The sequence below is a fragment of the Terrapene carolina genome, unplaced genomic scaffold (genome assembly GCF_002925995.2).
Source record: "Terrapene carolina triunguis isolate 2854851 unplaced genomic scaffold, T_m_triunguis-2.0 Scaffold130, whole genome shotgun sequence".
Taxonomy (NCBI): domain Eukaryota; kingdom Metazoa; phylum Chordata; order Testudines; family Emydidae; genus Terrapene; species Terrapene triunguis.
The window spans coordinates 32,004,130-32,106,587 of NW_020664481.1; the positions used below are offsets into that span (position 1 = coordinate 32,004,130).

A 102,458-nucleotide genomic window follows, 5' to 3' on the forward strand; every position below is an offset into this window, starting at 1 on the left:
GGGGGGGAGGGGCGCGTGCGTGGCCAAAATTGTTTCTGCTTGGGGCGGCAAAAATCCTAGAGCCGGCCCTGTCTACACAAGTATGTCCCTTCAGCCATCCCCATGGAATCCTGACCTGGCCAATAGGAGGTCTTTTCCAGAGGATAAATGAATCTGTGTTCCCCTTTCTTGTGCCAAGTAGGCCATGATTTAGCTATACACAATAAAAAAATCCTTTGAGGTTTTCCACAGAGCCCACTACATGCTGAGACTGGACTCTGGGTCTTAGCAAGTGCTAGGATCAGGGCCCCATTGTACAACATTTTGATTTAAGAAACTCCAGATCTTTCGGGAAATAACTGCACTCACTCTCCTCCCTCAGTCATCGCCACTCTTGTTCCACGTTTCCAGTTACTATTTTCTTTCACTAGAAACAAATCCCTAAAAACAAACGTGAAGAAAAGAGAAAGTGGAATAAGGCCCATGCTGCTTGTTTTTCATCAGCATTGGATTGGCCTCTCAAGGCCTACTGATGGAATGTTGGTATACGACAAGCTTTGGCCCCCATCCCGCAAAGTTCCATTAAAGTGAGGGGTCCAAGCTCCCAGATCAGATTGTTGGACTGGGCCCTTGAAACACCTCATTCAGCATGTTCTTTGCTGACGTAAAAATATGCAATGTCAAAATGCCTGTGACCTGACCTCTTGTTAATTACTGACTTCGATGGTGTACTTTGAACTACTGCTTTTCTGTACAGAGGTAAAATCTCAGTGGTAACAGAAATGTTTATACTAACTGTTTTACAAATTTGCTGCAATAACCACAGTGCAAACTAACTTGTTTAGCCACATTGCTAAGAAGATGTTAATAAACTATCTTGCGTTCAACTTGAAAATGACAAACTAACAAGATATATTTAAATCCGTACAAGAGATTCCTATGGCCGAGTAAGATGTTCTTGCTCACAAGGATACATCTCTTCTCCAGCCCCCACCTCAAACACTTCAGCTGGGCTGTGGGCAGGGCTGGATTTAGGCTTATGGGGACGCTGGGTTCGGGGTGCTGTAGAAAAAAAGAAGGTATTCAAAAGTTTAATAAATGGAAGGGGTGTTGCACAAAAGACACTCCTTGCCTGGGGCACCATTTGGTCTAGGGCTGGCCCTGGCTGTGGGGTTTTGTCTGGGACAAGGAGGGGAGGTTTTCAAACCTGCTAGTTAGCCCACTAAGCATCTTCTTCCGGAAAGAAGCACTGCTAGATGCTGTTTGCCTATTTAAATGTACTGTTCAATGTGGTATTCAAAAAACATGAATGCCAAAGTGCAAATTACACATAAACATGAGAAACGTTGAACTTTCTGGTATTAGACATAATAAGCATGTAAACTTATGCTTAACATTTAGAGGGGAAGGATTGGGTTCATATAAATGTTTAAGCTTCCCTAATTATGTTTGTTTGAAACATGAACACAAACTAAACCTAATGGTTAAACATTTGCTAGTGCATATTCATTTAAAGGGTTTCTGAGCCATCAGATAAAAATTTTGCACCATTACTGCATTAAAGGAAGCACATCTAACTATAGTTATGCCTATCCCTCTCCCCTCCATCCATTTTTTCCCTCTTCCTGACAGATGGTTAGTTCCTAAGATCAGCTAGGCAGAGCTCCTCACTCAATTTTTGGGCTCTATCAATTCTTTCAAGGAGAAATAAATTCCAATTATTGATATAAAAGACACTGCTCTGCTGATCTGTCTTGAACAGCTCTTCAGGGCTGGGGCTGTCTCTTACTACATGTTTGTACAGGGGTTAGCACTGTGATGGGGATCCCTGGGGTGCAGCTTGGGACTGTTGGGACCATTGTGCCCCCTGAACTCTCTCCAGCCTGGGCTGTCTCTCACAATGCCTTGCTAGTGACCAACAGCAAACCCCTCCAGGTACTGTTATCACCCAGCCCAACTGCATGGGGAAACCCCACACCCAGCCAGATTGCATGAATGCTCCCAGAGCCACTAATGAATCACACAGGGAAAGGCACCAGAGCCAAATCCCCCCAGCTCCCAGCACTGTACCTCTGGAATATACCACCTTGCCCTGCTCAAGACAAGCAGTACAAATTTATTAATTGGTTCACCACTTCATCAATGGAAAGTGGATATACACCAGCCTTTGTAAGCTGAGCAGATTACCAAACACTTCAGGCAAACTCACTGGTAAAGATAAACAGTTAAACAAATTTATTGACTACAAAAGATAGATTTTAAGTGATAGGCAGAAAGTCAGAATTAGTTACCAAAAAGGAAAGAAAATATAACTGCGCAGTCTAAACTCTCAACCCTATTAGACTGGGCAACATCTAGATTAAGCAGTTTTTCCTCACCTCACTGGATGAATCCTTAATATACAGGTTTGTTCCTTAAACCTGGGCCAGCCTCCTCTGTTGGAGTCTTTAATTTTCTTCTGAGTGTCTTGGTTGCTTGCAGCATAGGTGGGGGCAGGAGAAAGGCCAATCATGAGGCCCCAGTGTTCTGTTTTATACCCTCAGTCCCATGTGCTTGGAGAACACAACTCCAGGCATGTCTGGGGGGCATTGTTAAGTCTCCAGGCAAGGTTGAGCAATTGCCTTGGTGCGGCCTCATGCAGGTGAATCATTGAATTGTAGCTCCCTTACTGGACAATAGCTGTTGATGGGTTGTTTGACACTCCTCGTGGGGGTTGGTTACTTTCCTTGCTGTTGCCTCTGGGGAGCTAATATCTGGCTGATTCCCCAATTTACAGCATGTGACAACCATACAACACAATTCTCATAACTTCATATGCATTAATGATATACCTATATGGATAGGTAAATGACTTTCGGCAGATCATAACTTTTCCCCTGATACCTTAAAAGGCATGCTTTATATGTAATATCACAATTATATACAGATGAGGAATATGGGGGTTACAAGACGCTCACCCAAGGTATAGTATGTCACAAGCACAATGGGGCCTGAGTCATGATTGGGATCTGTCATAGGGTGGCTGGCCCTTTACCAGGGAGTTCAACTCAGCCTTGCCTGTGATGTAGCAGTTATCCTCCAGCTGATCTTGATCTGGTAACTTAATTATAACTAGCTCTTAGCTGTGAAAGGATCAAAGAGAGCTACATAGGGAAAAGAGGAGAAAGTAGCCTGAAAAGGGACTACAAGGAGCATCATGGGTGGCTGGTGACCTGGCTGTTGGGGGTAGCTAGCCCCCAGCCCCTCCCCTTGTGCCCAAGGCCCTGCTGCTCTCCATCTGCCCCCTCCTTCCCCTGCAGGACCCTAGAGAACCCCCACCACAGCCCCCAGCAACAGGTGGCGAGGCTCCAGCCCCAGTGCTCTGGGCGGCGCAGCCAGCCCGGTGCTCCAGATGACAGGGTGGTGCTGCCAGCCCCGGCGCGCTGGGCGGCAGGGCTCCCGGTGCTCCGGGCAGCATGGCCCCAGCACCAACCGCCCTGCCCAAGGCAGAGCGCTGGGAACTGCAAGAGGAGGCCTGGCCTGAGGGCAGAGCGTGGGTGGGGCCACGCTGGGCTGTTTAGGAAGGCTCAGCCTACCCCTGCTTACGATACCCGCCACCCATGAGGAGCATGTTGAGCTTCTGTGAGAAGTTCTGAAGGAGGACCTATAAGCAGTGGAGACATCCCTACAAGAAGCTGCTGGAGGTCCTGGAGAGGGAAGATAGAGGAAACCTGCTGGAAAAGAGGGCCTCCAAGGAAAGCCCTGAAATGCAGTCCTTGGCTTAAGGAAAATAGAACTCTGCCAGGCCTGGAACTAGGGGTGAAGAGTAGGCAACTTTAATGTAGCCCAAGAGGGGCAGAAGACCCATTTGTTTGGATGTTTATATGGAATTTGCTAGGCTTTTGTTACCCTGGTAGAGGGGCTGAACTAGAAAGCAACATGACCAGAGGGCTAGGCCACTGAAGGTATAGATATACCATGAAGGGCTAAAGAAGATGTCAATAGGGGGTGGTAGCAATAAACCCCCCTGCAATGTCGTGCTATAGCAGTGCGTGGAACCACATACAGGACCATAATACAAACAATAAATAATAAGAGATGTCCACTTAAGTGCGCTCAAATAATCTTTGAGTTTCTGCCTCCCTAAACTTCTTTAGTGGCTGGCAGTACATCACTCAGTAAGTGAAGAACCAACCCCTCACAATAAGATGTCAAAGGGATTTCTCAATTAGCTCCATAGAACTTAGGTCCCAAAGGAACCATTATAATGATCTGACTGCCAGTATAACACAGGCTATAACAGCAATATCTGCATCAAGCCTGTAACTTCTGTTTGAGCTATAGCATATATTTTAAAAAAATATTCAGTCTTGATTTAAAGACTCCAAGTGATGGAGACGCTACCATATCCCTAGATAAGGATATCTGTTAAAATGTGCGTGTTATTTCTAGTCTGAATTTGACTAGCTTCAGCTTGCAGCAATTAGATCTAAAATCTCTTCCCCATGGAAGTACTAGTGGAGTGTGACCAAGTCACCACTTAACTCTCTCTTGGATAAACGAAATAGCTTGAGCTTTTTAAGTCTCTCGTTGATTTGGGGTCTAGAAAATAGACCTTACATTCTTATACCCCTTTGCTGAATCCCTTCCAACTGTTTGACATCTTCTTTGAAATATAGACATCAGATCTGGACCTGGTACTCCAGTAATAGTCTCAATTATGTCATATACAGAGGTAATACCACCTCCTTACTCTTACTTGATATTCCCTTGTATCTCCAAGGACTGTGTTCACTCTTAGTTACAGCATTGCACAGGCAGCCCATGTTCAGCTGGTTATCTACCGTTATCATAGGCTCCATGGAGTCATCTGACTCTATTCCCTAAAGCTGGATTGCCAGGACAATTGGGCCTGGCAATCAGAGCCTTTGCTTTTCAGGTAACATGCACTCTAGGGAAATTTAGCAAAATATACATCTGCACCAGTGGGAGTTCTAATGTTGACAATGTTATGACACCTTCTGATGTTGTTACTATCAAGCAGGACTAAGGCTGAGCCAATATGTCATGGTACAGTGTATTGGTACCCCTCTCACCCTGCCATGATGTGCTCCAAAGATTCAGCTCCTAATTTTTCTTAAAAAGTCTCTAAGTGTTACAGTAGCTAAGAAACATTGAGATCACATTTTTTAGATTAACTGATGCAATGGGTCTGAAAGAATAGCTCTGAGAGGTGTGAACTGCCCCTTTATCTCAGTGAGGTATTAACTCAGATGCTCAGTGATGATATTGTCAACACTGTTAGCTACTTGCTCATGAAAGCATGTAAGCAAGGAGAGGAAAGTTCACATCCTTACAATATCCTCAAAGTGATAGTGCAAAAATTAAGTATGTGTGGGTGTGTCTGAGAGATACCGCCACTTATTCTTTCCCCCCCCCCCCCAAGTTAAAGGAGCCAAGCAGAGACCTGAGTCCCACCAAGGAAGAGCCAAGCCCAAGGAGCATATCTGGGGATCTAAGTACCACAAAGGTGAAGCCACGCTTGAGGAGCCCAGCACAGTCTATTGACACATTCAAAGCATGCTGAAGGGGACCAAGTTTGAGGAGCCCAGAGAATAGAACAATCCATATTTTGAATCTCTGCACAATCTACCATGAGTAGTACCTCATTTTGGTTGACTCAAATGGGTGAGGCTTATTCTGTGGGCAGAGCTTGGAAGAATATCACCACCTTTCCCCTCCAATTTGCCACCATGTCACTTAAACCTCTGGAGGAGCTGGCAACTCTACCAATGCAGTGGCTCCCGGAAGAAGCTTGCACTGGCTGGCCCCATGTAAACTAAAATTGCTCTGGCCTGATTTAGGAACCAGTTCAGCAAGGTACTAAAACCACATACTTAATCTTAAGCATGTGAGTAGTCATACTTCATGTGCTTAAGTACGCTGCTGGATAAGGCACAAAATGCGGTTGAGCTGGTTAGCAAGGCCATACCTTTTCTCAGTCAAGTTCCCCCTCCCCTTGACACCCACTTCCACTGTGAAGCCTACAAGAAACTAGCCAGCTTAGAGATCTATTTATTTTATTCCTTTTTAAAAAAGACTTCTTTACTCCACTATGCTATCCACTTTGAAGTAAAGTGCATGCTCAGCACCTCTGAAAACCAGGGCTTGAGTGTCTCATGTTGGCCACTCAAAATTGATATAATAAATACTTCTGAAAATTTGGACCTAAGACTTGCTCAAGTCACACAGAGGGTCAGAGCCATAAAGCGAACCCAGAAATCTTAATTCTTAGTTCTCTGCTCTGATTCCTACCTCCAACTATTTTCCTTACATAGTACCCCTAATACTACATATAGCATTCTTGATCATACCAGATTCATAAATCAGCCTAGACTTGAATGTAAATACTTGCATGGGTAAGGTGAATAGGATGTACATTTTCTGTGGCTCTGTAGAAATCTTCACAAGCTTTAAATTGACTTTTGTAAGAGACATTTAATTATATAAATGCTTTATCTAGAATTGCACAGGACTCTCTAATCTAACCTTTAGACTAATTACACTGAGAAATTGCTGCAATACTACCATACATAAAAACATTTGCCACAAGAACTTTGTCCTTTGCACAGAAGCTCCTTCAACAGGACAAGCCAAACACTTCTAACTCACATGGTAGTGTAAGTTTCACTTTTTTTTAAATGTGTGCACGATAAATATAAACTTTGAATGAATGAGAGATTATTCTGCAATAAACTGCATATTATATATGATAATATAATGGTATCAAACTATTTTTCCAGATTTATGTTCCATTGAGTTTTAATATGCAGACATAGAGCTAAAAGAAAAATGACTTACCTTTTATATTAACTGTATGACTTAACTTTGTTAGTTATGAAAATACTCTGTTTCATGAAAAATCTATATTATAACAATGTCAATGAAAACAGATCATACACTGTGCAACGCTTCCACCTTATTTCTTTTGAAGTGCAACCTCTATTTTGTACCCATTGCTACTCTGAGTAATTAATTCCTCTCAATTAGTGAGAGGATGACAAGACAAATTTTTTATATGCAGTAATGTATACTATCAGATAATGACACTATTACTGGACTGTGGCAGATTTAACTGAGTATGTCTTTTTAAATGATAATTACAGCTGATAAGGGAACATTTTACTTTAGGATGCAAGACTTGATATTATTGAAATATCTTTTGAGAAAAGTACACACAATGAAACAGTTTCATGCTGGATGAAGTTAGCTGTTCCCTGGGCTCACTGTAGACTGTCATGATACTGTTTTTTATTAAAGTTCCTGCAATATAAACTCCCTATCCAGCCCCAGAACCTTTCTGCAGCTGCTATCTTTATTCTACAGGTGCATTTCTTCTTTAGTGGGTGCAGAGCCATTCCACAAGAGCCACCAAAGCTCCAGCCTGTACAGACTAGTCTCAGGCCTGGTCTACACTAACCCCCCAAGTCGAACTAAGGTATGCAACTTCAGCTACGTGAATAACGTAGCTGAAGTCGACATACCTTAGTTCGAACTTACCGCGGTTCAGACGCGGTCCACACGCGGCAGGCAGGCTCCCCGTCGACTCCGCAGTACTCCTCTCGCCGAGCTGGAGTACCGCAGTCGACGGCGAGCACTTCCTGGTTCGACTTATCACGTCCAGACCAGACGCGATAAGTCGAACCCAGAACTTCGATCCCCAGCCGCCGAACTAGCGGCTGGGTGTAGACCAGCCCTCAGCAACCTATTATATCACAGCTTTATAAACTCCACCGTATTATAAAGACACTTTATTCCAAAGCAAAACTGTCTCCCTTCCCCTACGAACGAGAGTTTCCCAACCCTCACCCTACACAATCATACATCCTGATCGTCTTAATACCTATCTCATGTAACTCTCAATTCTCCTCTCCTGCAGTAGATGCTAAGGTGCTTTCCCCCTCTTCTATTTACCACAATCAGGCTCCTCTTGATGGACGTGATCCTCATCTTGCTTTCATTAGGTGTCCCCTTACTAACACCCACAAACTCCCAGTTCTTTGCTATACCCTGTGTAGCCAATCTGTCACTGAATTTTTTTTTTTTTTTTTTTTTTTTTAAAACTAAGTGTTACTACTCTGAATCCTACTGACCTTTGCATACATTTCTGAAGCCTGGACTACACTATGAAGTTAGGCCGATGCAAGGCAGCTTATGGCAGCCTAGTTGTGCATGCGTCTTTACTTAAATTTAGCTCCTGCCAACATAAGCGTCCCATTATGCCAATTTTAGTAACACCAACTCCCTAAACAGCATAGAGCCAAGGTTGATGTACCTACGTCGATGCAGTGTGAGTGTAGATGCTGCATTACTTATGTCGATCATTGCTGTCCTCCAGCACCTGTCCCACAATACCCCACACTGACTGCTCTGGTTACCATTGTGAACTCTACTGCCCAGGGGTCACGGAGAGCAGAAGCCACCCTCCCCACTTTAAACCCTGTGAATTTTTGAAATTCCTTTTCCCAATTGCCTGGCTTGGCAAGCACACCTAGCAACTCTCCATTGTCAATGCAACTGCCCAGCTGACCATGCCAGCTACCTGCTCCAGACGTTCTTTGCTTCGGAGTAGACAAGAGATATTGGATCTCTAGGGCCTGTGGCGAGAACAGGCTGTGCAAGCACAGCACCAAACCAGCTGCAGAAAGGTGGACATCTACAAGAAGATTGCCCAGGGGATGCAAGAGAAGGGGCATGACAGGAACTGCCAGTAATGCTGTGTCAAAGCCAAGGAGCTGGGGCAGGTATATCAGAAGGCCAGGGAGGCTAACAATCAATCTGGTGATGAGCTGCATGCCATACTCGGTGAAGATCCCATCACCACCCCCAGCAGCACCAGTGGATACCTCCGAGGAGCATAAGTCACAGGCCCCTGCCGTCAACAGTGAGGAGGAGTATGAGGGACAGGCGATACGGGGATCCAGGTGCACAGCAAGCCAGGACCTGTTTTTGACTCCACTGCAATCCAGCCAGTCCCACCAGTTGAGCACGGGCAAGCCCAATCCAAGGGAAAGAACCTCGGATAAGTTTGTAGTTTAATTTTAAATAACAAGGATGGTCCCCTCCTCAAAGTAGGATGTTTTTTGATGTATTGATTTACTCATGCTACAAGAGGTAGTGGTACAACCAAGAGAGGTAGAGTTCTTTCCCCTCCAGAGTTAGGCTTCACATACCATGGCCAGACAGAGTACACTACAACACATGCTACTCTGGCTCACTATGAAAATGGTCTTTCAAAGCCTCCTTGAGCTGCATAGCTCTGTGTTGAGCTCTTCTAATAGCCCTTATATCTGGCAGTTCAAATTCAGCAGAGAGCTGCTCCACCTCAGCAGAAGCTTTCCCCGTTTTGCTGCACAGATATTATGCAGGACACAACAGGCAGCTATAACCATTTGGATATTTTTCTCACTGAGATCCAATGCCAGTGACCCTTCAAACAACCAAAGACACATTCAACTGTCATTCTGCACCTGCTGAGCCTGTAGATGAATCTTTTCTTAGTGCAGTCGAGGTAGCCAGTGTACAGCTTCACGAGCAAGGGGTAGGTTGGATCGCCCAGGATCACTATTGGCATTTCAACTTTGCCAATCGTAATCTGCAGATTGGGAAAGAAAGTCCCTGCTTGCAGCTTTCTGAACAGTAACTCCTCACTTAAAGTCATCCCGGTTAACATTGTTTCATTATTAGGTCACTGATCTATTAGAGAACATACTCGTTTAAAGTCGTGCAATGTTCCGCTCTGCCCACCCGTTCAGTGCTCCTGCCGGGGAGCAGGGTCAGGGCACGGGGGGGAGGGGGGGGGCTTGCCCTGCTCCGCCCACCCAGCTTTCCACGCAGCGAGTGGGCAAGCCCCCAACCCTACGCCCCAGCTGGAACACTGGGCGGAGCAAGGCAAGCCCCACGCCCCGACCCTCCTATGCCCCTGCATCAACCAAGCTTCACAATCATTACTGGGGGAGTACAGTATTAAATTGTTTGTTTAAAATTTATATACATATACAGTATAAGTTTTAATGTCTTGTCTGGCTAAAAAAATTTACTGGAACCTAACCCCCACTATTTACATTAATTCTTATGGGGAAATTGGATTCGCTTAACATCATTTCACTTAAAGTAGCATTTTTCAGGAACATAACTACAATGTTCAGCGAGGAGTTACTGTATTCTAAAAGTGCATGCATCATGCACCTTTCCTGAGCCCACACTGAGGTGAGTGAAGCATCCCTGGAGATCCACCAACACTCGCATAACCATAGAAATGTAGCGCTTTCTGTTAATTTACTCTGTGGCAAAGTGGTCTGCTGCCAAAATAGGGATATGCGTGCCATCTCTCTCTCCACCACAGTTTGGGAACCCCATTGCTGCAAATCCATCCACTATGTTCTGCACATTGCTGAGAGGTCACAGTCCGACATAGTGGGAAGCGATTAATAGTCCTGCATGCTTGCATGACAGTGGTCCCAATGGTGGATTTCCTGACTCCAAAATGATTCCTGACTGATCGGTAGCAATCTGGTGTTGCAATTTTTCACAGTGCAATAGCCACTTGCTTCTCCGCTGTCGGTATGGCTTTCATTTTGGTCTCTCTGCACTGGAAGGCTTAGGTGAGCTTGGCACACAGATTCAGGAATATGACCTTGTATATCTGAAAGTTCTGCAGCCATTGCTCATTATCCCAAACTTGCATTATGATGCGATGCCCCCAGTCAGTATTGGTTTCTCAGACCCAGAACCAGAGTTCCATCGTCTGCAGCTGCTCCATGAACACCACCAACAACTTGGAATTGTTTCTTGCTATGACCCATAGCAACCTGTTCTCCAAGGAATCATCATGTTCCCGTGTCTTTACTTGTGGCTCTTTAAATACTGTAGGATTGTGTGTCCTGTGCTTGCAATGCTCATGACAAGAGCGCAGAGCATTGCAGGCTCCATGCTTCTGTCAGAGATGGTGGACAGCGAGGAGGACCACATGAGTTTATGGAATACAGACGACGTTATGGGATGGAAACAGTTGCAAACTAGGAAGTTGACCCCATACTCCGAGTCACTCCTGCACGACTCATTTCAGTTGTGTCATGCATGGCCAAATTTCTCAAAAGACAGTATGCTGGATGGTGGTTAGTTGCACAGTGGGATACCTACCCATGTTACACCACACTCTGCATCAATACAAGTGCTCCTGGTGAGTACGCACATTGCCAACACAAGGAGCAAAGTATGCATGCACACAAGCAATATACTAACTGCGGCAGCTGTATGCCAACGTAACTTGAGTTAACATAAATTTGTAGTGTAGACATGGCCTGACTCTGAAGGTCTCCTTTGGGAATTACATTCCTCTCCCCTCTCTAAACTGTTGGATTAATCCTGTGGAATTAAGATAAGTGAGCTAAGGCCACTTGATTTCTGGATGAGAGCAACCACACAGGGATGTAATGAACTTTAATTTCATACCTTTAGTTAATTTGTCTTAACTTTCCAGCATCTCTAGTAAAAGAAGCAGTTAGAGGCAAAAAGCCATCCTTAAAAAGTGAAAGTTGAATCCTATTGAGGAAAGTAGAAAGGAGCATAAACTCCTGCAAGTAAAGTGTAAAAATATAATTAGGAAGGCCAAAAAAGAATTTGAAGAACCGTTAGGCAAAGACTCAAAAAGTAACAGCAAAAAATTTGAAGTACATCAGAAGCAGGAAGCCTGCTAAACAACCAAGGTGACCACTGGATGATTGAAATGCTAAAGGAACACTCAAGGAAGAGAAGGTCTCAGCAGAGAAACTAAACAAATATTCTGCATCAGTCTTCATGGCTTTTGTAAAGGGAAATCATGCCTCACCAATCTAGTAGAATTCTTTGTGGGGGTCAACAAGCATGTGAACAAGGGTGATCCAGTGGATATAGTGTACTTAGATTTTCAGAAAGCCTTTGACAAGGTCCCTCACCAAAGGCTCTTAAGCAAACTAAGAGGGAAGGTCCTTTCATGGACCAGTAGCTGGTTAAAAGACAGGAAATAAAGGGTAGGAATAAATGGTCAGTTTTCAGAAATTAAGACAGGTAAATAGTGGTGTCCCTCAGGAGTCTGTACTGGGACCAGTACTGTTCCACATATTCATAAATCATCTGGAAAAAGAGATAAATAGTGAGATGGCAAAATTTGCAGATGATACAAAACTACACAATATAGTTAAGTCCCAGGCAGACTGTGAAGCGTTACAAAGGGAACTCATAAAACTGGGTGACTGGGCAACAAAGTGGCAGATGAAATTCAATGTTGATAAATGCAAAAGTAATGCACATTGGAAAACATAACCCCAACAATACATATAAAATGATGGGGTCTAAATTAGCTGTTACCACTCAAGCAAGTGATTTTGGCATCATTGTGGATAGTTCTCTGAAAAGATCCACTCAATGTGCAGCAGCAGTCAAAAAAGGTAACAGAATGTTGGGAATCATTAGGAAAGGGATAGATAATAAGACAGAAAATATATTGCCTTTATATAAATCCATGGTATGCCCACATCTTGAATACTGCATGAAGATCTGGTTGCCCCCATTTCAAAAAAGATAATTTGAATTGGAAAAGGTACAGAGAGGGCATAAAAAATTATTAGCTTTCATATGAGAAGAGATTAATAAGACTGGGACTTTTCAGCTTGGAAAAGACAAAGGGGGGATATGATAGAGGTCTATAAAATCAAGACTGATGTGGAGAAAGTAAATAAGGAAGTATTATTTACTCCTTCTTAGAACACAAGACTGAGGGGTCACCAAATGAAATTAATAGGCAGCAGGTTTAAAACAAAAGGAAATATTTCTTCACACAATGCACAGTCAACCTGGGGAACTCTTTGCCAGAGGATGTTGTCAAGGCCAAGAATATAACAGGGTTCAAAAAAGAACTAGGTAAGTTAATGGAGGATAGGTCCATCAATGGGTATTAGCCAGGAAGGGAAGGGATGCAAAACCATGCTCTGAAGTGTCCCTAGCCTCTGTTTGCCAGAAGCTGGGAATGGGCAACAGGCGATGGATGACTTGATGATTATCTGTTCTGTTAATTCCCTCTGAAGCACCTGGCATTGGCCACTGTTGGAAGACAGGATACTGGGCTAAGTAGACCATTGGTCTGACCCAATGTAGCCGTTCTGATGTTCTCTGCTTATCCAGGATATCAGCTAAGAGGCCTCCTTCCTAAGTTCAGGCTGAGTACTGATACCTAGGCCCTTAAACATATACTCAACCATACAGATGTGAGCTTTAATCACCGCTTTAATCAGCTGATGATCTGGCCCTTGGAGAATACCTAAAGGAAGGTGAGGTAGGATGTGGTAGAAAGCATTTATTGTCATGAATTTGGAACAACCTCATTATGCATAAGTGTTGAAGCCATGTAAAGTTATGCTAGATGACTGATCACATGGGATGCACTGTCTACTCTCTATGTAAAGGAACAAAGCTGAATAGTCTGATCAGATTATGTGTCTCAATATAGAGAGACTTCACCTTTTCCAAATGTGGCAAAAGTTTCACATATTTCTCAGCATCGTGACATATATCATCAAGGCCCCACAAATCAAAAGAATATCATCAAACAGGAGATTTTGAATGTCAAGTTATTCAATGCATGCATCATAAAATAACTGCACTGAATTATAAAATTTATCTGTCTGTATGTCTCACACTAGACGGTTGCACTGGAAATGTAAAAAGCTATTTTTCACATGTAGTCTCTGTATTAAATACCCGCAATCATTCCTCTGCCCTCACTCAAAGGATCTCTGGGTTTTTTTCCCTATATCCAGCTTGACTGAAATACTGCCAGTTGGTTGTGTAAGCTCAGTACGTGGAACACATGCCAAGAATTGCTGGCAGTCCATTCCTGACAAAAAGAATGAGTTTAAGACCTTACAGAGATTTTCAGTTGTGTGTGTGGGATTCTTTCACAGTAATTGCATTGTGCAATATTCTAGGAATATTTGCTAGTGAATCTCAGATTTCAATCTCTCCATTCAAATATGAAAGAGGGGCCATGGTGAAAAGGCAAGAGTAAGAATTGGCAGCCCAACAAGAGAAAGTTCAGTCTGACCAGATATAAAACTAGGGCCCATGGGAATGCACAAGGGGTGGGGGGACAAGCAGGGGCACAGACACCTCCAATAATTGGAGGGGGCACAGAGCTCCTCCGGCCCTGGGGCATGCATAGAACATGCCCCTCCAAAAGCCATCACATTTTTATTCCTGCGCACGCCCCAGCTGGGGCCCGGAAGTGGACGGAGGAAGAAGTTCAGAACTAGCAGCCCAAGAGGAGGAACATCAAGGGTGTATTGCCCACCCAATCTTGAATTTGATTTTTATGTGAAAATTTTAACACTAGAAATACATCACAAAAATCTGATGCAAACTAACTTCTTTGGAGGACACAGGTAATTCCCATGGACAAATCAGTATAGCTCCATTCCTTAATGCCCAACTGAGGACCTGGCCCTAAAAGTTGCTGTTCTGCATCCTACCAGATCAGCTTTTGTTTAGTGAACTGCTGATGGGAGATAAGTGTTTCTTAAACATAGTTTACCTGAATGAAAAAGTTGTGGTAATGGAAAAGGCTTCAGGCTCACTTACCTTTGCTGTGTTTTTGTAATGTTTGTTTTCTTTTCTTCTCCATTTTAGAAAAGAAAGTTGTGGTATTAACAGAAAATGCCAAGTAAGAAAAGTAAATGTTTTTCTGGCCCCAAAAATAATTCAACCAAAGAGCAGAATGTAGAAAGTAATGGAGTTACTGGCCTCACTTACGTAAGTAACAATTTATTGTATTAAACTACATTACAGCCATGTATAGTGGCCCAAATTCTATTCACTCACCCAGTCTGAAGGCACTACAAAAGGAACTTTAAGTGCCACTTTACACTGGCAGGAGCATTTCTCGTCTACGTAGATCATATGAAGATTTTCTTATCTGCAAAGTAAATATGGTATATTAATGGTCTAAAATACTTCCAGTTTATGATTTTTAAGAAAGGTCACAGCTGGGGGAGGAAGACAATCTTAGCGCCTAATCTTGCATCCCACACTCAGGCAAAGCTCCCATTGTCTTGGTAAGGAATACAGGATGGGCCCATTTAAAAAGTGCTTAATATTGTACCATGAAACAGCATTTGCACAGCTGATCCTACAGTTTACAACTAAAGACCGCTTCTTTTCTTTATGACTGGCTACTAAAAAGACACCAAAGGGGCAGGATTTGTTCCCTGTCCCCACCCCAGACAAGGACTGAATCCCCATGCTGTCAAAACTCACAGGGGCTAAAAAAGAAATATATCTTTCTGCTTTTTCTGTGTGTCGGCTCTGAAAGAGGATTCAATATATGTGTGGCTAGCTCCAGCACTACGTTCCCCAAGAGGATCCTGCACGGGAGGGGAGCCTTGTTGCTGAGCTACAAAGAGGGTCTGTAGTGGAGTTAATTTGCTCTTTATGCATAAAAAAGTTAAGCATTCTCGATGGACGCCTTCTAGCCTTTGCTTCAGGCAGAATGTTTGGGGTGATGTTTCCTTAACAGAATGGGGGAAGGAATGTTGGTGCCAGAAGGTTCCCTGCAGGTTGCAAGCGGCAGTTGGACTGAGCAGTTGGAGAGCGAGAGGTCTGTGTAATAGTAATGACAGGCAGGACTTCCCTCAATGTGGAGAGAAACAGATGATGATGAAAAGGAGTTGAAAGAGAAAGAGTACCAGAAAAAATATAAAGAAGAGATTCAAGACACAAAATTAGAAGGGAAGGAACAAGAAAAAGGCCAAGGAAACAGATAAGTGCCTTGTGTTGCACCTGCTAGGGATGTCCAACTTGGCCCTAATTTTCTGAGCACTTACATTTTCCACTGACATCAGCTGGAGTTGTGGGTGCTCAGCGCTTGAGGCCTCTGGTGACTAAAGGGATCAAGAACTCATCAATAACTGTAGTGCTAGCCTGTAAAGGAAAGTGTTGCAAGGCTAGGGGGTAGCTAGCTGGAGGGAATGGGTAGCTTGTTGCATAGGACATACGCATCTTTTGTTAGTTTTACTTTAAAATATTCCCATTTAACAACTCCCATTTAAAAAATGTTTCCCCTTACAGAGGAGGCTTCTGCTCTTGCTAGTTTACATGTCACCTGAGAGCAGGCTAGGAAAAAGACTGGGGCTACAGAATAAAGAGGGAATAAAAAGCAGCCACTAGTGTTTCACCTACTCTGATTCATAGATTCCAACAGTAAAGAGCCTAAAGTCAAGGCAGGAAGCGGAGCCTGGCTAGGGATGAGCAGTCTTGACACCAGGTTCCCAAAGGACATCCTTTGTGCCCCTAGTATAAGGCTCCCTGTAAAAGATATTATGAAATAGGAGGTAGAGCAAAGAGGAGACAACCTGTGTAACAGTAATAATAATCATCATCATTTTATTATACTCCATTAAATTATCATGATTGCTTATGACCCCAAGGAGCTATTCCAACAGCCAGGAATTGCTGTGGTCATGCACCTTTTCTCCTGGTTACACCTCTCCTCTGGCCACAGGGAGGTGGGAGCTACTACAATGACTAAGTGACACCCTAGGATACCCCCTATGCAGGAGGAGTCTTCCAGTAGCTGGCTCAGGGCAGTGTCACATCAGTGGCACAGCATACAGTAGCATCAGTGTAGGATTGGATCTGGCTTTATATATTCCCTTAGTGAATCCGCATTTAACTAATGCTTTTTAACCCAAACCTAATCAGGTTTTCAAAATCCTTCAGTATAGTTGTTGCTTTTCTTTGGATACTCTCCATTTTATTAATATCCTTGTGGTAATTCAGATGCAGCTTCATTAGTGCTGTATCTGCCTTGTCTCTCATGAAATACCTCCTCTGATACAGCCTGTGCTTTCTCTGCAACTGTATTTCACTGTAGAGTAACATTCAATTTACTGGCTATTATTTTGCCCAAATCTGTGTCTGAAGTATTGCTGTCTAAGTAACATTCTTCCATATTAATTATTGCACAGACATTTTATTCTTAGGTATAAAAAAAGTGGCCAAATCCCAAGAGGTGTTGCTCCCTTGCTAAACACCTGCAATTCCCACTGTGGTCCACAGTACTTGCAGATAGTTAGCATGTGCTCAGCACTTATCAGGATGTTCACCTTAGCATTTATCTTTACTGAACCAAATCTATTAAAGTTACTGAAGTAGACAAAGTTTTAGCTCAAGTTATATATTTGCTTTGTCTTACATTGTTTGCCTCTCCTCCTCATGTTGTATCATCCCATGATTAGGGGTTTGGAACGAGTCCCATATGAGGAGAGATTAAAGAGGCTAGGACTTTTCAGCTTGGAAAAGAGGAGACTAAGGGGGGGATATGATAGAGGTATATAAAATCATGAGTGGTGTGGAGAAAGTAATAAGGAAAAAGTTATTTACTTGTTCCCATAATATAAGAACTAGGGGCCACCAAATGAAATTAATGGGCAGCAGGTTTAAAACAAATAAAAGGAAGTTCTTCACACAGCACACAGTCAACCTGTGGAACTCCTTGCCTGAGAAGGTTGTGAAGGCAAGGACTATAACAGGGTTTAAAAGAGAACTAAATAAATTCATGGCGGTTAAGTCCATTAATGGCTATTAGCCAGGAAGAGTAAGGAATGGTGTCCCTAGTCTCTGTTTGTCAGAGGGTGGAGATGGATGGCAGGAGAGAGATCACTTGATCATTACCTGTTAGGTTCATTCCCTCTGGGGCACCTGGCATTGGCCACTGTCGGTAGACAGTATATTGGGCTGGATGGACCTTTGGTCTGATCCAGCATGGCCATTCTTATGTTCATAGGAATTCTGTTAGAATATTAAAGTATTGTACATAAAAAAAAACAATGGCAGATATAGACACTTATTTTTGCACATTGCATCTCTTAAAAAAACTCTGCAGCTGCTGTCTTTTTATTAACAGGTCAAATTGCCTTGTGATGGGCTGTGTACTTCTGAATGCAGACATAGTTCTTCAGTATCTTATGGCTGTTTAGAAAAGTTCCTAGGAGCGTTATTTAAAAATTGCAATTAATCAGACTGAACAAAAACAAAAAGCCCCAAAGACCACCTGGTATATCAGATATTATTAAGTGTGCAGTACATACCTGGGAAATTTGTTGTAATTTACATATAACTGACCCAATTATGCACATTATAATGCATGAATTCTCAACTCAATGTGCTGTACAGGTTGAAATTCATGGTTGTGATGTCATAGTTTAAGGCCAGAAGGGACCACCAGATAACTGAGGATGACCTCCTATATATCACAGAGAAGGGAAGGGGCACATTTCACCAAAATTGGAGATCTGAGTGAAATAACTAGCCCACGAAAGCTTATGCTCTAATAAATTTGTTAGTCTCTAAGGTGCCACAAGTACTCCTGTTCTTTTTGCGGATACAGACTAACACGGCTGGTACTCTGAAACCTGTCATTGTGTTAAATTAGTTTCTCCTCAAATGACATCCAATATGGCAAGTTATTTCATTAATATATACAGGGTAACCACATATTTCAGGCCTCGTGCAGGAAGACAAATGGAGAATATCATGTGCAAGCAGTACTGAAGTGAACTATAAAATAATGACAGGAAAGGCAGATTTAACTTGCTATATGCTTTAGCCCAGAACTGGAAGTTTTAGCCCACCTCCTGCCCTATTCAAACAACCTTTTAATCCCAGCCCCACAGCTACCAGAGATTGAAGACTGTTTATTTGCACTATAATTAGAAATGTAGGGCCAACTATGCTTTCAATTACACTGGTGCATGCCCATAAATTTCAGTGGGGTTGCACTAATGTAACAGAGCAGAATTTGACCCTTATTCCATTTAATTAAATCCAGGATGCATTAAATTGTTATGCACATCTTTTGGGATAGTCTATGTTTCATTCATCATTATTAATTAAAGGTGATCTTGAAAACAAAATAAAATTTGCTTTTACCATATACACCTTTTTATTAGGCTCTGATTTAGTAAAGCGCTTAACACTCACTCACTCTATCCCTGTTCTGGACAGCACTTAAGCTTGTGCTTAAATCTCACTGAAGTCAAAGTTAAGCATGTATTAAGGGTTGTCCTGAATAAGGATAGCTTCCTGAATTGAAGTTTATATACACAGATGGCCTTTCAAACTTTCAAAAAGTTTTGCTTTGGTTATACGTGAGTATAACATGAGCGGACTCACCCCTGCAGCGCCTCCTGCTGGTCTCAGGGAATTAGCTCGACCCAGCCTCCGGAGCACCCTCTGCAGGCTAGTGATCTGCCTTGCTCTCTACTTCTGGGCCCCGTGTCCCTGCCAGGACCCCAGTGCCCCTTGCTCAGGGTGCTGCGCCCTGGCAGTACCCACACACTAGGTCTCCCCTCCCAGGGGAACCCCCACCCACTAACCCTACCACGCCTCAGTATCCGGCTACTGTCAGTCACCATCTAGCCCTACGCCCAGGGGCAGACTGCAGTATCAGCCACTCATCACAGGCAAGGTTGGGTTTGGGCCTGCTGCCTTGGCCTATCTCTGGGCTGCCCTGTGCAACCCCTAGTACCTCCTGGCCTAACACTAGGCCGCAGCCTGGGGCTTTCCAGGCTGGAGCTCCTCAGCCTTCCCCCAGCCCTGCTCCACCCAGGTACTCTGCTCTAGTTCCCTGCAGCCAGGCCCTTCTCTCTCTGCACTCAGAGAGACTGCTGAGCTCTTGGCTCCCAGCCTTCTTATACAGGCCAGCTGAGGCCTGATTGGGGCATGGCCCAGCTGTGGCTACTTCCCCAATCAGCCCCGTAGCTTTTCCCTTTGCCCCAGCCCTCTGCCAGGGCTCAGGCAGGAGCGGGGTAATCACCCCGCTACAGTGAGAAATTTTAGTGATAACAAAAGAAATGTCAGGAATATCATAGACTCTAAGAAGCAGTACCTCCGTTCCTAAAATTGACAGAAGGGAGAGGTGCCGTTTACCTTACAGCCTTATGTGACGCCCAAATAAATTTGTTAGTCTCCTTGTTGTTTTTGCTGATACAGACTAACATGGCTACCACTCTGAAATCAATATTAAGGTCTTCCAAAAATGGCAAGATCCTCCAGCAAAGAGAGAGGAGGCTGTGCCTGCTACTTCTAACATTAAAACCAAGAATTCCCTGTCCCCATATCACCAGTCCTGGGATGAATATTTACACAATGCATATATGTGTGACTTATACAAATATTCATTGTATATGTATTTATATAAACACACACAAAATAACTTTTCCCTGAATCATTTTCCGATGGCTAACAAAGATTAAAATTTATTTTTCAGTAGGCCTTGGCTACCTCCGCCTTCCCAAATAATAATCTAGCATTTACTTCACATGTATTTGAGTAGAGATTACTTTTTCTGCTGCTGCAAAAGGATAGCTTCCCCTCCCCCCCCAATTTATCACAAATATAATGTTACAAAATTAACATTTCCTATTTTAATGGCAACATGTGCACTACATTAGTGAAAACTCATATTTTACATAATCAAGTATACTACAATTTCACTGTCGGACTAAACTCTCCAACATCATTATGAGCAAATATTTGTTTATCACATGACTATATTATGATCTATATTGCTGATAGAGTCCTGTAGTTGTCCATTAGCAGTTTATATTACAACTGTTCTTCAAAAATATATCTTTACATCTTTTTAGAAGACTCACTATATATTGTACTTTTTATATCTACATAAAAGAAAAAATAGGGAAAGAACTTGTAAAATGAAACCTTTAGAGATTTGACCAAAGGAAATTGACATGAGACATGATTTTTGCAGTTGAATTGTAAAGAGCACCATTTTAAAAATTCATGCAAAGTATGGCAACTTGATTTCTCAGCAGACTCAATTTTATTGTTAAATCAGTTGAGTATTTTAAATCAGCATAGTTGTATTGGCAGATTATTATCTTCAGTTGACATGATTGCAGTAAGTTTATTTTAAAAATTGCAAATAATGGGAGTTATTTTGTCCAGTATCCCTCTGAGCATTTACGGGAGCAAAAATGTAACAAGAAATAAAAGGTTATATAGGACTTGAATCTCTGAACAGTGATACAGACGGTAATCAGTCTTTTTCATTTTTTCACAAAGATATGCCTTTTTCAGCATTTTAGAAGAAGGTTGCTAGAAAATGTCCTATTTGCAAATCTCAGTCCTCATTCAGCAAAGAGTTCATTTTTCTTGGTTGTGTGTTCAGTGTTCAGTGCTCAGCATATTGTGTCAAACACTTTGTTCATATATTCCTACACGGTCTAATCTGCTTTCTGGGAAATATAATGGTTATGGGGTTTCAGATGCACTTTATTGCCATAAACTAGAAAGAAAAGGGAGACAGGAAGTGTTTACAAAAGAGATTCTGTCTATAATGGCCAGAAAAACTGTGCTAGCATTTACCATCTTTCTGGTGAACTGTGCTTAAACATTTTTTTGCGTGAAAATACTCTAATCAAAGTGTCCGTGCCCGTTGTATGCAGGACCATAGGGACCATGCAAACAAATTATATGGCACAAACAGATTAAAAAAAATAATGGAAGAAACAATGGAAACGAGCAAGATGCCTGTTTCCATCTCCCAGCATTTATACATGAGAGATGGCTGATGTCAGCGTCACAGATATAAATCAAGACCAACTCCAGTGAAGACAAAGCAGTAAGACTAGGGTAAAAATGGAGTGAAGGAAATCAGAATCTGGCTCCTGCTAGGATAAATCTCTCTGCTCAGCGTATTTATAGTCTCCATCAATGTACTATCAAACGGTTTATTTTCATTACATGGAGGCAAGATATCAAATGGGTGTATGGTCCCAATAGCATCAATATTGGGTCTATGTTTGTCTAATATTTTATAAACAATTTGGAATAAATGAATTGTAAATGGATCAAATATGCAGATATCACAAAATTTCTGGAGGAGGATCTGCAAACATGCCCTTAAAAAGAATTACAGAATGATCCAGAGAGAACTAGAGAACTGGACAGAAATAAGTGGGAATGAGTTTACTTTGAAAAATGCATTATGTGAGCATGCGGTGGAGGAAAGAAAATAATAGCATTCAGAAGTACACAATGGAGATTGATGGTTAAGACATCTTAAATACAGAGACAGGTATAGGCACAAAAATCCAACATGAATTTACACTGAGGAGAAAAAAGCAAAGCTATTCTGGGGTATATACACACTTCATCTCTTAATATAGCTTTAGTACATTCAGACTCAGACTGTTTACAGTTTGAAACTCTTCACTAGAAAAAGACTGAAGAGAAACTCCATAGAAAGGCTACAAAAATGATAAAAGGATTAGGCATTATAACATACAAAGACAGACTAAGGGCTCAATCCTAGCATCCTCAATGTAGAAAAAAACCTCCTTTTGACTTCAGTGGGGTTTGGATAAGACCCTAAATTGCCAAGGGAGGTCACTGAGGCAACAGCGTTAGAGATGTTAACCATAAACTTGATTAAACTTGTACGCCGACATTTTCAAGTATAGGTACCTAAAATTGAGGACCTACTGGTATATCCAGTAAGGTGGTAAGGTGATAGGAAACAGCCAGCATGGATTTGTAAAGAACAAATCATGTCAAACCAATCTGATAACTTTCTTCGATAGGATAACGAGTCTTGTGGATAAGGGAGAAGCTGTGGATGTGGTATACCTAGACTTTAGTAAGGCATTTGATACGGTCTCGCATGATATTCTTATCGACAAACTAGGCAAATACAATTTAGATGGGGCCACTTTAAGGTGGGTGCATAACTGGCTGGATAACCGTACTCAGAGAGTTGTTATTAATGGTTCCCAATCCTGCTGGAAAGGCATAACGAGTGGGGTTCCGCAGGGGTCTGTTTTGGGACCGGCTCTGTTCAATATTTTCATTAGTGACTTAGATATTGGCATAGAAAGTACGCTTATTAAGTTTGCGGATGATACCAAACTGGGAGGGATTGCAACTGCTTTGGAGGACAGGGTCATAATTCAAAATGATCTGGACAAATTGGAGAAATGGTCTGAGTTAAACAGGATGAAGTTTAACAAAGACAAATGCAAAGTGCTCCACTTAGGAAGAAAAAATCAGTTTCACACATACAGAATGGGAAGAGACTGTCTAGGAAGGAGTACGGCAGAAAGGGATCTAGGGGTTATAGTGGACCACAAGCTAAATATGAGTCAACAGTGTGATGCTGTTGCAAAAAAAGCAAACGTGATTCTGGGATGTATTAACAGGTGTGTTGTGAGCAAGACACGAGAAGTCATTCTTCCGCTCTACTCTGCTCTGGTTAGGCCTCAGCTGGAGTATTGTGTCCAGTTCTGGGCACCGCATTTCAAGAAAGATGTGGAGAAATTGGAAAGGGTCCAGAGAAGAGCAACAAGAATGGTTAAAGGTCTTGAGAACATGACCTATGAAGGAAGGCTGAAAGAACTGGGTTTGTTTAGTTTGGAAAAGAGAAGACTGAGAGGGGACATGATAGCAGTTTTCAGGTATCTAAAAGGGTGTCATAAGGAGGAGGGAGAAAACTTGTTCACCTTAGCCTCTGAGGATAGAACAAGAAGCAATGGGCTTAAACTGCAGCAAGGGAGGTCTAGGTTGGACATTAGGAAAAAGTTCCTAACTGTCAGGGTGGTTAAACACTGGAATAAATTGCCTAGGGAGGTTGTGGAATCTCCATCTCTGGAGATATTTAAGAGTAGGTTAGATAAATGTCTATCAGGGATGGTCTAGACAGTTTTTGGTCCTGCCATGCGGGCAGGGGACTGGACTCGATGACCTCTCGAGGTCCCTTCCAGTCCTAGAATCTATGAATCTATGAATCTATGAATCCATATTAGGTACCAAAAATAAATGACCTGATTTTGAGAGATGCTGAGCTGCATGTGTTCAGTGTATTGTGATTTAATGGGGTTTCTCTGTACGTCAGAAGGCAAAGGCAAAAGGCTTTGGACAGCTTGTAGGTTTTTATAGTTTTGGTTACTGAGTTACCGTGGTGATGGGAGCATTATAAATGGGGAGAAAGTATATGTGTACTGTATTTCTACATTGTGCAGGGGAATGAAATAGATAACTATGGAGATCCTTTCCAGCCTTTCGCCAATGATAAGATATTGTTGTGGTTTGAAAATGGTTATGGGCTTTACCACATATTTTAAAATGTTACTTAAATAAAAGTAATTAATGTTAATATGCTCTATTTTTTAAATTTTACTTCAAAGAGAAATCTGACTGAGCACAAGGAACCTTGGTACCTGCAAACCAGCGCAATGGTTACTTCAGCACCGTATCTGCTACCTCATCTAGATATACGAGATGATGAAATGACCTTTCACCACAAATATGAACCTAGTTTAAAAACAATGATTCCTGTCCGCCTCAAAGCAAAGCAAGTCACATTTATTTATAATTGAAATATAATATATAGAAAGAAAATCATTTTTTGATGGCTAATGAAGATTAAAATTTATTTTTCAGGAAGTCTTGATTACCCCCACCTCCCCAACTATTAAGCTAGCATTTACTTCAAATGTATTTTAGTGGCTAAAATTGCATTATCTGTTTTAATGAACCTACTAACGGTGTCTCACTTATATTTAATTGGTTAATTGAGTTAATACAATGCCAAGAAAATTTTTAGGCATAATCTGAGCTGAGCTAAACTGACAGAATCTGACATTTCAGCATTGTTGAAAGCTAGCATGAGTGACTACTCTGATGCTCTGTGTATGTCCTGTAGCATTATCTGAGGAGGATACTGATTAAATGCAGCAAATGCCAGTTGATTTCAAATAATGAAGCTGGTTTTTAGTTCAGAAGCTGAGCACACAGCGTGCTTTGGAAGCTACAGACTAGATTCTCACCCCATCAGTGTGACCTTATCTTATCATTAATTAATAAGTGGTGTATTCATACTATCTATCACTCCACTAAGGGATGCATGATGGTCTCTGCCTAACAGTATCGAAAGGTCTTTATATGGCTCAGAAAACATAATTTTCTACAGTTAACATTTGTAAGGTCAGTGAGACAACCGTGAAATTAACTTGAATACTGTATTAGTAGCTTCTATTTTCCCCCTAGATCTGCTGTTAACCCAATGGATAATGCAGGACTGTTCTCATTTGCTACATATTCTTGGCTTTCATCTTTAATGATCAAAGGATACAGACACAATATTAACGCGGACACCTTACCTCCATTATCATATCATGATAGTTCAGAGCCAAATGCAAAAAGGTAGGACTATTTCAATTTTTCAATATAATTATTGTAAGATTCCTCCTTATGTGGTTTTCTTTATTGAGAGCCATGATTTGAGACTGCTGGGGGGGGCACTAGATATAACATATAATAGCAGTTTTTAGCTGCAAAATGTTTTGCATGTTTCCTACTGTTTGACTCAGTACAGGACCCTTAAGAAAAAAACAAACAATAAAAAAGAGGAGGAAGAGAAAGGAAAAGAAGAAAAGTTGTTGGGATTGTTTTTTGAAAAAAGATACAAAAGAAGGGAGAAAGAAACAAAACTTCTTGAGTCTTCTCTTTCCTTTATTGCTTTTCCATTTATTCTTTCTTCCCATATCTTATACAAGGATTCCACATTGCAAGAAGCTGAGGTAGGGGGCAACTCCTCACAAGGAAGACCCAGGTGTGTTGAAATCAAGAACTCCCTCCAAAATTTTAGCCTTCTGTATGGCAGACAAGGCTTCTTCAGCTATGGCACTACAGGTCCTGGTCCAAAGCCCACTGAAGTCCATGGGAGTCTTTCCATTAATGGGATTTGAAACAGACCTGAAGGGCTCAATCCTGACAGGTACTGAACATTCTGGCCCAAATCTAGCAATGCACATAAGTACATTAACTTCAAACACATGTTTAAGTGTGTTACTGGATCAAGACCAGAATGTCAGCATCATACAGTATTGAGCCTAAATGTATTGCAAAGCTCTTTGAAAGGACTAGTAAATTTTGCACATAATGGATTGGGAAAAGAATATTAAGGACCCTATGTAACTTTGATTTAGTGGTTGTAGTATTCATTAGTTCAGCCCCAGGTACCATCAGCAACCAATTAATTCCTGAGATTTTGAAAACTATTTCAACCCAGTCCATTTTGGAATACATACACTTAGCTGAACAGTTAAGAATATCTGTCCTCAGATTACAAATTTTAATGTTTTCAATGTGATAATTTCCTTAGAGGAATCACATTGAATAATGAATTCCCTTCATGAATTGTTGATCTATAAAAATGTTCTTTGTATAATTTTTAGATTTCTATAACTATTGATTGACAGGATGAGGAACTGAATTTTAATTTTATCATTGTAGCAGTTTCATATATGTTTCTTATTAACTGTTGTGATTAGAAAAAATGCTTTACCATTCTATTTATCTATTTATCTATTCTATTTAACCTTCTACTCTTTAATATGTGGGGATATTTTTTTCCTCCAGATTTCGACTCCTTTGGGAAGCAGAGCTTGCAAGAGTTGGGCCTGAAAAAGCTTCGTTGGTCAGAGTAGTTCTTAAGTTTCAGAGAACAAGAATTTTGGTGGATGTGATAGCAAACTTCATTTGTATTATCTTGGCTGCTTTAGGACCAGTAAGTAGTTCCATACTGATGAACAATTTTAGTGTACTGCAATTAATCTCTCTCTGATAAACTAAGTATGGGAAATGGAGACCATTTTTTGTTGCTCAGTTATTGATAGAATTTTAAAGAACTAACGGGCATTAAAAGACATTAATCTCACCAATCACCTGTAATGAGAGGATTCCATGGATATGTCATGGCCAAATGACTCTACTTTAATCTTTGTTTTTTATAAAGCTGTCTCATCTAAAGTATGGTGTCATGGAAGGTCTGGGTCAAATCAGATATTTTATTGCAAATCTAAAAAAGATTTCTGGTGACATATAACATGAGCTTCAACTTATAAGAGTTCAAGGCCTGCTAGCTGTTCATACATGTAGAATCCCCATGTTCTATATATGACAAATCAATAGAAATCTAAAGTAATTTTTATTATTAAAGTATTGAATTCTTCACAGAGACCCTAACAGCAATCTTCCATTAGTCAGAAACATGTTCTGAGTCCTTCTACCCATCACTGTAGTCTGAGGACCTAGTCATGGTATCACCGTATGTTTACTACATGCAGTATGTATTACATTTGCAGATTTTAAGAGTATCCTGCATTATTATTCTGTTTACTAGTGCCATTTCTGTTGTGAAGTCAGAAGTTAAACATTTGTACAGTACCAATTACATTTAAAGTACTTGCCTCTATAAGTAGGCAAGCCCACGAGCTTGCTTGGCAAATATGCTTTATCTAGAAGATGTACATGAGTACTAAAAAAAACCAACAACAAAAACTTGCACTGTAAAAATGCCCCATAATAATATCACATTAACTTGTGACCATCTCAAAAATCTTAGTTGTATCATCTACCTAAAGATCACAAAGCAAAAGATTGTTTGTTGAGAATCTCCGTAATAAGGGGATACAAAGGAATGGGGGTTTTAATAACTGTTAAAAAGGAAGAGACATGCAAAATGGTTCCTGCTACAGAAAATCAAGGCAGCAAATGCCTCTAAAGACAATGGCATCAAGTAGAGGAGCCATAGCTTGCTGCAGGGATGGGGCAGAGTCTATACAAGAAAGGGGTAGACAACAGGGCCATCTTCAAACTTTAATAGATCCGCAATGCTTGTCATTCACCTATCCCTATTTATTGCTTACATTTTACAGCTTCTTAAAGTAGAAATGGCAGATTTTGGGGGGGAAACTTTGCTTCACCATTCTTTGATGATTTTCAAAGATATTTCTGTGGGCTTGAGAGAGATAGTATCTGTCTGAGAAGAACTTGAGAAGAAGGTAAGGAGGAAACCCAGATAAGTCAGAAGGATTTCAGAAACAAGTTGACAAATAAGATTATTCTACCTCATTAGTGATTTCCAGTGATTTTTTTAAACTGTTTGTGGGAAGAGAGGAACTGAGAGCCTTAGGGTATGTCTGCACTGCAATCAAACATCTGTGGCTGGCCCATTGCGCTCAGGCTGTGGTGCTATAAGATTGCACTGTTGACATTCGGGTTCAGGCTGGGGACCCTCCCTGTAAGAACTAGGTTACCTGGATTGAGGCAAGACAGAAGCTGGGTCCAAGGCAGAAGCAGGCCTAGAAACAAGCTAACAAGAAACTCAGGAGCTATTGCTTCTATGGGCAAATGCTTTGAGCAGCCCCTGAACTGCTGTTGCGGCTGGGCTTAAGAGCCAGTCTGATGGCTCTTCCAGTCAAATAGGCTGTGTAGCCAATCAAGCAGCCACAGGCCAGCTGTGCTCATTAGGTTGTCCGGAGAATGTCTGCTGCAGGCCCTGCTGCTAGACTGGCTCTGCTAAAGGCCCTGATTCTTGTCAGAGGTTTCTTTTTATTACATGTACTACTGTAGCGTTCATTTTTTATTCCTGTCCCATGTAACTGTGGATATTCTCATTAGCCATAGAAATGTCTAATCCTTTTATTGAATCCTAATAAGCTCCTGATCTCAATGATATCTCATGGGAATGAGTTCCAATGGTTCATTAAATTTTGTGTTAGTCTTTTCTTTTAGCAATTTGTCTTTTAAATTTGTTGCCCTTCAGTTCTGTCAATCATCCTCTTATATTTAAAAAATCCCACTTTCTAAATTTTAGTCTCAGCATACTAGCTTTTGGTGTGATTCCTCCTCCAAGAATGTTGAACTTAATTATATTGCAGTCAATATTACTTTGTGGCTCTATTATTGTCCTTGAACCAACCTATTCTGTGTGGTAATAAGAAACAAGTCCAGAATAATCTCTCCCTTTGGAACTATTTGTTCCAAAAAGCAATTGTTAAACCTTGTTCTGATGTGACAATTGACCAGTTTAAGCACGCTTAGTTGAAATCCCCATTATTGCAGTTTTATCAATTAATGTATTTGTTCACACCTCCCTCACAGAGTAGCAGCAACTTTTGGTAACTAGCTACCTGAGCTGATTTCAGTGGTTTATATCAGGATATCAAGAGTGGATAAATATTTTCATTGGGCCAATAATACAAGTAACTAATTTCAGAATCTTCCCGTAGTGAAACCACGTGGTTCTCAAATGTGACAGACAGATAGGTAACTGGTAACCATCTATTAAAATCTAGCCAGGCATCATCCTGCACTCATCACCATAGTATCTGAGTGCCTATCCTTTAGTACCTCATGAATATAAAATGTACTTTCCTTCCCAAAACCTCTATTATTTATATGTATAAATCCCATATGGTACCATGCTGGGTATGCCTACACTGCGCAGCACTTGCAGAGGTGTGTAGGGTACATGTAGCTACACCCTGCAGTGAAAAGCTGTCTGAGTCCACACTGCAATGTGTACACATGTCAGTGAAAGGCTCTGAGGGGAGGGAGGGTAGACAGTGGGAAAGGGCTCTGAGGGGAGGGAGGGTAGACAGTGGGGAAAGGCTCTTGAGGGTGGGAGGACCTGCCAGAGCCTTTCCCCTCAGGCTCCCTGCTGCTGGAGCCTTTCCCTGCAGTGGTGAAAGACTCCAGCAATGAGGAGGTAGCATAACATTACACTACTAAAATAGCTGCATAGATGGAGAGGTACTGCAGAGTAATGTAGGGCACATACCTGCATGGTTCAGCCGTTTTGTCACTCTACTCACCTAAGCAGTGCCTCACCATCTACACTGCTATGTATACCACTGCTAGGGGGGCATGTAGGTTATGAACTCTACATGCTACTGAAAGGAGTGTGCATTGTAGAGGTATCTGTGGAAGCAGCACAGTTCCTGACTTTGCTGTGTTGAACTTCCCAAAGGTTAACAGATGTGAACATTTTCATGATGCAATTTAAAAAAATAATTCTGAAATTTCTTTGCAGACTGTGATCATTCATAAAATTCTACAGCACAGTGAAAGCGTCTCCAAAGACAGCATTCAGGGAATTGGACTCTGCATAGCACTTTTTCTTGCTGAACTTTCCAAAGTAACATTTTGGGCATTGGCGTGGGCCATCAACTACCGTACAGCTATACGATTAAAAGTTGCTGTATCTACAGTAGCTTTTGAATATCTATTAGCATTTAAGTCTTTGACACACATCTCTGTTGGTGAGGTAAGTTTTCATAATCATATTCTACTTCTTAACCTCTAGGTGGCCTTTAATGTCTGAGCTGTTTTTGTGAAATACTAAAATAAGTCAATTTAAATGGTATAGTCACATAAGTCTTGATGCACTAATAAACAGTATATGGATAATGGATCCTGAAAGTCTTACTCCTGGGATTATAAAAACATGATTGGTTTAAAAACTCTTGGTCACAAAAATATTGATAAAAGGGAGAACTATTCATCGCTCTCTTTTTATGTGTTTGCAGGTCATTAATGTATTATCTAATGATGGCTATCGAATGTTTGAAGCTGCCTTATTTTGTCCTCTGCCAATTACTGTGCCTGCACTAATGATCGTTTGTACCATATATTCTTGTCTTATTCTTGGTCCCACTGCACTCACAGGAACATTTGTTTATATTATATTTATACCTCTACAGGTAAAGTGACTAATTTTCCTAATCATTTTATATGTACATCGATCAATATTAAATGTAAGGCTGAGATTTTCAATGGACCCTAAGAGTATAAGGCACTAAAATTTAATGTGGAGTTGGGTACTTAACTCCTTAGGCTCCTTTGAAAATCCTTACCTTAAATCATATTTTATTAAAGAACTCAATAAAGGACCATGTTCTTCTCTCAGTAAATGCAAAGTAACTCTATTCTCACAGTTGCTCTGGAATAACTAAAAGGAGAATTTGTCCCAATATCTGAATTTCTATTACCTATGCCTCTGATCTCATTCTGATACACAGCACTGCAATACCTACTTGCAAGTATCTTTTCACTTTGGTGTTGCCATTTAAGCCGTTTTAGAAAAACTAAAATGAATGTGATTTAAAGACAAAACAAGGGCCAAATTTTCAAAAACAATCAGGTACGATAGTTACAGATGATAATTCTAACATATGTAACTGCAATTTTGTACCTGTTGTACAATCAATAACTCGTGCAAGCGTAGAGACTATTATGAAAATATGGCCTTAAGATAGTTCGAGTGTGTTAATTAATGTATTAATTGAGTATTCACTGGTGCTTAAATTTTTCATATAAAGAATAAACTACATTCAGAATAGTTAAAGGAGCTTTCCTTTCAAGCAGTAAGAGTGGAATAATCCGTTGTTACTTTTAAATTAAGCTATATGTCTTTTATTTCTATTTAAAAGGGATTCATAGAGCTGTTTAGTTAATGAAATGTGTTTTCAATTGATTAAACTTTTTCAGGCACATCTTAACAGTTTCTAAAGTACATTTGATAATCTCCTACTGTACAATGCTGTCGCACCTATAGGAGCTAAACACACAGAACCACAAACCATTGCCTCAAAGTGTTTTCAATACAGTGGCAGCAGGTTGTTTTTTTTTGAGTGTGTGGTTGTGTGGATGGTCAATGGCTACAACTGGCAATATTGCAGGAGCCAGTTGCCACATCCTTTAAAGTACAGCATTATACTTCTACCTCACAAGCTAGTCTTTATACGTTAGAATGTTTTTCCTCCATATACTTCCAAACTTTTTTGAATATTCATGTTTCCAGCATCTACTGCTGTTCATTACAGTATTCCACTGAACACAATAAAGGACTCATTCAGGCCTCCTTTTTTGCATCCAGTAATATATATTGTATAGCTTTCTTGTTCTTTTTCTAACTTGATATTAGCATCTGTAAGGGTAAAAATATATACATATTAAGGTGAATAGGAAATCACAGCTGTTTCCTGTTGTTCCCTCGTCATGTCTAAATAGTAAGGTGTATAGGAACATACAGATCTGTTCCTGTTTTTTACATGATATGTTAATGGCCTCTGACATGGAACATGGAAGCAAGCTCTAGTCTAGGTGACACACATCTTAGAAGAAGAGTCAAATTAGAAAAGGAACAAGAAATCTATACAATATATATTGGATGCAAAAATGGAGTCCTGAATGAGGCCTTTAATGTGTTCATTGGAATACTATGATGAGTATCAACAGAAACTGGAAACATGAATATTCAAAAAAGAGTTTGGAAGCATATGGAGGAAAAACATTCAAATGTATAAAGACTAGCTAGTGAGGTAGCAATATAATGCTGTCATTTTAAAAGGATGTGGCAATTGGCTCCTGCAATATTGCCGTTGTAGGCATTTACCATCCACACAGACACACACTCAAACATGTTTGCTTAAATTCACATTTTTTGTTAGACGTCTCCATTTTAAGGATATGTTTTAATAGCATTTTTACATCTTGATTGCAGATGCTCATGGCTAAGCTCACATCCGTATTCCGACGAGCTGCTATTTCAGTGACTGATAAGCGTGTGCAAACAATGAATGAGATTTTAACATGCATTAAATTGATTAAAATGTATGCTTGGGAAAAATCTTTTGGAAAGGCAATCAAAGGTATAGAAAGCGGCTATTTTAAAGTAGTATATAAAATGGTAACTGTGCCTTTCTGTCCAATATCAGTGACTTATAGAAACTTAATGTGCTCTGTGTTTTAAAACCACTTATTGTCTCTAAGAAGGATGTTCATGAACCCCTGATCTGTTTTCTCCACTGAAAATCAGCAGAACATAGGCTCCTAAGTCAGTGAGGAACTTTTGAAAATGTTACCCCTGAAGTATCATGCCATTTACTCCATGACCCTGCCAGTGCAGCTCCCTACAGTATATTACCTAGTCTACTTCCTGATCCAGTCTAATTTCAACAATTCCAAGCAATGGGGTTAACAAGATTCCCAACCCTGATTTTGAGCCTACATTTTTCTTTTATCCCATTACTCCTACTTATACCCGCTGTAGCACCCTCAATAATTCCACTCATTCTCTCCTTGGTGTTTATACTCTTCAAATACTTGTAAAATCTTATATCACCTTTATTGCTTAGTCAAGCCATGCATATTTGGCTCTCTTTTCTCATAAATTATTCCCTCTAGCTTCCTAATAAAATTTTTGCTCTTCTCTGAACTCACTCCAATTTGTCTACAACAAGCAGCAAATCTTGCCAAACAAATCTGATTACTGCTTTTGGCTGTTACAAAGTAAGGGCTCAATCCCAAAAGGTTGCTGTGTGCCCTCAACTCCCATCATAAGTGGGAGCTGAAGAGCAGTTAGTACCTCTCAGGATTGGGCCCCTAATAAAGGAAGGTAGCAAATGCAATATAGGATTTAATAGGATGACTCATGAAATGTTGATCACGAGATTAATTTGTACTGGCCTGGATGCGAACACTTACCTAGATTGGAAACTGAAGTGCCATAAACAAAGTGGAATGATAAAACAGCATTAAATTGGGGGTGGGGGGAGATTTTAAGATTTGTCTTATTTAATCTCTTCATTCATGATGTGGAAGTGGAGGTAAATAACACATTGATCAAACTGGCTGACACTAAATCAGGAGGTGGTCAGAACACAGTAATAATACAGAGGTAGCAATATGGCAGAAAATAAGAAGAAGAAATTCAGCTAATATATTTAGGTAAAAATGACCCAAAACTATTCAATGGGAGACCAAAAGCTGGAAAGCAGGAATATCGGGAGAGCTATAGGGATAAAGGACAGCAAATAAGAAACATTGTGTTTTGGCAATAGAAAGGGTAACAATTAAAGAGTGCATATGGGGTGGCATCTCTCGACAGGAGATAGTTCGTCTTTGCCTGCTATGGTGGTAATGCACCTGGAATGTTGCATCCTGTATTGCAATATTTCCCTTTCTCCAGGCAGCCCCACCTCACAAATCCCTTACCTTAGAGCCTAAAGCCTGAATTTCCATGATCCTGGCCAGGGAATCGGACAGGGAAATCAGAGCACTGGAGGCCAGAAGAGCTGTGCATATGGTCAAAGGAGGATGGGGGAAAGATATGTGATGAGTCTCCACATATGGGTGAGACCAAATGGAAGCCTATGGGGGGAAATGGTCAGAAGCAGCCAGGATAGACTGAACAGGGGGAAATCCTAGACCAGATGGGACAGCTGCAGGGTATACCACTAAGGAGTTACACTCCTATGGGTGGTCAAGAGAGGAACATTAAGTGAGTCAGTCCTCCAGAAATAATCTTAGAAGGGCAGCAGTAAACTGAGGTGCTGCTCTTATAAGAGGGCTCCTAACCTTTGAATGGGTGATACATAGAGATAAAATGGGACACAAAAATAGAACTTTGGGACCAAGTGAGCTATGGAGAAGGGGACAAAGGAAACAGTCTTCCCACTGTCCATGAAGATCCTTACTCTGGTGGGGAGAAAAGCAGCCCCCTAAAGGCTTCACATAAGAGGGAGTAGGTGAGGTGGCTCTCCCTCAAGGCTGCAAAAGGTAAGTGACGGGATACCTTTGGAAGGGAGTGGACGGATTCCGGGCCACTGAAGAGAGGGCCAGGCTTACTGGGGTGAAAGGGTTACTGAAGTGGAGGTGCTTTGATCAATTTTAGTGCAACTCACCGAGAGACATTTTTTGTGTTTTCCCTTCCCTTTTCCGCTTTGAGTTTGCATTTTCACACAAACCCAAAACTCAAAGCAAAACTGGGGTTCTGAACCTGTACAAAGCAAGCCCATCGTCTTGTTCATCACAACCCATGCTATCTTAAATGTAGCCCTTGTAAAGACTTCCTCCAGATTTTGGAGTAAATATGGAAATAAAATATTTATACAAAAATACAGATTTAGGAAGGTAAACATGGTAATGAAAAGAGAGCGCTCTAAAATCAATGTTTAACTGAACCTAAGTGCAAACATTTGAGTCTGTTTACTGATTATCCATCATTTAATGCTTTTAAAGGGCAAAAATATATAGTCTTTTATCGGGAAATGTTACTTTTACCATATACCCACAAACCAACAAAAAATATTTCCATCAATAGTAACTGAAATTTAATTAAATTTAAATTTAAAGCTTTAACTTTTTGAAGCTCAACATCTGTCATTAATTATTGTTTGACATCCCTTCCAGTTTTCTGCACCAGTGAAAATTTAAACTTGATTACAAATAAAAGAATGCTTAAAGACATAATTTTACACAACTGTGAAAATTTAAATCAATAGATTTTAAAAAAAAAACAACTGGTATTATCTATTGAAGTTATTAAAAAAAATCAAAATCAATTTCTTCCAAATCTAAAAGTATATATGTAAGGTAGTCATTTAGGCTTTTGCTTAATCATAAGATTTTTGTTTGTTTGTTTAAAGGGAACAATGTTTAAATAGCTTTTGTGTTACCACCTTAATGCTATCAAATGTAGGGCCATAAATTTACCTTTGGTGCATGCAATTCAATTGATATCAATGTCTCCCAAATCCAGGCTTAGTATAAGGAAGGCCTTTGCTGTTTAGAATGGTCTTCTCTTGAAAATGTTAGCTCTGCTTTACTTTTTTTTTATATTACAATATTTTAAATTTCTTATATTTCACAGGTATAAGAAATGTGGAAAGGAAAATACTGGAAAAAGCAGGATATGTACAAAGTGTAAACTCTGCTCTGACACCTATTGTATCGACACTGGCTACTGTCATGACATTTGTTTTACACACCCTTTTAAAGCAAGAACTAACTGCATCAGTTGTAGGACCTTTTTTTATATATTTTTCCCCCCAAAGTCCTTGTTCCCTTATAGTACTGTATATCTTTGTAGAGTAGATCTGGATCCTCTTAAATTTACTTACTTTCCCCTAGGATTTTTAATGAATGGCAGCTCCAAAATTAACATAGCTTTCCTGTACAGATATATATGGCCAGGTTTGTGTAATTTTTGGTGGTGCCCAGAATGGGTCCAAATTCTGCCCCCTCCCCACCCCCTACCCCCCGCACACACACCTGCCTAAGGCTCAGGGAGGAAGTTTGGGGGTGGGCGGGGTGCGGGCTCTGGGCTGGGGCAGGGGGGGTTGGGGTGTGGGAGAGGGTGAGGAGTTGGGGTTTACCTTGGGTGGCTCCTGAAAGTGACCCGCACACCCCTCTGGCAGCGGCTCCTAGGCAGGGGAGCCAGGGTGTCTCCGCACACCACTGCCCGCAAGCACCACCCTCGCAGCTCCTGTTGGCTGCAGTTCCTGGCCAATGGGAGCTGCGGAGTCCGCGCTCGGGGTGGGGGCAGCGTGGGGCCGCAGGAACGTGCTGGCCGCTTCTGGGAGTGGCAGGGAGCGAGGCCAGGCAGGAAGCTGCCTTAGCCCCACTGCGCTGACAGTGGTGGTGGCAGCAGCTGGGAGCCTGCAGGCCCTTTTAAATCGCCTGGGGGTAGCAGGCGGGGCCAGGAGACGCTCCAGGGCAGGTGCGTGGGGACGGCAAGCAGGGCCGGGGAGAGACCTGGTCCCAAACATTGGTGGAGCCGGGCCCCCAGGCCCTGAATATTCCTGGAGCACGGGCACCATGGACCAATACAACTCGCTGTCCCTGTATTTGGCTAGTAAACAAGGGTAGCTTCTATTAAACACTGCATGGTAAAGATAAAGTTAATAAATTAAATTGGTTATTAATTAGGGAAGCTTCTAAAAGAAGATATATGGTCTTTTAAATGCTTTAAAGTATTTTCTTAAATAGTAAGAAACTAACTAGACATTTGGGATCATTCACTACCCACTCCTTCCACACAGAACTCAATGCAGATTAATGCAAAATTCAGTCTGGTGAACAGCAAGATGCATTCCCCTTTAGAAAGCAGTAGCCAGGGAAAAGACGGAGGGCAGGAAGAGTAAACATACAAGCAAAGGAGGAAATTTTGTTTAAAAAAATAAACAATCTGACATGTAGGGGGTTTATTAGCAAAAACACTTGACTACAAAATGAGTGAGGATGTACAAAAGGAAAGTCAAAGAAACAACAAAAAGCAGGGGGAAAGATTCCATGTAATGCTGATAAAAGAGAATATAGCTTCTGATATACTATCAGAGTTTTGCCATTCACTTCAGTGGAGCCAGGATTTCATCCAATGAATCTATATGCTTATATGTCCCCCAGCATACCAGTATCCGAACACCTCCTCTATTGGAAAATAGAAATAATAGTGTGGTCTCTTTCTCCCCAGCCTGTAGGAGATATAACTTGAATAGTTGATAGGGTTTATGTGTTTACTGAGCAAACGCGGGTAAAGCTAAGCAGAAGGGATGAACACTGGATTTCATTGTAAACATGGTGAGATTAGTTGTCATTCTGACTTCTGGTAGCGAGTTCCATTGTCTTGGTCTAGCTCCTGTAAAGTTTGGCCTCCCATGTTGTTTGATCGTTTCATTGCTCCAGTGAGACACAGTTGTCATGGGAAGTCATGGCCATGGAAGTGATCTCTCAAGTAGACAGGGCCAGTTCCATGGAAAGCTTTGAATTTCAGGTTAGAAACCTTAAACTGTGGAGCTGGTGCAGAGTATTGCATAAAGGGGATGTATTTCACAACCCATTTTGCTAAACAAATCTGCTGATGCATTTTGTAACAGTTGTTTATTCCAGTTATGTTTCTTGTATATTTGTGTATAGTACTTTCATATTTTATGCTTTATGTGTGGGAGTCCAAAGATTCCCTATGAGAAAACAACGATGAAGAGTTTGGATAGGAGGTTGTGAGCTATTATATCAGAGTCCTTGCCCTTGTGGATGTTGAAATCTCCTGAGATGAGTCTTGTGAACCATATCACCATGTGAGAGAGCATCTGTATCAGCTTCTCTGGGAAGCCTGGGGGTGCTATAAAGCTTGTGGAGGGGCTGCAACTGTGACTAGTTTCTTGCACTGCCCACTAGAATTGGTTGAAAATTTTCCAACAGAACAATATTCTATTAGAAAATGCTGATTCAAGAGAACTGAAACATTATGTAGGAACATGTTGATTCTGTCAAAGTCTGCCTGCCTAGTTTCCTGCCAGTACAGACTCTCCCAGTTCTCTGACTCCCCAGGCAATTGCTTCCTGGGCTTGCCCAGCTCCCTAGGCAACTCTTGGAATTAAGCAAGGAACAAGCAAAAACATTAGCATCTTTTTATTTTGCACGTAACTGCATAAACAGAAAATGCACAAAGACAGTGGACATAATACCAATTTTTAAAATGCATAGTAAGCTAGAGGCCCCTTAATTACAAATCAGTAATCTCATTTATGTCTTATGAAAATACTGGGTTCATGTATTAGGGATGAAATGAAATGTTTCAGTTATAAGTGTATAACAGGAGTTAGGCACTTGCCAACATGTGTTCACTAAGAATAAGCCTGACTGATTTCTTTAAAGAAGTGACAAAGCATATGTAGGAAGGCAGGGCAGTGTATGTGAGTTACTTGGATTTCAGTGAAGTCTTTGATAAGGTATCACACAGGAAGCTTCTAGACAAGATACAAAAATGTGAGCTTCATTGCTAACATAGCAAGATGGATTGAAAGTTGGTTTGCAGGAAGGGTTCAGAGATTTATTGTTAATAGACCAAATTCCTCCCTCACCTAATTTCACTGAAATCAGTGGTAGAAGACCAAGGAAGAATTCTCCAAGTGATGTTCTAGAAAGCTATAAACTGGGACCAATGACATTTTGCATATTCATAATGACTTGAAAAATGGAAGGAGTTGCATTGTGTTTTAGCCACTCACGTTGCAATTATGAAAATGAAAACCACACAAATTAAAAGCATATAGATATATTTTTCCTACCCTTTAAAATATAATACAAAAATATATTTAGAATTTTAATGCAAAATAATCGTCGGCACTAAAACAGTAAAAGCCCTTTCCTTTTTTCTTTTGCAGGCATTTAGTGTGATTGCCATGTTTAACGTAATGAAGTTTTCAATTGCTATCTTGCCGTTCTCAGTGAAAGCAGCAGCAGAAGCTAAAGTTTCCCTAACAAGATTGAAGGTAAAGCATAGTTTTAAAATATTTGGGGAATTTTCTAGATAAGTGCAAACAAGGGCTTACCTATATAGGAAGTTATTCTGGAATAATTATTCCTGATTAACTCCCTATATGTACATACCTTATTCTAAATTAGCTTAATCCACTTCCAAAGTGGTTAAAATTGACCAGAATAAGAATCTTCTTAAATAAGACCATCCACACAAGAAGTTAATCAGAAATAGCTTTTCTGTTTTAATTCACATCCTCCCTTAACGGAATTAATTTCTCAGTGCAGACAATCCCTTAATGTAGATTATAATTTTACTTCTTGTTCAGAGCAATGGAAAGACTCCCATTGACTTCAATGACTTCAGGCATTATAACAGGCTTTAGTTAGTAAATAAAAGAAAACTATACTAAGCTACATACCTAATTCTAAAGAGAAAACTAAAAATGTGTATCTCAAAAGTAGAATTAAAAACAGAATAATTATCCATCAAATAACAAGCCACCACTGCCTTCTTCCTCTATTATTATTATTAGCATTGCGGCTGCACCTAAGAGACCTCAATCAGGACCAGGGCACTATTTTGCTAGGTGCTGTACAAACAAAAATATAATGAAGCAAGAGAAAAGAAGAAAGATTAAAAGAATCTGTTTCCAGTTAGAGTGCACTGGAAATAGTGAGTTCTTAAATTATTTTAAAAAATAGGAGCTAACCTAAAAGTTATTGTTGAACCAACTGTTAAGTGAACCAATATGTTTATATATATATATATAAAGAATGGGCTGTCGAGCGATTAAAAAATTAATCGCAATTAATCGCACTGTTAAACAAGAATAGAATACCATTTATTTAAATATTTTGGATGTTTTCTACATTTTCAAATATATTGATTTCAATTACAACACAGAATACAAAGTGTACAGTGCTCAGATTGTTTATTTTTGATTACAAGTATTTGCAATGTAAAAAAACCAAAAGAAATAGTATTTTTCTATTCACATAATACAAGTACAGTAGTGCAATCTCTTTATCATGAAAGTTGAACTTAAAAATATAGAATTATGGGGAAAAAAACTGCATTCAAAAATAAAACAATGTAAAATTTTAGATCTGCAAGTCTACTCAGTCCTACTTTTTGTTCAGCCAATCACTCAAACACGTGTGTTTACATTTGCAGGAGATAATGCTGCCCGCTTTTTGTTTACGTCACCTGAAAGTGAGACTAGGCATTCTCATGGCACTGTTGTAGCCGGCGTCACAAGATATTTAAGTGCCAGATGCACTAAGGATTCATATGTCCCGTCATGCTTCAACCAGCATTCCATGGGACATGTGTCCATGCTGATGACGGGTTCTGCTTAATAACGATCAAAAGCAGTTTGGACCAATGCACGTTCATTTTCATTATATGAGACAAATGCCACCAGCAGAAGGTTCTGACTTTCTGGTGACATTGTGAATAAGAAGAGGGCAGCATTATCTCCTGTAAATGTAAACTAACTTGTTTTTCTTAGCGATTGGCTGAACAAGAAGTAGGACTGAGTGGACTTATTGGCTCTGAAGTTTTACATTGTTTTGTTTTTGAGTGCAGTTATGAAAAAAAATCTACATTTCTAAGTTTCACTTTCATGACAAAGAGATTGCACTACAGTACTTGTATGAGGTGAATTGCAAAATACTATTTATTTTGTTTATCATTTTTACAGTGGAAATATTTGTAATAAAAATATACACTTTGATTTCAGTGACACCACAGAATACAATATATATGAAAATGTAGAAAAACATCCAAAATATTTAACAAATTTCAATTGGTATTCTATTGCTCAACAGTGTGATTTAAACCAGCCCTTATTTGTTACATATAATATATATATTTAAAAAATATTACCTTATACAAGCTCTGAAATTTTCTGATTCCCAGTGCCTTCTTATGGGACAACTGATTGGATTAGTTCTACTTTGTTTCACGTAATGTGGCTATCATAGAAATGCCTGCCCTCAGTGAAAGAGAAATTAACCCCATTCACTGAATGGAGATACCGAAATAACATAAAAAAATATTATATGTATATATATAACAAATCTCAAGTAATGTTATGTAGCAAATAGGTCTCTAAGGTCCTGATTCTGAAAACAATTGGGCCTCCCACATGCCAAAGGATTTACATGATGCTTCTCTTTGTATTAGAACTAGTCAGTGGACTTTTACTGTAACTAAACAAATTATTTGTTCATGGTGAACCGCAAATGGTTCAGAGGATCAGCGCACAAAAGCTCAAATGTTTATCCAAATTCTTGAATCCCTAAAAGTGAAAATCTCTTAAGAATATTTTTTGCAGTATTTCTAAAGCAATATTTGCATTGAATCTGCTTCCCACTGCTTTTTTGCATTGATTCTGCTTCTATACTAAATAGTTTGTCCAGTATTTCACCACATTTCATCAACATGTTATTAGCAGTCAGCTCTATGCTGGATTAATAAAAAAATAATAATATTTTTTCACTTTTCATACTTCGATAAATAAATGGCATTCTTAATTTTATCTCTCTTATTTTAGAAAATTCTCCTAACTGAAATTCCTCCTGTTTATGTAAAGCAACTGAAAAATTCAGAAAATGCCGTGGTAATGGAAAATGCTACACTGTCTTGGGAACGTCTGAATGAACACAGCAGAAAGAACAATAATGAAAACAGTATGAATGGGAAGAGTGCTTATAAATACCAGCCAAAACCAGAGCCTGTCCTTCCTCACTCTGAGACATCAATCAGAGAAACAGGAAAAGAGGGTAGTGCAGCAATTGCTTTATACAACTTAAGCTTTACTGTGAAGAAGGTAAGTTTGTCTTAAATATTCTTTCTAAAAAGAATATTTAACAAGCTGCCTGCAAGGATTTGGGTGCCCTGGTTCCCTTGCTATCTCTGCCTTGCACTGCCCTACTGAGCTAAGGAACAAAGATTTCAATTCTCCTTCTTTCCCCAGACACACACCTTTCCTTGCCCAGCACAGGCTTTCTAAAGCACCCATTAGCCCACGAATAAATTATTATTTGTACTGCAGTAGTGCCTAGGAGTCACAGTCATGGATCAGTATTCTATTGTTCTAGATACAAACACAGAATATGGTTTATAAAGTGCATATCTCAATACCAAACAATGACTGATTTTTATAAATAAATTGCATATTCAAGCCTTCATTTATCTACCAGTCACCAGAATAGAGAAGTTTTTTGTAAATTCCTTACATTAATGAAAAGGCTACAGCACTGTACACAGTAAAAACAAATTTACATCACTGCATTATTTAAAATGCCACTTATATAGGCTTCTATCAATCCAAATACAACACCTTTAACTTTGTCTTCTTGGGGGTAAAATATGCATTATGGCACTGATACAGGAAAGCACTTTATCTACATGCTTAACATTAAATGCTTAGGAGGTCTTCCTGAATAAGGATGCTTTCCTGAATTGGCAGGTGTGACAGGACATGAAATATCTGTGGCATGATCGTAGAACAGTAGGCAACGTGACATGAGAAATTTCTTACTTTACAAATATAGATCAACTATCTGCAAAATATGTCTCTTTGTAGGGAAAGATCTTGGGAATTTGTGGAAATGTTGGAAGCGGAAAGAGCTCAGTCATATCAGCTATTCTAGGACAGGTACGCTAATCACTGTAGAATAACTTCCATAATTATTTTTTATTTTCCTTTTGCATGAGAAATACATATTTAATTGAATGTTTTGGTACTGTTTGTTCTAGTACTGGGGCTGTCAATTACTCACAGTTAGCTCATGTGATTAACTCAAAAAAATTATTCACGATTAATCGCAGTTTTAATTGCACTGTTAAACAATAGAATACCAATTGAAATGTATATAATATTTTGGATGTTTTTCTACATTTTCATATATATTGTTTTCTGTGTTGTAACTGAAATCAAAGTGTATATTATTTTTTATTACAAATATTTCCAGTGTAAAAATGATAAATGAAAGAAATAGTATTTTGTAATTCACCTCAGACAAGTACTGTAGTGCAACCTCTGTCATGAAAGTACAACTTACAAATGTAGATTTTTTTGTTACATAACTGCACTCAAAAACAAAACAATGTAAAATTTCAGAGCTTACAAATCCACTCAGTCCTACTTCTTGTTCAGCCAATCGCTAAGAAAAACAAGTTAGTTTACATTTACAGGAGATAATGCTGCCCTCTTCTTATTTACAATGTCACCAGAAAGTCAGAACAGGCATTTTCATGGCACTTTTGTAGCTGGCATTGCAAGGTATTTACATGCCAGATATGTTAAACATTCATATACCCCTTCATACTTTTGCCACCATTCCAGAGGACATGCACCCATGCTGATGAGGTGCGTTAAAAAAAAATCTGTTAATTAAATTTGTGACTGAACTCCTTGGGGAGAATTGTATGTCCCCTGCTCGGTTTTACCCGCATTCTGCCATAGATTTCATGTTATAGCAGTCTCAAATGATGACCCAGCACATGAAGAACACTTGCACTGCAGATTTGACAAAACGCAAAGGAGGTACCAATGTGAGATTTCTAAAGATAATTACAGCACTTGATCCAAGGTTTAAGAATCTAAAGTGCCTTCCAAAATCTGAGAGGGACGAGGTGTGGAGCATGCTTTCAGAAGTCTTAAAAGAGCAACACTCCGATGCAGAAACTACAGAACCTGACCCACCATGCATGTCCCATGGAATGCTGGTTGAAGCATGAAGGGACATATGAATCTTTAGCGTATCTGGCACGTAAATATCTTGCGACACTGGCTACAACAGTGCCATGCGAACTCCTGTTCTCACTTTCAGGTGACATTGTAAACAAGAAACAGGCAGCATTATCTCTCGCAAATGTAAACAAACCTGTTTGTCTGAGTGATTGGCTGAACAAGAAGTAGGACTGAGTGGACTTGCAGGCTCTAAAATATTACATTGTTTTATTTTTGAATGCAGGTTTTTTTACATAAAAATTCTACATTTGTAAGTTCAACTTTAATGCTAAAGAGATTGCACTACAGTGCTTGTATTAGGTGAATTGAAAAATACTATTTTAGTAATACATCCAAAAATATTTAAATAAATGGTATTCTATTATTGTTTAACTGTGCGATTAATCGCGCAATTGATTTTTTTGATCATGTGATTGATTGCGATTGATTTTTTAAATTGCTTGACAGCCCTATCTAGTACATTGGTTTTGTTAGCTATTTTGAAAAAGGCTGGCGCTGACTCTTAGGTTCTGAAACTATGTTGGCTGAGTTTCTCTTAAGCTGCTTTTGGATGAAGTATTCAGTTATGTATCTGAACGTAACTACTGCTTGTCCTTTAGGTATGTGACATTAAGGAATGTGTGTTGGGATCAGAGTTTTCTTTTGATCTTTAGGGCCAAGAAAGAGAAACTGAGCAAATTAATAACCACCCTCAAAAGATGAAAGACTGATGTGGGGGTCTCAACATGAGAATAAGAAATTCATGTTATGGCTAAGATTTGCAAATATAGGAACCTAAAGTTAGGCACCCAAATAAATGGGCTGATTTTTAAAAGTGACAAGCACTCACTAACTCTCACCAATACAGCTGGCCAGAATGGATTTTCAGTTCCATACAGAATTACAAGGTTTTGGAAAAATTTTCATCCCGGATTGGGATGAAAATCCAAAAACTTCAAATTTTTCACAGATCTGGAAATCTGCAATATTTAGTTTCAGATGCCCCAAAACATGCCTGAAACAAAATAAGTTCCCTGGGCTCCCAGGCTCCACAGTTGCTCACTTGGCAGTCGGCCAAGGAAGCCCTGGCAGGCTGCTGAGGAATCAGGGTTAACTGAGGAGCCTAGATTCCCCAGCAGCCCACCAGCTGGGATCCTGAGGACCCTGGGAATTGGGCAGGGAGATAGGAAATCAGGTAAGTTTCCATTGGAAATCTGCCTGGTTTCCATCAAAATTTCATTGGAATCATGTTACTGTGGAATATTCTGGTTTTGACAAATTAGCATTTTCCACAGGAAAAGGGTTCTGTTGGAAAATTTCTGACCAGATCTACTCATTTATTCTAACCCTGCCCTACACAGGAGAGAAACTCCTCAAAGTTCAAGAACAATTCACACAATGGTAACTATGGCCACTCGCAGTTATTTTGTCACTCACTTAGCCCTCCACTTCTCAGCTATTCCTGAAAAGGACCAGGGAGGTAAAAAGGGCACCATAGAGGAATGGTTACAAGAGCTTTTGGGTGAATGGCCAAAAGAACTGCGGGTCCTTCTTAAGTCATGTTCTAGATACCTGTTATTTATACAGTGAAGAATTACACTCATAACACATTAGCAAAATGACCATCCTTGCTGATTGTCCAGTATTTTGAGTCAGGTTATAATGATGATTAGAAGACCTCTATACATTTTTTTTTTAATTGTACAATCTGTTTGTTTCAGATGTACTTGTATGATGGGACAGTAGGTATTGATGGAACATTAGCTTATGTGTCACAACAAGCATGGATATTTCATGGAAATGTTAGGCAGAATATATTATTTGGAGAAGAATACAATGAAGAAAGGTAATTATTGAACTATTGAAATCTTACCAATACTTATTTACTCTAAGGATAAACTTCCATATTTGACAGATGAGCTTACATACTTGTACACACACACACACACACACACACACACACACACACACACGTCTTCTATTGTATGTTCCCTTTTGTGACTAGGGCCCAAAGACTCTGAACATGCGGTTTCCCTCACTCTACTTGATCCCATGACTAACGAGGAGGAGAGGGTATTATTTGACTTTCACCATTGCCTTTATTCTGGTTCATTTCCGTTAGAACACCTATAATTAATCATGGCCCCACACATAAGTACACCACGGGAGATCGCACCTCTGAGTTCCAATGCTCCTATCCACACCCAATGAAACTCTGTACTTTGCTGCAACCATCAATGCCAAATATTATCTTCCAAGACATTAACTCCACAACCAACATTCTCAGTCACAAGATATATAGTATCACCTCTTTGATGCTCCCAGCCTCAGTTAGCTTTAGAACTAAAACTTCCAGGTCTCTCTCATATATGGACTTCAGATATTGCCAATTGAAGGATCAGGCTAGTCAGTTATTTTAATTATTTTTTATATCTCAAAAGGCAAATGGACTATTTAAAAAGTTATTTTAAATTAATGTTAGGCTATAAATGGCCATTACTTTCTTTGTGCTGACCTAGACTGCTGGATATTTTCATTTTTCAGGACTGGTATTCACAGATTATAATGATGATTAAATCATCACTTTACTCCTGTTGTCATGTACCATGTGTTCAAATTTCAGCTTCAATAGCATGTGACTAAAACTCAGAAGAAAATACGTGTGTTAAATTTGCCATAAGCTAAATAACAGAAATATCCCCAGAAATCAAAAGCAGCAGTTCATAAGTTCTCATATTATTAACTGATGCAGTGCAGTCAGTGTATATTGCATTTAGTTTTGTGAGACTATGTAAAAGGTTTTTTTTTAATTAGTTATAAACAACTAGGAAATGTATGGAATTCACTTTCTCCATTGGTGTTGAGTCTTTGCTCTCTACGCAACATTAAGACTAAGAGGAAACCACAAGGGCAGAGTGGGGGTCCATATAATTATATTTACTACCTATAATCAAACATGCAAGGCCTAGTACATATATATGCTGCTGATGTGTTAGGTGTCTCCTGCAGTAGAAGACAGGCAGGTCCACTAGGCTCCCCCCTCCCCCAACTATTTAAGGGGATACCAACCAATTGGTCTGTCAGTATTATTCTGTTTATCTTCAGGACATGGTGTAAAGCTCATCTAGTTACTTAGGCCCAGATTTTAAAAGATATTTTGGCACTGCTGCACTCTACCTTGCAAGGCCCTAAATGATTCCATTCACAAAGTCAATTGGACTTAGGCTCCAAAGTGCCTAATGGCCAGTTTTTTTAAGGTATTTAGGTACCTAAAGATGCAGATAGATGCCAAGTAGGATTTTCAAAAGCACCTAACTGCCTAACTTCCATTGAAATCATGCCTGGCCTAGACACTTTTGAAAATGGAACTTAGACCCCACAATGGTGAGCAGAGCAATACCTAAATACCTTTAAAAATCTGGGCCTCAGGACTCATTTGTGCCTTAAAGGCACAGCTCTTCCCGGCATGAGTGGGAGGTGCACCATTCCAGGGGAAGCACTAGGAAACATTCTGCCTTAGTGAAGTAGAATGCCTTCTAGCACTTCTGATGTGCAAGGGGAATACACCCTTCTGTGAGTGCAGCATATTCCCCAGTACCCACTGGGTCCTACACTATGAGCTCGTGATATGGGCAAGGTCAAGTTTTCACCTCTTTTTTCAGGGCCGACCCACAACATTTTGGCACCTGAGGAAGGGAGCTCAAATGACGGCCCCATGCCCCCTCGCTTGGGCCAAAACTTTGAAAAGTCTCAATTCTGCCTTCTTCCTGTTCTACTCCTCTCATGGTACTGCTCTGCTACCTACCCCAACAGAGGAGAACTAACAACTTAAAATGCCTTGTTCAAAAATTTTAAGTAACACTTAACTTTCAAATGCCTGAACAGCAAATGGAACTTTTCTTGTCTGCATTGTAAAGACTGGCATTTTTATCTGTTTGAATAATCAAAGTGGTGCTTTCCGTGCCTTCTTGGTTGCAAAGATTTGAACTGCTTCCTGAAGGTCCACAGTCTGGGCCAGCTCATGCTCTACTGAGATGGTTGCAAGGCCGACCAGCCTCTCCTGTGTCATTGTGGAGCGTAGATGTGTTTTTATTAACATTAGCTTGGAGAAGCTGCGTTCTCCACTGGCAACTATTACAGGAAGTGTTAGAAGTATGCGCAGAGCAACAAAAGCATTTGGAAAGAGGGTGGTCATCTTATTTGTGCACATACATTTCAGCAGGATCAACTCCAAAGGCTGTTCTGGAATGTATCTTGAAAGGCCTTTTAGTTCATCACCTAAATCACTCGCATCAATATCGCGCATGTCATCATGTGTCAACACTGCCTCTAGTGCCCTGCATTGCTGGTGTAGCTCTTCTTCAGGTATAGTGAGGAGTTTTGGAATATCATACAACATCCCAAATATACTGCTGTGTTCCTTGAGCTGCATGAAACATTCTTCAACTGACTGTATTGCACAATCTAGCACCTGGTTAAAGAATTCAACTTTGAATTGTTGTTTGGGGTCTTATATGGGATTATCCCGTGCCTCGTAATCAAAATGTCTTCTTCTTCGGTGACTCTTGTATTCTTGAATGGGTGGGAAAAAGGCTTCAGTGTGAAGTTCCTCTGCCAACTTCTGTGCACTCTTCAGAATGTTTTAAATCCCTCATCTGACCGGTAAGACTGTAGGTATGACTTTGCTTTGTCCAGTTGTTCCATTGCTCCAGATATATCAAGGTCAACACCTTGGACTCTCTTGCTTACAACATTTATTTCAAACAGTATGTCATGCCACAACACTAAGCCACAAAGAAATTTGAAGTTATTTATGTTTCTGGTGATTCCATTTCCCTCTGCCACTGTTCTCCCATGAACAGTTCCTGTCATAGATGTTGCCCTAGTTGCCATTCTGGAGGATAATGCTATCTTCCCAATTTGGTGTTTGATAGGCTTTATCGCCTCCACTCAACTTTCCCATCATGTGGCACTCAGTGGTTTCAGTGTCAGAGAGGATGTTCCCAGATGTTGCTTCAAAATTTGCCATCGATGAGTTGATGCAGAGAAAAATACATAAATGCTTTGAATTACATTAAAAAATTCAGCAGCCTCACTAGAAGCTGATGCTGCATCACTCACCACCAAGTTCAATGAATGAGAACTGCATGGGACAAAAGAAGTTTGAGGGTTTAACTCTCAGATCCATGTCTCCACTCCTCTGTTCTTTCCTCTCATGTTGGCACCATTATCGTAGCCCTGACCTCTCATGTCAGCTATCGCAATTCCCATATCTTCCAGCTTTTTAAGAAGCACATTTGTCATACCAGCCCTGAAGTATCATCAATGTCAATAAATTCTAGAAAATGCTCTCTGACAGTCACCATTGCAGGGACATTTTCACTAGGTTCTGTTGTTGTTACAAAACGCACCATTAAAGTCATTTGTTCCGTATAGCTGATGTCAGGTGTGCAGTCCAGAATAACAGAGTAATATCTTGCTGACTTCAGATCTGCCACAATCTTCTGTTTGACTTTTGTTGCCAGTAACTGTATGATCTCATTTTGAATTGTTTTTCCAAGGTAGTGGTGTGTGTACATTTCTTGGGTGGTGACTCTTCTTAGATGCTCCTGGAGTACAGCATCAAACTCGGCCATCAGCTCCACAATTTTAAGGAAAAGTTTGGCCAATGTACATAGCAGAGGGGCATTGCTGGCACATGATGGCATATATAACATTGGTGGACGTGCAGGTGAATGAACCGGTGATGTTGTAGCTGATCTGGTTAGGTCCTGTGATGGTGTTGCTGGTGTAGATATGTGGGCAGAGTTGGCATCGAGGTTTGTTGCATGGATTGGTTCCTGAGTTAGAGTTGTTATGGTGCGGTGTGTGGTTGCTGGTGAGAATATGCTTAAGGTTGGCAGGTTGTCTGTGGGCGAGGACTGGCCTGCCTCCCAAGGTCTGTGAAAGTGAGGGATCATTGTCCAGGATGGGTTGTAGATCACTGATGATGCGTTGGAGAGGTTTAAGCTGAGGACTGTAGGTGATGGCCAGTGGAGTTCTGTTGGTTTCTTTCTTGGGCTTGTCTTGTAGCAGGAGGCTTCTGGGTACACATTTGGCTCTGTTGATTTGTTTCCTTATTTCCTTGTGTGGGTATCGTAGTTTTGAGAATGCTTGGTGAAGATCTTCTAGGTGTTGGTCTCTGTCTGAGGGGTTGGGGCAGATACGGTTGTACCTCAGTGCTTGGCTGTAGACGATGGATCGTGTGGTGTGTCCAGGGTGGAAGCTGGAGGCATGAAGGTAGGCATAGCGGTCGGTGGGTTTTCGGTATAGCGGTGGGTGTCGGTATAGCGTCACTTATTTGTACTGTGGGGTCTAGGAAGTGGACCTCCTGTGTAGATTGGTCCAGGCTGAGGTTGATGGTGGGGTGGAAGCTGTTGAAATCGTGGTGGAATTCTTCCAGAGTCTCCTTCCCATGGGTCCAAATGATGAAGATGTCATCAATGTAGCGTAGGTAGAGGAGGGGCGTGAGTGGACGAGAGCTGAGGAAGCGTTGTTCCATAAAAGGTCAGCCATAAAAATGTTGGCATATTGTGGGGCCATGCGGGTGCCCATGGCGGTGCCACTGGTCTGGAGGTATATATTGTCACCAAATTTGAAATAATTGTGCGTGAGGATAAAGTCACAGAGCAACAAGTTGTGCTGTGTCATCATCAGGGATGCTGCTCCTGACAGCTTGTATTCCATCTGTGTGTGGGATGTTTGTGTAGAAAGCCTCCACATCCGGGGTGGAAGCTGGAGGCATGAAGGTAGGCATAGTGGTCAGTGGGTTTTCGGTATAGGGTGGTGTTAACGTGACCATCACTTATTTGTACTGTGGGGTCTAGGAAGTGGAACTTTTAAGGAAGTTTCCGTTGTTTGGCACATACAGCTGATCTGAAGTGCCACGCAGTGCTAGGGTTTTGGGTAGCAAGCAATGAGCCTTTTCAGAACATTTTGCCAGTTAAGAGAGACTGATGCAATCTTCTCTTGATGCTGATCATCTATGGTGGCCTTTAACCTTAGTCTCATCTCAAGCTTTTTCCACCTATGGAATGCTCTCTGGTGATTTGCTGCCTTCTCATGGCATGCCAGATTTCTAGCCAGATTTTACAGTCCTTTGTTCCTGTAGAACCCAATGTGGCTGGAACAGTTTGCAACAAAAACAGTATGCAGCATTCTGGGTTTTTGAGTACATAAGCCATGGCCTCTCCACTTTGTCACCATTGGGGATTTCACACCAGTAATGTGTTGGATGGAAACTTCTATTTTCATTGTCCTTGGGGAACATGAAGTTTTTCACTTGCTGTGGCCCATGCAGTAGAAGGAAGTCCCTCAGGCTACTGCTCAAGTGGGTCCACAGTCCTGGATCATCTAGACTTAAGGAACTAAACTCAGCAGCAGCTGTTTCTTGCGCCTCCACCACACTCTTCTTTGATCTACACTTTTCTTCAGGAATATGCATGGTTACATCCATTTGAGATGGAGATATGGATGGTGCAGTAGCTGCCAGGTCACCTGCACTCTGACTAACTGGAAGATCAGGCATCTCCTCACCACTCACATCCTCACTGGGGCCGAAAGGCTCACCGTGAACATTTGTGTCTATGTATCTCAGGAGAGCTCCTTCCTGCTTAGATAGAAAAGCTTCCTTTGCTTTCTTTCTTTTTCTGAATGCTGCCCCAGAGGGGCGTTTTCTTCTTTCACTCATGACTGCTGTTCTGTGCCAGCTATAGTGGCTCTCAACACTGAATTGAAGGAGACAAATAAGCAGGCTGGTAGCAGGGCCTGAGTGAGGGAAGATATCAGCGTCTTAAGGGCCTAACTGGCTCCTATTACTTCAGTTGACTGCCTGTTCTCCTCAAATGGGTTCAGGGAAGCAGCAGGAAACAGGAAGCTCCCTGAGAAGCTGGTGTTATTCAGTCCAGGCTCCTGGGGGTGCTAGAGAGGTACATAAGAGGCTTCTCCCCTCTCTCTCCCTGCAGTCCTGCTGCTTTCTGTTATTCCCTCTCACCTTTTCTCCTCCCTGCCTGTTATGTCTCTTGTGCCCTCCTTCCTCCAGCACAGCACTCCACCATCTCTGTGCATCTAGAGCAGAGAGAATACATATGCACCAGCAGCAGACACAATTTTCTACACTCAGGGTCCTAGTGACACCACCCCACAGTCTGGCACCTGAGGCGGCTGCCTCAGTTCGCCTCATGGTAAGGCCAGCCCTGTCTTTTTCTACTCCCTAGGGAGGAAGCAGTCCCTATGTTCTTCTGGCTTTGGACTGAGACTGCAGGGAAATGGGTTTTATTTTAGTTCATGTAGTGTGACACTGCCATATATATGTTGTGCTTTGTACATAGACTTAGAACACATTGAATATGCCTACCAAGGTGCACACCCCCCTCTCTTTTTACAGCCACATGGGCTGCACATGTCCTTCCCTTTCTGGTCATGCAGGCTGCAGAAACCCTTCTGTGTCCTTGCAGTTTCGCTCACCAGCCTGGGGAATCATCAGCCATGCCCAAATCAGCTTTTAGCCCTTCCCTCCTGGTTCCATTTTTTTGTCCAAACAAGTCACAAAAGGAAAACAAAACTTCCAGCTGGGGCTTTCTACCCAACCACAATTAGCAGAGCTTCCCCCCGGGAATATCCCTTCTTCTGGGACTACTGTAGTAGGCTGTCCCTTCCTGCAGATTCTCTCAGCTGTCCCACTGTTTTGCAGCTCTTTAATAGGGAACATCTATTTCCTTCACAGCTGCATTTGAATAGTGAACATGGCTGGCTGCCCCAGGCCTCTGGCCCTTAAAGTGGCAGGACAACCTGTTACACACCTGATGCACATGCCTCTCTCCTTTATATTCACATGGGCCACACATATCACACAGCAGGTCACTTTAATATGCGAGAGGAGGCTTTTAAAATCCAAAATGGGAACAAATTAACTAAATTAGGAGACTTCAAACCAAAGAAATATGGAAAAATGTAGAAAATAAAGAGCTCCTGTAAATATTCATAAACTTTCCTCTGCATTCCTGCTACTTATCAATGCAGCATTGCATAAAACCAGCAAGTTCCCGTCCCTAAGTACTAACAAAAGCTACCTTTGTATTGCTAATAACTCTAGTTCCAACCTTGTTCAGCCATACTTTTATGGACAATAGATAAAAAATAAGCACAGGGATTCTCTTTTTAAAAAAAGGACTTGTTCCAGTGTCTAACCTGCCAAATCTGGCTAGATGCTGGTGAGCAGCCATGCTTGTCAGATGTTCATTTTGCTCAATACCTGCTATTGTCTTCAACCTGCCAATTCGTGAAGTTGAGCCATGTGGGAAATGGAATGAATTTGCCTGTCTATAAATTTCAGATAAATGTTTCCGTTAGACATCCCAGACATATGGTTTGTATTTAAAAATTCAAGAAGTGAATTTCCTTAAATAGTTTAGTAGCTATTTTATCAAAACATATAGACATAGGAATATCAGAAAAAGACATTTAATAGCCATTTCTTATGGTATTCATATATTACAGCAATTTTTGAAGCAGCATATCAAATTCTATGGTTCTTCTTAAACTCCATTTACCAGTTCCTGAAAATGGCTCCAAAGAATACTGGTTTTAGATTATGAAGAGTTACATGTAGTTAAAAGGCAATAAGTATTCTAAGAATATACACAAATTAAACAAAAAAACCTTCTTTTACCATTAGTTTAGGTCAGTCATCAATAAACTAAACAATAAAATCATTAACAAGTACAGGGTTAAAGACTAAATAGGATTAAAAGATTATGAAAGTTTGGAAATGCCAGATCGATTGTTGCCCATGCAACCTTTAATTCGGCCCCCTGTACTATTTAAGTAAAGCACTTGCATATTAGCTTTCTTCAATATATATCTGGTTGCCATTCTTATCTTTGTGAAGTTCCATATTTCAACACTCAATGCCATGTTGACCAATATACTGAAAGGAATTAAATTAAACTGTAGTCAGAACATGTTTTTTGGTAATTAAACTTCAGTTTTACTACAACTTCTAAATGACTTTTTTAAATTGTCTGACAGTGAAAACTGAGTAGGGATTCAGACCTATAATTTCCCATGTTTTTAAAAAAGCTGGAGGTATTCATAAAGTCTCAACCTCCAATTTGAAAGAAGCATGTAAACAATATGCATGAAAAGTAATTTTGTATCTGAGAAAAGTAACAATTACCCTTTGAAAATAAACAGTGTAACTTGCCACAGGACAAGTCCAAAAGAGCACAGTCAGCCTTCATTCCAGTTCCTCCTGGGCTCCTTCACTGTAATAATGTCATGGTTGTCTGAGGTAAATCAGTTATCACAGGCAGCAATTGCCATGACAACCAAGGCACTAGTGACTCTCCTCAAGTATGCAACTGAACTGGAGGGAGTGAGTGATGGATGTCTGATTACCGCTGATGTCACAATGTTACCGCTCAGGCACCATCAGGGTGCAGCAAATGTGCACTACGTAGGGAAGAAAAACAGGGTTTCTGGTGTTTGTTTCCCCAAATTTCCTAAGAAACCAGCATACAAACACAAAATACAAATTGGAGATCGTTTCACAAACATATGAATTAGTAGCTGAAATTTGGTTCAAATTCCCCATGGCATGTTTACAATAAAGGGTTCTGAAAAAAGGTGAGACGGTGAGGTATCGGCCCTGTAAAACAACATTGGGATGCAACAACTGCAAGACCTTAATACAGTAGGTATTTTCTTCCAGGAGAACTAGAAGATTCTGAACATATAGCCACTACATAAATTTGGTAGGAACTAAATAATGTTTTATAAGGCATTTGGTGCAACTGATATGGACTACTGCTCACGGAAACAGGGCTGATAAATGAAATGTTAGTCATTCTTTGCAAAATATGGAATAAAAGAAGAGCATAAGATTAATATTTGCAATATAATCTTACAGTAGTAAAAGAACAATTTCTTTTAATATCTGAGACCAGTTCTGGTAGGTAGACACCTAGCCCATCCGCTCCAGAAAGAAGAAGAAATTTTGCATGTGTAGATTGTATATAAGATTGCACTTTATCCTTCTTGTTTTACAGTACAAAGTTTTAAACATTCAGAACCTGTCTTTCATTTACACTAAGGCCCCTTTACACTGCAGTGTAAAGGTGCCCTAATGTGGCCATCAATGCAAACTTATGCCCTTTTAGACTGTAAACTCTTCAGGGCAGGGACCATGTCCTTATTATGTTTGTACACAGCTGAGCACAATGGGGTAGAGCCTCTGGGTGCCACACAGTTCAAATACATTATAATACTACTAATAAAGTAAGGCCTCTTTACACTGACGAAGTGGTGTAAAAACTCTTTAATGTAAATGAGAATCAGGTTCAGTATTTGGTTGGTCAAAAGGCTCAACCTATAGCAAGCAACTGTGATTCAGGGTTGAGAAATCCAAAATAATCTCAAATCTAATCTCAAATTCCTACATTTTTGGATTTGTATGTGAGGCTGGGATTGCAGAGTTGATGCTCTTGGTCTCAATTGGAGGTTGTAGAGTACAATACTGTATATCTGCTCATATGATGATATTGTATAAGAATTTCAAAGGCAACTGTGTCACAGTATGATATAACTGTAACTTGTACACACAGAAAACAGGGGGGAAAGGGCTGGATCTGAATGAATGAATGATAGCCATGGTCACTGAATTATGGTTCAAATCAATGTATTTGCAACAAAGATGCTAGGGTAATTCAAAATGCATGAGATTTTGTGCTGAAGAAAATAATAGATTTTTAGAAATTAAACAATTCTGAACATTCATTCTTTAGGTACAATTATGCAATCCATGTGTGCAGTCTGAAGTCAGATATGGAAACTCTTCCTTATGGAGATTTAACTGAAGTAAGTATCATTATGCAATCTAGTAAAATATTGGCATATATTATGGAGAGCTGTTAAACTCTCCATAGAAAAAAAGTTGACAATAGAGTCCCATTATGTCCAATTTTCAACCCACTTTCACTCTGATTTACACACACGCCAAAAAAATTTCACATTCCACACCAAATCCCAGGCTAGATTTTTTCCCCTGGACATTTGTTTTAAAGTTTTAGAGAAAGGGGATTTCAAAATATTTTTAAAAAACTTATTTCTAGTTCTATGGTTGCACAAAAGAAATTTTACAAATATGAACTGAATGTAAATCATGCAGCATGGACTTTCTAAGATTGCAGACAAGCTGAATACATCTTGGTAGTGTGATTATCCCACAACCCAAAGCTTACGGCCCCACTTTCCTAGGAGTAAAAAAATATTCTAATTGAGCCCCATCAAACTGCCAAGCTCCTATCCAGCTTCCTCCAACAGCTTCTACAAAGTAGTTCTGTGTTGTCAATTCAAAAATCTGCAACATACTGAAAACTGAAAATGTGGGGGCTGCATAAACTATTTTTATTTATTAAACTTTTTCATTTTTTTTATAACAAACCAAACAAGTTCTAGGTGCCAACATATAAAACACGTACAAAAGTATTATGCATCACAAAAGAGAAAATACCCCACAGTACTCATATTCCCACATATTAACTGCACTATTCCTAGCACACAAATTTTATGGCCCATATGAAAGCAGAAAAGAGACAAAGAGCAAAGGGGACAGGGAAGGATTATGGATTTATCTCCCGCCTCTTTTCATCCAGACCAGCATAAAATAAATGAATTTAATATAAAAATAAATACAGGGGCCACTGTATTCTTTGTATTATTCATATTTGCTTAAATAAAACCCTGTATTTTTAATGTTTAAATGAAGCTGCCACAGAAGTTCCAGTCTGTGACACCAGAGTGCTTCTGCATAATCCAGAGATCCAGTTTGCCACAGAGTATACAGGGTGATTGGCAGCAGTAATAGCCTATCTATCTGCTACCATTATATGCATACATATTCCTACTACCTGGGTGAGGAGCACTCTCAACTATCAACCATGCTATCTAGGTGTTGCTCTTGCGGCCTAAACTAAAGCCTGCTGAAGTCAATTGAAAAACTCACCTTGACCTCATCAGGATTTGAATCTGGCCCTAATCTTCAAGAAAGCCTTAATGGACATAAAATAATGTTATGCTTCTGCTTAAAGAAAAGAAAAGAAATAAAAACCCAAGTGACATCTATTTTTTATTAAATGAAAAAAATCAAAGTTGTGTTATAGGAGAAATATCTGTTTTATGTAAACATTCTTAACAGCTGACATAACCCTGAAAAGCATCCTCCAGCAGAAAAAAGAATGACTGATAATTCATTGTATGTATTTATTTTACAGATTTCTACTGTGGTAGTTCTATAATTCAATGCAATAACACCCACCTCTTCAAATACTTTCAATAGTTTGTCTGTGTGGTTTCTAGACTTCCTGTACTGGATCTGTTACCAAGGCTAAAAGATATCTTCTTTGTAGAACATTCTCAGAGCACAATGGCCCCAAAAATATTACAATTCACCTATTACTGTTTGTCAACTATCCTGTCAAGCATTATTTGTTAGTGGGCCTTAGAGTCCTTTTTATGTTGTCTTCATCAATTGCAGGTCACATTTGTGACAGATTATTCCCAAAATGGGTGAGAATTTACTACTCAGAGCCTTTCGTAACATATCTCTTGTACACTATCCTCTGGAGATGAAGTTGTATATAAATATCTGTGCACCTAGCTCTCAAGTCCTGTAAGGAAAATGGGTTCATGTCCTCACAGACAAGGAAACAAAGACATACTAGCTGAACGAACATAGAAGGGTTCACTCCAGGTCTTTAAATATACAAAGAAGCCATTATCTTCTGGAAACAGATTTGGGAGAATGGTAGTATTCCCTGAGCTATTTCACTGCAGAGACAATGTTCCTGTGCATCTCTGTAATTACTGTTTGCCAGTCATTTATAACTGATTCCCGACTCAACTGTGTAAACTGAAGTCAATGGAGCTATATCAAGTTACAGCAACTGAGACTCTGACCCTGAATGTTTAGATCAATATTTCTCAACTGGTGAGTTGCAACACCCAGGAGGGTCATGGAAAGCAATTAGGAGGGTCACAAGGCATTGAAATTTTTATTACAATCTAAAACAAAGAAAACCTCTCATCCCTACTCGCTATACACCTTTACACTTCAAGGTCAAGTATTCGCTGTCAACCTCCTGAAATACACACACAAATAAATTATATAAGCTTATAGTTGATATTTAAAAATAAAACTTACTTTTATCAAAAATGTAAGGGGCTCGTGAAAATCTTGACTTCAAATAAGGGGTTGCCAACCTGAAAAAGTTAAGAAATAAGGTTTAGATAACACAGATTTCCTTTCTGCAATGAAAGCTTCCCTCCTTATCTCTCTTTCGTCAGTCACTTTTCTAAAATGTTCTTGTTTTGGTCCATAAAACTAATACTGATAGTATTGACGATCAAAAAATTGTAATAGTTTAACTGATGGATTTTGCATTTTCTTCTGTTTGCTTGCTATCTGGGAACAGATCATGAAATTTTCAAATGTATTCATTATTTGAAATTAGTCACAATTGTCTTGGTCTGCAAATTACAGTTTGCAGTCTTATCTGCAGATTCAAAATACAAACTGCAAATATTACAAAAACTGCACAAATTGTGAATTGTGTGTTCAACAGATATAGCTAACTCAACTTACCAATTAGCCAAACAGCATGGATTTCAAGTTGTATAATTGATTAATATTCACAGTTTACACTGTTCTGATTAGTCACTGACGTGATCCAATCAGGGAACAGAAACAGTACCACCTAACCTCATTCACCTTCTCCTCCTTCTTTGGCTCTGAACTGCTTGACACCTTAAAAATTTCTTTTATAAGCTGCTGTAGAAAGTTTCTTTATATGTATGTCTTAGTGGGACTCACATGATTGCACCTTGCACTTGTATTTCAGGGTCAAGAAAGGCATAGGTTCAAGTTCCACATCAAGATTTGGGTTCACGCTAACATTAATGCTCTCATGCAGTGTTGAGGCTAGAGTATTGTTAAAGGTGGGGACCTTGAGATTGTGTTAAATCGTATTCCTTTTTCCATATCTGGTGGCTGTTCCTGTGGCACCTTTTAAAAAGTAAAAGGTAACTCTACTGATCCAGCTAACTGTCAGTGAAACAGATTCAAACTGTGTATGAGGTATTATTAAGTGTACAATGGTTGTCATATTTGCCTAACCACTGCACTATCAGTATCTGATCCATTACTGTAAAGTGCTTTGATATACCTTGTATTTGAAAGGTACTAATTAAAATTAAGATACTATGTTGCAATTTCTTATCAGAACCTCCTGTTATTCTTTTCCATATAAAGTGGTCCTGTGGTATCTTTGGACTACTACACAGAGAGGTTCATCAGTTTAATGCTCCTTCCTGTCAGAATTCATTCCACTAGAGGAATGCCTGACCCTTCTAGGAATTTTCATTTAATCGATTCCTGGACCTAACAGGGTGAAGGATCAGAGAACTAAAGTTATTAGAAAGTAGAAATGGGTACACTCCACGAAGTTTAGATCTGGCTTCAGTGGGGAAATTCACAAGATTCAGGGTCACTTGAGTCCAGGTAACACCCATCTTTACTAGAGAATTATCTTTACTGTAATCATAATTTTACTGACACTGTGTGGTCTTCCCTTTTTAGGGCTACTAGTCCTCTTCTTCCCCTTTCTATGTCTCTCATCTTTCACTCAACCCTTTTATCTGAACAAGCTGGCGAGAATTAAGTGGATGCAATGCTAAACTCATTTAAAGCTGCCCTTTTTATTATCTGTTTTGCATTCTATCATACTACATGCCTCTCTGAGTTGACATTAAATATTTCAACCTAATTTTAAGGGTGCTGCAATCATTTGATTCAACAATGCTTTCCTCATGGTCTGGCCAGCTTGTTAGTTTAATTTTTTTTATTAAAAACTTAACTAGGAACATAAAGCATATTCCAATTTAAGGCTCAGTTGTGTTTTTAAATCAATGACCCACTTTCTGGTTGGCTTAAAGCTGTTTGGCACAGCAGGAAGTTCCGGAGGCACTGGGCTTTAGGGGGAATGCACCTACAATTACAACCCTTTAAAGCCTATTTGTTCTTTTTATAGCATATTGATATTTTGTTGCAATGAGGTTAGATTTTTAATTAGCTCTTCTGTAATAATAACTATCACAGTAATTTTAATAATTTTAACCAAAAACTTGTTGGAAGAGTCTGGTCCTTTTTTCAGAACTAAAGAACAAGTCAGCTTCTATTTATGGACCTGATCTTACATGCCATCTGTGTACAGAACTACTTTTGAGGTCTATAGAATTTCTGCATGCAAAGATTTTAGAAGAGCGGGTGTCAATTGATTTTGGGTCCTCAACTTGAAAAACGTAGGGTCTGATTTTTTAGAATGCTTCGCATTTTATGGTACTTTATATGTTCAGAGCAGAGCTCCCATTGACGTTAGTTGTAGTGGTGAGCATTGAGCATTTCTGCAAATCAGATCACAGAAGTCTCACATTGGGTACTGAGAATATGAGGAACACAGTGATCACCTGTTAAAATTTTCGTTTACATGACCTGCCTTTCATCACATAGGAAATCTGTGGCAGAGGCAGGGATAGAATAAAATTTTCCAGGATGGTATTTAGCTGCTTTAACCACAAGACAATCCTTTCTCATTAATTACACACCTTCCAAGAACTGCAACAAATGAAGCAGAAATCCTACAGACAGCAGTGGCAGGGGAAATCAATAAGTTAGGCAGAGGTCCTGTGGAAGAAATAGGATGTGATCATGTAGTTAAAGACGATCATGAAGCACGTGCACAAGGAGGATGAACGAAGGTTGCACAGGCAACCTGAATTCTGGCATTCCCTACCATTTGAGAGGATGACTTTGCAATCTTCACATTCTTTTAATTATGTTTTTAGATGTAGTTTCCTAAATTTCTTTAAAAACTTAAAAACTGAAACAGTAAATATTTATTCATATGGAACCTTATTGAGCCTGTGCCCATCCCTGTGGTTCAGTATTGTTGGGATCTTTAGATCTGCAGCACAGTCCTCTATGACTTGCGTTAATAGAGTACAGTAACTCCTCACTTAAAGTCATCCCGGTTAACATTGTTTCGTTGTTACATTGCTGATCGTTAGAGAACGTGCTCATTTAAAGTTGCGCAATGCTCCCTTATAACGTTGTTCGGCAGCTGCCTGCTTTGTCCACTGCTTGCAGAAAGAGCAGCCCATTGGACTAGCCGGTGGGGGCTTGGAACCAGGGTGGACCGGCAGCCCCCCCCTATCAGCTCCCCGCTCCCCTAAGTTCCCTGTGCGGCAGCCGCCCAGCAGGCTATCAATTGCAGGCAGTTCAGTTGTCCCTCCACCCACTGCCCTGTGCTGCTCCTGTCCTCTGCCTTGGAGCTGCTCCGGGGAGCCTCCGGCTTGCTGTGCGGGGGGGGGGAAGAGGGAGGCTAATGTCAGGGTATCCCCCTCCCCCGTACTCCTGCCCCCCGCTTACCCCTTCTCCATATAGGGCAGAGTGGGGACATGACAGGGCTCAGGGGGAAAGAGCTTGCTGGCCGCAGCTGTCGTCTCAACTTCCTGATCTTTTTAAAGGCAATGTACTTAGAGTGGGGTCTTGTTCAACCAAGCTTCACAATCATCATTGCTGTGCACAGTATTAAATTGTTTAAAACGTATACTATGTGTATATATATAGTCTTTTGTCTGGTAAAAAAAAATTCCCTGGAACCTAACCCCACCATTTACATTAATTCTTATGAGGAAATTGGATTCGCTTAACATCGTTTAGCTTAAAGTCTCATTTTTCAGGAACATAACTACAACGTTAAGTGAGGAGTTACTGTAATTGGTAGCAGCAGAAAGCGGTTATCTTCTATGTGGACCTGCCACTCGAAGAGATAGACACCCTTTGCCAGTAGATTTTACAGCTATTTACTAGACAGTAAGGGAATTTTGAGACTCAGGAATAATGGGTTCAATTCCAGTTTCTGTAGGAGAGTGAGCTCTAATGGTTACAGATCCTTCTGAGCTGTCCCTGCCAGTCTCTCCCTGTTCCCTTCTGGTTCTATAGCCCTTCCTCCCCAGATCCTGCCTTCTTTCCTGCTCTTAGCTTGCCTGACTTGGCAAAGTTATAAGCAACTGAAAACAGGGTCTTATAATGCAAAGTTTTGTGCAACCTTTACTATAAGGAGAGGACCTATTATTATATGTATATATAAAAAAATCAAACAATTATTACCAATAAACTCATGCAGTCATCTTTTCCCATTTAAAGATAGGTGAAAGAGGTCTCAACCTCTCTGGAGGCCAGAAGCAAAGAATCAGCTTAGCTCGTGCTGTTTATGCCAATAGAGACATTTACTTGTTGGACGACCCCCTATCAGCAGTTGATGCACATGTTGGAAAATACATTTTTGAGAAATGCATAAAAGAGGCCCTTAAAGGAAAAACAGTAGTTCTTGTAACTCATCAACTACAGGTAATTAAAACAATTAATATTATTAATGCAATAATTATAAATGTGAAGTATATTTGAAGCATATATATGTATAAGTATACATGTAAAATAATATTAATATCACAAACAAAACAATGTAAGCGAAACTGTACCTAATAGAGGAGACAATTTCTTTCGATTTTTAGTATGTTGGAGATTGTATGGTAAGTGTTCTGTTGGGGAAATAGAACATAAAAGGAGAATGTGGGACAGCCTAATAATTAATGTTTAGGTCCGGGTGCTAAGTTCAGGCTCTAACACAGACTTCTTGAATGACGTTAGGCAGGTCTGCTATAAAGGTCATCAGTGAAATAGTTAAGTCATTTTAAATGTGATCCTTAGGTTGAGTGGTTAATATCTTACTGAGATGAATACGGCTTAGAGTTATTATTTTAGGTTGTCTGGACTCATGCAGACAACTCTGTACGGGTTTACATTCATTACATAATTTCAAGGTTTTCTTTGCAATCAAAAGGATTGGAAATATCTTTTTTTAAAATTAAAGCTTAGATTCTGAAGAAGGGAGTGCATTCCATGGCAAATTCTGCGGCCGTGGAATGGTGGAATACACAGGACACTGACTGTAGGAACCAATTAACTGGTGTTTAAATGTCTCTAAAATCTGGGGATACAGATGCTTTCATAGGTAATTAAGTAGTCTCTCACAGTTAGTTTCTTTTTTTGAAGGTTAAATAATTCAACTATTGCTATCAATAAGACAAAATTGCTGTTTATTTATAGTTTTGGCCTTCTCTCTTCAGGTTAAAATTATTATTTTAATTTTTAAATACGTGCAAGGCACTCAAGTACTATGATGATGGGAGTAGATATATAGATAGATGTTTCTTTTTTAGACTCCACCTCAGTTTCCATTTCTGGAGAACATTCTAGGAGCGAGGACAATTTAATCAACTGCCTCCAGTTCTTCATTTCACACTTGTTAGCACTGGAGATAGGGAGCCCTCTTTAATCACTTTATACAGAGATATACCTATCTCATAGAACTGGAAGGGACCCCAAAAGGACATCGAGTCCAGCCCTCCACCTTCACTAGCAGGACCAAGTACTGATTTTGCCCCAGATCTCTAAGTGGCCCCCTCAAGGATTAAACTCACAATGCTGGGTTTAACAGGCCAATGCTCAAATCACTGAGCTATCCCTCCCACCTAGTTTGAGCTACCTTATGGGAAAAATCATAATAGTAAAATATAGGATATTGGTAGTTAGTTTATTAGGAGCTCTAGTTTCCCACTGGAGATTAGCATGAGTAACTTAGAATAATGGAAAAAGCATTAAATAGCCTCTGCCTTTCATTTGACTGTTTGTTGCATTAAGTTAATAGCCATTGAAAACTAACCCCAATATCCTATATTTGGAACTTACACTTTCGTGGTATACATGAATATATTGTATCATACTATAGAATTAGAATTTATCATTCCTATTTCATGATGAGATATCATTGAGCTATAAAGTATGTATCTTTAGATAGGTTTCTTCCTCAAAAAGCATTTTATCAAAAAAATCCGATTTAAATTAAAAAAATCCAATTTTTTTTATTTTTTTGAAAATATCATTGATTTTTATCCACCCTGCTCCTGGGGGCCAATTCATTTGAAATTACACAATGTAGTGTCTACACTATCCCTATGTCAACACGTGGATGTCGAATCAAGGGAGGGGAGGGATAGCTCAGTGGTTTGAGCATTGGCCTGCTAAACCCAGGGTTGTGAGTTCAATCCTTGAGGGGGCCACTTGGGGATCTGGGGCAAAATCAGTACTTGGTCCTGCTAATGAAGGCAGGGGGCTGGACTCGATGACCTTTCAAGGTCCCTTCCAGTTCTAGGAGATGGGATATCTCCATTAAAAAAAAAAAAAAAAAAAAAGGAAAACAACAAAAAGGGAAGGAAAATAAGAAAAAAAAAAAAAACATAAAAAAAAAAAAGAAGGGAAAAAAACAAAAAAAAAAAAAAAAAAAAAAAGTGCTATGCCTCTCGTGGAGGTGGAGTACAGAAGTTGACTTTACAGACCACTTAGATCAGTGGAAGGGACTCAGTAGCACAGACACACACATTATTAGATCGACATAATGAGGCTTATGTTGACCTAAGTTTGTAGTGTAGACCAGGCCAAAGTCTCCGCTCCCGGGAGGAGAGGGCTGACTGCAAAGCTAATTCCTTTCGCAGCTTCAGTCACTCTGGCTCTGGGATAGAACTCTACCACCCAGGCTGCTTCCCTGGAGTCCTTTCAGACCCTACTTCAAAGCCTTCCACAGGAACCCAACTTGCTCCCTGTGATTACCCCCCCAACTGAGCTTTCTTAGTCCTGAGGCCCAGCTGTTTCATGCTATCACTTGACCCCAATTAATCTAGCTCCCTCAGGCTGGGAAGCAGCTAATTAATTACACCGCAAATGAGCTGACTGAACAGGGCTAAGGTGACCATACATCCCATTTTGGCAGGGGCAGTCCCTTTTTTAAGCCCTGTCCTGGCTGTTCCAACTTTTTTTGCAAAACTGTACATTTATTGCATTTGCTCTTGCCAACTGAGGAATGCGTGGGGAGGGGGGGGATGAGTGGGCAGCCCTGCACGAGAGGGAGGACTCAGGAGAGAGGCTTTGCGTGGGCAGGCGTCAGGGGGCCTTGGGCTAGCCCCACATGCTGTGGGTAGAGGGGGGCCTCAGGCCAAGTAGGGTAGAGGGGGGCACTGGCAGCAGGGGGGCTCGGGCAGAGGGCACGGGAGTTCAAGCCAGCTCTGCGTGTAGGCAGACGGTAGTGGGGCTTGGGCCAGCCCCACACATGGGAGAGAAAGGGAGGCCTCAGGCCGGCCCCATCAGCAGCAGGCAGGTAGGGGTGGGGCGGAGGGGGGGGGTCTCAGGTTGACCTAGTGTCCTGTTTTCCCTTTGGTCATCCTAAACAGGGCTGACTACCCGCAGGCCTTTTGGCCCTTAAGGGGCAGGCCACCCTGCTAGAGCCATGCACCCAAGCATACCCAATAACCTAGTGGTGGGCAACACAGGTGCAAGTCCCTGCTCTGTCTGATTCAGGCCAGAGACTTGAACCTGGATCTCCCATGTCCCCACTGAGAGCCCTTGCTAGTGGGTGTTCTGGGAACAGGCACAAAACTTCAAAAGCTCTTGGGTTTGTCCCAACGCAGAAAAGAATAAGCATTTGAAATCTTAAATTGTTTTTTGCAGGACAGGAAAAACTTTCCCCTCCAAGCTCTACCTCCAGGCTTACCAGACATACAGTACAAAGCCTTGTGTTTGAGCAGACATCTCTCTGCAGTCTAAAGTACTGTGCTTCAAGCCCCTCCTCCTTCCATTAACAAAGTAGGGAAATGTCTCCCTTTTGAAAGTCATAATTTTCAATAAATCTTAATTAAAGCACAGATGTCCTTGTTCAGCATTAGAGCCTTTATACTGGAATGCATTTCTCATAGCTTCCTAATGGCAAATATGTCTCAGGAGTTGTTTTTTTGTTTGATCTAATACACCCATTTCATTTTTCACTTTTTTTGTTGTTTTTGTTGCTAGTAATATAAAAGCAATGTACCAGCAGGTGGCACAGCAGCAACATTTTACACTGCCTTGAAGCAAAAGCTGGAGGAGAATGTCCTACACTAATGGAAGACATTAGCGTCGCATGTAGTAAATGCCAATATCTAAATTAATGCAACATTAAGGTTGGTCTGATAAAAGAAAAGAAAAAGTCAGGAAACGCAAAATGTGAGGTTCCTACAGCAATGTTAACTTGGCCACTCTGCCCAACCTGTATATTTGTGTTTAACATTTAACAACATAAATAGAAATGTAGAAAAACAAGAAGAGAAAAACCTACATATGTATACCTTAGCTGATTTGACATTGCTGTAGAAGCCTTTGCTTTGCTTGATTTTTTAAAAACTTTTTATTTTAGCAGGCATCCTTCATAATACATTAATATAGTTGGCCTCATTTATAGAATCATAGAAGATTAGGGTTAGAAGAGACCTCAGGAGGTCATCCAGTCCAACCCCCTGCTCAAAGCAGGACCAACACCAACTAAATCATCCCAGCCAGGGCTTTGTGAAGCTGGGCCTTAAAAACCTCTAAGGATGGAGATTCTACCATCTCCCTAGGTAACCCATTCCAGTGCTTCACCACCCTCCTACTGAAATAGTTTTTCCTAATATCCAACCTAGATCTCCCCCACCGCAACTTGAGACCATTGCTCCATGTTCTGTCATCTGCCACCACTGAGAACAGTCGAGCTCCATCCTCTTTGGAACCCTCCTTCAGGTAGCTGAAGGCTGCTATCAACTCCCCCACCCCTCACTCTTCTCTTCTGCAGACTAAACAAGCCCAGTTCCCTCAGCCTCTCCTCGTAAGTTATGTGCCCCAACCCCCAGATCATTTTCGTTGCCCTCCACTGGACTCTCTCCAATTTGTCCACATCCTTTCTGTAGTGGGGGGCCCAAAACTGGATGCAGTACTCCAGATGTGGCCTCACCAGTGCCGAATAGAGGGGAATAATCACTTCCCTTGATCTTCTGGCAGTGCTCCTACTAATGCAGCCCAATATGCCGTTAGCCTTCTTGGCAACAAGGGCACACTGCTGACTCACATCCAGCTTCTCATCCACTCTAATCCTCAGGTCCTTTTCTGCAGAACTGCTGCTTAACCAGTCGGTCCCCAGCCTGTAGTGGTGCATGGGATTCTTCCATCCTAAGTGCAGGACTCTGCACTTGTCCTTGTTGAACCTCATCAGATTTCCTTTGGCCCAATCCTCCAATTTGTCTCAGTCACACTGGACCCTATCCCTACCCTCCAGCGTATCTACCTCTCCCCCCAGCTTAGTGTCATCTGCAGACTTGCTGAGGGTGCAGTCCATCCCATCATCCTGATAATGAATAAAGATGTTGAACAAAACCGGCCCTAGGACCGACCCCTAGGGCACTCCGCATGATACCGGCTGCCAACTAGACATCGAGCCATTGATCACTACCCGTTGAGACCGACAATCCAGCCATCTTTCTATCCACCTTATAGTCCATTCATCCAATTCATACTTTGCCTTTTTCCAATCGTCCGGGACCTCCCCCGCTTGCCACAAGTTTTCAAAGATAATGGCCAATGGCTCTGCAATCACATCAGCCAATTCCCTCAGCACCCTTGGATGCATTAGATCTGGACACATGGATTTGTGCCTGTCCAGCTTTTTTAAATAGTCCTTAACCTGTTCTTTCACCACTGAGGGCTGCTCACCTCCTCCCCATACCGTGTTGCCCAGGACAACAGTGTGGGAGCTGACCTTGTCTGTGAAGACCGAGGCAAAAAAAGCATTGAGTGCTTCAGCTTTTTCCACATCATCTGTAACTAGGTTGCCTCCCCCATTCATTAAGGGTCCCACACTTTCCCTGACCTTTTTCTTGTTGCTAACATACCTGTAGAAACCCTTCTTGTTACCCTTCAAATCCCTTGCTAGCTGCAACTCCAGTTGTGTTTTGGCCTTCCTGATTACACCCCTGCATGCTCGAGCAATATTTTTATACTCCTTCCTAGTCATCTGTCCAAGTTTCCACTTCTTGTAAGCTTCCTTTTTGTGTTTAAGCTCAACAAAGATTTCACTGTTAAGCCAAGCTGGTCGCCTGCCATATTTGCTATTCTTTCTGGACATTGGGATGGTTTGTTCCTGTGTCCTCAATAAGGCTTCTTTAAAATACAGTCAGCTTTCCTGGACTTCTTTCCCACTCATATTAGCCTCCCAGGGGATCCTGTCCATCAGTTCCCTAAGAGAGTCAAAGTCTGCTTTTCTGAAGTCCAGGGTCTGTATTTTGCTACTCTCCTTTCTTCCTTTTGTGAGGATCCTGAACTCAACCTCTCATGGTGACTGCTGCCCAGGTTGCCACCCACTTCTACTTCCCCTACCAATTCTTCCCTGTTTGTAAGCAGCAGGTCAAGAGGAGAACGGCCCCTGGTTGGTTTCTCCAGTAGTTGCACCAGGAAGTTGTCCCCAACATGCTCCAAAAACTTCCTGGATTGTCTGTGCACTGGTGTATTACTCTCCCAGCAGATGTCAGGGTGATTGAAGTCCCCATTAGAACCAGGGCCTGTGTTCTTATCTTCCTAAATTATTTCCTAAAGAAAAAAACTCTGTGGGGATGGTGAAATGCACCAGTGCATACTTGCAGGAGACAGTGATATGAGTGCGCTTCAAGAACTGAACTCATACGTTGCACTTATTTGGAGCTGAGAAAAACTGCACTATTGCCTCCTTGAAATCAACTGGGGGTGGCTGGGGTAAGGACTTGCTTATACAATCTGGAATGCTCTCAAAGAGGGAAGTGGGGGAAGATTGTGCGCCAAAAAATTCTACATGGCTGTTCGGGTGCCACAGTGGCCTCTGTTGGGTGAAAGGCAGAACTGCAGCACTTCTTAGGCAGAATGTATTTTCTGCAGGAAAAAAAATTCTGCGCCGAACATCAATTCTGCGCGTACATAGTGGTGCAGAATTCTCCCAGGAGTAATAGTCACCTACTTCAAATTTCTCAGGTTCTTTAGGTCCCAGTACATTCTGGGGCACAAAACCCCAGAGCCCAGATCTGAACTGAATGTATAATGTGATGATCACATATTGACATGTCTTTTGGGGAGAGAGTAAGGGGCCTGCCAACTTGTCAAGAAGTACAGTTTGACAGAAAAGGCTGAGGAAAGGTGATTGTTGAAGTTAATTTTCTAAGAGACTCATGGGGCAAAACTAATCCCCAGCACCCAAGGAAGGGAAGAAGAATACTCTCATCAAGGCAATGAAATTACAGTGGAGCCAGAGCCACTCCATGAAGCCAGTAGGGTGAAGAGAACTTGCAGAGGCATGGTGCATCCCTCTGCAGTTTGAACATCCCCCCATGCCTCTAGTGCAGCAGCCACACTAGTTTTGCTGCTGTACCTGTACCAGTGAAGGCAGGATTTGCCCTTTATGTGCAGAACTGTGACACTAATAACTTGGGGAGATTTGGTTCAGATTTGTCAAAGACAGAATAAATAGAAATCCAATTAGTAAATTAAGTGCATCAGATCTGCCCTGGCCCCTGCTCTGCACTGCCATTCAGTTGGCCTAAAGAGGTTGGAAAGAAAACATAAGCAGTCAGCTTGGAAACCCTCTGCCAAGGAGAAATTCTTGGGTGAAGTACAGCCACCATAGCCAGTTGTTATGCTATCTCTCTTCAGGAACTTACAGAGGGGACATGTTGAGGTCATGCCAAGAAGGGTGTGTGACCAGAGTGCCACTGTGCTCTGACAATCTCCAATTGATATATCAGATCCTTGGAATCATAGCTAGCCCTTAGGCTCCACTAAACTACACAGGGTCCAGCACAGAACCAGCCCCAGGGTTATAGAAAGTGCCCTTTTCACAGTTCTTCCTCTCAGTGGCCCTCACCATTTATAAGCACAGCTAAGGAATGAATCCATTATGTTGGCTAAATTAAAGGGAAGAGCATCAAGTTCAGTGGAGCCCAAACAAGCTATTTTTGTAATTTAGGCTGAATTTTTGAAACAAAATTGATCGTATTGGAAAGCAGTTTTAAAATAATTCCTTTACACAATTAATTGTGGAGTACAGACAGAGGCATAGACACCTGCATGAATGTAGTAAATGAACATAGAATTGCTGATGTTTTCCCAACTGTGAAATGAAACCTGTTAATTACCATCATTCACTTTGAAGACACTACGCGCATGCATTTATTTCCAATGCAGTTACAATATTTATGGAATTAATGGTCCATTCTTAAAAATCTGTAGTATTTAGAATTCTGTGATGAAGTCATTTTATTAGAAGATGGAGAAATATATGAAAGGGGAACTCACAAAGATTTAATGAAAGAAAAAGGACGCTATGCTCAGCTAATTCAAAACCTCTATATGGAGCAAGCAAAGGTAACAGTTAGCCCTTACTCTTAAACATATTCTGCTTTTACATGCCTTAGAATATTGAAAATAGGGTTTCAGATCTCACAAGTAAATTTTTCTTATTTTACAGGACCCAGAAATTATTTTGACTGGATCAATAAAAGAACCAACGAGCAAAACTCAGGATAAGAGTGATTCCTCAGGAAGTTCTTATGGAGGAGTTGAAAATCCTGGTAATGTATTTTAGGACAATAATCAGAATTGCCTATACTCTGTTGTTTAAAAAAGACTAACTGTTCTTTCATACACATAGCTTTTGTTATGTCTGATGAAGAAATCATCATAAAGGAACCTGAAAGAGACCCACAAAGGGGAAATAACACAGGTATGCTACAAAGATTCACTTGTGCATCTTTCCAAATTGTTGCTTTAAAAAAATAAATTTAATTGTATATTAATATAGATTTCTGATTTGAAAGAGATTGCTGCATTCAAAATGTGCTGTATCCATCAACTAGTTTCTGTTCCTCAGATCCTCTTGCCTGCGCTGATTAGTTGCTCTTTTAGGGATGACATTGTCTTTTTGCTCTGTTTGTACAGCACAATGGGATGTTGGTGCATTACTGCAAAACAAATAATTATTCTAAAATAATAATAAAATTGCCTTTCCTGACCTGATGGGCAGAGAGGCAGATCAATCATCATTGCCGCCTCACTTTTTGGAACAGTTTTAGATTAATTTAATATTTGTGAAAAATGCCACACTGAGAATACTGTAAGCTGATGTCTTCCCTTTAGAACAAACAGGGCCGGCTCCAGACACCAGCGCAGCAAGCAGGTGCATGGGGCGGCCAACGGAACGGGGTGGCACGTCCGGCTCCTCGGCGGCAATTCGGCGGCGGGTCCCTCTGTCCCTCTCGGAGGGAAGGACCTCCTGCCGAATTGCCGCCGAAGGATGAAGTGGCGGCGGTAGAGCTCCCGCCGAAGTGCTGCCAATCGTGGCTTTTTTTTTTCCCGCCACTTGGGGCGGCAAAAACGCTGGAGCCGGCCCTGGGAACAAGCATAACACAGACACTTGCAGTGCAAGCACCCCCACATTTGCTCTGCCACTGTGCTTCCACTCTATTGTAGACCAACTGAGGCATTGCTGGAGAGGTAGTAAGTCTGAGTGGGGGGTTTTCTAATGAGACTCCCAGTAAGAGAGTCCTACCTCCACCTTCCATGTTGGTGGGGTGAAGCAACCTGAGAGACATTTTTTCAACGTGGTTGGAGGAATAGGAGCAACTTTGAAATTTATTAAATGTAACTTGTGGAAGAGTGGGGTTGTGGCTAAAAAAGTGCAGGGAGGAGAGAGAGAAGATAAGACACAGCCCATTTTGTTATCTGACCTGAAAGATGAAAATTTTTAAGCACTGACACTGTTCCTTCATTGGCATAGCTGACACTGTCACTTATAAGAACATCTCTCACAAATATGAAGAAGTTAAAATTACCTTGGCTAAACTGCCAGCCAGAGCCTTCAGTAGAACCAAAGGTCACAGTATTAATGCTGAACAGAAGTTTCTCATTTGTATCGCCCAAAGTGGCTGGAACTGTTATTTCAACTGCTCTTAAAATCCTTTCAAGGAAACATAATGGGGTTAGGACAAACAAAAGACACTTTCAAAGCTAAATCAAAATTACAGGGATGTTATAAAGGAGTGCTTCTCAAAGTCGGGCCTCTGCTTGTTCAGGGAAAGCCCCTTGTGGTCCGGGCCGGTTTGTTTATCTGCCGCGTCCGCAGGTTCGGCCGATCGCGGCTCCCACTGGCCGTGGTTTGCTGCTCCAGGCCAATGGGGGCTGCGGGAAGTGGCGCAGGCCGAGGGATGTGCTGGCCGCCCTTCCTGCAGCCCACATTGGCCTGGAGCGGCAAACCACGGCCAGTGGGAACCGCGATCGGCCGAACCTGCGGACGCAGCAGGTAAACAAACTGGCCCAGACCGCCAGGGGATTTCCCTCCACAAGCGGCGGACCGGCTTTGAGAAGCACTGTTGTAAAGGACTAATATAGACAGCAAATTACTTTTTAGCTAAAAAACCTCTCCCTTCACATCAAATTCTATACATTAGCAGTGTAGTGATATACACCGTTTTATAACTGTCTTAGGTGGAGCAGAAAAATTTGGTTTCTTATTCTGCTTTAGCATGCATATTGCTCTGTCAAGGATGAGGAAGAAGAACAGGAATGTCAATAGAGTTTTGCATTCAAACCTATGTGCTATCGATCATTTTTAGCAAATCCATATCATTTACATTTTAATTCTCATCATGATTTTCTAGTCATTCAAAAACCATTATAAAACTGGAGGGAGCATTTACCATATGGCAGCATCCAGAGGCTGTGGGGATTCTTTAAAAGAAGGAATACATTTCACTGAGTTTCTTATGAAGCTACAAATATGTATTTTTGAACATAGAGTCTTTTATTTTGGTTTAACACGCCCGGGATTCCTTGATATTGGGTCAAAATTTTGTTACACGAATGTATGCTTTTTGTTTGTGTGGTAGCTCCTGTAAACCAACTTGTTAGAAAAGAGGAAAAACAAGAAGGCTCAGTGACATGGAAAACCTATCACGCTTATATTAAGGCATCTGGAGGTACATTCTGCAAAAATGTCTTTATACTGAATTTGCTTTTTTTCCCTTTGATATTTCCATTTTTAAAGCTAGGATTCCTTTCCAATGTTTTTCCCTAAATCTAAACTCTAATATTTCAGTTTCAGATTGCCTCATTCTTGATCTCTGTTAAAGTTTCCTGCTTTAATTTTATTGAAATTAGACAAACACACAAAACAATGGTTGCATTTCTCAAGAAACAAAGCATTGTAATCTCCTGATATATTTATAACCTAGAATTGCAGATCACTGGGTTTTATAGAGAAATTGAGTAATAATTTAAGATATTCTGACATTTATTAGAAAGAAAATGTGAAACGTTCTAGTCAGAGTGGAGCCTGAAAAGCAAAATTTGGCTCTAGATTGGGATTTCAAGATTGAAGTTTGGAATAGTTCACATCTGGGTTTTGGTCCAGCTCATTAGATAGAGAAGTCAGCAGTGAAATTCAGGTCTGGATCGGGTTCAGATTTACACACCCCACAGATTTCCAGGGTGTTTGTGAGATTTTGCTTTAAGACAACTTCTAATCCTACAATTATATAGGAAAATTGTGTTTATGTAAATACGTATGCATATTTTTACCCTTAAGATTTTACCTCGCTGATATAAAACATACTGTCTGGGCCTATGGTTAGCCATGGGCACAATTACTGTGCCTGTAAAAGTGCACACACAACTATTTGACCACAAATCCCATATATGCATATGCAAACAAGCATTTATGTTCACAGATCACATAGTAACATACATAAATGAGAATGAGACCCACTTACCAGATTTTAAATATGAATTATTAATCCTTATAACCCCTTTTGGGTTCATAGCCAGGGAGCATTGCCCACTATTTCAATGCTGGTTCATTTAGTAAGAATCATGTGGTGTGTGTGTGCAGTGAGTACGCATAGGTTTTAATATGTACATCAAGTGTTTTCCCAAGCATTAATTTACTAACAGATTCTGAAAACCACACTCACAATCATTAACATTTTGTACAGTCAGACTGCTCACTTGAATAAGAGCTACTTAATATGAGCAAGGATTGCAGAATCTGGCCCTTAGCCACCATTCTGGAAAATACCAAAAACAATTAATATCAGTTCCCCTTCTCTGGGCTAATGGGTTAAATTCAGAAGCCCCTATTCAGTTTTTACCTTGATCTTTACTTCAGGATTTAACTCCTTGTCCCGACATTCTTGTAAATGGCAGTTCTGCGCCTATAGGAAGAGAAGAATAAATACAGATTAAACAATAAAGTCTTTGCTGAGAAGATACACAACAGAGTACATGAGTATAGTATGTTTAACCATTCTTACACCATCAGTTATTAGTCTAGTCTTTTGTTCCATTTGCAGGTTTCATACTGTCTTCCTTTGTTGTACTTCTCTTTATTTTGATGATTGGCTGCTCAACCTTCAGCAATTGGTGGTTAAGTTTCTGGCTAGAACAGGGCTCAGGGGTAAGTGTAACAATTTAATTGTAAATTTCTGCTCCTTAAAACAGAGTTGCACATATATTTGAAGTATTTAATATGAATAATAAAGCTCAACTCCAGCATCTGTAGCATTAAGACAGTTGCTGTACGGCTTCCTTCAAATCCTGCTTCAGATGAAATTCTTATTTCTCTTAATTTCTTTCCATCTCAATTGCAGTTCCTTTTAAAATGGTTTTCATAAATCCTTTCTCTCTAAACTTCAGAGGGCCACTCTCTCTTCCTCTGAACTTTGTTGAACTTGCTCTTGAAAGTGTCCAGTGTGTCATCATTTACACAGTGCTCGTTCAGATTCATATTGCTGAAACTATTTCTCTTTCTCTCTCTCTGAGCAAATAATGGTGTGATTGCCACTTTAGCTAGCATGGGTAACAACAGTAGTGAAGATGGGGCAGCACAAGCTTCAACATGGGCTAGCAACCCAAGTGTGTACACAGGGTTCCTGGTGGGCTTCTACTGGGATGGCTAGCCTGCACTGAACCCTGTGCCACCACATCTTCGCTATTGTTACCCAGGCTAGTTCGATTAGAGCTAGTACCAGTATGCCTATTGGCACTACAATCACCCCTTCATTTGCTGTGTGCACGCTCTCTAAGTAAATGGACCATATCACCCCTGCCACTTTCAGCAGCCTCCTGCACATTCCTATGCAACACTGCCCTCCTGGTTTGCAACACTGTCCCTGGACTCAATCCACAATGTCCCTTTAGACTCACATTTATCTAATCCCCTCCTATCCCACTCATTCCACCTCTACAATTTTGGGCTCCTCCAGAAGTTAATCTTTCTCTGATGCTGTTGTATGTCCTGTATCTAGGATTCTCTGACATCTCTCTCCAACCCACTGACTCACATACTCACCCTAAATTTCCCTTCAAAAACTTTTCCTTCCTCTTTGGCATAGAATGAACTCTCTGTAAAGAACTCTGAGATAATGCATATTAAGTATGCCATATAAAAATCAAATTGATTGTATTATATTATATACTCATTGAGGACATACTAGCTGGGAATTCAAAGCTGTGTATATGACTGATTTATTGCTTCACATTTTTTCACAATGAATATAAATAAGTGGACATGAATCATGTACTGATTTGTATTAGTTTGAGTGCTCTATTGTTGTACATGTTTTACTGGAACAAAATCAGACCTAAATTTCCCATTATCATTAGATAAAAATAATTTAGAGCTAAATTGTGCCTTCTCGCCAGCTGAAGGGCACCAGAGGCCCTGGATCGTAGAGGTACAATGCCTCCCTGGCAATCCAGTTGCATAGGATTGGGGAGAAGTAATTTGCAACATCCCTTTCTGGGGTCCAGCATCTTGCCCCCTTTGCCAGGCAGCTGACTACCAGAGCTGGCCAGTGCATCAGCCCAGTTTCAAAAGACTGTTGGGGAGAAATTTCTTCTTTCTACTTGTCTTTGCAGCTACGTAAGGCTTAGGCAAGTGTAAAAACTTGCCCCTATGTAGCATAAAAGGGGATTAACTAGCTGACAGTGACTCAACTTTAGGTGTTTGGGTTTTTTAATGACAGAAAAACCTAACAATAATGTAAATGAAAACAGCTTTTGTATAAGGTTCCAGTATGCTGTGTTTATAACCCCAAAACTATAACACAATAATAAATAATAATAATAATAACAATACCTAGCTTTTATAGAGCATGTTTCATCAGTAGATCTCAAAATGCTCTACAAAGGAAGTAAGCATCATTAGTAACTTTGTATTCATGCATCAGAACCATGAAGCATAATTTCCAGTAAAAAGGATCAATTTGTTTTCATTCTTCAAGCTAAAGGAAATGCAAAATATGAATATAATGAATGGAGAAAAGTAAAATTGGCTCTTAATAATTTAAGGTGTTATCATTAACAGGTTAAAAATTTGCTTTTTTTAAATAGGGATATCTCTGACAGTGTCCCTGAAAATATAAATAGATATTAATTTTTCCCCTCTTAAATTTACAATATTTAAGATACTTCAAAGGCAAGGAGCTAAAAGACTCCTGATATCTGCAGTTATTTTTTATAAACAAGGGTTAGGCTGACAAAATAAGGTAAAGGTAATTTTTTAAAGGTACAGTGGTGTTTTAAACTCTTGACTTTACTTTTCCTTATCTGATATACATTTCCACGGAAAAATAAGAATAATTGTCTTTCTGGTAACAGCTTTGTCAATACTACTTCTATTTCCATAGATGTACGTACTGGACGGGAAAAAATAAAGTCAGGGTTATAAACTATTGGCTCTTAACAACATGCCATTACCTTATTTTGAAGAGTTTAAGTAAGAACTCTGACTTCTAGATTTCAGTGGCTGGCTGCCTGCTGAAATATACAAGTATAGGTTTTAAAACCCAACTACAGCTTTCAGGAGGCAAAATTATTACATTTTATACAGCACCATAAATACACATGGTACTTAACAAATCATATTACTAGAGTAACAAGGCTGTGGGACCTAGAAACATCACAGGTGTCACTAAGCTCCACACAATAGTAATTTAAAATTTAATGATAACAACATAGAATGCAGATACTTCTCCAAAAGCACAAGACCCTACCACATGCACAGAGGAGACTCTCCTTTAACAGTTAGTTATAGGGTCCTATGAAATACAGTTGAGCAGTTCTGATTCCATTTAGTGGAGGTAAGTGACACACACATACATGATAACTAGAAAAGTCCAAAAGAATTTAATAGGGATAAAAATAAATTTCTATTCAAATTAGAATGGGAGGATAAGTTGTTAAAAGAAATGAGAGATGAGATGTAGGCAAAAGTGGAACTGTCTAATGAAAATGAATTGTATAAAACTTAAAAAAATACAATAAAAAAAGAGGAAGCTAGTGAAGGGGTATGTGTAACATAGCCAGAGAACTGTTGTTACAAAAATCTGTAGGATTTCAAACTGGAAAATCTTTTTCTTTGCAAAAAGTAATAATGTTGGGTGAGATTGAGTCATTATGGCTGCATGACATCAGTGGATATGCAGCATTGTGAGGATTTCACTGTGTAAGGGGGGGGGGGGAAGATTCAAGTGTGGTGTGAAGGTGACATAATAGCACTATGCCACCCCATCTCTGACTCAGGCATAGGGAAAGTGGTGTAGATGAGGGTATCCCTACACTTTAACTGTCCGATCTTCCTTTATCCCTATCCATTTATCATTTTATCAGTAAAAGCTTTCAAATTTAAATCACTGTATTTTACACATTTGCTTTAAAGACAAACTGCAGCCTCCTGAGTAATGAAACAGAATATCCCATTTGTGATATGGGAAGCATCTCGGATAACCCCAGACTGCACTTTTACCAGTTAGTCTATGGAATGAGCATGGTGACCATGATTGTCCTAAGTATCATCAAAGGGTTTGTTTTCACAAAGACAACGTTAAAGGCTTCTTCAATGTTACATGATGATGTATTTTATAAGGTATGGAAAATACATGGCTTTAACCATTATTATGGGATATTTACCATAATAAGCTTATAAAAGGATGGAGTATGGTTTAGTAGTTACTATTGATGCCTGGGGTCATTGGTTCTGTTGCCAGTTCAGCTGCTGCCTCATTGTGTGACCTTGAGCAGTGCACATGAACATTTTGTGCCTGTTTCTCTATTAAATTATAATGTCTGCCTTCTGAACACAGTTGCTGTAAACTTTAAATTAATGTTCACAAAGTGCTTAGAGCTTCTCAGATGAAAGACTCTATGTAAATGCAAACTATTACTTCTTGCAACTTGGACCTAAAATGATTGCTGTTGAGGGAAACTGCGACATCACCATGTGACAGCACTGTGCAATTGGACAGAAACACCATACAGATTTTCACCTTCCTCTGAAGCATCAGATATTGGTCTCTGCTGAAGGCATTTTACTAGACAAAAAAGGCAATGGGTAAAATGTTCAAAAGTGCCTAAAAGACAGAAATTCAAATCCAACTGAAAATCACTCCAGACACTGGAGTCTAAGGGCCAAAGGGTAACATTTTCAAAAGCACCTAAATCCAATTTTTAGAAGTGACGCCAGCTTTACAAAGGTATTTAGGTGTCTAAAGATGCAGATAGTTGCTTGGTGGGCTTTACAAAGGTGCCTAAGCATCTAGGCCATAGGCGCCGACTCCGTGGTTGCTCCAGGGCTGGAGCACACATGGAAAAAAAAATAGTGAGGCTCAGCACCCACTGGCAGGCCCTGTCAATCAGCTCCTCTCCCTCCCCTCCAGCGCCTCCTGCCTGCTGCTGATCAACTGTTCAACAGCAGGCAGGAGGCACTGGGGGGGGGAGGAGCGGAGGCAGGAAGAAGCATAGTGAGGGCAGGACACGCTCAGGGGAGGAACGGGGTGGGAAGAGCTGGGAGAGGAGCAGTGGCAGGAAGAGGAAGTGTGGGGATGGGCACTTGGCAGAAGGGGTGGAGTGGGGGCGGGGCCTGGGGCGGAGCGGAGGTCTAGCACTCCCGAGGAAATCAGAAAGTCGGCGCCTGCGATCTAGGCACCTAACCTGCTTTGGTGCTTTTGTAAAGTTTATTGACTCCTAAATCACCTAGGTGCTTTTGAAAATTTTACCTCATTCATCTAATCTGGTGTGACCTGTCCTTTGTTCCTATATTTTGTGAGGACTTGATTCAGCAAAGTACTTAAGTAAGTGCCCAACTCTAAGCATATGAATAGTTCTATCAAATTCAATGGAACTACTCACCCGCTATGAGAGGCAAGGTGAGTGATGTAATATTTTTATGGGACCATCTTCTGTTGGTGAAAGAGACAAGCTTTCGAGCTTACACAGAGCACTTCTGACCTGAAAAAGAGCTCTGTGTGGCTTGAAAGCTTGTCTCTCTCACCGACAGAAGTTAGTCCAATAAAAAATATTACCTCACCCACCTTCTCTATCTAATATACTGGGACCAACATGGCTACCACAACATTGCAAACACCTGCTTTGAGTCAGACACCTGTTTAAGCACCTTGATGAATCAGGGTCTATACAGTATATCTTATTGTAATGATTCCTTTTTAAGTGTACTGTAGATCCTCACCATTCAGATTCTCATGTGCATTTATTCTGTTATGATCATGACAACAGGAGATAAGCCCTTACTCTATTTTCAAAGGCTGCTTCACAAATATTATGTGATGTTGTGAAAGCTATAATACAGTTGTTTGCTGTTTCTCTTATTTACATTTTAGTCAAGATTATACTAGTATCTATTTTATCACACAAACTCTGAATACTGTAAAAAACAAAGACTGTCATTTGATTCTGCTGTTTCCCTTTATCCACAGATCTTACTGAGTCCAATGAGTTTCTTTGATACAACTCCCACTGGTAGGCTAATGAACCGTTTTTCTAAGGATATGGATGAATTGGATGTGAGACTTCCATTTCATGCAGAGAATTTTTTGCAGCAGTTTTTTATGGTGATCTCTATTCTAATCATAATAGCCATTGTGTTTCCGTTCCTCCTAATTGCAGTTGTTGTCCTAGCTACTATTTTTGTTATTCTCTTTCGGTAAGTTGATGTGCTAGTTCTTTAAGAACTATTTTAAGAATTTTTATTACCTTTGCGGTCTAGCCAATAGCAATTGTAGTTCTTATGTACATCTGTTGTTGAACTCCAGTTGCGAAATACTATAAATTCTTTTGTAAAGGTTTACTGGAGGGTGAGAACTACAGGAACCAGTATCTCATAGAGCAGGCACAGCCAGTGGAAACTGGGAAGCTATCAAATATTTACTGCCTTCTATACTAAGGGCTAAATTCAGTCTTTTGCTTGCACTGTTTTCTGCCAATATAGTCCAGAGCCCTTAGTCTGCCCAAAATGATGTTACAGAGACAGAAGTCATCCATAACCTTCCCTCAACCTATAGGTCTACAATCAGGACCAAGGCCACAGAAATAAGCCAGGCTAGCAGGGGAAGGCATAGCCAAGGTAACCTGGAATGCGTTGATTTAGCCCGTGCTATATAATCTCCAGCAGTGGAGACACTATGGAGACTGCAGCTTAAAGCCACAGCCTCACAGTGGAAGCACCAAGCCACAGTTCTGTTGTTCATATGGAGGATGGATGTTCAGTGGGATGCTGCTGCTTAGGCTCCTCTCCCCATACATGTTTTCTGGCCACATGTTGCGTGTATTTTTCTCACGTGCCTCTCGTCCCTTCTGTACTTGGAAGTAGAGGGGATGATATTACTCTTGCAGTTTTCAAAATCTACTGTCATACTTCAGTACTCATAATACATTATGATATACATGAAGGGCTAGATTATGCCTGGTCTCTCACTGGGGGGCAGAGAGGATACACGTAGCCAAGATTTTAAAAAGTGATTAGTGACTTTGAGTGCCCAATTTGAGACACATAGAAATGACCTGATTTTCATAAAGTACTAAGCATCCAGTCCCTTTAAGGTATCTCAAATTGGGCACCCAGTCCCTTCTGATTATCCAGTCCTTTTAAAGTATTTCAAACTGGGCCCTTAAAAATGGAGGCAGGAGGCACTCACAATTTCTACTCACTTTAAGTTTAGACAAGGAGCTTTCCTCCATTTGTACTTCAGTGCTAGGGTCAGACCCAGCAGCTATCCCTGGGCTTAGGGACTGCTCCCTCTTAGCCTTCAGGGGACACAAGGTACTCCAGGGGGGTGAGAGGAAGACGGTAAAGCCATGGCACTGACCAGCTAAACTAAGCTGACTGGGCACAGAGTGGAGCATAGTATGGTATGTGCACTCCTTCTGCATACTTAGGAGCTCCAGGTAAGGCTGTGAAATGCAATTCCTCTCTCTTTTCCCCCAGTGCAGGCCATTTGAGATTCCAGTTCAGACTACTGGCTTTAGCCATGAGATAGTGATGTATACCATTGGCTTACTGACATATAAACACCTGCAATATCATTTTGTTTTCATTTTGTTGCAGAATTTTTCAGAGAGCCATCAGAGAACTAAAAAGAATGGAAAACATTAGCAGATCTCCATGGTTTTCACACATTACTTCTTCTGTGCAAGGCCTCAGTGTAATTCATGCTTATAATAAAAAAGAAGACTATATCAACCAGTAAGCTGCATACATTACAATTATATCCTGTTTGTTTTGTTTGTCATTTTGATATGGACAGAGAGCACTGCATTGTTATTCTTTACTTGATTGTGGATACTGTGTCTTTGTACACGCAGTGACACTAGGAGGACCACATGCCCCAATTTTATAGGGACAGTCCCTATATTTGGGGCTTTTTCTTATATATGCATCTATTACCCCTGACCTCCTGTCCCGATTTTTCACACTTCCTATCTGGTCACTCTAAGTGACACTGATGAAACCATTCTGTTATTATAATGCAGAACAGCAATGATCCTGCAGCTTTTCATTTTTGTAAAATGATGCTCCTAGTTTGTACCATGGACTCTTAGAAGTCTCACAAACAGCACTATATGTCCTATCTCTCTGTGTCCACTTTTGAGCATTGTGCAATATTTTTACTTTCTGAGTTTTAAGCAATTTCTAGGATCTGAATTAAAAGCCAAGGGGCAATGAGTTCTCACTGGTGGGTTCTCAAAATTATCTAAACCCACACATACAGACCTTTAGGGTTTGATTTGTGATGTCTCGTGAATTGTACCATGTCAGATCTATTCTCCAGAACTGACTATGAACCCTGCTTAGTTTGCTTAATGGTTCAGATCCCATAGCTAGGTCCCTACCAAATTCACGGTCCATTTTGGTCAATTTCATGGTCAAAGGATTTTTAAAATTGTAAATTTCATGATCTCAGCTATTTATATTTGAAATTTCACAGTGTTGTAATTGTAGGGGCCCTGACCCAAAAAGGAGTTGTGGGGAGGTAACAAGGTTATTGTAGGGAGGGTTGCAGTACTGCTACCCTTACTTCTGTGCTGCTGCTGGCAGTGGCGCTGCCTTCAGAGCTGGGCAGCTGGAGAATGGCAGCTGCTGGCCGGGAGCCCAGCTCTGAAGGCCGCCAGCAGCAGCGCAGAAGTAAGGATGGCATGGTATCCTGCAGAGCTGGGCCTTTAGTCAGCAGCTGCCGCTCTCTGAGCTCTGAAGGCAGCAGTGCAGAAGTAAGGGTGGCATGGTATGGTATTGCCACTCTTACGTCTGCACTGCTGCTGGCGGGGCACTGCCTTCAGAGCTGGGCGCCCAGCCAACACCTGTCACTCCTTGGCTGCCCAGCTCTGAAGGCAGTGCTGAAGTAAGGGTGGCAATATCACAACCCCCCCTAAAATAACCCTGTGACCCCCCTGAAACTCCCCTTTGGGTCAGGACCCCCAATTTGAGAAACGCTAGTCTCCCCCTTGAAGTCTGTATAGTATAGGGTAAAAACACACAAAAGACCAGATTTCCCGGTCCATGATGCGTTTTCCATGGCCGTGAATTTAGTAGGCCCCTATCCATAGCTCCTGAAATTCCAAAGGGAAGCTCCCACTTTCCCTATGTGTCTAAATGCACAGGTTGTTAGAACACAGGTTAACTAATGCAACGTTTAACACAATGTAGCACTGATCATAGACAAGGACTGTTGTGTTTTACCTCATGTCATGTGGACTTTGAAGTTAACCATGACACTTCTCGTCTGCATTAAAGGTCTGATTCTCATTTATACTGATGGCTCTTTACACTGCATAAATTACACTTACACACACTTTAAGGCCCCTTTAGACTCCCAGAGCTCCTAAATCTGTACATAGTCTGGCCCTACCAGTATTTGTGGGTCTTGTCCAGATACAGTAGATCATTTCTGTTCCTGAGGATGGCATTTATGGAAGCCTCCCTTTAGAAAAATGTTGCAATATAAATCAATTCCTGAAAAATTCATACTAAGCTGTGGTATCTCCTGTTTTACTCAACTGTGTTTGCATAATATTTTAAGTAAGTAGAATAAAACATGCATGAAGGCTGTCATAAAAATACCTATGTCACCGACTCACTAGGAGGAATGGAACTTGTGTTTACGTGTTAAAACCTCTTTTAGATGATCAGAAATGTTCATCTATTTTCATTTCAGGTTTAAAATGCTAAATGATGAAAACTGCAGCCATTTTCTGCTGTTTAATTATGCACTACGCTGGTTTGCGATTAGAACGGATATCCTCATGACCTTGGTAACCTTCATTGTGGCATTATTTGTTGCTTTGAGCCCTTCTTTTATTAGTACTGCAGCAAAAGGCTTGGCTTTGTCCTATATTATTCAGGTAAAAATAAATGTTTGGTGTCTTGGATTAACCTCTGTTAATTATGTTAGTGCATATACATTTCCTATTCTACCCTCTCTTTATCCTAAAATACATGAAAGTATTATATTCACTTGAAGCCAGATTCTACCACCCTTACTCAGGCTGGGCAATACTTTACTCTGCAAATAGCGCATTGGATACTGAAATCAATGACTCAAGATATTACCCAGCGTGAAAAAGAATGGCAGAATCGAGAACACAGGGAGACAAAAAATAGTTCACATTTTAGAAAGAGCTGAGATTCAAGTTGTACACATAGCTAATTTATGTAAATACGTTATCTCATCCTCATTTCACTGCATCTTACCTTCTATTATTTAATAACTCATTTGTAATATCTTGTTTTAAGTTAGATTGCTAACATTTCAAGGTAGGGACTGTGTCTTTCTATGTGTCAGTACAGCACCTACCAGAGTGTGTATCTGATCCTGACTAGGGCCTTCATGTACTACTGCACAATATATAAGTAAATAATTCCAAACCATTTGTGTTTAGTATATGAATGTTAAATATCCCTTCATTTTATATAGAATTTACCATAGAAAATGATACCTAACTTATTGCAAAGCACAAAAAGGAATGGGAGTTGTTTATTTTTTTAAATGGCAAATGAAAATAAATTCTATTTTTTTCTTTAAAAATTACAATAAACCATCCCATTCTTACACACTTAGGGTAATGTTGTTTTTACTTTCATAACCTTTCTACTTTCAATAAAGTAATAGAAATATTTCCAGTCATAATGAACCTCTCAGAAGCAACAAGTAGTTTCTGCATTTTTACCTTAACTGTTGTCACCTTAGCCCACTACTTTTGTTCGTAACATTTAAAGCTCATACATCTATTAAAAGTTAGTGTGCAAAGATTGAATACATATGCCCAATGGCTTTTACTGCTGGATTAATGATGTGTTGCCAAAATATATTTTAAATGTTAAAAATAAATATGAAAAAATGTAGATTTAAAAAATATATATATTATTTATTCCTAAATGTGAGGTAGTTAAGATGTCATGGAAAATACAAATATATTTATAACACATTTAATTGACTACCGAATATCTCCTAACAGTGAGCATAAAGGCCAGAAAAATGCAGGACTCTCATGTCAAACTGTGAAAGATATTTTTCCAGTTGCTTCAGCTTGGCAAGCTCCATAGGCAGTTGTAATAGCTTTGAAATCACCTCGGGATCTATTATTGAGCTGTGCTGGTGATTAGCTTGTGTGCAGTTTCATTCTCCAAAACACTCTTTTACATTAATTATGCACTCTTCATTCATCACTAGAGCTACTGTAGACAGAAGTGAATAGAAGGTGACTTCCCACAATGCACTGGGCTAAATTCGAAAGGCTGTATGCTGTTACGTGATTCATATACACTTTTTCAAATGCCTGTTACATACAAGGCTAATTAGAGAGGGAGAAACTCCTGGCATACAGTTGTGTGTGTGAAGATTTTACACTTCTCAAAAGGAATGGAGAATTGGCACAGCTGTGGGCTAGATTATACCTAATAGCCTTGCATTGGCGTGGGCATGGAAGGACTATACCACAGCAAGACCCCCGCATGGAGTATTGGCTGAATAAACAAACATATTAGATACACGTTTGCGCACCTATCTTTTGAAGGTCAGACTGTAAGGGATTGATTTTCAAAGACACGAAGGGCAATTAGGCACTCAAATCAAACTGAAAATCAATGGGAATTGGGTGGCTAACTTTCCTTTGTGCTTTTGAAAGTCACACCCTAAATGATCACTATCATATGCATCACTTATTAGACAGAAAGAGATTTCCTGTGAAGCTCTGGACAATGGTCAGAAGAGTTCAGTAAGCTGATATAAATATTAATGAGTTTGTTATTGTTTTAGGCCCTTTTCTTGCAAAGATTTATGATACATGCTCAACTTTATGCATATGAATAGTTCCATTAAAGTTTTTATTTATTTTTTTAATAGTTGAGTGGACTTCTCCAAGTATGTGTAAGAACAGGGACTGAGACAGAAGCTAAATTCACTTCTGTTGAACAGATACAAGAATATATCTCGGTAAGAAATACATCTAAATGGGCCACTAAGACCACCGTGTGTATAAATATTGCTGAAATCTTTAACTGTTGACTTTGTGGCTCAATTAAATGTTTTCCTTTTTTTCCCTTTCTTGTAGACGTGTGTTCCTGAGGCCTCCCAGTGTGCAGATATAGTGAACTCTCCCAAAGGCTGGCCAGATCGAGGGGACATCACATTTAAAGATTACCAGATGAAATATAGAAACAACAGTCCTGTGGTTCTCAATGGCTTAAATATGAGCATTCATGGTGGAGAAACAATTGGTATTGTTGGAAGAACAGGCTCTGGTGCGATATACCATTTTGTCTTTTTGCCCCCTGATTTCTCTCTGGCCCCTCATACTAATTAATTACATATTTTTGATAGTTCACTGTTTTCTAGTCAGTTTATCTGTAAATTGTGACATTACATTAAAAGGGCTCAGTTCTGCCATTAAGGGAATGTCTACACCGCAATCTTAAGTCGACCTATGTTAAGTCGTGGTGGCTGATGTCCACACTATCCTCCTTTTGTCGGTGGTGCACATCCTTACCAGGAGCACTTCCACCGACTAAAGGGGGGCACTGTAGGGGGCTGAGGGCCAGGGTGCTCAGTTCCCCACGACTCCCCACTGGGAGCCCAGCTGCCCGCCGGGGCTTCTCGCCTCCAGCAGGAAGTTCCTGCCTGGAGTCCAGTCGGCTGCTGTGCTCCCTGCGGGGAGCCAGGACTCTGGGGGGAAGCCGAAGCCGGGAGTCTGGGTAGCAGCCAGCTTGGAGCGGAGACCTGGCAGAAGCCCAGCTGGGGAGTTGGGAGCTGGCTTTCTTGTCAATTTCAGGGCTCCCTCTGATGGATCCATATGATTCTGACATGGCCTCTGCAGTTCCATCTCTGAAGCCCAAGTTGGTTCCACTTTCTACTTCAAAGACCAGAGGTGTGGAGCTGAGTATTTTGCTGTATCTGGTACTCTGTAGATCTGTGGGGACAGCTATTTCCTCGCTGCTGTTCTGGGGTCATCCTCTAATCCAAAAAGATCTCTTACTGTGGTGGCTAAAGTGAATAATCCTGCATGTGAGCATTCCTCGGATCTAAGTGAGAGGTAGATGACTTGACAGTGCTCTGCTTCCTCTTCATCTGAAAAAGGAGACGAGCAGAGGAGATTGTTAGTCTTTCTCTGGATCCATTTGTGCCTTTTCCTCCTAGGACTCCAACAGGTTCCCAAGGCAGAACTTTCTCACCACTCCAATATTGTTCTGCCTCCTCTGGGCATCTTCCCACATCCCAGCTACTGGAGGGACTGGCAATCCTGGTTCCACCACAGGACTTTTTGAGTCATCCTCCTTATGGATGGAGAGGTGATGTTTCAGCAGATATGGATCCAAGTGCTGAGCAACCCTGGGATCAGGTTCCACCAGATCTATCTTCAGCTCAGATGGTTGTGCCTGACACGTTTTCTAAAGAGGAAGATAGAGATAGCTCCTCTTTTTGAACAAGAGCAGATAGATACAGACTTTGATGTGACTTGTCACCTGATTAGCAGGTAGGTGTTGCTTCTGCTTTGTCTCCTTCTGAGGATGCTTTGCAGTTTCATGACCTGGTGGACCACATGGCATCCACATTGAACTTACCTTCTGTGGCTGTGGAGGAAACCTTCCACCCAGTATTGGACATTCTTGGGGCTGCCTTCTGGAATAGGATGTGGTTGCGGATACTGGATGGTCTTCTGCAGCCTACTAGGACTGTTTGGGCAACCCCTGCTTCCAGTCAGTGTATTTCTGAAAAAGTAGATAATTGTATGAGATACCTCAAGACTTGGGGTTTTCTTACTGTCACACTCACCCTCTGCCTAATTCACTGTGGTGGCTGCTGCCAGTAATAAGTTTAGGTCCAGTTAGGCCCATTAGACTCTTGACAGAGAGGGGGAGAACGTTTTTTTTCTTCCTCGTCTCTTGGTATTAGAATGACTAATTACCAGGTGGTCATGGCATCTGAGTTTGTTCAGGCTTTGCCAGACAATAAGAGAAGGCTGGCAAATATTATTTTGATGAAGGGACAAAATGTGAAGCATGCTCTCAGGGCTTCAGCTGATGCTTCTCACTCTTCCACTAGAGCACTGGCATCTGTAGTTACCTTAAGGAGACCTTTTTGGCTTTGTTCCTCTTCACTGGCTGTGGATACCAAATTAAAATGGAAGATCTTCTTTTTGAGAGGGATGCAATAAGACTGATGAATTTTTGGAAAAATTAACAGATAGCAAATCCACTGCTTGTTCACTGGGTATCTATCCCTGGTTCAGAAAGAGACCACACTCCTTGTTTCCATTATCAGAGACAATTTTACCTCAGTCATTTGCTTATTTTTCTCAAATCACAGATGTCAGCATCAGTAAGCTTTGTTTTCATCTCAGAGCCAGTGCAAGAAGAAGGCTTTTAGATACACACCTAAGACAAAACAACCTGCTCCCTCCTCTTTACCTTCCTTGAACACCAGGCCTGACATTTGATGTGAGGATCGAGAGTCAGGAACCAATAAGTGACAATTCCTCCCTTCCTTTATTTGGAGACAGGCTAGTCATTTTCATAAACAATTGAAGGCTTATTACATCAGACAAGTGGGTTCTAGAAATCACCGAGGAGGGGTATGCCATATAAATAAAAAAACTACCCTCTTTCAAATCTCCCTAATCTTCCTTTTACAGAGAACTGTCTCATGAGGCTATTCTTCTATCACAAGTTCAAAAACTGCTTCTGCTAGGTGTTGTCAAAGAGATATCCAAACATCTTTGGTGTCCGGGTTTTATTCAAGATAGTTCCTGGTATAGGAAAAGATGAGGGATTCTCTTCAATTTTAGATCTCAGAAAACTGAACAAGTACATGTGGAAGTTCTGGTTTTTAATGTTTCAATCCAGCTAAGCCTTTGTTTTGTTATGGCCCGGCAACATTTCCAGTACAAGGTCCTGCTGTTTGGCCTTTCTACAGCACTACGAGTCTTTACAAAGTGGCTCTCTGTAGTAGCAGTGTATTTAAGAAAGCAGGGTGTGTTTGTTTACCTATATTTGGACAACTGGCTGCTGAAGTCTTCTTCATGTGAGGGCCTGCTACTTCATATCAACTCCACAGTCTCCCTACTCGTGGATCTAGGGCATTAAAAAGTATGTTCTGATGGCAGTTCCATTATTTACTATTTTTCATACAGACAAGATGGTTCTTAGAACTGACCCCAAGTTTCTGCAAAAATAGCATCTGAATTACCCATCAAACTATTAATTTGTTTTCCCTAATTTTTCCCCCTTAAGCCACATGCTAATGAAAGGGAATTGGAGTTACATACTTTAGATGCTAGAAGGATTCTGGCTTATTATTTAAATAGAACAAAGAGTTTTAGAACGTCATCTAGGTTATTTATCTCTTAAGCTAAGAATCATATGGGTAATAGTGTATCTATTCAGACTATTTCTAGATCAGTTAAACAATGTATAACTGAATGTTATAAGTTAGTGGCAGTTCCTGTGCCTGCTATTGTGAAGTGCCATTCTACTAGAGCAATGGTAACATCTCTTGCATGCCTTAAACATGTTCCTATTGGAGAAATCTACTAAGCTGCTACTTCGAGGTGAGTCTATTGTACTTTTACCAAAAAATATGCTTTGGATTTTGCTTCAAGAGCAGATGCCAGAGTTAGTAAGAGACATGCTTCAATCATTATTTGATTAGGACTCTGTTCCCTCTTCTTGAAATTTCAGCACTGTGTACCAAACTACTCATAACTATGAATATGCAGAGTCACTCAAAGAAGAAGTGAAGGTTGGCTACTTGTAACTGGAGTTCAAGACAACTCTGCATATTCACACCACAACTCGGGTACAAGTAAATAACCTTCCCCTCTTTCTCAGAGTCTTACCTTGGTTCTCTGGGTTAGTGGTGGAAAGAACAAGGTGGAAGGGGGCACACCACCACCTCATATAGATTACCCTTAGAACATTTGAGGATGCTGAGATGGCGGCACATGTGTACTCTATGGGCACTACTTGGAGAAGGTTCTATCATTAGGCACCACCAGGCGGCACATTACCCATAAATGGATATTTACAGAGTCTTCTGGAAGAACTCTGGTTACAAGTAAGTATCCTTCATTTATAATTAACATTATTGGCAAACTTCTTAACATATTCAGCAGAGAGCCCAAGAATGAATAAGCATGGAGAATGAACTTACCTCTCACCTTCGAAGTGATCAATTTGTATAAGTGTTGAGACACATTGAAGCGGTACAGACAACTACATTTTAGCAACTTGCACTGCTGCTAACTGTGCTATAACTGATCTGTGAGTAAAACAGAGTTCGGATCACACATATATCAAACCTGGAACTTTCCAGGTAGACTAAAATGCACTTTACATCATTGTTTATAAAAGTCAAAGTTTATCTGAATAATATTTTTTTTTATCCCCTACAGGAAAATCATCATTAGGAGTTGCACTCTTTCGACTAGTAGAACCAACTGCTGGTACTATCCTAATTGACGATGTTGATATCTGTACTATTAGTTTGGAAGATCTAAGAACAAAGCTTTCTATTATTCCTCAAGATCCTGTTCTGTTTGTAGGTACAGTAAGGTAGTTGTTCTTACAACTGTAAATTAACATTTGTTGCGAAGTGAAATCTCATTAAATCATAAATTGAGGCATTTTGGTTTGAGATTGAAGCCTTGAGATCCAAACCCCCTTATGCTATACATGCACATAGTAAGAAAAGCGTACAGTATAAACAGACAAAGGTGGGATAAATTAAGTATTAGCATCCCCTTTTACAGATGAGGAACTGGGACGCAGGGAGGCTCAGGGTATGTCTACACTGCAGTTGAGAGTGCGATTCCCACCACAAGCAGATATAGAGGCAGTAGCTCTGCTCTAGCTAGCATCTAAACACAGCGGTCTAGCCACAGCAGCATGGATGGTGACCCACGTCCTTACCCAGGAGGTGGGGGGAGACTGTACTCTGGCAGCTAGCCCAAGCTGCTGGGGCCACACTGGTATTCTTAGGTGCCATCTCAAGCAGAACTAGTGCATGTATGTCTACCCATGGAGGGAACTGCACCTCTCAGCTGCTGTGTAGACATATCCTAAGTGACTGGCCAAGGTTACACAGGAAGTCTATGACAGTCCTGAGAATTGAACCCAGACCACTTGTGTCCAAGTCCAGTAATTCTCTCAGAATCAAATTTTTGAAAACAGAATTTCATAAAATATACACAGAACATCTGAAATTCCCAGTTTACCAATATTGAAAATGGTTTGTGAATGGCAGGGAACTAACCTCTAAAAATCACTCATCTTCATTGGAGCAGAATTCATTATGTCTCAGATATATCAGCTTGAATGGCTCACCATGATCTCAAACTTAATGTGGGCAAAGCTGAGCTCATTATCCTTCATTCTAGACCCTCTCCACTACCTCCATTCCTCATTAAACTTGATGCCACCACTCTCCTTTGTCCCTATCCAATTTATCCAAAATGTTACTGCCAAAAGTCATCTCTCTGGCTGTCACTTCAACCACACCATCCTCTTATTTGCATTACTTTCCTGGCTTCCCACTGTGCTGTTCTTCATGCCCACCTTCTTGTATTTGCCTTCATAGCCCCATGTCAGACAGTGCTTGCCTACATCTTCAACCAGGTCTACACTACCCTTGCACCTTCGTCTCCATTCGGCCTTCATAACACCTTCATCTTCTTTTACAATGCCCTCCATGCAATCTTTCATGCTTCACTTTAGTGTTGGAATATGCTGCCCAAACTTGTTCAGCAACATTCCTTAAATTCCTTAATAAAAACCTCACTTGGGTGAGAAGAGAAGGCATTAGATCATATTAGCAGTAACACTGAAACCCTGAATATAGCTATTATATTTTTATAATAATATCAACATATTCTATGGAATAATCATGAATCCAGAAGTATCAATATCAACAGGACAAACTGATTTTTCCCTCAAACCAGCTAAGAGCTCAGAATACAGGAAAACAATGTATGAAAAATAATTGAAAACATGCATTATAAAAATTAAAGTACAGATATAAGTTCTTTGGCCATTCAGCCAAAATATTTCATGTTCAAAGTGACTTGTGACAGTAATTTACAAAGTATTGTTGTACTATATTGTGTTTTATTTAAAAAAAAAATGATTTTAATTTTTGCCTGTCAGGTACAACCTAGATCCTTTTGGTAACTTTACAGATGAGCAGATCTGGAAAGCTCTGGAAAGAACATTTATGAAAGAGACGGTAAATTTTTTGGGGTTTGGTCATAATTCATTTTCTGATAAAGATAATAAATGGAAAGTCATTATTTACTGTTTGTTATGGCATATAATTTATCATGATAGATTGGTGATAATAATAGTGAGGCATTAATATATAATCTCATTAGTTGTGAATAATGTCTACTTACCGCATTGCTTCCCTTTTTGATGTTATAATGGCAGAATGTTTATTTGAAATGTACAACACTCTTTTTAACGATCATGAAAATATAACATCCTGATAAATGTATGATCATGCACAATCAATATATATTATTGCATAATATGTATAGTCGTGTCTTTTTCTTTGTTTTCTAGATATTGAAACTCCCAGGAAAATTACAGGCAGAAGTTGTTGAAAATGGAGAAAACTTCTCAGTAGGGGAAAGACAGCTGCTTTGTATGGCCAGAGCACTCCTTCGAAATTCAAAAGTAAGTAATGGGGGAGAGTCTGATACTTCTAGCAGTGGTCCCGAATGCATGAGAGTTGCAATATTTTTTTCCCCATCTAACAGAGGAAAGAAACCAACATGTTTGTTCTCAGTTTTATGACTAGCTTATGAGTAAAGTCAACTTAATTGAAATATATTTTTCAGCATTTCTTATCTGCTATATTTGATCCAAATCTCTTCCACTTTTTAGATTCCTCATAAATCAACCTATGTCTTGTCATATTAAACACTAAACATCTACTGCAGCTAATGATTGAACACCCATATTCTTTATTTTCCAACAATATATACATCTCACACTAACAATGTCTCCTGCTCACTTTAATTGCTGCTTTTGGCAATTTGAAGTCACAAAGTTCTGTTGTCCTACTAGTTAATAGCACTATGAGGACAAGAAGCCTGTGGTCATTTTTGAATCTATAAAATCATGGAGCCTGATCGTCAGCTGGTATAAATCCACTGACCTCAGTGAAGCTATGCTGATTTACACCAGCTGAGGCTATGCTGATTTACACCAGCATATTTGAGCAAATATGCTTTGCTCAAATATGGCAAAGCATATTTGAGATTTGCCTATTGCTCAGCTATGCTTTTTCAAGTGAAAATGAAATTTAAACTTCAAAAGAGGGCTCTGTCTGCAGGGATTCTCTCTCCCCGGAGGAGCACATCCCTACAAATAATTTTTATGCTCAAATATACATATCCAAACTTATTCGGAATGAAGGTTTAAAACCTGTAAGAGAGACCATGAGAACTGGTTCCTGAGAGGAACTAATCCATAATGGGACTTCCCAGCATTCTCAGGAAACTAAATAACCTTGTAGCCTGGTCCATCAGGCTACTCTTCAAGTGTTGACACTGTATAATCTATAAGGCAATAGAGCAGTAACAAACAAGTTCCTACATCTGTCTGTAAAAGCATAAAAGCTTCTGTTTGGCTTTAACTTGCATATTTGAGCATAAACATGACAATAGGGACCTACTGCCAATTTTCAGCAAGGGCCCAATCCAGTTTCTACTCAGTGGAAAGACAATGAATATCAATGAGGATTGGATCAGTAAATCCTTATTAATGTATAAGCCTCAAGATCTTGAGTACCTTTCATTTTAATAAAGCCATGCACATATTGTCACTTGGCACTGATCTATACAAATATCTGGACCCATTTTTAATATTACAAGATATGTGGTGTTAGTTTATAATAGGTTTCTCATTCCTCCACAATCGCCGAAACCATCAGAAAAAAAGTTCCAAGGATCCACTGTTTCTCTCCCCACCTCCCCCAATAAAAGTTTCAAAATATTTTTAAAATTATGAATTTCCAGCTCTGGCAAACCCTTTCAAGCCTGCAACTGTATCAGGATGGTCTCAAACATGGATTCTGTGTTTTAATGTAGTGGGCCCCATTTCCAAAGGGCTTCAACCTCCTTTTGAAACCCACATTTGCAATTCTGAAGGCGCAAACTGTGCAATTCAAGCAACTAGATAGGAGCAAGATTCTATCTTAATCTAGCCTCACTGAAATAAAATGAGACTATTCATGGAGTAAGGTACTATTCAATGTAAGTAAGGATCACAGGACCCACCACACCAGGATCATGTTGTTTGCATACATAGCCATTTAAGAAATTATATCCATATACATTATCTCTTAAAGTTAAGTCAGAACCTCCCCCCCAAAAGATAGGTACTTACTAGATGATACATATAAAACTGCTGTTGTGTTCCACTTACAAGACTGCCTCTTTTCTGCCTCCTAGAGTCCTCTTTGCAAGTGTCCTATCTTTTCTCTCCTGTAATTCAAGTTTAAATTTTCCTCAACACTTCATACAATAGGGGCCATAATTTGCTCTTCTAGGACTCAATCTTCCTCCATTTGGAGTCACCCAGAGAGTTTTGCCAATGGCGTCAATGAGAGAAGGATTTAGGACCTAAATCTTTCCTGAAAAACAAACACAACTGGCCCCTGTGACATACCAGGGTAAATCCAGACCAATGAGGAGCTTTGTCACCTCTGTCCTGCCACCTGGGAGGAGGGGGGTTACAATGCCTTGCTGAAGTAGCTCACACCTGGGTCACTCACAAACAGCCTTCCAGCATGCAAACCACCCCGTGTGTCTGTATGTAACTGCAGCCTGCCAGCCACACTTGGATTACACTCCAGCTCTTACCAGCCTTGGCTGTACTTCAGGGTGACCCGCAACACTCCCCTAGTCCCAGATTTTCCCCAGAAATGTATGTCCTGTACTGCCCAGACCTCTCCTAGACAGTACAAAATATTTTAAGTCCATTATTCCTTTAAGAGAATAATATGCACACAACTTGTCACCCCAAATGGAGTTATCCAGACACTTCAACTTTAATACATTAGATTAGATAAACCAAGTTTATTAACTGCAATGAGAGAGATTTTAAGTGAGTCCAAAAAATGAGGCATAAAAGTCAGAAATGGTTACAAGAAGAATAAAGATAAGACATTTACAAATACCTAATTTAACAAACTATATCAGATTCAAGCAAAGTTTCTCACCACATGCTTTCAGCAGTCTTACTGACGAAACTGTATGTCAGGACCCTTTCCCCATAGTCCAACAAATGCTTCCTTTGTCACTTCAGGTGCAATGAATGTGATGGGCAGGGAGAGAGAGAGGGGTGCCTTGGGGTTTTTGTCCCTCCTTTTATGGTTTCAGTCCCCCTCTTGAAAAATATTTCTAGCTGGGCACTAGAAGACAAAGAGTCTATGTTGGAGGGTGTTCCCTGATGTTTTTCCCCCTCACCTGTTTGAGCTTTCTGTGTTTCCCTTCTTGCTTGATGACTGTTTACTACTTAAATGCAAATTACGGCAAGCACACATTCCTTTGTTTAGGGCAGACTTGTTTGCCGCCTTCTGTTTGGGCAGGGCTGTGGAGTTTGGAACCTGTGTTAATAACACCATACAAGAAAATTTTACAATTTTACATACAATTTTGCCACACATTTTATCAGGACAATACTGAACAGCAAATTATGAGTTTTCAAATGATACCTTACAAGGCATACTTTGTACAAAGATTATTACAATAGTGTGTATGGTATGAACACAGGGTATATTCTGTCACAGCCCCATACTTACTTTTGTTTTTGGGTATAGTCTTATTTGTGTTAGAGGATGAACTATCTAAATAATATTGAAATACAAGAATGAGATCACTAACTTTGGTGTTTTTCATTTTCTATTAACTATGTATCCACTCAGTTATTCGCAACTGAAGAGGAAGATGGTGCTATTGCTTAGATGACCAATATGCTTAAAATTTCCCCACCTTGTGGAAATTTCAGTTTGTAACTGTGGTATCCAATGATTAAAATGAATATTTATTCATTTAAATTTAAAAAGACATAAAAGAATGCCTAGCCCAAGCTGTAATTGGCTTTGCCATTAGTTAAAAATAATACCCAAATCATTACAAAATCCAGAACATCAGCACATTCCCCCTGCACCTTGCTGCACATACCACCAGCAAGTAGCAGAAACATATTACAAATCAAGGCCCTAATCCTACAAACACCACATGCTTAATTTTATGCATATGAGTATCCCATTGAAGTCAGTATGGGAGAAATCTTTAAAATGCTTATTTTAACAATACAAATAGAACAGGAAAAAATGAAAATCAAATTCACATCACTGGGGTTGCTTTTGAGAATCTGAAGTGTAGTGAGTATTTGATTTGCACCCCAATCCTACACACAAACATGCTTAACTTTCCTCATGTAAGTAGTTGTAACATGAGTAGTCTCACATGTTAAGCATGCATATAAGTATTTACAGGATTAGGGATCAAATCAAAATCTCCCCACCTTGCAAATTCTCAAACAAACCCCAATGATGAGAATTTAATAATCAGATTTTCATTTTTTGGTCTAATCTGATTGTTAAAAATAAGCATTATAAAATAAATATCTAACTTGATAAACGCCATTTTTAATATATGTTCCTGTTTATTCATGTATAAAAGCACTGTAAGGCGTAAAGATTTTTAAAAAAAAAATACATATTGTATGTTTAAAAGTTTTTTTCCCCTCAACAGATCATACTTCTTGATGAAGCCACGGCCTCAATTGATTCTGAAACTGATGCACTAATTCAGTGCACAATCAGAGAAGCATTCAAGGACTGCACAGTCTTAACCATTGCGCATCGCATAAACACTGTTCTGGAGTGTGACCATATTCTGGTTATGGATAATGGAAAGGTACAGAATCAAAGAAGTTAGAAAGGGAAAAGACCTGTTAGATCATCTAATCCATCACTCTGCCACTGTACCATTTATTCCCTATTGTACATTTACTAGTGCTATGTCTGGTCTACTTTAAAATGTCTGAAATAACGGGGCTTTCACTACTATTTCCTTTGGGAAAAACGTTTCTACTGCCTAATAGATCTCTTTTCATGGAAGCTTTTCCTTAAGTTTCTTCTTAATTTCTTCCCATTGTTCCCTTTCAGACTCCAAACCATCCAAAATATTCTCATCATTGGTGCTTACACCCTTCAAATATTTAGACTTTTGCCATGGCCCTCCCCTATTTCCTTTCATTATTGCTCAGCCATGCTATATTTATTTAACTTTTTCAGGGCTCAGTTCTGTAATGTGCTGAACATTCTGGCCCCAATCCAGTAAATAAATTAAGTTTAACTTTAAGAACAAGTGATCCCATTGGCATATACTTAAATTCTTTGCTGGATCAGAGCCAGAGTAACTCAGCACCTTGCAGGATTGAGCCTTTGATCCTTTTTTTTTTATAAATCAGGGCTCTTCTACTCAGGAAAGTTACATTGGTATAAACTGACATGAATTTAAACTGATATTTTTATTCTGGTATAAGGGGGCTTTTTTGCGTTAGCTTATATTGCTTATGAAGGGGTTTAAACTAAACTGAAAAAACACCATTCTTATTCTGGAATGAGTGTGTCCACGTGGAGAGTTATATCAGCTTAACTATATTGGTAGAACTGGAAAAACTTTCCTGTGTCGACAAGTCCTCAATCCCTCCAGCCTCCTAAACATTTTTGTTGCTCTTCTCTGAATTCCCTATTTGTTGATAGCATTTTGGCAATTAGGTGCCTAGAACTGAATGCAATATTCTGCGTATAGTCACAGCAGAGTTACATAGACTTTTATCTAACTGTTCCATAAAGTTATGCCTTTGGCTCTGATCCTTGTTGGCAAGTAAAAATTGATGGGGAAGGAAAGATGGAATTTGTGACCTTTGCACCCCCTGATCAGGGAACCAGTGCCACTTAGAAGAGTCTCAGGGTTATGCCCGCTGGTAATGGTCTTTACAAGACCATTGCATCAGCCAGCAATCAACTGGAGCTTAGCAGCTCTCTGACCAGGGCCGGCTCCAGGCACCAGCCCACCAAGCTTGTGCTTGGGGCGGCACCTGGAGGGGGGCGGCGCAGCGCTCCGGCCGCCGGAGAGAGCGGGGCCACGGCTGGGCTCGCCGCCCTCCCCCCCGGCGCCCTCCCCCCGGCCCCCCCCCCCCCACGGGGGAGGGGGGGGGCGGCCAGAGGCTTTTTTGCCTGGAGCGGCAAAAAAGCCAGAGCCGGCCCTGTCTCTGACCATGCACCCATCCCTCACCAGCTAATAAGTTATCTTTTAAGTAATATAGAAATGTCTCTGCTGATGCATTTGTGGCTCCATTTATTATCTTATAGAATTCTGGGTAATCATAATTTACCATGAGTATGAAGCACTGAGATTCAGAGAATCATAAGTTGGTTCACAAATGTTTTCCGCTCACTTTTCTCTAGTGCTGGTGGTCTATAGGAAATTCGTACTGCCATTATTACTTTATATGTAATATACTTTAAGGCCAGAAGGGATCATCATGATAAGCTAGTTTGACTTTCTGCACATAACCCACAGACCCTTCCCCAGCCACTCTTTTAATAGGCCCATAACCTATGGTGGTATCTTCACCCAAAGAAGTTTTATATAGTGTGAAACTCAAAAACATTTGTGTTTTTGCTTCCTATTTGACATTTGTTCAATCTATTTCCTGCTGACTTTCAGGTAATTGAGTTTGGCAAGCCCGAAGATCTTGTACAAAAACCAGATTCTGCATTTGGATCACTCTTGGCTGCAGCAAACAAAGTGGCATTTTAGAAGACATGTTTTGTTTTGTCATGTGATCACTGAAGATGGATGTGTGATATAGATTAGAAATAAAGACATTACTAGATTGCCATGTTAACTTCCAGCAACAAGATCTGGTTAGAAATTAAAATTGTGACCTTTAGCTGAAAGTCATATCACTACCAGTCACGTAACATCACCTAAAAAGACTAAGGACCAAGCTAGAATAAATGCCAGATGAATTAGTTGCTTACTTCACATCTGGTTTGAAGTCTGGAAATGAAGCATGTGTGTCATAGTGCCCCCAGCCAGTGGAAACTACAGAAATGTACTATTTTTACCATATTCTATCATTTAAAACCAGTCCAATATTGTACCCTCCTTTAAAAATATAGATAATGATGAAACACTGGAAAATGCAAGACAATAATATTTTTAAAGCTTTATTATAAAATTAGAAGTGAAAAGACTGGAAGTTTATGGGTAAGTGCTGATTAATATCTTTCACTTTAATATGCAACAGGTGTATTGATCCAAGGCATGAAATACAGTTTGTTGGCAAGTTTGGTGTAAAGATGATTATCTTGTATACTCCATGTGATCTATTAATCATTACAGACTGAAAAAAAAATAAAATTTTATCCATTGAAGCTTATGTTTCAGTACTTTTATCTCTTGCTCAGTGGCGAAGTCAAGTTTGGAACCAGAAGTGGCAATGGATAATTAGTGGTGCCACCTTCAATTATACCTGCTGGTTTGCTAATTTCACACGTTATCATGCCTGTGTATTTCACATATTATCATGCCTTCTGCACCCTCCACCTTAGCATCACAGCCTTAATTCTGATCTGGTGCAGAAGGAAGGCCCTAGGGAACAGGGGTGTTGGAGAGTGAGCCCACTCTGCACTCACCCAGCAGCAATGGCTCCTGTCCTGCAGGGCAGGGCCCAGTTCCCTGGTCCAGGTGTTGTGACCTAGTGCACGGGGTCGCAGCACAATTCAGGTTTGGCCCAGCTGCCCCTACTCACGATGAAGGGACTGCTGGGTGAAATTGGAGTGGCTTGTGACATGTTACATAGGGTCACAGTGCCATGTCATAATGCCCAGCCCTCCAGGACAGGAGCAACCATCAGGTCACTGCAGGGTGGGGTCAGTCTCCAGTGCCATGTGAAAATTTGTGTTGTACACCTCCTTTTGTCAATGCATAAAATGCATGAAAAGGCACCAGACATACACCTAAAGGCTGCAGTTGCTGCTCTTGACCGCCTATTAGCTCTGCCACTAGTCTTGCTGTTTGTCATTCAAATATGTTACTCAAAACACCTGCCAATGCAGCTTCACAAAATTTGTCTTTCTGCAATGTTATGTGTTTCTTTAATATTTACTTTTATGGCCCAAATTTTCAGGAGACCTCCTTATGTGAGGACACTTCCTTTTTTTAAATGGAAAATCAGGATTTTCCTGTGTGCAACAGATAATTGTGCATGCAGATGCACTGGTATGTAGACTTGTATGTTTGTGTCTGATCTCTTCTGTAAAAAAGTAAAAATTTCTTGCAGATCTTCTCCTTCCATATACATTTTTTGTTCAGTAATTTAATTAGAGCTTTCTCATACAGTACAGTATGAGAACTGAACCACAGTAGTTCAGTGTTTTTTTTCTACTGTTGTCATGAACATTTTCTAAAGGGCCTAGAGAATGGCCAGTGATAATAAGCTGTGACTTTTGAAAATGTTCTCAATGGTTCTTAATGTTCTTAAATGGTTCTGTTGAAACATTGGCCTTTGGTTACCTTTTACAATGAGAACTAAATGTTTATATTAATTGCTGATGCAAAATGTTACAAAGTATGTTTCATTGATATGGTTAAAAATCAGTGTCTATGCTTTTTAAGAAAGTTGTAAAGAAAGGTATTGTTGATATCAGATTGCATATAGCTCCCTGCTAGTGTTGTGTAGATCTGCTGTGTGTCATCTGGGAGCGGCTTTTCTTCTTCTTGCTACTTAAGCAATGCCTAAAGTGACTGATATTACACAATATGCAGTATGCACCAAACAAAACAGAATCCCAGGCCATGAAGCCACTTCCATTTTAAAGGTATGTCTACACAGGGATACAAACCTGTGGGTGGCTCAGGTCAGCAGTTTCAGGATTGCAGACTCAAAAATTGATGTGTAGATGTTCGGGCTTGGGCTGGAGCCCAAGCTCTGGGACCCCATAAGGGTGAAGGGTCCCAGAGCTCAGGCTCCAGCCCAAGCATCTACACAGCAATTTTTAGCTCTGTGAGCCTGAATCAGCTGACCTGGGCCAGCCGCAGCTGTGCTGTGGGTCTTTTATCCTCATGGAGATGTTCCCTAAGGGACTTATGAATAACATACATCACACATGTGCCGACTTTCCAAAGTGCCAGGGGGTGCTCGACCCTCGGCTCTGACCCAGGCCCCGCCCACACCCCGCTCCACCTCTTCCCACCCTGTCCCACCCTCTCCCCCAGTGCGCCACGTCCTCCCGCCTCCCCCCTCCCCCCCTCCCCCCAGCCTCCTGCTGTGAAACAGCTGTTTGCGGCGAGCGGGTGGGCGGCGCGGGAAGGGAGGGGGAGGCACTGATCCACGGGGCTCACCAGCAGGAGGTGCTGGGGAGGTGGAGGGGAGCTGATGATGGGGGGCTGCCAGTGGCTGCTCAGCATCCACCATTTTTCCCCCATGGGTGCTCCAGCCCCGGAGCACCCACGAGTCGGCGCCTACGATACACCACAAAATAATATGGAGAAATATGGGGTCAGATTGTGATGCTGTAACTTATGATAAATAGTACCTTATACCACAAGTGGTCCCACTGAAGTAAACGTGGATATTTGTGCAGTGAGGAACCATTCAGTATGAGTAAGGACATTATAATCCACAATAAGATGAAATATTGAAATAATAAAAATTGAAATAATGAAATAATAGTCCACAATAAGATGAAAATATTGGGATAATCTAATGTTTTTATCCTTCATTTCCTGAAACATTGATAATTCTAAAAAATAAAAATATCACTCAGATTAGAATCCAAATGCTAAGGTCCAGGCCAATCCTTGGTCCTATCGAGGTGGGGAACACAATATACGCCCTAACTCAGCAAGTCACTTAAGATCATGCCTAACTTTAAGTATGTCAATAGTTTCATCAACTTCAATGGGACTACATGAATGTTTAAAATTAGGCATAAAGTCTTTGGGGCATGGCCTGTATTTTTTGTTCTGTGTTTGTACAGCACCTAGCACAATGGGACCCTGGTCCATGACTAGGGCGGTAGGTGCTACCACAATACAAACAACAATATGCTTACATACCTCACTGAATTGGGGTCTTACTTTTCTACCCTAGGAAGCTGATGGATTCCACTGTGTTTCAGACCCTCCAAAAGATGTCACAGTTCAGCCCTTAATAATTCTTCAACTCCAACTTAAATCATCCTAAATTGTTCCTACAAGTCCTTCCCTTAAAATTAATCCAGAATCTAAGAGCCATACAGCGCACACAGCTACCTTTTTATTTGTTGTTATAGAAGCATGTGTATGGTTAATGCCTTCTCTTTGTGATCTGCATTGGTTGTAACTAACCAGTGTTCTCAGTATAAGATTTTGGTTATGGTACATATAGCCCTTAATTATCTAGGCCTACGGTATTTTAATACTTGTCCCTTATCTCGTTTGTCTTGAAGGAAAATAAGGGGAGGGACAATACCTAAAGAACCTGTAATTCAAATGAGTTTGGATGGCTTTGTCTTTGGAAAGGAGCCTCACATGGAGATCAATCAGGCCAAGGGAGGGTCTTGTAGGTTTAGGGATCTTGTCTATGACACTTCCTTTTCAGAGTTCCTCTGTGGCTGTCATCAAAATTAGCTGTAAGGCCTTTCTACTCGGGTCAGTGCATGTTTTGTACATAAATAAGAGCACTAAGAAAACGTGGGAGCAGTAGGGTAAACAGCAGAAGGAAATATTTTATTAAAGTAAGCAGCATGGAACATATGTCCGTATACAAATGTCTCTGG

At 40.5% G+C, this 102,458-nt stretch overlaps 1 protein-coding gene across 6 annotated transcripts; it reads left to right on the forward strand.

Annotated features, from left to right (window-relative positions):
- Positions 1-14,682: 14,682 nt before the first annotated feature.
- On the forward strand, positions 14,683-99,071 carry ABCC12 (ATP binding cassette subfamily C member 12). Of its 6 annotated transcripts, none has more exons than XM_029911802.1 (30): positions 14,683-14,802; positions 24,252-24,418; positions 25,114-25,269; positions 26,488-26,635; positions 29,945-30,178; positions 30,441-30,614; positions 32,417-32,564; positions 35,567-35,715; positions 38,862-38,969; positions 41,517-41,792; positions 42,552-42,623; positions 45,422-45,546; positions 55,523-55,595; positions 62,002-62,205; positions 70,006-70,140; positions 70,244-70,346; positions 70,427-70,498; positions 72,660-72,749; positions 74,121-74,224; positions 77,489-77,695; positions 79,542-79,768; positions 81,170-81,307; positions 83,274-83,460; positions 85,461-85,550; positions 85,669-85,858; positions 90,004-90,163; positions 91,754-91,832; positions 92,168-92,281; positions 96,373-96,537; positions 98,359-99,071. In XM_029911802.1, exons 1-30 carry the CDS (start codon positions 14,707-14,709, stop codon positions 98,449-98,451), a joined length of 4,284 nt encoding a protein of 1,427 aa, XP_029767662.1. In that variant the 5' UTR covers positions 14,683-14,706; the 3' UTR covers positions 98,452-99,071. The 6 variants fall into 6 exon arrangements, 4 of the variants coding, with proteins under 4 accessions (XP_029767662.1, XP_029767663.1, XP_029767664.1 ...); XM_029911803.1 differs by having other exon boundaries at positions 83,274-83,370; XM_029911804.1 differs by lacking the exon at positions 38,862-38,969.
- Positions 99,072-102,458: the final 3,387 nt, after the last annotated feature.

What these genes read in the sequence shown, in the direction of transcription:
- ABCC12 (XM_029911802.1), top strand. Translation starts at nt 14,707, where the DNA reads ATGCCAAGTAAGAAAAGTAAATGTTTTTCTGGCCCCAAAAATAATTCA. An exon ending in GGCTAGAACAGGGCTCAGGG is followed by an intron (nt 74,225 to 77,488) that starts GTAAGTGTAACA and finishes TTTGCTTTAAAG; the next exon opens with ACAAACTGCAGCCTCCTGAG. An exon ending in TGTTGGAAGAACAGGCTCTG is followed by an intron (nt 85,859 to 90,003) that starts GTGCGATATACC and finishes TATCCCCTACAG; the next exon opens with GAAAATCATCATTAGGAGTT.